General features: G+C 37.8%; 5 protein-coding genes across 6 annotated transcripts; 4 read left to right on the forward strand and 1 right to left on the reverse strand.

Moving 5' to 3' along the window:
* The first annotated feature begins 598 nt into the window (after positions 1-598).
* Positions 599-1,908, forward strand: LOC134676462 (uncharacterized). The gene is made up of 2 exons (XM_063534850.1): positions 599-729; positions 1,520-1,908. The coding sequence occupies exons 1-2, from the start codon at positions 686-688 to the stop codon at positions 1,890-1,892; spliced, it is 417 nt and encodes a 138-aa protein (XP_063390920.1). The 5' UTR covers positions 599-685; the 3' UTR covers positions 1,893-1,908.
* Positions 1,909-2,999: 1,091 nt separating this feature from the next.
* LOC134676349 (uncharacterized) lies at positions 3,000-49,272 on the forward strand. Its single transcript, XM_063534707.1, has 13 exons — positions 3,000-3,116; positions 4,158-4,290; positions 6,468-6,586; positions 7,105-8,859; positions 8,944-10,500; positions 26,596-26,875; positions 27,729-27,853; positions 28,988-29,130; positions 30,821-30,962; positions 33,489-33,680; positions 38,090-38,292; positions 47,592-47,747; positions 49,220-49,272. The coding sequence occupies exons 1-13, from the start codon at positions 3,000-3,002 to the stop codon at positions 49,263-49,265; spliced, it is 4,968 nt and encodes a 1,655-aa protein (XP_063390777.1). The 3' UTR covers positions 49,266-49,272.
* A 2,125-nt stretch (positions 49,273-51,397) lies between these two features.
* LOC134676225 (uncharacterized protein MAL13P1.304-like) lies at positions 51,398-62,872 on the reverse strand. The gene is made up of 9 exons (XM_063534547.1): positions 62,742-62,872; positions 61,986-62,156; positions 61,476-61,572; positions 60,434-60,556; positions 59,472-59,567; positions 57,180-57,300; positions 55,237-55,407; positions 52,003-54,216; positions 51,398-51,511 (listed from the first exon to the last, which is right to left on the reverse strand). The coding sequence occupies exons 1-9, from the start codon at positions 62,870-62,872 to the stop codon at positions 51,462-51,464; spliced, it is 3,174 nt and encodes a 1,057-aa protein (XP_063390617.1). The 3' UTR covers positions 51,398-51,461.
* A 16,068-nt stretch (positions 62,873-78,940) lies between these two features.
* LOC134676380 (protein neuralized) lies at positions 78,941-126,327 on the forward strand. The gene is made up of 4 exons (XM_063534753.1): positions 78,941-79,640; positions 118,238-118,410; positions 119,163-120,260; positions 120,942-126,327. The coding sequence occupies exons 1-4, from the start codon at positions 79,442-79,444 to the stop codon at positions 121,362-121,364; spliced, it is 1,893 nt and encodes a 630-aa protein (XP_063390823.1). The 5' UTR covers positions 78,941-79,441; the 3' UTR covers positions 121,365-126,327.
* A 1,546-nt stretch (positions 126,328-127,873) lies between these two features.
* LOC134676156 (uncharacterized) lies at positions 127,874-137,771 on the forward strand. Of its 2 annotated transcripts, none has more exons than XM_063534435.1 (7): positions 127,874-128,076; positions 129,992-130,362; positions 130,918-131,026; positions 132,550-132,673; positions 133,414-133,544; positions 136,034-136,220; positions 137,148-137,771. In XM_063534435.1, the coding sequence occupies exons 2-7, from the start codon at positions 129,992-129,994 to the stop codon at positions 137,324-137,326; spliced, it is 1,101 nt and encodes a 366-aa protein (XP_063390505.1). In that variant the 5' UTR covers positions 127,874-128,076; the 3' UTR covers positions 137,327-137,771. The 2 variants fall into 2 exon arrangements, with proteins under 2 accessions (XP_063390505.1, XP_063390504.1); XM_063534434.1 differs by lacking the exon at positions 127,874-128,076 and adding an exon at positions 128,088-128,315.
* The last annotated feature ends 6,408 nt before the right edge of the window (positions 137,772-144,179 follow it).

Below are 144,179 nucleotides of genomic sequence, written 5' to 3' on the forward strand. Positions count from 1 at the left end.
TCATACTATTGTCACTGTGACAAGGTACGAAATGGTAGTTCCTTAAGAGCCAACAGGAGTGGTCATTTAGCTCCATACAAACGTACTCCTCGTTTTCCTCCGTGGTTTTTGAAGCTAGAGCAATGATTTTTCAACACAGATTAATATTGTCAATATCTGTGTCGGACCGTTTTGCTTTTGTTGATATTTTTGTTTTTTAAGGCGCTAGAGCCCTTTAAAAATGGCCAAAATGGCCTAATTGACTATGCCGCAATGAGAGGCGTGGTATTCAAAACTGATATCAATTAGCCAAAAAAAGCAAACCGGTCCGACACAGATAATTTTATAATCATTTAGATTCCCAAATTTGGTTACGATTGGTTAAGTTTTGGAGGAGGAAACTGAGGCGTACGAAACCTCGATTTTTGACATTTTTACGCAGGATTTTTCGCCTTGTCCTTATCGCACTAGTTTTAGGGGCCGCTTCTGTTAGCGAGACGGGTATATTTACCTAAAATATTTAAAACTCAGCTCCTGTTTCGTCTTAACCCTCATTGCCTGTTAGTATTCATACATACGCGACTGGTCTATTGATTGGTACCTATGTATACACTGAATAATCAATTTAAAAACAGACTGAATTAAATATCTTTTAAGTGATAATGATAACGATAGGAGTGCAACATGTTTATCAATTGATAATTTAATGGATATTGGTCACAGTCGGCTGCTGAAGTTCCTATTGAAAGAGTGAGTATAAATGTGATGTTATCTATTAAAAGGGACCTTATTGTCAATGTCGCTTACGCTATTATTAATGATGCTCCGATATAAATACAATGCCGCGCGACGCTGTGCGGCGTAAGCGCCATCGACAATAAGGTCCCTTTTCATAGATAATGCCCCAAATATTTTTCTTAATTAACCGTCTTAAATAAGTTCTTTTCCAGACCTACGGCGCGATTCGGGAAAGGAATTAGATATTCACTAGATATGAAATAATTAAGATATTATCTTTACTATATCGTATCTAGTTAATCTCTAATTCATTTCCCGAATCGAGCCGCTCTCGTTTTTATAGCATTATAGTTCGTTTTTTTAGCATTAGAAAGAACTTCAAAGAAGGTAAGCGATCTTGGCATGTCTTTTAATTGAAAAACGCTTTTTAAAAATCAACTTATGAAAGCAGAAGAATATAAATGATCGTATCGATACATAATTGTTACATATTTGCCGTGACTTATTTTAAAAATGGGTTTTCAATTAAAAGACACATCAAGATTGGTTACCTTATTTCTAATGCTAAAAAAGCGAACTATAGTAGGTACTGTACAAAATGTTTCGCTTATATATTTAATACAGTGTGCAGTCAAGCGTGAGTCGGACTTAATGTACGGAACCGTGAACTGTGAACCGTATGTATGAACTATGAACTCGTCAATATGTTAACCGGCCCTAAGGCACGTGTACACGCTCGTAGCTCTCGTAGGGAGTCGCGTCATGAAAAAGCTTGAGAAACCATCTTTGTTATTTTTTACAGACCAAAAATGGAGAAGCACACCCTTAAAATAGAAAACCTACGGCCAACGGACATCGAAAGCGAAGTACCAAGGCATCAGAAACTACGAGAAGCTTTGGAACCAACCGTTGAAACCAAGGAGCCGAGACTCGAAACAGTTCAAAACGTAAGTGATGGAAAACTAACCTTAAAACAAGGGGATACGGTCGAAACTTACGCGCCCGTCATTATGGTCAAAACTGTGGAATCTAAATTCGGTAAAGAAGGTTTAAGGTTCCAGAAAAAGACAGTGACAGAGGATATCTCTGTCCAGTTCCAACACTTGTTTAAGAAAGAGGTGAAACCGGCGAAGACTGTGGTTACACAGATTCAGCGGTTTGAGTATAAATATTGATGAATAAAGAGTGAAAAAATAATTGTTTTATTTTTTACCATAAAGCCCCCCATTCACACTCCTACATTGCAGTCCGGCTCGCAGGATTGCGGAGTAGCATATAGCTCACACACCCTCCTACATTGTAGTACGCCTTGCAGGACTACGGAGCAAGAAATAGCTCAGACACGATACTGCGTTGCCGTCCATCATCAGTACTGCTTCGTTTCTCACTAGTGTCGGTCTACCTACTCTTGAAAATGTTACGTGCAATTGAAAAAAAAAGCGGCCAAGTGCGAGTCGGACTCGCCCATGAAGGGTTCCGTACCAGCGAGTAACATAATAAAATTGCAGTTTACGATTTATGACGTATTAAAAAAAACTACTGATCTCGCTCAAACCAATTTTCGGTGAAAGTTTGCATGGTAATGTACATCATATATTTTTTTTAGATTTATCATTCTCTTATTTTAGAAGTTACAGGGGGGGGACACACATTTTACCACTTTGGAAGTGTCTCTCGCGCAAACTATTCAGTTTAGAAAAAAATGATATTAGAAACCTCAATATCATTTTTGAAGACCTATCCATAGACAACCCACACGTATGGGTTTGATGAAAAAAAAATTTGAGTTTCAGTTCTAAGTATGGGGAACCCCCAAATTTTTATTGCTTTTTTTTTCTATTTTTGTGTGCAAAACTTAATGCGATTCACAGAATACATATCTACTTACCAAGTTTCAAGAGTATAGTTCTTATAGTTTCGGAAAAAAGTGGCTGTGGCATACATGGACAGACAGACGGACAGACATGACGAATCTATAATAAGGGTTCCGTTTTTTGCCATTTGGCTACGGAACCCTAAAAAGGAAATAGTTATATGTTTATATTTTCCAATGCTATATATTTTCTTGTTATTGGATAAAAATAAAAAAGAGCGTGGGAGAAGAAACTGCTAAAAATTCGCGAGAGAGCGTCATATTTCTTAAGTATTATTAATAATTGTTGCAATGGCCATTCCTCCATTGTTTGTTGGAGTGATTAGGTGATTTTTGGTCCCACAAACAACGATTTTCTTTATAAATTTCGAAGAAGTCCCCTTAGCTCGTTTGTCCATTATTAAACAAGATGGCGCACTGTTATCATACGTCAAACACGGCAGTCCACCCACACACAATCCTGCGCGGCGGACTGCAAGCGGCGGGGCTTGCAGGATTTGTAGGATCCAAGAGGCATCCTACTTGGGTGTTGCAGGACGGCACGTAGTCCGCGACCCCATACACAGTCCTACATATTGAGGCGGACGACAAGGCGGACTACAATGTAGGAGTGTCAATGGGGGGCTTTAGGCTTTTTGGCGCCTCTACACGATGGACCAGCGCCGGCCACTCCAAAGGACGTAGCCATGCGAATAAGCAGCCATAAGATAGCAATATCACTTATATATCTAACGCATAAATGCATCCCTTGGAGCGGCCAGCGCTGGCCCATTGTGTACAGGGGCCCTTAATAAAATTTATGTATTTATAGCTGGTCAAGCAAATCTTGTCAGTAAAAAAAGGCGCGAAATTCAAATTTTCTATGGGAAGATATCCCTTCGTGCCTACATTTTTCAAATTTGCCGCCTTTTTCTACTGACAATATCTGCTTGACCAAGTATAGTAATTCTGTAGAGCGGTCACCACGACACAGGCCTACATAGTGTGGGTCCACTGACCTACTTATTTAAATTTATCTTCTTCCTTTTAATAAACGAATTTATATTTTTTAAGAAATTTCAACTATTTTAAGGCAAAATAATATGTTTTCCTTAGTTAAAGATTTATACATAAATAGTTCTTCACGTTAGACCGGGCCTTGCCCGGGCCGAGGCTTCCGACATGTCATTTTCTACTGACGGCTAATCTGTGATCACGTGGTGCTTTCCATAGAAAACGAAGTGCCAGAAACCCCGGCCCGGCCCCGGCCATGTCTAGCGCGAGTGCGAATCTCCTCTCTTCGGGCAAACTTGGCTCGGTTCGGCTCAGCATTGCTCCGAGCAATTATTAGGGTTGACACAACTTGACGCCCCTTTGCGTGCACGACGATCTTATCTGTATAAGATAGTGGCTTGAATTTTGACAACCCTAAATAGCCGAAAGGGATAGTGCCATATATTAGAAAGGGACAGCATGATTCTACCCTGAATCGCTTTCAAACTTCGGTTTTGTAGGAAGTTTCCTTTGTGTACATTAGTACTATTTTTTATTCTGTGGAGTGAGTTAACACTAAAACGATTGATTTCAGGCTGGCCAGATAGAATGGTCGGATCTTCGGGACATGGTGACGAAGCCGGTCTACATGGGCTTACAAGAAGAGGTTATACGCTCGCCGCACCGCATCAGACCACCTAGTCAACACGAACCTATAGGCAAAGCAGGTTAGTAAGTATAGGCAGGCGTGGGGCGTGGCTCACTCCGCGATTTCGTCACTTTGCTACAGGTAGCTAAAAGTCCGTTCGAGCCCAATTTTGGGGTTTGCCATAAGCCGCGCGTGGCGCTGTCGCCACCTAGCGCCGCCGGCCATATCTGTGCTGATCGTGACAGACACGTTTTGTTAGAGAGTGAGTCTTCTGTGCCTAGTACTATTATTTATTCTGTGGTATAGGGTCATTGTGCTAGTTTTCGTCCGGTGTCAGTTTCCGTCCACTTGACGAAATTTGAATATAAACCTTTATTGCTGCACAAATTTGGATTTATTGCATCGTTAATATCTAAACAGTTTTCTATCTATGAAAATTATATTTCGCAAGTAGCAAGTTATAAATGAAAGGTATTATTTACTCATCCGTCAAGTGGACGGCAGCCCATCGACACCCCATACTTTGATAAATTATGAAAGCCCTTGTTACCAACATTGAGGCATAGAAATAATCTTATCGAATTAAAATGACTGCTGTTGCATTTTGGTGGCACATACCATACTTGTTTTTAACATAGACGTATTATACTTACTTTTCTTTAGGTTGGTATGATTGGTAGTAAAACGTCAAACGTCATTTGAATTGTCGTGAACGTGGAAATACGTGGTTATTTTTTATTGTAATTGGTAAAATAACTTTAGCTGTTATTTAAATGGGGGCCAAATCTTTAAGGAAATGTGAAGTTTGTAGTGGGTGTGTAAGAAGACTAACTACTGACGCATTTTTGGCCAAATTTCCAACTTGATCCGAACAGGTCGGTAAACTGATGTTTGTATGCAATATTTTCATTTTTTACTTTGAGTCGTTAACAGTTACTAATTTAATTAGTTTTAGTCGTGTACAATCCATGATTAAAACGAAAATATTTTGTGAATAAAGTATTTTTAAGTAAAAAACTAAGTAACCTATGACACGAATAGTGTACGACCAATTTTATCGATAATCTCTTTATTTCAGATGTCGATTATGGGCAAAGCTGAGGAAAAGGAAATGAGGATTTGGCGTATTTATTTACCTATTCAAAAGCTGAATGGAAACAAGTTCATTTGTGGAAATCATTCTCCATCCAGTGCCTTCAATAAAAAGGGACCAGATTAAAAAAGAATGCGTGCGAATTCAGCATATTGTAATATGCCTACTTGAATAATAAACTATGTTATTTTTATCATGTAAAATAAAATTGTTTATATATATATAATGTTCTTTTATTTTATTAATAGGTAGTACAGTAGGTAAATACAGCAGCACGTATCGCACATTTATCGATATCGATAAACAGCAGGTACTGGAAGTGTCGAGCCCTAGCGTTGTTTTTTTTTGTGTTGGTAGTATTGTGTGGTTTTTCTTTTTTTAACAATTATGGCCTGGATGCGAGATCTTTAAGCCTGTATTTGGTGTGTTGGGATATGTACGTTCATAATTCGGTTCGAGGATTGTTCGAGAGTGCCGACTCTTAAAACGTAGTGATTATATGCTCTTTGGTGGACGGAAACTGACACCGGACGGTAAACTGACGCAATTACGTTAGTTCGTTTTTTTAGCATTAGAAAAAAGGTAAAACAATCTTGATGTGTCTTTTAATTGAAAAACACATTTTAAAAATAATTCACGGCCAATAGTTATGTGACAATTATGAATCTAATACAATCATTTATATTCTTCTGCTTTCATAAGTAATAGTTACTGATTTTTAAAAGCATTTTTCAATTAAAAAACATTCAAGATCGCTTACCTTCTTTCTTATGGTAAATACGGCAGCCGGATACCGAATATTCAACCGATGGTCAGGCCGGTACAATAATATAGAGATGACACGGGGGAGGGGCCAAACGAGATGCACTTATGGAAATTTCAGTAGGAGTAGCAGAGAAAGCGGTATTATTGCTTGTCCTTGTCACAGTCTCACTTTTTGTTTGTTCCCCACCAAAAATTTAGTATGGTTTATGGTGGGCAACAAATAACCCGACCGAATTACGTAGATTGTTTCTGGTATGTTGTCAGAAATGTTAAAACGTGTTTTTAATATCGTCGCTTTGCGTTCTATGTAATACTAGGTCTATGGTTGCATCTCTAATGGCGATTACCGTAGCCTATGGACGGGTGCAACAACTAATTCACTCAATTATTTTCTATAGATACAACACCAGGTGATACCAAGCCCCCAACCAGAATACCGGTGTCCAGGTTCAAACCGGCGGCCGAACGCGTGCTGAAAGAGAAAAGAGATGCCGATGCACAGAAAAGTAAAAGAGAGGTGAATAAAGTTGTTCAATATATCGCTGAATTTATTTACCAACTAGCTTTTGCCCGCGACTTCGTCTGCGTGGAATTAGTGACAGCAGCTAAAGTAGGTATAGCGCCTGGATAATGCTAATAGCAATCATTCAATTCGCGCATTGCTTACTTCACTTATTAGGCAATTCAATTCCACCCCCCCCCCCCTCTGCACTCTCTTCAGGGATGATTTCCGACATAAAAACTATCCTATGTCCTTCCCGAGACTCAAACTATCTTTACCTTTACTTTATACCTTTCAACTAAATCGGTTCAGCGGCTTAAGCGTGAAGAGGTAACAGACAGACAGACAGACAGATAGACAGACACACTTTCGCCTTTATAATATTAAGTATGGATTAGTATGGTTATACCTACAGTCCCATCGTTATTCTCCAACTCAATTGACGTAAATTACAAAAAAATGGGTAACTAAATTATAAAACAGCTTTGCGCCCTTGTAAAACAAATGACTTTTAACATTTTTTTGCATTTCAGGCACCAAAAAAGCCACGCCGTACCTCCATACCCAAACTAAATAACAGAATTCCTGTTGCAAAGAAAAATACTCCATCAGAAGAAGGTCGACCTGTTAAAACAGAAAGAGAGGCGGTAGCAGAAGCCAAAGATGAAACACCAGTCAAAACTAAGCTGAAGAGAGCAACAAGAAAGGATAGAATACCGGTTCTGAGTAAAGATCACTATAATATAACAAAGAAAGATGACGGAGTTAAGAGAGATGAACCAGATAAAACAGAGCCAATTGAAAAGTTAGATGATGAATTTGATAAACTTTATGATGAAATAGTTGACAATGATGCGGCAAGTCTACCTGTGGAGATCCTAGAAGTTAAAGTTAAAGACCCTGAGAAGCTTGAAATTAAGTTTGAAGAAATAGTTCATCAATATGACGATGCACCGATAGAGCAGGTTAAATTAGAACCAATTGATAAGGCGAGATATTCTAAAATACCATTACTTAGACGCAGGAGTTCACATGACGTAAAGTTACCCGGGCAACTCGAAAGAAGATTGTCACTCAAAACCGGTATCATAAATAAATCAACTTCAGTAGGCGATCAAGAAGCAAATAAGAATACAGTGAAGAAAGAAGACATTGATAAACCAAATAATGTTACGGAAAGTAATAGAGTACAAATATCTGATAATACTGACAGTGAAAATGCTGTTGAGGTAAATAATAATGACGAAAATGATGAGGATCGTTACATCGGAACGGAATCCCCACCTCTAATACCAGATTACAATACAATTCCAACTCCAGACTCTGAACTAGTAAAAGTTGGGATATTCGGAATATCTGCCCGAAACATTCCATTAGTAGAAACAAATCAAAATGTGACAACGCCTGAGCTAGAAACTGTCAAAGTAGCTGTTATAGATATACCTGCTAAAGAAATACCGAAACACAATAGTGAAGATATTAAGTTTATAGAAACAAAACCTACCCACCCACCTGAAAAACCAGATGATATGTATATCCCATCAATAGATAATAAGCATGAAATAGTAGATAATGTATATTTATCTGAAAAAAATAATACTGACATTCCGAATAATTCTACGGAAGAAACTTATTTGAAAGATGAAAAAGACTCTATAAAAGATTCAATCACAAATGAAGACCCAATTGATAACAATAAAATCAATCTTATAGTATATCCTGACAATGATTTAAAATCTTGTAATTTATTGAAAAATACTAATAATATTGAAGAGAGTACCAAATCAAGATATATCGACAAGCCACCAAAAGAAAAAACAAAACCAAATAATGTACCACCAAAAATAGAAGAAGATATACCGAAGGGAAGGGAGGGCAAAGAAGAAACAAAACCAAATAATGTACCAAAAATAGAAGAAGATATACCGAAGGGAAGGGAGAGGAAAGAAGAAACAAAACCAAATAATGTACCGAAAATAGAAGAAGATATACAAAAGGGAAGGGAGGGCAAAGAAGAAACAAAACCAAATAATGTGCCAAAAATAGAAGAAGATATACCGAAGGGAAGGGAGGGGAAAGAAGAAACAAAACCAAATAATGTACCAAAAATAGAAGAAGATATACCGAAGGGTAAAGTCAAAAGAATTCTGAAAAGACTTACTTCACAAGAAAGTCCTAACACTGATCACAACGATAAAAATATTGATAAAGAACTTATAGATGCAAAGAAAGAAATAGATGATATTCCTAAAAAAAAGTCAGTCCTTTCTAAAATTGCAATGTTTGAGGTAAGAGTCATATCTTAATTATTGATTAAATTGGATTTTACTAAAAGCATAACTGAGAATGAATTAATCTTACTTTGTTTTCAGCGCGGAGACCCAGGACCTCCAAAACCCAAAACATTAACACACAAATATTCAAAACCAGTACGAACTATTAGCGAAGAAATGAAGCACTCACCAAAAATTGTTCAAGAAGTCCTTAAGCCCAGAGGAGTAGACACAGATAAAGAAACTATTGTTACTGTTGATATCGTGAGACCTGCTGTGGTTATAACTAATAATGAAGAAAAATTACCGGTTGTAGAGAATTTGAAAGAAAATACAGTCACGTATGATAACTTTGACGAAACTCGACTTAATAAAACCGAAAATAAGATAGTTCATGATGTTCTACCATTTAAAGGCGTACACACAAACAAACATACAGTTGTTACTATTGATGTCATGAAACCAGTTGAAGTTGTTGACAATAACGAGGAGCAAGTAACGGTTGTAGAAAATTTGAAAGAAAATATAGTCACGTATGATAACTTTGACGATACTCGACTCAATAAAACCGAAAATAATATAGTTCATGATGTTCTGCCGCCTAAAGGCGTACACACAAACAAACATACAGTTGTTACTATTGATGTTAAGAAACCAGTTGAAGTTGTTGACAATAACGAGGAGCAAGTAACGGTTGTAGAAAATTTGAAAGAAAATATAGTCACTTATGATAACTTTGACGATACTCGACTCAATAAAACCGAAAATAATATAGTTCATGATGTTCTACCACCTAAAGGCGTGCACACAAACAAACATACACTTGTTACTATTGATGTCATGAAACCAGTTGAAGTTGTTGACAATAACGAGGAGCAAGTAACGGTTGTAGAAAATTTGAAAGAAAATATAGTCACTTATGATAACTTTGACGATACTCGACTCAATAAAACCGAAAATAATATAGTTCATGATGTTCTACCACCTAAAGGCGTGCACACAAACAAACATACACTTGTTACTATTGATGTCATGAAACCAGTTGAAGTTGTTGACAATAACGAGGAGCAAGTAACGGTTGTAGAAAATTTGAAAGAAAATATAGTCACATATGATAACTTTGATGATGACAGAATGAATAATATAGAACCAACTGAAACTGAACCAAAACGTCTAAATATTGTGAATAATGATACTGGATTAACAGATATTAGTGGAAATCATGATAACTATAACAAATCAGAAGAAAGAAGCGATAATGTAGAAGGCGACGTTAAAATAGAAAAAGAAAACAAACCAAAGGGCCAGTTTCTTAAAGATGAAGACAATAATGAGTTAGCACTAATTAACAAAATTAGACCTAATAATGATTACAGTAAAGAAAAATGGAAAAGCACAGATGCACTTTCAGATTTCCTTCCAGTGAAAGAAAAAATAAATAGACTCAAATCTTATGAAGACATTAATATGAAAAAAGCCAAATCTACAGCAGAATTGGACTTAGGTGATGCCGTGAAAGGGAAAGTGAAGAAGATGATTGTGAGAATGAATTCGTCCGAGTTGCTAGATGATGTGAGGCCGAAAGAGGTAGAAGTTATAAGTGCGAAAGAGAGGCCTAGAAAGAGGTCGGTGTCGGAGAAAATTGCCTTGTTCGAGGTGAGTAATTTATATCGATATACAATACAACACAATACAACACAATACAATACAATACAATACAACACAACACAACACCACACCACGCCACGCCACGCAACGCAACGCAACGCAACGCAACGCAACACAACACAACACAACACAACACAACACAACTAGGGTTTCTGCTCGAGAATTCCCGAGGCGAGAAATCTCGAGAAATTTGTCCTAAGTCGAGACGGGAAAAAAATATTCAATGCCTCGAGAACTCGAGAAATAAATCTGTTGTGATAAATAAAAAGAAAACACGCGTTTAACACAATCATGATGTGTCTATGATGTATTTATTTAGGTAGTTAAATAAATATGAACAATGTTTTATTTTTTACATTTTCAGGTATAGACTAGACAAAAAAATTCAAAATCGCTCTCCTTCTTGATGCGACTGGCAAATCATATTACTTTTCGGCAACCGGGTTTTTTAACCTAATTAGACCCCGCTGAATCCGAATTTGCCGGTTGCTCGATCGAAATCTTGACCGGAAGTGAGATATTTGACATTAAAGGTCCCTTTTTTTCGTTTTTCGTAAATAACTCTTAAACGGTGGCGCATAGCAAAAAATGTTCTATTACATAAGTAATCTGCATAAAATTGCCTACAAGAAAGATTCAGTACAATTTTTCGCTAGGATCAATATTCAAAGAGATTTTAACGCGGGAAATCTAATTATAATCACTTCTAAGGTCCCGTTTTTTAGGTTTTCGTAAATAACTCATAAACGGTGGCCAATATCAAAAAATGTTGTTAGACGTTAATAATCTACATAAAATTTTGAACAAAAAAGATTCAGTACACTTTTCGCAGGGATCAATATTTAAAAATATAATAAAGAGGGAAAGTTAATTATAATAAATTCTAAGGTTCCTTGTTTTTATTTTTTCGTTAATAATTTGAAAAGTATGACTCATAGCAAAAAAAATCTTATACATAAATAATAAACGTAAAATTTCCTACAAGAAACATCCAGAACACTTTTCGCTAGGATCAATATTTAAAAAGACAAAGCAGCGGGTAAGTTAATTATAATCAATTTTAAAGTCCCTTTTTAGTTTTTTGTAAAAAACTCGTAAACGGTGTCCCATAGCGAAATAGGTTTTTAAGAATAAATTATCTACATAAAATTTCCTCCACAAAACGTCTAGAACACTTTTCTTTAGGATCAATATTTCAAGCGATATTAAAGGAAGAAAGTTAATTACAATCAGTTCACAGGTCACTTTTTTTTAGTTTTTCGTAAATAACTCGTAAACGGTGGCCCGTTGCATATCAATATTCTACATAAATATTAAACATAAAATTGTCCACAAAAAAGGTTCTGTACACTTTTTCGCTCCGATCAATATTTAAAGAGATATTAAAGGGGGTAAGTTAATTATAATCAATTTCCAGGTCCCTATTTTTAGGTTTACGTCTATATAGGTAAAAAACTATTTTATTTTATTTTATTTTCAAAATTTAGACCCAGTAGTTTCGGAGATAAAGGGGGGGGGGGTAAGTAATAGAACGTATACAAACCTATAATATATTGCTCAGAATATATAAATTCAATTAGTATAATTTTGAATGGAATAACGTGCAATTAGTATAACGTGCGATACGTATAACAATGAATTCTATAATTGTATATCGTATAATGTACTTTACATATAATATCGTTTATGATAAGTAGGAAAATGTATAACATTGAAATAATATAATATACAAAACGAATATCACACAATAAATATACCAAAAGTTGTTTTCTGTGCGGGGTCACAGTTCTAACCTAACCTAACCTAACCCACTTTTCTGGTAGCAGTTTTTTTCTCTGAGGGGTCACAGTTCAAACCTAACCTAACCCATTTTTCTAGTAGCAGTTTTTTTTCTCTGAGGTGTCACAGTTCAAACCTAACCTAACCCACTTTTCTGGTAGCAGTTTTTTTTTCTCTGAGGGGTCACAGTTCAACCCTAACCTAACCTACTTTTCTGGTAGCAGTTTTTTTTCTCTGAGGGGTCACAGTTCTAACCTAACCTAACCCACTTTTCTGGTAGCAGTTTTTTTTCTCTGAGGGGTCACAGTTCTAACCTAACCTAACCCACTTTTCTGGTAGCAGTTTTTTTTCTCTGAGGGGTCACAGTTCTAACCTAACCTAACCCACTTTTTTGGTAGCAGTTTTTTTTCTCTGAGGGGTCACAGTTCTAACCTAACCTAACCTTCTTTTCTGGTAGCAGTTTTTTTTCTCTGAGGGGTCACAGTTCAACCCTAACCTAACCTACTTTTCTGGTAGCAGTTTTTTTTCTCTGAGGGGTCACAGTTCTAACCTAACCTAACCCACTTTTCTGGTAGCAGTTTTTTTTCTCTGAGGGGTCACAGTTCAAACCTAACCTAACCTACTTTTCTGACAGTTATTATTAGTTAAGTACTATGAATTTTGAAATTCTGAGCTATTCTATTCCAATAATTTTACCAAGGTTTTGTTCAGATATTTATATGAGATTTTATTAATTATTTTAATTTATATGCGTAATAAATGTTATATTAAATATAGTTAGTTTATATGTATAGTATACCAAACAACGATATGTATATAGAATGTTATATTATTTTTATGTTATACTAATTGAAAATATACATTTAGTGCATTATACATATGATAATTATACTTTTTGAACGTTTATAAACTGAAATTATACCAAAAGTGCATATTCATTATGATACGCACCCAAGGGGGGGATGGTATTTTTTTGTATTTTAATGTTTTATTTTGGGGAAGGGGGCTTTATCTCCGAAACTACTGGGTCTAAAATTTTGAAAAAATATACAGAATAGAATCTATAGATGACAGGAAAACCTATTAGAATTATGGAGTCAAGCGCGAGTCGGACATTACTTAGTTTTTGAACCGATCCCTACAGGTTTTTTAAAGGCAATTCACTCGCGTTTCACATATATAAAATACACTGTTAAAAATTGGGTAATGTACGGAACCCTTGCAACGCGAGTCCGATTCGCGCTTGGCCGGTTTTTAGTCATTTTGAGGTACGGAACCCTAAAAAGAGAAAAGTGTTCCATATGTTTTTCGTAGAAAATTTTATATCGATTATTTATTTACAAGAACATTAAGAACTTATTTTGCTATGAGCCTTATTTTACGAGTCATTTGCGAAAACCTAAAAATAGGGACCTGGAAATTGATTATAATTAACTTACCCCCTTTAATATCTCTTTAAACATTGATCGTAGCGAAAAAGTGTACAGAACCTTTTTTGTGGACAATTTTATGTTTAATATTTATGTAGAATATTGATTTGCAACGGGCCACCGTTTACGAGTTATTTACGAAAAACTAAAAAAAAGTGACCTGTGAACTGATTGTAATTAACTTTCTTCCTTTAATATCGCTTGAAATATTGATCCTAGAGAAAAGTGTTCTGACGTTTTGTGGAGGAAATTTTATGTAGATAATTTATTCTTAAAAACCTATTTCACTATGGGACACCGTTTACGAGTAATTTACAAAAAACTAAAAAGGGACTTTAAAATTGATTATAATTAACTTACCCGCTGCTTTGTCTTTTTAAATATTGATCCTAGCGAAAAGTGTTCTGGATGTTTCTTGTAGGAAATTTTACGTTTATTATTTATGTATAAGATTTTTTTTGCTATGAGTCATACTTTTCAAATTATTAACGAAAAAATAAAAACAAGGAACCTTAGAATTTATTATAATTAACTTTCCCTCTTTATTATCTTTTTAAATATTGATCCCTGCGAAAAGTGTACTGAATCTTTTTTGTTCAAAATTTTGTGTAGATTATTAACGTCTAACAAAATTTTTTGATATTGGCCACCGTTTATGAGTTATTTAGGAAAACCTAAAAAACGGGACCTTAGAAGTGATTATAATTAAATTTCCCGCGTTAAAATCTCTTTGAATATTGATCCTAGCGAAAAATTGTACTGAATCTTTCTTGTAGGCAATTTTATGCAGAATACTTATGTAATAGAACATTTTTTGCTATGTGCCACCGTTTAAGAGTTATTTACGAAAAACGAAAAAAAGGGACCTTTAATGTCAAATATCTCACTTCCGGTCAAGATTTCGATCGAGCAACCGGCAAATTCGGATTCAGCAGGGTCTAATTAGGTTAAAAAACCCGGTTGCCAAAAAGTAATATGCTTTGCCAGTCGAAATCGATTTTATGAAAAATATGACCAGTCTAGTAGGAACATACTTACTTAAAACATTTATTACCAACCAAATAAAAAACTACCTTGATCCGTCCCCTATCGTTTACGGCCCCGACACTATCATTAGCAATGACATGAAATTTCATGACGCTCCAGCGTTTGATCCAGTCAGGTCACACTCTCTCACAATCTCCCCACACACTTATCAGTATTTCTATCAGTATTTTCATCATTACTTGTCACGGGGAATTTTAAATTATTATTTTCCTAACCGTTCTTAGTTATGTTGTAGTGTACGTTTTGAAGAACACAAAACCAAGACATTATTCAAGCATCGATTTAAATATTTCTAATCTGTCGTAACTATACTATGTACTGTGGTAACTCTATACCCGATGAGCCAGAAAAATGCAGAAAAAGAAATAAGTAACTAAAAAGAATATTTATTTGTTTCAACCTTTTCGTGCGTGCGTGCGTCATGAATGTGTGAAAGATTGGTAGTTAAAAAATGTATACAAATATTTTTTTTTATTCCTACCACGAACCGGGAATCAAACTATTCTTAAAGTACGATCAGCATCATAATAGTAGGTAGCATCCAAAGTACCTATCCAAATAGTTCGGTACGCCATACATACCTATTATTATATGGTGTACCGAACTATTTGAATACTTTGGATGCTACCTACTATACGACGCTGACTGTACCTACTGGATTCTTCTTTTATGTAAGAATGTATACGTTTTTGGTTAAGAAAAACAGAAATACATCATCTGTGAAAATTTCAACTCTCTAGCTATCACGGTTCGTGAGATACAGCCTGGTGACAGACAGACGGACAGACGGACGGACGGACGGAAGGACGGACAGCGAAGTCTTAGTAATAGGGCCCAGTTTTACCCTTTGGGTACGGAACCCTAAAAAGGTACCTGATATGTAACCTAGTCAACTTACCCATAATAAAAATACTTTGTTTTTATTTGGTTAGTAAAAAAAACGGCTATGGCAGAAGTTTAATTGATGTTTTGAAGAAAACTGAATGCAATTTATTTCGTCTTAAAGATCTATATTGTGTTCCTTCGAACTTTATCTGAGTATCTCTTTTCGTTTCAGATCCTTATGAAAAAGTCTTTAGTACCGCATTTTTCTGTCGCATTCTATATATTATGCTGAGGGAAGGACCTTTAAGACACAGGTTTTTGGGGTATCCGAAATACTAATACTTGTACATAATTATTGCAAAAGTGGTTAGGATTTTGCTGATTAAAACTAGTCGCGGTTTCTGCGGTTGACCTGACGTTTAGTAAAAAGAATATCTGTGGAGGTTCGAAGTAAGGAGGTATAAAAAAAGAGTCCGTCATAAAGCAAGTTCGAACGGGATAGTCTTATATGGAACATTCAACCATAAACACTAACTATTAATCCTCAATTAGTTATAAAACTTTTTAAGCTTTACAGGCCTGATTTAGTTAATATGTTTTATCCTTCTTAGAAATACATAAGTCAAAATGAGAGATAAAGACCAAAACGAGAAGATCAAAACTTTTCATAGCTAATTCAGGTCAGTAACGCGTTTATAAATAATGCCCTAAACCAAAGAGTTTATTTATAGGATAGATGCATACTTACAACATGTTATTATATAAGGCCATATACAGAATATACAAAATAGGGATGTTGACCATATTTTAAAAAATATATTGAGCTCTATGCACGAAATAAAACGCAAAAGGGAATATTACGCAAAAGTCGGCGTAGGGTCCACTAGCAAATTCAGAGGGTCTACTTCGAAATGCGAAAATCGAAATTTCGTTATCAGTCTCTAACGCTCGAATACGCAAGAGTGATAAAGAGGCAGAAAACGAAATTACGCGGTAAGCCCTCAGTATGTGCTAGAGGCGCCCCCTACGCAGAGTATTGCGTAATATTTGTGACATTAGGCACTGTAACATGAATGAAGCAAAAATTCGTATACTAAACCTGGTAAAGTCTTGGAACTACGAGGAATCAGAAGCAATTCTGAATCCTTCCCAAGTGAGTCCTAACTCCATGTACTCATAGGTTTACTTCCTCATTCCTCCTCTAGTTCAGTTTCAGTTTCTCACAGCGCTTTTCGGACACACTTAAATCTAACAAACTTCTGCAGTCATTACATTCTTAGATTTCATTCCCACACTTCTCACTCCCTTCTCACTACAAGCTTACACACACACAAGTTCACACTCCTCTTTCTTTCCTAATTCCTATTCTTATGTTTAATATAATTCCTATTCTTATGTTTATTATATTGGTATCTCGCGATGATCATGACCCCCGCGACACAGGCCATGCCTAGTGCGGGGTTCACTGTAATGTGCATGTTAAACTTTTATTGTGAATAAAAATATTGTTATTGTTATTATATTTGTATCTCCTTGGATATCACGGGCCTATAATCCCGGTTTTTTGATAGGCTTGCGTGGGGACACAGATCCAACACGTAGAGGCCCCTTGGAGAGCTTTAATGTCATGTAGAACGCCTGCTGGAACCCGTTCATAGGTGCAACAATAGACACCCATGAACCGGTCTCAGCAGGCATTGGGACTATTGTAGCAAAAGTGAATAGTATACGGTCTATGGATTGAAGTTTGGGTGGAAAATGAGACTGGGCTATTGTAAAGAGTTCGGACACCTGCCATAACAATGCTAACACACGTTATCGAGGCAGGTGGTGACTTGCCGCTAACTAGATGGGCCCCTGAAACTGCCGTCGTGAAGACGACCAGGGGCAACATCGGTGTGAGCGGCTCAGGGGTGTCGAGAGGTGTGCGCCGCTTTCTACCCAGTGGCTGTTACCAGCCACTGTGCCAACTCGCGTCTTATGCATCTTTCACTTCCACCCCTGGAGCATATAGCTCTAGCGACTCCTCTCTGGACGGCCAATGAAGGCAAGCCAGAGCTGAGAGTCCTGCGGGTCTCCTTGGGGTCCACTCCGACCGACGAAGACACGCCGGAGACGGAGACCCTGACCGACTCTCGGGAGCACTCGGGTCCGTGGGGTCGTTACTCCCCAACAGCTCGCCACAAGCTGCCCTGGTTTGTTATTATTATTGTTATATTATTCTATTTCCCTGAATAGGGAATATTACTCGAAACTCTGCGTAGGGGGCGCCACTACCACAATCCATCACAATCTGGAGGTCTACCGCGAAACACGAAATTTCGTTATCTAACCTCTCTATCACTTTTCATCATCATCATCCTCACTTTTGCATATTCGAACGATAAAGAGGCAGATAACTAAATTTCGATTATCGCGTTTCCCGGTAAAAATATAATTAAATTGTTGTAAACAACTTAAAATAAAAGGTTTTTAATTTTTATTTCATGTATGGAAAATTTTTAGAAAGGGACAGAGATTTTCTTTGTGCATCGTATTCTGCATGTTTTCCTTTTTTCTTAAGAGTCAAGTGAAAATAAACTTTAGAGCAATGATAATAGAGTAGGTATACTTCACTTATTGATTTAAATGCCAGTAATGACTCTTGTTAGTATAAAACCTTCTTCTAAAGTACTTTAAATGACGGAATGAGGGATTAGAGTGATGCGCTCCACTCACTATCAGTATAATGTCATTATTTTGACATTTCTTCAAAAATATTAAAAATGTTTAATAACTTCATTATCGTCCATCATTCTTTCTGTCATTTCTGATTTCATCATTCTAATCAATTCACTGTCAGTATAATGTCATTTCTAGTATCATTACTTTGACATAACTCCAATACTGACGGAAATTATTAAAATAAACTTCATTACTTGCCGTCATTCCTTCATGACACTCCCTACACTATCACTAAAAACGTCATTCCGTCAAAGTAACGTCCCATACAACCATTTCCAGTCGCCGTTACGACGCGGTGTAGACACATCTTGTGTCGACACCGTCTGTTTCGGTCACAATTCCAGTCGCAGAGTCGTCGCCGTGTCGACACAGTTACCAGAAATGGGGAAGGGTCGACACATGACACAAAGTGACATAAAGTGTGGTCGCCGTGTGCACACATTGTTACTAGTTTGCGACTACTTTATGCCAAAATCATTCGTTCATTCGTTCATTTTGTTCCTGTCAAATGGAAACTGTCAGATGGAAAAATAGTTAAATAAAAATAAGTGACATTAATACGCCATCTCTAAAACGGATTACAAGACGTAATTATATATTGTTTGCATTTATATTACAATAGGACTTAAATTATTATGGGGAATTAAACTGCTCGAGTGATTTGATAAACTAAGTGTAATATAATCAACGCGCCACCAAATTGTTTTAGTTTAGCCGGAAATGAAATTGTTTACTTCTCAGTGCCTGTGTTCATAAATATATTATTTGATGCATTTTTAGTACTTCGATGCGTATACTATACTTAAATAACAGAAATAACGCTTTACATACTACGAAACTTGTTAATTATGATGTATAAATATGGTTTAAGGCTGAGAAATATTGCAGTCACAAAGTAGTCGCAAATGTTTCGACTTTGTGTCGACTCTGTGTAGACACATGACACGCGCTGTCAAAAGTAATAACAAAGTTATTGGATTTGCAAAATGGCTCCTTGTGTTCATTTGTTTTCAGATATTCTCAAAGTGTAAAAATGCCGTGGTCAGAGATGGGACTTAATAGATTAACTGTTTATTCGACTAATTAATGGAATAAAAAAAGTTAATTCTCAAATTTTAATCACGATTAGTTTAGTCGACCTAACATAGATTGAAATTGAATTAATCTGAACATTAATCGAATAAATTATCGATTAAATCTCGGTTGGAAGTTGACAGGGGGCCATTTATGTACGTAAAAATAATAGAAATGTCTTGCATGCAGATGGTAGCCAAACACTTTGTCATAAAAGTCGAGATGGGTGTCGATTTATAGCTTTTAGGGAGTGCCGATTTCGAAAATGATGACCATTTTGGAATCCAAAATGGCCGCCATGCACTGTGTCATAAAAGTCGTCATGGATGTTGTTTTATACGTTTTAGGGGGCCCCAATTTTGAAAATGATGACCATTTTGGAGTCCAAAATGGCGGCCATGCACTATGCCATAAAAGTCGTCATGGGTGTCGTTTTATAGGTTTTAGGAGGCGCAGATTTCAAAAATGATGACCATTTTGGATTCCAAGATGGCGGCCATGCACTATGTCATAAAAGTCGTCATGGATGTCGTTTTATAGGTTTTAGGGGGCCCCGATTTAGAAAATGATGACCATTTTGAAATCCAATATGGCGGCCATGCACTATGTCATAAAAGTCGTCATGGGTGTCATTTTATAGGTTTTGGGGGGCGCAGATTTCAAAAATGATGACCATTTTGGATTCCAAGATGGCGGCCATGCACTATGTCATAAAAGTCGTCATGGATGTCGTTTTATAGGTTTTGGGGGGCGCAGATTTAGAAAATGATGACCATTTTGGAATCCAGAATGGCGGCCATGCACTATGTCATAAAAGTCGTCATGGGTGTCGTTTTATAGGTTTTGCGGGGCGCAGATTTAGAAAATGATGACCATTTTGGAATCCAGAATGGCGGGCATGCACTATGTCATAAAAGTTGTCATGGGTGTCGTTTTATAGGTTTTGGGGGGCGCAGATTTCGAAAATGATAACCATTTTCGATTCCAAAATGGCGGCCATGCACTATGTCATAAAATTCGTCATGGATGTCGTTTTATGGGTTTTAGGGGGCCCCGATTTAGAAAATGATGACCATTTTGTAATCCAGAATGGCGGCCATGCACTATGTCATAAAAGTCGTCATGGGTGTCGTTTTATAGGTTTTGGGGGGCGCAGATTTCGAAAATGATGTCCATTTTGGAATCCAAAATTGCGGCCATGCACTATGTCATAAAAGTCGTCATGGATGTCGTTTTATAGGTTTTGGGGGGCTCCAATTTTGAAAATGATGACCATTTTGGAATCCAAAATGGCGGCCATGCACTATGCCATAAAAGTCGTCATGGGTGTCGTTTTATAGGTTTTGGGGGGCGCAGATTTAGAAAATGATGACCATTTTGGATTCCAAAATGGTGGCCATGCACTATGTCATATAAGTCGTCATGGGTGTCGTTTTATAGGATTTAGGGGGCGCAGATTTCGAAAACGATGACCATTTTGGATTCCAAGATGGCGGCCATGCACTATGTCATAAAAGTCGTCATGGATGTCGTTTTATAGGTTTTAGGGGACGCAGATTTCGAAAATGATGGCCATTTTGGAATCCAAAATGGCGGCCATGCACTATGTCATAAAAGTCGTCATGGGTGTCGTTTTATAGGTTTTGGGGGGCGCAGATTTAGAAAATGATGACCATTTTGGATTCCAAAATGGTGGCCATGCACTATGTCATAAAAGTCGTCATGGATGTCGTTTTATAGGTTTTGGGGGGCGCAGATTTAGAAAATGATGACCATTTTGGAATCCAGAATGGCGGCCATGCACTATGTCATAAAAGTCGTCATGGGTGTCGTTTTATAGGTTTTGGGGGGCGCAGATTTAGAAAATGATGACCATTTTGGAATCCAGAATGGCGGCCATGCACTATGTCATAAAAGTCGTCATGGGTGTCGTTTTATAGGTTTTGGGGGGCGCAGATTTCGAAAATGATAACCATTTTCGATTCCAAAATGGCGGCCATGCACTATGTCATAAAATTCGTCATGGATGTCGTTTTATGGGTTTTAGGGGGCCCCGATTTAGAAAATGATGACCATTTTGTAATCCAGAATGGCGGCCATGCACTATGTCATAAAAGTCGTCATGGGTGTCGTTTTATAGGTTTTGGGGGGCGCAGATTTCGAAAATGATGACCATTTTGGAATCCAAAATGGCGGCCATGCACTATGTCATAAAAGTCGTCATGGATGTCGTTTTATAGGTTTTGGGGGGCTCCAATTTTGAAAATGATGACCATTTTGGAATCCAAAATGGCGGCCATGCACTATGCCATAAAAGTCGTCATGGGTGTCGTTTTATAGGTTTTGGGGGGCGCAGATTTAGAAAATGATGACCATTTTGGATTCCAAAATGGTGGCCATGCACTATGTCATATAAGTCGTCATGGGTGTCGTTTTATAGGATTTAGGGGGCGCAGATTTCGAAAACGATGACCATTTTGGATTCCAAGATGGCGGCCATGCACTATGTCATAAAAGTCGTCATGGATGTCGTTTTATAGGTTTTAGGGGACGCAGATTTCGAAAATGATGGCCATTTTGGAATCCAAAATGGCGGCCATGCACTATGTCATAAAAGTCGTCATGGGTGTCGTTTTATAGGTTTTGGGGGGCGCAGATTTAGAAAATGATGACCATTTTGGATTCCAAAATGGTGGCCATGCACTATGTCATATAAGTCGTCATGGGTGTCGTTTTATAGGTTTTAGGGGGCGCAGATTTCGAAAACGATGACCATTTTGGATTCCAAGATGGCGGCCATGCACTATGTCATAAAAGTCGTCATGGATGTCGTTTTATAGGTTTTAGGGAGCGCAGATTTCGAAAATAATAACTATGTTGGAATCCAAGATGGCGGCCATGCACTATGTTAAAAGTCGATATGGATGTCGTTTTGTTGGTCATGGTCATCATTTTCGAAATCTGCTTTTCCTAACACCTATAAATCAACATCTATGACGGCTTATATGACAAAGTGCACGGCAGACATCTTGGAATCCAAAATGGTCATCATTTTCGAATTCTGCACTCCCTAAAACCTATAAAACGATATCCATGACGACTTTTATGACAAAATACGTAGCCGCCATCTTGGAATATAAAATGATCATAGTTTTCGAATTCTGCACTCCCTAAAACCTATAAATCGACATCCGTGACGACGCAAGTTATCTTTATTTTCAGATCTAACAAATTGCTACAGAATACAAAGGACAAAAAAAGAAGCGAGGAGGTAATGAAACAAGCAAAAATACAGATGATTCCTCGACGCAATTGGATGCTTCTTAAATTGTGTCCAGATTTTTTTGTCATAAAAGTTTTTATTTTTCACATATTACTCTCACAAGTTCGGTGACATTTCGACCTTGTAATTTTTTAAGTAAATGTTTTTGTTTATCTATGAGGATCTCACTAGAATAATATAATCAAGGTATGTTTATATTTGATGATTGAAATAGTAACGCAAAAAAAAATATATATATATTTGTGTTTATATTCCTGCCGAAGACTTTTATTTTTCCTTTTCCTTCTACACAAGTTTGGTCAAGTAATAAGAATTTAGGGCTCTCAATTTTATTTTGACTTCTACAACAGTAAAGCTACGAGGCCATGTTTGGTATCGTTTTCGTATAAATGCGCAGTACCAAATTTAGTTATGGTATCACATTGACACCATTCCAAAGTAAAAACATATAAACTTACTTTCTTTTAAACTCCTCTTCACGCTTAAACTGCTGAACAGTTTTAATTTAAATTTAGTACACATATATTTTGAGTCCCGAGACAGGACATAAAAAGTTATCTCAAAAATCATCCTTTAAAGGTGTGAAATGAGGTGTAGGGGGGAATTCAGAATTGACTTCTTGAAGTTAATACTGTTTAAGTTTAGGTTTGAAGTCATGTTTTTTTTATCATTTTTAACTAAATCAAAGATGTAGACCATCCCAAATTTAATATAAATCGGTTCAGCGGTTATTAATTTCCCGTACAAATTTCCACGCCACTTTTCACACCTTCAAAAGGTTGCTTGGTTATAAGATCTATCCTATGTCCTGTTCCGGGACGCAAACTATTTCTATACCAAATTTCAACGAAATCGGTTCAGCGGTTAAGCGTCAAGAGGAGTTTAAAAAAAACCGGCCAAGTGCGAGTCGGACGAGCGTATTAAGGGTTCCGTACATTAAGTCCGACGCGCGCTTAACTGCACATTTCTAATAGGTTTTCCTGTCATCTATAGGTAAAGAACTATTTTGTGTATTCAGACGGACAGACATACAGACGCACGAGTGATCCTATAAGGATTCCGTTTTTTGCTTTTGAGGTACGGAACCCTAAAAAGATTTTTTTTAATTTTGTGGAATGGTGTCAATGTGATACCTTAAATGGATTCAGCAACCCAGATTTATACGAAAACGATACCATACACGGCCTAGCACCTTCACTGATGTAGATATATCAAGATAATATTGAGAGCCCTAAATAAACTTTCAAGAGCGGATATCTCAAAAACTATTCAACATATCGAAAAAATTGACTGAATAAACTTGTAACAAATTAAATTAACTTTCATTTTGTATAAGTGGCCATGTCGCTAAGATGCATAGTTTCCGAGATATAATCGAAAAACCGGAAAATGGGACCATCAAAGCCCCCTCTCTTCCCCCTGCTCAAGGGCTACGGCCGGGGACTTTTGATATGTTCACCTCCTAACTTGTCCAAACCAAGTTACAGAGTCAAAAATTGTGTTCCGAGCATTTCCCTCTACAACGTTTTGGAGCATTCGTTGGCTGACCTAAGTAGCTTATTGCATTTCTTTAAAAACTTTTCTGTAAAAGGTTGACGGGTGTTGGGTGTTTATATGGTTTTCATTTGCATCGCCCATGATGACTTACTAGAATTACTTACGAGCACACGAGACACTAATAGTAGTTTGACAAACCTTGGTTTTCAAGAGGTATTTTATATTGACATTTGCTGTCACAAATTTTCTGTCAGATTTAGTCGCAAACCGCACGCAAAGTGCACACAAATGTGTCGACACCTTGTTACGGAAAAGTGTACACACGGCGACGACACTTTGTTTCGAAACAATTCTAGACACATTGTGTGGACTCTGTTACGACACATCTGACATTTAGTTACCACTTTGATGATTCTGCGACTGGAATGGTTATATGGGGTCAGTATCCATGATAGTGTCGGGGCCGTAGTTCTAGCTTTAACCGATTTTCATGTTTTGAAACTTTTGAACTATCATGATTCATGACATTCATGTAGTGTCTTTTTATTGAAAAACGCTTTTAATTTTTTTGTAACGAATTATAGGACTATGTAATAGCAATATGTAATAGCAAATATTACAAAACTAAATTACTATTGATAAATCAAATCATCCGGATATATTCCTATTAGCAAAATATTTCAATTTTAGCAGCTTTATTGTTACGTTGAGTAAGTACGAGTAAATAATAGTAATTAGTAAAACTTCTGTAAGTTTTGTCACATCGAGTTAAGTTTGTTAACTTGAATATTGCTGCCTAATAAAATACCATATTGCGGTTTGTTTACATTTTGTTGAATACCTAAAGAAATACACTATAGCATAACACATCGCCGGTGCACACGCCTGCACCTATAGTTTTTTTTTGTTGTTGTATTTTTGATTATTAAGTGCAATTTATGGTGACTAAAAATGTACCATATGTTTGATTATTGATCTCACCTACGATTCCTATCAATCTGATTTGTAAAAAAGCAAAAAAAAAATTAAATAACATGGTGTTTTTGGAGCTTTCAAAATTTCTCGAGATACTCGAGAAACTCGAGAAATGTTGGTCGAGAATTCCCGTGCCTCGAGAAATTAAAAAGGTCGAGAAACCAGAAACCCTAAACACAACACAATACAATACAATAGTTTGAGGGGTATTCCACAAAACGGCCAACTTATATAGGTAGTCGGGGACGTCGACGCATATGGCCTGCAGAAATCTGCATTATAATTAGAGATGCGCCGGATATTCGGTTACTATCCGGTATCCAGCGTATTCAGCCTTTAATTCAAAGTACGGCCGGATATCAGATTGTGACCTACTAACGGGCCGGATACCGGATAGTAACTTTGCTTGATTTCGGAGTAAAAAAGTACGGAACCCTCGGTGGGCGAGTCCGACTCGCATTTGTCCGGATTTTTTTACCTATCAGGAGCAAAAATACCTCATAATATATTCTTTTGTTCCTTAATTACAACAGTAATTTACTTCGAAACAGATAAAATTACTTTTAATCAGTTCATTTTTAAGTCTCCCTAAACTTAGCTGACACTATGACTTTTTAAGGCTAGCCCCTATTCAAAAAAAAATAGTGATCATTATGGAAATAAATATTCCTGGATATAAACGTATTGTGACGCTATAATAAAAAAAATGAAGTTGTACTTGTTATTAAGTGTTTTTGTAATCGTAAGTATGCTTTAAATATTTAAGCTAAACTGTTAATATTTAATTTACCTACAGGAAGTTTTGATATAATTGATTTAATTCCGTTATTTTTAAATGTTACTTGTACTCTGTATCTTTAGGTATTTAAATAAAAGTAAACAAAATCTACCCTCAAATGGCTCCTTAAGCCAGTTGAGGGTAGACGAAAACATTACACGATCAAATAATGTAGGTTAAAGTCAGGTCGTTCCGTGACAGATCCAGGCGGTTTTGTATTTGGTTGGTTAACCAATAAATGTTATAACTACCCTAAAATGTGCAAATTGTTTGTTTATTTTTATTTAAATACCTACAGACTATAGGTGCCAGTGGCGGCGCGTCCTTAAAAGCCGATTCCCACCGGCTTGCCTGTTTTTCGACGTTTGAGCAGAGTTGTAAAGGAAATATGTAAGCCAAATTAGCCCCGGCTTGCCTATGGATATTTTTGACGCGCCGCCACTGATAGGTACCTACATGTATAATAGTTATTGGGTACTTTCCTACTAGTGAACTCAGCTTCTTGTTTAGAACTGTCAAAAACCGATTTCCCTACATGCAATTTATGTGAAAACGAGTAGGTATAGGTATAGTGACGTCACGGTCAACTCGGTCACGGTCAAAATACATTTATATTTCATTACAATTTATATTTTTACTCATATTACTCGTATTTATAATAATTTTTCCAGAGAAAACTCACACCGGTAGCAATGGATAACTTGAAATTGGAAAGCACCGGCCGCGCTCTGAACCCCCACACCAGACCTGTCAACACTGTCAACGCCGTACCTGTCAACACTGTCAACGGCGTACCTGTCAGCACCAAACCTGTCAACACTGTCAATAACAGACCTGTCAACACTGTCAATGGCGTACCTGTCAAGCCTGTCAACACCAAACCTGTCAAGACTGTCAACTCTGTACCTGTCAACGTTGCGACCAATGACATCCAGATAGAGACAGATATAGGTAAATAAGATAAGCGATTCTTCCTCGCGTTATCCCGGCATTTTGCCACGGCTCCTGGGGTCCGCTTGACAACTAATCCCAAGAATTGACGTAGGCACTAATTTTTATGAACCTGCTCACAAAGTTTCACGAGAATCGGTTGAGAATTGCGACCAACAGAGGATAACATCCGGACATACGAAAGAATATTTGCCCAAGCTGAAACGGAGACCTTCGCTAACGCCCGGTCCACAAAAACTATACATTTTTAAGGTTCCGTACCCAAAGGGTTACGGGACCCTATTACTAACACTCCACTGTCCGTCTGTCTTTCACAGTTGAAATTTTCTCAGACGATTTATTTCTGTTGCCGCTATAGCAACAAATACTAAAAAGTACGGAACGTCCGACTCACACTTATCCTGTTTTTAAGGTTCCGTACCCAAAAGGTAAAACGGGGCCCTATTACTAAGACTCTGCTGTCCGTCCGTCCGTCCGTCTGTCCGTCTGTCTGTCACCAGGCTGTATCTCACGAACCGTGATAGCTAGACAGTTGAAATTTTCACAGATGATGTATTTCTGTTGCCGCTATAACAACAAATACTAAAAACAGAATAAAATAAAGATTTAAGTGGGGCTCCCATACAGCAAACGTGATTTTTGACCAAAGTTAAGCAACGTCGGGCGTGGACAGTACTTGGATGGGTGACCGTTTTCTTTTTGCATTTTTTTCCGTTTTTTTTTGCTTCGTGCGCGAGTCCGACTCGCACTTGCCCGGTTTCTTTTATTTGCAAGCATTTCTTCTCTTCTTTTATCAAAATCGGCTTATATATTTCATTGCATTGGGGTTTTTCTGCTTTTACTTCAAATACAGATTACGCGGCCAAGATAAAAGAGCTGAAGAACGCTAAGATCACGTATGGGAGCGTTAGTAACATGAGTTACATACAGCTGCGAGACGGGAGGAAAATGCCCATTATCGCCCTTGGGACTGCATTGGTAAGATTATTTCACCGTTTATTTTATTTAAATCGTATGCGGACCGTGCGTATATGTGACGTTATCTATGAAAAAGGACCTTATTGTCGATGGCGCTTACGCCATTATTAACGATGCTCCGATATAAATACAATGCCGCGCGACGCTGTGCGGCGTAAGCGCCATCGACAATAAGGTCCCTTTTCATAGATAATGCCTCATATTCTCTTTGAACGGGCCTTGTAGTGCCTGCCATCTAGTGACCTGAATAGTAAACCTTAAACTTGACCAGTGGGGAGACACTCCTGACTTCGGGCAAACTCGCTCGGCTCAGCATTGCTCCGAGCAATTATTAGGGTTGACACAACTTGACGTCCCTTTGCGTGCATGAACACAGATAAGACAATGACTTGCATTTTGACAACCCTAAATAGTCGAGAGGGATAGTGCCATAAATTAGAAAGGGATATCATGATTCGACCCTGAATCGCTGTCAAACTTCGGTCTTGTAGGAAGTGTCCTTTCTGTACAGTAGTACTATTATTCTGTGCTTCGACCCCTTTTCACACTGCCAAATGTTATCGTGGTATCCAGACGGGCCTGATCAAATCGGTCGATTTGTCAGGAAAATAATTGACGCCAATCTCATCTAGCGTCCACACCTACACAATTTAATCGCCAATTTTAGAACCATATCAAAATCAAAATCCAAAATCAAAAAATATAAAATTTATTGTATGGTTATGGGTGAGGTTTACAAAGGTGGTACAAAATATTTATGTTCTCCGTATCCTGCCTTACAAAAGCGTACAATATTGGTAAGTTGTCCTAATAAACAATCGCACGTACAGATCCTAGCTTTCCATAGATACTAGCTTCGAAAATTGGCATTTTTGTTTCCACACCTCCTGATTTGATCGGGCAATCGAATCACCGAGCCAAATTGCCGTTTGCGTCCGCACCTCCTGATTCGATCGGGCATAATCATAAATCATAATCATAAATTATTTATTTGCGTGAATAGGGTCAGATTACAGTTGTTATATATACATAAAGTTCCTCCTAATTCAACCGTCCACAAACAGCATGCAAATATTTGTTGTATTTCTTATTTAATCAGATTGGCGAAAAATTTACTAAACTAATACGTTACAGCTGGATCCCAAGCTAGCTACACACATAGTGGCAGCGGCCATAGACCTCGGCTACCGGGCCATAGACACGGCGTATATCTATGGAAACGAGAGGGAGGTCGGGCAGGGGATACGAGCGAAGATACTAGATGGCACTGTTCGGCGGTAAGTGCCCCAAGCTAGCCACACAAATAGCGAGCCATAGACCTCGGCTACCGGGCCATAGACACGGCGTATATCTATGGAAACGAGAGGGAAGTCGGGGAGGGGATACGGGCGAAGATACTAGATGGCACTGTTCGACGGTAAGTGCCCCAAGCTAGCCACACACATAGCGAGCCATAGACCTCGGCTACCGGGCCATAGACACGGCGTATATCTATGGAAACGAGAGGGAAGTCGGGGCGGGGATACGGGCGAAGATACTAGATGGCACTGTTCGACGGTAAGTGCCCCAAGCTAGCCACACACATAGCGAGCCATAGACCTAGGCTACCGGGCCATAGACACGGCGTATATCTATGGAACCGAGAGGGAAGTGGGCGAGGGGATACGAGCGAAGATACTAGATGGCACTGTTCGGCGGTAAGTGCCTCAAGCTAGCCACACACATAGCGAGCCATAGACCTCGGCTACCGGGCCATAGACACGGCGTATATCTATGGAAACGAGAGGGAAGTGGGCGAGGGGATACGAGCGAAGATACTAGATGGCACTGTTCGGCGGTAAGTGCCCCAAGCTAGCCACACACATAGCGAGCCATAGACCTCGGCTACCGGGCCATAGACACGGCATTTATCTATGGAAACGAGAGGGAAGTGGGCGAGGGGATACGAGCGAAGATTCTAGATGGCACTGTTCGGCGGTAAGTGCCTCAAGCTAGCCACACACATAGCGAGCCATAGACGTCGGCTACCGGGCCATAGACACGGCGTATATCTATGGCAACGAGAGGGAGGTCGGCGAGGGGATACGAGAGATACTAGATGGGACTGTTCGACGGTAAGTATCGACTTACGGACGAGTAGACAGTCTTTTATTTAGCCGGCTTTTGTTTTTAACCTTTTAGAACGCCACCGGCTGGGTACCTTTTCTCTAGAGCTGACTGTACAGTCGATGTCAAAGATATGTTTACAATGTTTGCCTTATTACAAAGGAGTAAGGTGCAAAAGTGTAAACTACTTTTGACGTCGACTGTACATAGATTGCAAACTAGCAATAGAATGATTGTAGTCAAGTTGTTTGCTGGCGATCATTACACATCAGCTGCCGCTCCGTTGGGAAATTTTCAAATAGGAAGTAATTATATAATTACTCTTCTTCCTTGTGCTATCGCCATTTTGCCACGGCTCATGGGAGCCTGCTGGGATTCGCTTGACAACTAATCCTGCTATGATGATACCGAAAGGGCAAACTAGACCTTATTAGGATTAGAAGAAATTAATTACTAGTAAACTAAACCTACATATCTTCATCTCTTTCTGAACCTCTTGAATATGGGATATTACTGCAATGTTCTGCCGCCAGAGTGCAGCACTACCGACTCTAGTAAATTCACAGACTAACTTATACACACTGTGCCTTAAACTGTTTTTTGACGCATCAAGGCGGTTTGTTAACAAGGGCCTACCGGTAAACGCGAAAATCAAAATTTAGTTATCTGCGTCTCTATCGATCAACTAAGCAAAGAGTGATAGAGAGGCAGAGACCGAATTTTCTATTGTTGTGTTTCACGGTGATTGACCTATAGTGACGCATGATGTCTCATTGATGATGTCAATGAGGTTTGTTTACTGTATGTGCTAGTGGTGCCAGAGCTTTGCCTTAATATTCCCTTTTGATGCCCATGTTTCAGTGAGGAGCTATTCATCATGAACAAGTTGTGGAGCACCTTCCACCGGCCTGACCTGGTGGAGGGCGCCTGCCGCGCCTCCCTGGCTGCCACCGGCTTGGAATACTTCGACCTGTATATGATACACAACCCCATGTCGTTCAAGGTATGAATACACTGGTTCTAGCGTGGACCTGTTCATCACGAAGATGTGGAACACCTTCCACCGTCCTGAGCTGGTGGAGGGCGCCTGCCGCGCCTCCCTGGCTGCCACCGGCTTGGGATACTTCGACCTGTATATGATACACAACCCCATGTCATTCAAGGTATGAATACACTGGTTCTAGCGAGGAGCTGTTCATCACGAAGATGTGGAGCACCTTCCGCCGCCCTGAGCTGGTGGAGGGCGCCTGCCGCGCCTCCCTGGCTGCCACCGGCTTGGGATACTTCGACCTGTATATGATACACAACCCCATGTCATTCAAGGTATGAATACACTGGTTCTAGCGAGGAGCTGTTCATCACGAAGATGTGGAGCACCTTCCACCGGCCTGAGCTAGTGGAGGGCGCCTGCCGCGCCTCCCTGGCTGCCATCGGCTTGGAATACTTCGACCTGTATATGATACACAACCCCATGTCGTTCAAGGTATGAATACGCTGGTTCTAGCGAGGAGCTGTTCATCACGAAGATGTGGAGCACCTTCCACCGGCCTGAGCTGGTGGAGGGCGCCTGCCGCGCCTCCCTGGCTGCCACCGGCTTGGGATACTTCGACCTGTATATGATACACAGCCCCATGTCATTCAAGGTATGAATACACTGGTTCTAGCGAGGAGCTGTTCATCACGAAGATGTGGAGCACCTTCCAGCGGCCTGAGCTGGTGGAGGGCGCCTGCCGCGCCTCCCTGGCTGCCACCGGCTTGGGATACTTCGACCTGTATATGATACACAACCCCATGTCATTCAAGGTATGAATACACTGGTTCTAGCGAGGAGCTGTTCATCACGAAGATGTGGAGCACCTTCCACCGGCCTGAGCTGGTGGAGGGCGCCTGCCGCGCCTCCCTGGCTGCCACCGGCTTGGGATACTTCGACCTGTATATGATACACAACCCCATGTCATTCAAGGTATGAATACACTGGTTCTAGCGAGGAGCTGTTCATCACGAAGATGTGGAGCACCTTCCACCGGCCTGAGCTGGTGGAGGGCGCCTGCCGCGCCTCCCTGGCTGCCACCGGCTTGGGATACTTCGACCTGTATATGATACACAACCCCATGTCATTCAAGGTATGAATACACTGGTTCTAGCGAGGAGCTGTTCATCACGAAGATGTGGAGCACCTTCCACCGGCCTGAGCTGGTGGAGGGCGCCTGCCGCGCCTCCCTGGCTGCCACCGGCTTGGGATACTTCGACCTGTATATGATACACAACCCCATGTCATTCAAGGTATGAATACACTGGTTCTAGCGAGGAGCTGTTCATCACGAAGATGTGGAGCACCTTCCACCGGCCTGAGCTGGTGGAGGGCGCCTGCCGCGCCTCCCTGGCTGCCACCGGCTTAGAATACTTCGACCTGTATATGATACACAACCCCATGTCGTTCAAGGTATGAATACACTGGTTCTAGCGAGGAGCTGTTCATCACGAAGATGTGGAGCACCTTCCACTGGCCTGAGCTGGTGGAGGGCGCCTGCCGCGCCTCCCTGGCTGCCACCGGCTTAGAATACTTCGACCTGTATATGATACACAACCCCATGTCATTTAAGGTATGAAATATCTGGGAGACCGAGCTTTGCTCGGAAAACGTCAAATCAAATCGAGAGTCGTGCAGAGCCGGCCTCTTTTAAAAAATTAGGTTTGCCCACTTTTCTGCACTGTATATAATAGAGCTCTGCAAACTAGTTCGCCGGCATGTAAATAAATTTCCTGCAAAAAATAACTTTAATAGCGACAGACTAAACTCAATGTTTGCTCACGACATCCGGGCTCATGTTGCTACGACAGCAATCTACCAGCGTAGCACTATCTATGTTGCTGCTAAAGTGTTTAATACGCTGCCCCTATGCGCTGCCCGTCTAAATTAAGTCACTCGATGACTTGAAATTTGTGACAGCACTTAAAAAATTTGTCATTGAGTTATGCCCCTACAGCTTAAGTGAATATTATAATATAAACGGTTAGTTAATAAGTAGGTATGTAAGTAAATATGTAGCTACACCCACTGGGTAAAATTGTATTGATTCTCACTGTATTGCCTAACATCAACATGTACACATAAAATTTATGGATTATGAATAAAAAAAAAAAAAAAATTAAAAACTCAAAAATGTGGGTTTTCCCAGAGATAAGACCTAGCTAGATCGGTTTTTTGGCCTCAAAAACCCCATATACCATCAAATTTCATCGAAATCGTTAGAGCCGTGTCCGAGATCCCCGAAATACATATATATATAAATATAACACATAATATACAAGAATTGCTTTTTTAAAGGTATTAGATAAGTAAGATCGGCAAACGTAGCGTAGAACGCCCTCAGACTAGATGGAGCGATGACCTCCGCAAGGCGGCTGGCAAGAGCTGGATCAGAGTTGCCGCAAATCGTGCTCAATGGCGTGCAATAGGAGAGGCCTATGTCCAGCAGTGGACGAGAATAGGCTGATGATGAATCATGTTTATCCTGTAAATCCACAGGAAGGCGGCGAGCCCCTCCCAAGGATAGCCAACGTGCTCCAATACTCCGACTACGATTACCTGGACGCGTGGTTCGCCATGGAGGGCTTGGTGGCGAAGGGGTTAGTGCGCAGTATTGGCGTCAGCAACTTTAACTCTGCGCAGCTCGAGAGGGTGATGGATAAAGGGAGGGTCAAGCCAGTGGTTAACCAGGTAAGGGCGATTCTCAGAGATGACATTCGGTGCCTGACTTCGGTGCCAAAATTTTTTTTAACTTATATAATATGCGAGTTTATTTCCTAAAATCTACCCTTAATATAAAAAATATTGGTAGTGGAGGCCTCCATTAGAACCTTATAGTTTTCAAGATATTTGAGATTTAAAAAACACCGAAATCATATGCAGGCACTGAAATCAATTTGCGTCACCGAATTCAATAATGCTTACACCAAAATCACATTTAGGTTTTATATCTCAATTATATAATTATTTTAATCATATTTTTCAATCCTATTTGTTGATAAGCGATGAAACAAGGCTAAGGACCTCGAAAGCTTACATAAATTTAATAGATATAGACTCAAGATTTTAAAATAACCAAATTACGTCTCTAGATCTATATGACTAAATCAACATCTCTAGAAGATATCCCACACTATATGACTGGCCTCATATAATAGGGTGATGTGTGGTCCTGAAACGAGTTTCAGACATGTCGACATTGTCGACCACAAATTCGCACATTATAATCAATTATTCATTGCATTATTATATCCATGAAGGAGAAGATGTTTGTTTCACGCAATCCGACCGCACACGCATCTAAAAAAAACTTGTGTTACCTGCACCCGATAAACAATACACTCTTGAGTGGTGTTTAATGCTCATTAAATATTTAATATACTTATAAAGCAATATGATGCAATACGGAAAACAAGTATTTTTTTAATAAAAGAGTTTAAACTCCGTCAATTTAAAACTATAATATTTGAAGTAGTCGAGTAATGCTTGAAGATCTAATTACCAATTAATTATGATCTCCAGCACCCTCAAACACTTGAGCTAAATTGTAACAAAGTTGTTGACAAAGATATAAGACATTGAGGATTGTTAAAACATTTGCTGTCTTCAATTTGTGTCTATGGCTATCCTTTAGAAATATCGATCAGTAGGTACGCTCAGTGCCTTTGAAGCGATCTCGACATTAGAATGCTATTTTATTTTTAATCCCTTGTTCTGTACATCCTGTCCCTTGGGTTCACCTTGCATAGTACTTACATACACAAGTTATTTTAAAAGAAGTGGGATCTAATTGACTACATTTATTTAAGATGGCTGACATGTTTAAAGGTATCGAGGTGTAGGGCCTCCGGTGATACAGAGGAACGAACGAACATAATTTACTTAATTGGTTGGAAAAGAATATCAAGACAGAGAAAGAAACATTGGGTCTATACGTCTGGTCTAAAAAAACTACTCATAGTGAACTAGTGATTTTGTGTACCTACTATGACATAATTTACTTACAAACATAATTTTACGTTTGTACAACGTATCTTTCACTTTTTAGACATGATAAATTAGTACAACAAACTAGTTTACAAAGCAGGATTTGAATTCAGTGATCACTTTTTTGATATCGGTGGTCAAAAAATCCACCGAAACCAGGGAAATCAACACCAGCGATATCAAAATTAATCGCTTTTTAGCAATTACAGAAATGGCATGAACGATACAGAGGAGATGTAATCATGGTGGATTTACGTACTTTCGATGACTTCTTAATCACTTACATTACATAACGATAATTGCACTAAAACTTTCGGAGTAAATTGCACCACCGATCTCAAAAAAACATAGGACCAAACCCAGCGAAGGACGGAGAAACGTTTAAAAAATCACTTTATTATACTGTGACTGTACCTCTACTTTATTCAACGGTTAAGGCACAACTAAAGCATACTATGTTTGAGACACTGAGTTCCTGGTCTACAACTTTGAAGGAGTAATGACATGTTTTGCAAATTACACCGATATCAGTCACTAGCCCGGGACACATCGTAAATTTGCTTTTATTCAATGTGTTGAGCAAACACATTATTGTGATATAAAGAATATGATAAGCTAACTAATACCCTATGCGTGAATACCCATAATAACTTCGATCTAATGCCCCATCTTGAGTAATAATTTTTTGTTTCATAAAATCTGGGTGCGGGACACGCCCACCGAACATCATTTTTGGCATTTGAATTTCTTTTTCTTGTATTATATAAATAATAAATAAATAATTTGATAGTGTCCCAGACAGAATATAAGCTGAAGATCATGCCTAAATTAATTCAGATTTATTGAACAGTAAATTCAATCAATTACTGCCCCGGACTAGCAATGCACGCACGAGAACTTTCCAAAGTTGCGAAACTTTCCACATGAGAAATTCTCGGTAACTTCTGAGAATGTTCTCGAGAACGAGAATTTATTTATTTATCGTAGTTTATACCATGAATATTCACGATAGTTTAGGTGTAGTCCTTACCCCCAGAAAATTCCGACTTTTGGTCGTCCGCTTCCGGTCAGAAAAATGTATGACGGCCCGGCCAAACGGTGAGACTTAGGTGGGGGGTGCTCGACCAAATGTCATAGAGGGACCCTGGCAGTTTTTGACGCCGCCATTTTTTTTCAATATGGCCGACTTTTTTTTAAACTTTTTGAATTTTGTCCTAGCGCGCTGAAATTTTGGTGACGGAATTTCGGGGTCCCCTAGATACGTATGAAAATTTTTTTTTTGGAAAAATGTTACAATTGCGGGAAAACTGGCCACTTTTATTTTGTATGGCAACTTTTAAACGGTGCGTGATAGGTGGGGGGTGCTCGACCAAATGTCATAGAAGGCCCCGAGACAAAACAAACTGCATTAAAAAAAATCAAAATGGCCGACTTTTTTTTTTAATTTTTTCGAGTCGGTCCGAGCGCGCTGAGATTTGGCATGGAGGGAGATAGAGGCTTCTAGATTCTAATGAAATTAAAAAAAAAATTTGGAAAAATTTGTCGAAAGTCGAAATATTCTCTGATATAAACTGAGAATTTAAGCAACTTATTGGTAAATTTATCACATCAACAAAATAGCTAACTCTAATAGACAATAATATATGCATAATAACATTTAGTTTTAAGTTATGCCTATTTAAACTTTATTTCAAGTATATTCTCTTGTTTAAACAATAATTTCCATGTTGCAGGAATGTTCTGAGAACATTCTCGAGAACGTTTCCGCTTTTTGGGAATGTTCTGCAATTTGTACATTGCTACCCCGGACACGTAAAAACGGCCCTCCTGAGAAATGCCCGTAACTTCTTCTTCTTCCTCGCGTTATCCCGGCTTTTTGCCACGGCTCACATAGGAGCCTGGGGTCCGCTTGACAACTAATCCCGTGATTTGACGTAGGCACTAGTTTTTACGAAAGCGACTGCCATCTGACCTTCCAACCCAGAGGGGAAATTAGGCCTTATTGGGATTAGTCCGGTTTCCTCACGATGTTTTCCTTCACCGAAAAGCGACTAGTAAATATCAAATGATATTTCGTACATAAGTTCCGAAAAACTCATTGGTACGAGCCGGAGTTTGAACCCGCGACCTCCGAATTGCAAGTCGCACGCTCTTACCGCTAGGCCACCAGCGTTTAGTGGTCAACCAGGTAACTAATAATTATTTTAACTATCCTCTCCAGGAGAATTCACCAGTTGCAGGCGTGGCTCACTCCGCCATTTCGTCGCTTTGCAACTGGTAGCTACAAGTACATCGGTTCCACACCAATTTTGGTGGCTAGACATAAGCCGCGCGTGGCGCTTGCGCCAAGCGGTCATATCTGTGCTGATCGTAACTAGACGCGTTTTGTTAGAGTGAATCTTCTGTACCTAGTACTATTATTTATTCTGTGCTTTTGGACGCCAATGTCCGATATATCCGCACCGCAGGTTCAACGCCAAAGACTGATTAATCGGTCACAGACCACAGAGCAACATAGACGATCTACGTGCATATGCATAAAATTCAATTTCAGTTTTGACACTTCGGTGACGTGGCATCCGCCTGATGGCTCCTCTACACGATGGGCCAACGCCGGCCACTCTAAGGGACGCAGCCATGCGGTAGAATGAGATAGCAATATCACTTGCTCCCTCTAACGCATAAATTCCCTTGGAGTGGCCGGCGATGGCTACCGGATATTTGGCCTGACCATCAGCCGAATATCCGGTATCCGGCCGCCGGATATTCGGCCAGCGTAACTATACCTATATTTCGGTTTTTCAGGGGCACATTCTGCAGGTTTGACCTGTTTCCTAGTGAACGTTCCCGTGGACTCATTTCTAGGTTCGAAATGAGTGCGCGTGCAAGTCAGTGGAATTATTAAATTGTTTTAAAATTATATACAAGTACGATTATGATCGTGTCTGTTTCTTAAATCCAATTTGTTTATTCCGAAATCAAGCAATGTTACTATCCGGAATCCGGCGGGATAGTAGGTCACTATCCGGTATCCGGCCGGATAGTAAAATAATGGCTGGATAGGCCGGATACCGGATATCCGATGCATCTCTAATATTTATATTATATGCCAGGTGGAATGCCATCCGTATCTGAGTCAGCAGCGCCTCTCCGAGTTCTGCGAGGCGCGTGACGTGCGCCTAAGCTGCTTCGGCGTGCTGGGGTCCAAGGGGACCCCGGCGGACATGAAGGGCTCGCAGGCGGCCGCTATAGATGACCCGCTGGTCCAGGTCATGGCTGCCGGCCTGGGGATCAGTCCCGCACAGCTGCTGATCAGGTAAAAATCATATACAGTCTGTGTCTGACCATCGGGCTTTAAATCCAGGGCTTGATTTTACTCGCTAAACTGAGCTACTTTTACTATGGGATCAACCCTAAAATCGAGGATACATTTTTGGCCTTTCCATAGAAAACGTCGACATCTGATCAGCCAAAATGTATGAAACGGTGAAAATTTTTTTCGGGATTTCGGGGTTGGTGCCATAATAAATGTAGCTCAGTTTAGCGAGTAGAATCGAGCCCTGGATTTAAAGCCCCATGGTCAGACACAGCCTGTAGAGTCAGACCAAAAAAATCTGCAGTGGATTTCATAGCCCACCCAGTGCAAGTGTCATTTATATACGTCATAATTTCATAGAAGTTTGACGTTTAAAATAACACTTGCAATGCGTGGGCTATCAAATCCAATGCAGACTGTTCTTTGTCTGACTCTATAGTTCGTTGTTTTAGCATTAGAAAGAACTTGAAAGAAGGTAAGCGATCTTGGCATGTCTTTTAAATTGAAAAACACTTTTTAAAAATCAATAACTATTACAGAAAGCAGAAGAATATAAATGATCGTATTAGATTCATAATTGTTACATATTTGCCGTAACTAATTTTCAAACGTGTTTTTTAATTAAAATACACATCAAGATTGTTTACCTAATTTCTAATGCTAAAAAAACGAAGTATAGAGTCGGACCAAAAAAAGTCTGCAATCGATTTCATAGCCCACGCAGTGCAAGTGTCATTTATACGTCATAATTTCATAGTTGACGTTTAAAATAACACTTGCACTGCGTGGGCTATCAAATCCGCTGCAGACTATTCTTGGTCTGACTCTAGTTATGCCCCCACTCAAGTAAGTTATGACATTCGAGTGCTTAGAGCATTTAGTAACTGAAGATGTCGTCGCTGTCATTTTCTTTACGAAACAGAGGGGCTACCGCAAAAACCGAAATTCGTAAATTCTCTTTCTCTTTTACTCCAATGCAGGCGTAATTGGAGTGACAGAGAAAAATGCCCGCAATATGCGAACTTCGATTTTCGCGGTTATAGCCCATCAGTCTGCCGATTTTTGCGGAGAAGGGCACGTCAAATGTATTGCTATTTCCACATGATTTGTACCATGTCAAATACAAAATACACTCCGTAGCGGCCTCCTTTTTTTAAATACCTGTCGTTAAATTTAATTCACTTTGTAACTGTGTTTCTCGTGTTTATATTTCTATGTACAATAAAGTAAATACATACATAAATTTAAATCGTCGTCGTAAAAAGAGTTACTCTTGTCGGTGTGGCTCTCTCCATTTGACTCTATCCAGCCGGCCTAGCCAAGGTTACAATCGCTATCGCTTCGACAACGAAAAGCATTATGTCTCTCTATCACGCTTCTGTATTAGCGCGACAGTGACAGTTGCGATTCGATCGCTACGGAGCGTAAGCGATTGGCTACGCGGCCAGGCGCTCCGTAGCGTAGCTTGATTTCCTTATACATACCTTATACGACATTACAGCTAACTTTTTTTTTATTTGTGTTATGTAGCTTATCCTCGGCCTTCCTCTTCCTAAATTTAAATAATCACGATTATTTATACTTCGTTTTTTTAGCATTAGAAATAAAGTAAACAATTTTGATGTGTCTTTTAATTGAAAAACACATTTAAAAAAAAAGTCTCACCATATTCATGTATTAACTTGTTGAAGTTCAATAGATTAAAATTTATTCAATAAAAAAACTTATACAAACTATTATTAAAATTAAGTATAGACTATATAAATTGAAACTAAAACTAATAAAATAAATAAATAAAAAATAAAATAAGTTACGGCAAATATGTAACAATTATGAATCTAATACGATCATTTATATTCCTCTGCTTTCATAAGTAATCGTTTATGATTTTTTAAAAGCGTTTTTCAATTAAAAGACATGTCAAGATCGCTTACCTTCTTGCAAGTTCTTTCTAATGCTAAAAAAACGAACTATAGCAGTGGCGCGCCGCTATTAGTGTGCACGTTAATAGTCCTGCAGCGCTGGCTATATTTTGAGCCCAACTTAAAGTAATATTAAAGTCAATTTTTTTTTCGCTTACGAATGCTGTTTTAAGGTGTTAATCTTACATTTTGTTTTGTGTCACAGATATTATTTGCTTTTTAAGTTATTTAATAATTTGTGGTAATTATTTTTATTTTGAATTATTTTGGAGAAAAGAATATTCGAGAGAAAACATGTAACTGTGTCGCATTTAGGATAGTTTTTTTAATGTGAAAACATAGTTTGTGTCAATTACGTCCATTGCAATCGGATACTATGTCATACTATTCAAAATGACTCAAAAAATAATTAAAGTTAAAATAAATTGCTGAAGTCGCATTTAATCGTATCAATATGTACATTACATGTTTTTGTGTCTTATTGAGGCACAGCTTCATAAGATTTTTGATAATTTTGTTCTAACAGGCTATTACCATAACAAAAGAATATTAAGGTTACTAGAGTTCACACCTTATTAATATAAAAGGCGGGATAAATAAGAAATATGAAGTTGTGTCAGTTTCATCCACTGCATAAACAAATAATACAAAAATAATGTTCGCGTTCATACGACGTTAGCGGGTGGCTCTTAACGGGCAACGCGGGCCGTGCACGGGGAGCGGGCGCGGCGGGCGCGGCGCGACCTTGGCGTGACGGCGGGTAAGGGCCTCTCTCTAAAAACCACACGTTGCGTACGCAACGCATGTTTACTTCGCCTGCGCGCCAAATTAACGCAACTTATGCAAAGTTATACTACTACAAAGAGAACTTATAGATATTGTACATTATGTCACCATTTAGCAAAATAACTGTAAGTGTGTAAGTAAGAAAGAGAATTAAGGTCTGTTTATATCTATACACATTGAGAATGTGAAATTCCTCTTTGACATTCGTTACGTAATGTTGATTAACAAATATGCGGCATATCCATCCTGAGGGCCTACAGCGAACATCGCAATTCGCAAATTGCGGACATCTTTCTCTGTCACTTTTATTACGTCTAATTGGAGTAAAAGAGAAAGAGTTCGCAATTTACAAACTTTAGTGTTCACGGTTACGCATCATATACTTGTGACAATGACAGGAAAAAGGTACCACTTGAGTAAAATTTGCTTATTAATGCCGTGACTTGAGGTAACTTTCTTTCTTTGATAAAAATATTACTTCTTTAACTTAATTTATATTAATGTTATTAATATTTTGATTTCTATATCTAATTATCTAATCAAGTCTAACTTCAATATATCTTAATTATATGGACTAATAAATTTTAATATAAACATTTTTCTTTTTCATTATAAATAGTACAAATCAGTCTTTCCATACTTAACGTAAATTATGCACATTATTTTTTTAATGTATTTTTTTGTTCTTAGCATTTTTTTACAATGGATATTATTAATTACACGTATTGAGGTTATTTAAAGCCTGTTTATTCTTATGTTTTGAATACATTTACCTTAAATAATAATTACCAACAATTTTGATAGTTCAAGCTTCTTGGATAATACCTTTGGGTTCAATTGGCGTAAAGGACATTTTGGCGAAAATAAGTTATATGCACTACCGTAGCCTCAACTGACAAAACGCGATTTTCCAGGAGAGCCAAAAATCAGTTTTGTTTTGAGAAAAAAATCAGACACTTTTGTTTGTTTGAATTAACTGATGCCTGTATGTGGCTTATTCCTAACTTTTTGAGGTCTTTTAAACTGATTTCTTGAACTTACAATACAATGCTTATTAACGAAAATAGCATGTCCGTTACGCCAAAAAACACGACTGTTTTTAAGAAAGGCGTCCCTTACGTTTCTTCTTTATTGTTTATCTTATTAGAAAAACTGTTTTGGTACCATTTGGCGTAAATCCAATAATTTCGTTGCAATATTGCCAATATTGCTACTACTTGCATTTAGGGAACACTATACTTCTAAATACTTACTATAATTTACATTTTTGTTCCGAAAAAATATAGAGATGTAGTATTCACTGTTAAGTTTTTCCACATTTTTGTTATTTTGAATACTTAAACGTGGAAAAGGTCGTTTTCTTAGCCACTAAAACAATGTTCTATTTATTTGTTTATGTATATTACTTCAATAGAATCACTGCTGTCCTACCATTGATGTATATATTGATATACAACAATTTCTAACAAATTAATTTAACTATAGAAAGTCTTCGAGCAACACGGAAGGGAGGCGGCATTCGCACTATTTCCCCTCTGCCGAGGTACAAGATTAGCGCGTCAATCTAATCTAGCGCGGGTAGTAAAACTAGTTGCACTTGGATTTTTCACTAGACCGAGTCCAGACGCGCGCGTGAACACTGCTGCACAAAAATGCCTGTTTGCTCGGTTTTTTGCTATAAAAAGAGGTCGGGGACATCAAATTAACAAAAAGAAAGTGTTACATTTCACATGTAATATTTTTTTTACATATCATACGTTTAATTACATTTAAATACAATTATTATATTTTAGTCTCAAGTAGTTGTTGGATTTATCGATTTTGCTCGCTCAGTACAAATTGCGGATCGGTCGAGCGACAAATCCGACTTCTCATCTCTCAGAATACAATGACATACTTCAACGAAAATGTGTTAGTGTGCGTGTTGTGACACTAGTCACTCGTCCGTACACAAAAAGAGAACGAGGTTTGCAAGATTTGTCTTTGACGTGTGTCATTTTCTATGTATTAGTGTCGTCATTACAGAGGGCCTACCGCGAACCACGTTTGACGTGTTGCCTCCCTGTCACACTTACGTATGAATTTACAAGTGCCATAGAGAGGCAACACGTCGAACGTGGTTCGCGGTAGGGCCTCTGATTGGATTTTGTATGTAAGTGTGTGAGAAGTGCGACTGTGTGCACCTTCCCCCCGCGAAAAATGGCAGAAAGATTTGTACGGTGAGATATCGCTTGGGCCCCTCCCTTCCGACGTGTCAGAAGCCGGTGTTGCTCGAAGTAGAAAGTATTATGCGTTATTTTTGTTTGTGATGTTAATTAGATTATAAATTTTACTTTTACATACTAAAATACTATTAGGTACAATAGTAGTTTAGAAATTTTATATGCCTATACAGTAAAACTTAATGAATATGATCGCATTTTTATGACATTACATTAGAGTAGAAAAAGGCCAGGATTTAAATGCAAACGTTAATTTAACTAAACAGTAACTTTCATAAGGGTAATCCTGTAAATTAGGGTTTAAACAAAAAAGTATTAATGATACGTTTTAATCAATAGGTATTACCAATGACCCAGTCACAAACAAAACTAAAAGTTATCAGTCTTACCTTAATTAAACGCCATAATTATCATTTGAATATAGTCATGTTTTATTATTTTCATAAATCTGATGAAAAAGTACCCACTAGTTCAGTTTAAATTGTCAAAATTTAGTAACCCTATAAATAAAGCAATGAGCACATGAGCAGGTAATGCAAGTACCTACTTAATAAAAAAATTCACAAGGAAAGTATAACTAGCTCATCCCACTTAAACACAAAAAAACAACAATTATAAACCCGAAATTATACATAGTATGGGGGCGTATCTCATACATTGAATTATCTAACACTCGTGTAAACATCCATTAGTTGTGGGCGTAACGTACATTTAGCACTCAAAAAGCGCAGAGGCGTAACGAACAAAAAATTACCACATAATTATTTATTTAATAAAATTTCCGATGCAAAAGACATCCACGCAAATCGTACACAAAGTTGGGAGTTACGCCAAAATGTCTCACAAATTTTTTTTGAATTGGCAGATACGGCCAAATGCGTTGGAAAATTGTGTTCAAGCATTGATTTTTCATAGTGCTTAGCGGACATTTTTTTCAAGTTATCGAGACGTTAAATAATACTATTCGATAGAAAAAAAAATACTGAGTATAACTGCATTTTCGCAATTTTGTCCCTTACGCCCTTTGAGCCTACGGTAGTCGTTATATACAGTTTTGTTCAGAATTCCAAGCGCTTTCGTTCGATATCTCTTAAAAAGTTGCCTTTACGACCCAATTTTTGCACTATGAGCTTGCAAAAACAGCTTATCTCAATGGTAAATTACCAGTTATAAATTAGAAATATGGATATTATCGTAAAGGTTACCGCTATAAATATTGTTGTAAATGACTTACATGTGTTTTGTCGTCCTTTAAGCCCTTCATTTGTCTTGATGATTTTTCATATCGTATCTCGTATGGTCAATATGGTCGTAAAGGACATATTATACTACATATTGATATTATTTTACTTGCCCTTTATTTTCGTCCCTTTTGCGGAGGAAACTGCGGGCTGCTGGGGTGCTGACGCGAAACAATTTGTGCGTGACATAGGCAAAAGGGAGAGGATCCCCACTCTGAATCTTTTCTGATGCAGAGGCTGTCCATAGCCATCCAGCGGGGTAATGCCGTGAGTATTATGGGCACTTTTGCATCGGAAGCGATAAAGAACGGGTTTGACTAATAGTTACTGTGTAATTATTTTTAAGATGTAAAATTCCTATGTATGAAAATTTTAATAAACAAAGTTCTTAGGATTTTAGATACTATACTATTATAACTCTAATCGGGATATACCTGGCATAATCAACTACCGTTTGATACATTTTTAAGCTTCGTAACAGTAAATTATGCTGAGAAAAGTTAACATGTGAACCGTGACTGGTAACTAATACACCCCGAATTTGGAATAAAATAGTCTGATAACGTCTCTTACGTCCCCCTAATAAACAAGATTCACTAAATTATCAAAAATTTCATGGGCGTAAAGGACATTCATAGTGTTTTTGACCAATTTTAAAGGAAATTAACTGCTTTCGTATATAATTTATAGATATGATTGCTAATTCAGGTTAAAGAGACTAACATTTTGAGTACTTTTTCAATACACATCAAAAACATAGCTCGATAAACCACAAAAATATATTATAAACATTTTAAAAAAATGCAGTTTTTCGCGTCTCCTGAAACGTAGCATTTTGTCCTTTACGCCAATTGAACCAAAAGGTATCGTAATAATATATATTACTAAAATTAATAAAATCAGTCTTTATATTATTTATTTTATTTTATTTTTTATTTTTATTTCCACACTTACAACTATTTTTACAGGTAAACCTAAGACAATAGTGTAACTATTAACAAAAATCTAAAGTATGTCATTTCGTCTATAACATAATATATATGTACAATGCTGATATTGTGAATTCATTCAAAGAACATGAGAATATGTCAATATTTTCCGCTATTATATTGAGGACCTGCACAGTGCGCGTCAGTGGCGCCAGCCATTATGTATCAACTAGGTACATATTATAGTTGCACATGCAAGTGCAAATATTTTCATTGCATTCAATTCATGCTATGTTGTGGGGGACGTGGCTAACGATAATCGCAAGCCAACATTTTTTCTCATAATTATACCAACCCGGTGGAGCCCGTAATATCACCAAAATAATTAAAACAATTATATTCTGCTCCTCAAACGAACATACTTTTTTTTTCAATAACTTTTATAATTTATGAAATCTTGTATTCAATGTACATCATCATCATTATAATTGACGTTGCTTGCCAGGCTTTATACATCACAAAATTAGCAATACATTGCGTCTTAAAATAATCTTAAAAAGTGTTCTAAATATCGAATAAAAGTTATTTTTAAAAGTCGCTGATGTGACATTCTCATTCAAAAGGTAGGGACCACTTTGTCGTTTACCATAAAGACGAAACTTTATTGTATCTTTATACAAATAACCTGTCAGAGAGTCCTTATGGCAAGGATAAAGTGGTACCTTTTGATTGCGAACTTCACGAATGTTGGTCAGTATGAGGAGCCTATGAAAAGATGCCTCCGAATGAAATAAATACACTGTAATGGCTCCTCTACACGATGGGCCAATGCCGGCCACTCCAAGGGACGCATTTATGCGTTAGAGGGAGCAAGTGATATTGCTATCTCATTCTACCGCATGGCTGCGTTCCTTGGAGTGGCCGGCGTTGGCCCATCGGATAGAGAAGCCATAATGTTCATCTAACAAGCACCCTACCCGCGTAGGTAGCCTTCCCCGCGTACGCCGTTCATGCAAAGTTTTATTTTGCCAAATAGTAAAAAACCGTGGTTGAAAATGACCCAAATTATGAATGTTGTCTCGTTGTGGCATTATAATAATGTAGACGTAAACTTAATAACATGATTTTTTTTTTGTGGCAGATACTTGATTTTTATAAGAAAAAAAAATATTAAAAATAAAAGCGGTGGATGAATTTGACACACATTTGTTTGAATAACATATTATAATATCCTGTGAAGTACAACACTTCACTTACCGACTATAATTTTATTTTAGGCATTTTAGGTTCACTATTAGGTATTTATTAAAAGTCATTATACCCGTGGATGAAAATGACACAAAATGCGTGTGTATGTCGGAAGCCACTTCGCTTTTACAGGGAAACAAAGAATTTCATCTCGAATATTGTTTTTACCGAATGCTGTTTAAAAAAAGAAATACCTAAATTTCTACCTAAGCAAATACCTAGGATGACACAAATTATTATTATTAGGTTTAGTATGTGGTCTGGAAACTATATGTAAAAAATAAGCAACATTAATAATCTTATAACTTCAAAAGTTATTGCTACCGGACTATAATGGGCACATGCAGCTTGGCAAAAAAGAGTAGAAATTAAAAAGTAGCAACACTGTATTAGTGTCGTCCCGTTTTCTTAAGCCTCCTCCACACTCGTGCGCGAATCGCGGCTTCGCCCGCGATTCACGCGCATAGTCTGGAGGGGGCTTTATATAAATTGGTTCGAAAGGGACACTACAGTGTTGCTTCTTTTTAATTTCTATTTTTTTTTTTGCCAAGCTGTAACCATTCTGCTTCAGGGCATTTTCACTTATAGTCCGTTTTTTTAGCATTAGAAAGAACTTCGCAGAAGTTCGCTTGTGGTTCTAAATCTGGCACTTTTAGCGGTAACAATTTGAAGTAAAGCATATGTATTGACCATGCTACATTAGATAATTCAATAATTATTAACAATTAACGAGCCTGATAAAAACTGCACGCTTCCTTCTGCGGAGTTCTTTCTAATGCTAAAAAAAACGAACTATAATTGAACACCTTTAACGGCCGGTTAGCAATCGTTACAAAACTGACGGTCAATGTTTATCCCATACATTTTATCAGGAATGTAACGGTTAGACGTAACTGAAACACGACTTAATTCGCGCTTAACTTGTACAAGTTAAATGAAAATGCCCTTCAGATACCAGATGGACAGCGGGCACGGCGTGGTGGTGAAGGCGTCCTCCGGCGCGCACCTGCGGGACAACCTGCGGGCGCCCCGCGTGCCGCTGGAGCCCCCGCAGCGGGCCGCCATACACGCCCTCAATAAGAACAAGAGGACATTCACTTTCGTGGGGTAAGTGCGTCCACCAGCCGAAGACAAGGCGCGACAAATGACACGACCATAGATTTCCACACTCGACCTTGTACTGTTATTTATTCTGTGCCCGAGTGTAAATTAGATTAATTAGATGACTGATGTGTCATGTGAATCTAGTATATAACTGGATCTGGCATGAGGGGTGGGGAGAAATGACCGAACGGGATACTGCCCTCCTAACGATAAGTGCTATAACTAATTTTGAAATCTTTGTGTGACATATTGTATGAGAGCAAGGTATATTATTTAATGATAATTTAATATGAGTTATTGCACTTATTGTTAGGAGGGCAGGATAGCCTTATGCATCTTTCAGTAGGAACAGCAGCGAAAGCGCTATTATCGTTTGTCCTTATCACAGTCTCACATTTTTTTGTTCCCCACCGTAAATTTAGTATGTATTATGGTGGGCAACCCACAGAGGGGTTCTTGCATAATAGGAAATCAAAGTAAAGGAAAACCTAAAATAAGTGTCTACCTATAGTTCGTTTTATTTCGCATTAGAAAGAACTTGAAAGAAGGTAAGCAATTTTGACGTGTCTTTTGATTGAGAAACGCTTTTTAAAAATCAAGAACTGTTACTTATGAAAGCAGAAGAATATAAATGATCGTATTAGATTCATAATCGTTACATATTTGCCGTAACTTATTTTTGGAATGTGTTTTTCAATTAAGAGACGCATAAAGTTTGTTTACCGAAAAACGAAACGAACTATAGTTATTTAAAATAATATTTTATAGATTAAAATTTTTTTGAACACTAATATATGTAGAAAATAAAGAAAACTTAGATTCACATTCATATGCCTCTATATTAAATTGTAAGTACTTAGGTAAACTAATGTCATCATTAAAAAAAAAAAACATTCCAACCTTAATTTGTAAAAATTTATGCAAGAAATAAGGCTTTTTTTTTTGTTTTATTATGGTGGGCAACAAATAAATTCGACCAGTCAGTGTCGCATTGCGTATGTGTTTTGTCCCTCACGGAGGCACGCGTATACCACTTCTATAGGATCCTACCTTCTACGATAGAAGTAGATTTTTTTTGTCAAAATTTTGAGTATTATTTTATTTATCTTTATTAACCTTTTCGACGCCGTGTCAAACACAAAAGCTGTCACGCGGACGCCACGTCACCGAAGTGTGAAAACTGAAATTGAACTTTATGCATATGCACGTAGGTCTATGCTGCTCTGTGGTCTGTGACTGCTTAAACCGTCTTTGGCGTTGAACCTGCGGTGCGGATATATCGGTCATTGGCGTCCAAAAGGTTAATGTTAAGGTCATGTAGGGTCCACACCCTACCCCACCCCCCACCACTGACCCCACGGTCAGTTTATTTTTGTCGGGGCAAGAGAAACAGTATGAGGTTGCCCTAGAAGTGCTGGTCTTGCCCCAGCGGTCTTCTTACCCTATCTGATCTTACCTCTTCGTTTTCATTACAGAATGGGAGACACCCACAAGAATTATCCTTTCAAGATTGCTTTTTAATCTATATATAGTTCGTATTTTTTAGCATTAGAAAAAAGGTAAACAATCTTGATGTGTCTTTTAATTGAAAAACACGTTTTCAAAATATCTCACGGCAAATATGTAACAATTATGAATCTAATACGATCATTTATATTCTTCTGCTTTCATAAATAATAGTTTTTGATTTTTATAAAGAGTTTTTCAATTAAAAGACTAGTCAAGATCGCTTACCTTCTTGCAAGTTCTTTCTAATGCTATAAAAAACGAAGTATATGTATGGGACTGTGAAAAAGTACCGCGAATTTGGTACTATTTTTTTACGCGTTTTTATTATTCTTTCGTTATTTGATTATCTTATTGTACCTATGAGAAATACATCTTTATTACCTTTATTGGGTACAGTCAGCAGCAGAAGTTGCTAAGCGGGCGAGGTGTTCAAAATTACCTTGACACGCTCTTATTCTCTCAATAAAGTCGCGTCAAGATCATTTTGAACACCTCGCCCGCTTAGCAACTTCTGCTGCAGACTGTATGATCTAAAGGAAAGCTAAGATGACTAATGTATTTTTGGTGGCGCTGTTTTTTTATTATAATGTGTTTAGTTTTTTTTTATGTTTCAATTAATTTTCTTTCAAATATTATATTTTCCTAATATATTCTTGATTGTGACCATGTTAGAATAAGTTTCAAATTATTTTATATTTTCAATTAATAATTTTACATTTTGACATTAAATTGATACAATTATGCTCTTGTGTGAAAAGGAACCTTATTGTGGCGCTTACGCCGCACAGCGTCGCGCGGCATTGTATTTCTATCGGAGCATCGTTAATAATGGCGTAAGCGCCATTTACGAAAAGGTCCCTTTTCATAGATAACGTCACATATTGACTTTTTTACGTTTTTTGTATAATATTAAGAATAAAATACATTTTGTATAAAACGGTATTTTTTATTTAATGTCCGAAATGACTTAAAACTCAAACATACTGCTAACTTATAATAATCCTTATAGTTATAACAGCATTTAGCACAGACAAAACATCCTCCAGACTGAGCGTCGCGCTAACCCCTCTGCCACGCATACGGTAATTTTACTCCATGTTCGAGTCGAAAGTGTCTGTGCGACGTCCGTGTCTTTGAACGGACCAATCACGGCACGGGACTTCGCTCACCTCGTCCCGCGCACCCCCGCATTTTTGGCATCATCGGTTGCATGAAATAATTGCTCTAAACTCGGTCTAGAGGATTCCTAGGCTATAGCATTTAGTAACTGAAGACGTCATGGATGTGATTTTCTGTACAAAACAGTGTGCCGATTATTGCGGGGCAAGGGACGTCAAATGTAGGTATTGCTATTTCTACATGATTTGTACGTAACGTACAAATAGCCATGTCAGTCCATACAAAAGTTTGCACAATTGTGCAAGGTTCTCAGCAGAGGGGTAAGCTCTTAAAGGCGACTCCAGTTATTAAATGCTCTAAGTTAGTTACCTATTGAAACATGGTCAATAAATCAATTCATAATTATCATTGAAAAGCGACAATACAACAAATAAGATACAATTCAATACAATATTCATTAATATAAATAAATGTACAGAATACGATATTTTCCTACTAGTCAAATCAGTTACTTTTTTAGAATTGTCAACACGATTTGCTAATATGGAATTTATATGAAACATTACATCGTGACGTCACGGTCAAATTTTTATATTTCTATCCGATTTATTAAATATAACTCCTATCTGTGTTTTTCTAATAATTATCTGGTGCTTTATTTCATGCATGGTGTAAAATAATTTATTTTAAATACAGTATAATACCAGGCGTGACTCACTCCGCGATTTCGTCGCTTTGCTACATGTAGCTTTGCACCAAATTTGGTGGCTAGCCATAAGCCGCGCGTGGCGCTGTCGCCACCCAGCGGCCATACCTGTCCTGATCGTAACAGACGCGTTTTGTTAGAGAGTGAGTCTTCTGTACCTAGTACAGTCGCCATCAGATATATTGGAGCGGCCAAGGTGTTCACAAATATCTGAACACGCCTCTATTGTCAGGGCGTTAGAGTGCGTGTTCAGATATTGTGAACACCTTGGCCGCTCCGATATATCTGATGGCGACTGTACTATTATTGTATTGTAAATATCAATTGGTTTATTTACACTTTCGGCCGTTGTTAATGACGTCAAAACGTCTCTGACTTCTTCTTCACTTGTTCGCAAACCCTTTGGATGACGGCTTAAAGGTTGGCAGTTTTCCTGAAAAAACATATTAGAATATGATTGAACTATAGTTCGTTTTTTTAGCATTAGAAATAAGGTAAACAATCTTGACATGTCTTTTAATTGAAAAACACATTTTAAAAATAAGTTACGACAAATATGTAACATTTATGAATCTAATACGATCACTTATATTCTTCTGCTTTCATAATAGTTTTTGATTTTTTAAAAGCGTTTTTCAATTAAAAGACATGTCAAGATCGCTTACCTTCTTGCAAGTTCTTTCTAATGCTAAAAAAACGAACTATAGTATATAGTCCACGTTGCCTATCTGTATTTGCCTGACTAGTAAAATTAATTTCTTTTCCAATACATACGGTGCTACTTTACCGCACTAGTGCGATAATGAGCACATTAAGTAACGAGGTTAAAATGTGTTTTTCAATAAAAAGACACAAAGATTGTTTACCTTATTTCTAATGCTAAAAAAACGAACTATAGCCTCTAGCCTAGATTGTATAACTTACTTGGGCTAAATCTAGTGGGCAGATTGTTAGCCAGTTTCTTGAAAACCGGCAAACTCTTCTGTGGAATCTTCGGTCTTTCCACGCCGTTACTATTTTTCCCTGCATTCATTCCTAGTTTGTTACTTAGTGAGGAAAACGTCATTTTGTTTTTCATCATTGGTATCTTAGTTTTCAACTTATCTGCCAATTTTATCTGTTTTTCTGCTGGTAGTTTTGACATAGGTATGATTTTTGATTTAGTTATAGTCACATTAAGCATATTTGTTTTATCTGTATTGTTTTGAGTAATTTTGTTATTTCCAACAGCTTTTTGTAATTTTTCATTGTTATTTGCTTTTTCTTTTAAAATTCTTGTATTAACGGTTTCTTTAGGATTGTTTTTAGATTTTTCTGCATTGGCTGTAGCTTTCTTAGGCTGTTCATTGTTATTTTTCGTGTTTTTTGTTACTTGTTCTGTAGTTTTTCTTTTCTTAGCTAAAACGTTATCATTTTTCTCTACTTGTTGATCATTTTTTGCTGTTTTTGTTAATGTTTTATCAACTGTTATATTATCATTACCAGATTCCTGTTCAGTACTTTTAGGGTTAACTTTTCTTTTCTCTCCCGCTTGAGCCTTTTCTTTTTCTGTGTCACTTTTAGTAGTAATTTTAACACTTTCCCTCTGCTTTTCTTTAACAACTTTGCCGTTATCAGAAACTTCACCAGATACTTTTGTATTTTTGTCATTATTTCCTTTCCTAACAAGTTTGTTATTGGCATCACTTTTCACATCTTTTGGCTTTGTTGTGTTGTCTTTAGATTTTTTGATGACATTAGTTGTAGTTTTGTCTGATCCTGTCTTACCTACGGCACCCTCTTTTGTATCTTTATCAGCGGTTTTAGTAACCTTCTTAGAAACTCCATTTTCTTCAATAGCTTTGTAGTTTCTTGGTGCTGGTTTATCTTTTCCCGGTACCGCTGATTTAGAGCTTACTCTACTAACAGTTTCCGTATCATTAACATTTTTCTTATTAGTTATATTTTCTTCTGTATTATCGTCCTTAGTATATGTAGCCTTTTTAGAAATACCAACATGATTTACAGGATTTTTCACTTTTGAGTTCACATCTTCTGTTTGATTCGTTACGCGGTTTGTATTCCCAATATTAGCATCATCCTTATTGTAACTGCCCACTTTCTTATTGTCGTTCTTAGTATTTGTTATAGTTTCTGAATTTGTAGTTTTTACAGTATTGTTTTCCTTATTGTTATCTTTAGAGTTGACAGTATTTTTCCCAATATTGGCATCATCCTTTTTGGAACTGCCCATTTTCTTATTGTCGTTCTTAGTATTTGTTGTAGTTTCGGAATTTGTTGAATTTACAGTATTATTTTCCTTATTCTTATTTTTAACAGTAGGTTTAACGTTTGTAGATTTCTGTGTATCTTTCTTCGAATTTCCATTATCCTTCTCTGTTACAGCTTTCTCTTTTTGCTTAGCAATATTCTTGCTCACAGCTTTATCATTTTGAATTTTTGCTGTGTTTTCAGTTTGTTTTTCAGATTCTCCAGCGTTACCTTCTGTATTCGTATCTTTACAATTAACATTTCTGTCATTATTACTAACACTTTTCTTGGTAGCTTTTGAATTAGCCTCACTGCTATTCTTAGATCCATCATCTTTGTTGTTGGTATTTTTACTACGAACTTCGGCGTTACTTGAAGATTTAGACTTAATAATCTTGCCATCTCCCTTTTTCCCGGCATCACTTACAGGATCAACTGTATCTTTAGCAGTTTCTTTCACGATTTTCGTCGTCGTTTTACCCGAATTTTTTTTCTGTCCATTTTCCAAAACATCTTTCTGTGTATTGAGTTGTGTGTCATTTCTTTTTTGAACTTTTGAACTAACATGTCCTATTTCAGCTTTTTCTTGAATAGAGCTACCACCTTTTAACCCAGCTTTACTATTGCTATTATTAACATCATCATTTCTTGATTTTTTAGCATCATTTCTATTCTCACTCTCAATAGCTCTTTTAACGCTTCTCCGACTGTCATCCGTATTAGTAGGTTTACTCTTCTTAGCTTTCTTAGGAATTGTTTTAGGAGGCGCCATGTCTGTTTTGCGATTTTGGGGCTTATTCTCTTTGCCGGAAGGCTTTTTCGGCGACTGTTCCACGTTAGGCACGTCCGGTTCTTGATCGATTGTTGTGCGACGCTCGTGAAGGCGGCCTGGGAAAAAAATGTTTTTAGTTTTATTTCAATGATACCGAAAAAGAGAAACACGTCCATTAGATGTTAAGGTTTACTAGATAGATCTTTACCTTATTGCGCCATTCCGATAACCTCTCTCCAATAAGCACAAAATCTCTGGCGCAATAAGGTAATAGAAGGTGTAGCTACTTTCGAAGAAACACTTGGACCAAAAGCGCCTTCAACGGAAGTCTCGACCTAAGCCGTCCTACGCTTACACTTATTTTATTTATTTATTTATACAAGGAATTCTAACAGCTACAAATGATACATTAGACTTTTTAGATAGCATTACAGAGCCAATTATAGGAACTCACAAATAGAAACTGAATATATGATACCTTACACAGTACACGCTGTAATAACAAAGCACAGTATTTGATACAAGATATTGAAGTAAGGAATATGTGAAGGTTACAATATATATAAACAGAAAACATACAATGAAATACCAAATACCGAAGTGAAACATCTTATATTCGTAATTTGGTAAACAACATAACCAGTTAACCATTTGTGGTTATAACGACAAGGAGCAGCTTTATTGTGCACAGTGCGATCGGACATTTAAAACTAAGTTCGGTTTTGCGAGCCATATACGTGCTCATCAGAGGAATTTGTAAAGGTCGCCGTTGTCGGACACGACATGGAGGACTATATATATGTATATATACAGGGTTATTTTGGACCATTGGCCATACTGTGCGAAGTGATTAGGTAAGTCATACTGAACAAGTTTTTCTATGGGACCAACCCCGAAATCCCAAAAAAAATTATTTGGCCTTCCCATAGAAATCGTCGACATCCACTCGACCAAAATGTATTAAACGGCCAAAAATATATTTTTTGATTTCGGAGTTGGTCCCCTAGAAAAAGTTGTTCAGTATGGCCTACCTAATCACCACGCACAATATGGCTAACGGTCCAAAAATTACCCTGTATATATACATAGATTATCTTTATTGCTTGTTTATCACAATCGAGGTCTATAATACATACCAGCGGTTTCAGGGTCTGACTCGAAGCTCTCCTGCATCTCCCTGGCCGGTCCGGCGGCTTGTAGACATATGTCGCAGATCTTGGACAGTATGGAGGTCCGTTCAGAGGTCTCTAATGTGGGGTCCTTGAACTGCTTGTAGAGCTTGCCGATGGCGCTGATGTAGTCTTTGGCTGTGGAGGTAAAGAATAAGAATTTGTTTATTATTATTTACTTTGTCTTTGTTTGTTTTGTTTGTTTATTTGTTTGTGTTTGTCTTTGTGTTTGTCTTTGTTTGTTATTTACTTTGTTTGTTGTTTGCCAGCATATTAGGTGTAAAATTAAGGGATCGAGTCCGAAACACCACGCTGCGCTCTAAGACTCGAATAATAGACGTAGCTCGGAAAGCGGCTAAGTTAAAATGGGACTGGGCTGGCCATGTCTGCCGAATGCCGAACGACCTGTGGGCCAAGTTAACCACAGAGTGGGAGCCCCACGAGTCTAACCGGGGAGCCGCAGGCCTCGTCGGCGATGGCGGGATAACTTGGACTCCTTCTTGAGAGGCTGGCCAGATATTGCACTAAATAGAGACGAGTGGAGGAAGAGGCCTTTGCCCAGCAGTGGGACACAGTGGGCTCTGAATAATAGTAAGAAAATTCTTACAAACTGACCAAGAAACGCTTGCTGCTGCAATTAGACCAACCTCACTATCAACTACCCATGCAACCTTAAACTTATCCATAGCGCCAACCACTGAACCACCTACCGCAAACTTGCAGACTCACACGACGGGCAGGAACGCTCATCCCTCTGTTGATTGAGAAGAAATAGTAGATATTACACTTACCTGAGATGCACTTGGCCTAGGCCCGTGCATACCAGTACTCCGGTGAAAGCCGAGAAAATATGAAAAACGAGATAATAATATAACTTTGTCAGACAAGATGTTAAATAGGCTAGATGACTAATTTTCATTTATGGTATCAATCGATCAGGTTTGTCGTTAGGATCAAATGTCTATATGGGACCCTTTGCATTAAAGCAGTACAAAAGGCAGAAATGATAGTCAAAGTCCGGCAGTCGTACTTCACTCGCGAAACGCTCCTAACAAAACGATAAGTGAATTTGACGTCACGGTCACTGAGAGTCCATCTTGAAGTATGGACAAAACAAGAAAATTGTGTTTTTGTCGGTGAAATATTGCGTTTATGTAATACAATCTAATGCTATTAGGGTCGATTAACTATTTCTTGTCATTCTGTCCCATCAGCCAGGAGACAATAGTAGCATAGTTTGTTAGAAGAACTGCTGTACCATGTTCTACAAACGTACTTAGTAGGCGTCCCATAATGGAAAGGCCTTATAACTACCAACAAATTCAAGTTTGGTTCATTTAAATGCGAAAAAATTAGTATTTTAGGAGTGACCCAGGAGACCGTAACCATGGCAACTAGTGACAAGAAAAAGTTGATTCACCCTATACAATCTTTTTTAGGGTTCCGTACCCAAAGGGTAAAACGGGACCCTATTACTAAGACTTCGCTGTCCGTCCGTCCGTCCGTCTGTCACCAGGCTGTATCTCACGAACCGTGATAGCTAGACAGTTGAAATTTTCACAGATGATGTATTTCTGTTGCCGCTATAACAACAAATACTAAAAACAGAATAAAATAAAGATTTAAATGGGGCTCCCATACAACAAACGTGATTTTTGACCAAAGTTAAGCAACGTCGGGAGGGGTCAGTATTTGGATGGGTGACCGTTTTTGTTTTTGCTTTTTTTTGTTTGTTTTTTTTGCATTATGGTACGGAACCCTTCGTGCGCGAGTCCGACTCGCACTTGCCCGGTTTTTTTGGATAAAATGTAAGGAATCGAATGATAATATATAGGCGCAATATGGCCCTCGGGTAAAAGTTTCGAGACCCCTGCCATAAGGCATATACATACAAATATACATATACATACGCATGTACTCCACTTCAAACTTCATACGGTGGCAGAAGGGGACGATGGGGGACCACAGGTTCTCTAAGGTCCAATCCACTTGGAGAAGGTCCAGGAATCGAACGCGGTACCCGCCTTCCGGCTGTGGAACAGGTATTTGGAGTTTTAGTATGTAAACAGGTTTCTGAAATACTTAAGAAAAATAAGTTTTTAAAGTAAAGTAAAGTATTGTAAACTATTTATTAATTTACTTTACTTTAAACTGTGATATTTAATTTTAATTAAACTGTGTACATAAGGAGATATTGAATCAACAGTTGCCCATTTCGAGCATACAATATGATCTTAAAACTACTGACTATACTAGGTTACTGACTAACTTATACTTAACAAACTGGTGATTATGACAAGAATTCCTTCTTTCCGGGGTGCATCTGTACCTATTGCCGACAGCCTGGAACTCCTCGGCATGGAGCTGAGTTCAGTCCTCGGCTTCGGCAGCTTCATTGAGTCTAAAGCACAAACTGCGGCCAGAAAGCTGGGCGTCCTAAATAAGGTGAAGCGATACTTCACACCTGGACAGCTTCTAACACTTTACAAAGCTCAAGTCCGGTCGTGTATGGAGTATTGCAGCCACCTGTGGGATGGCTCAGCTAAATACCAACTCGCCGCTTTGGACTCAGTGGAGCGCAGAGCCAGGAGGATGATTGGCGACAAGAAGCTAACGGCTAAGCTTCAGACTTTGGCCCACCGGCGGAAAGTCGCCAGCCTGTCGGTATTCTACAGGTTGCACTTCGGGGAGTGTGCCCAAGAGCTACACGAGCTCATTCCACCGTCCCCATTCTACCATCGGACTTTTAGACGCACGGCCGGTTTCCATCCTTACTTGGTAGATATTCCGCCAATTCGCACTAAGCGCTTTGCTTCTACTTTCCTTATGCGCACTGCCAAGGAATGGAATTCCTTGCCGGCGTCTATATTTCCGTGCTCTTATAACCCGGCAACCTTCAAATCAAGAGTGAACAGGCACCTTCTGGGCGAGCTCGCTCCATCGTAGGCCACGTCTACGCCTCGGCTAGTCTGTGGCCATGAGTAAACCCATGCATAATAATAAAAAAAAAAAAAAAAAAAAAAAGAATTTCACTTTTGGTACAAGCTTTTATCGCCGTCTGTACTTTTCTTTCCGCAGGCAACTAATACTCATCGAGACAATTCTAAAAACCGCAAACACAATTAGGTTTCGTTGTTTTATCACAGAGTTCCTATGGCCACCTCCAGTCTCCATCATCAGATCAGCTCGATGACACCATAATATTGCATTGTCACCCGACTTACATATGTATACAAAATTTCAGCTCAATCGGAAACCGGGCAGTGGATCAAATTTAACTTGCAAGAATTGATTACACATTACACATAGACAGACAATGGTCAGGTGAAACTAAATAAAAGCTTTGTAACAAAATAGAATTACTGCAATGTTCTGCCGCCAGAGTGCAGCACTAATTTGTTTAGTAAACCATAGAGTAACTTATACATACGAGGCCTTAAACAGTTTTTTGACACGTTTTCACCATGACATTGATGCACCGAGGCGGTTTGTTTACAGGTGGCCTACCGCGAAACGCGAAAATCGAAATTATCTGCCTCTCTAGTCTCTATCGATCGAATATGCAGATGCAAGAGTGATAGAGAGGCAGAAACCGAACTTTCGATTGTCGTGTTTCACGGTAGGCCATGTGATTGACCTAGTGACGCATGATGTGTCAATAAGGTTTGTTTACTGTATGTGCTATTGGTGCCACCTACGCAGAGCTTTGCATAATATTTAGAGATGCACCGGATATTAGGTTTCTATACGGTATCCGTCCAATCCGGCCGGATACCGGTTAGTAACATTGCTTGATTTCGGAGTAAACTAATTGGATTTAAGAAACAGTCTTGATCATAATCGTACTTAGTTTGTTTATTATTTTAAAACAATTTAAACATTCCACTGACTTGCACGCGCACTCATTTCGAACCTAGAAATGTGTCCGCGCGAACGTTCACTACGAAACAGGTCAAACCTGCAGAATGCGCAACTGTATAAAACCGAAATGTAGGTATAGTTCCGCTGGCCAAATAATCGGCGGCCGGATTCCGGATATTCGGCCAATGGTCAGGCCGAATATCCGGTAATCCGGCCAAACAACTATCCGTTGCATCTCTAATAATATTCCCTATTTTGACCGTTTTTAAGATTGTTAGTGCCAGTGTGCACTCCGAAAGGTCTACTATTACTTATTCTGTCTCTGGAGACTGCATAGTTACCATCGCCTGCATTTTGAGTTTGTCGGCGTATCTCTCGGCCAACTCCAGCAGTGTGGTGCGACGGGAACGGAACGCCGTCGCGTAGCTCTGTAATACCTGCAAACAAAACATACAATTTTATTCATCGAAAAGAGAATCGAGAAGAGAAGAAGAAGAGAGCGTGCAAAGTAGAGATGCACCGGATATCCTGTTACTATCCGGTATCTGGCCTATCCGGCCATTATTTTACTATCCGGCCGGATACCGGATACTAACATTGCTTGATTTCGGAGTAAACAAATTGGTTTTAAAAAACAGACACGGTCTTAATCGTACCTGTTTATTATTTTAAAACAATTTAGTCATTCCACTGCCTTGCACGCGCAGTCATTTCCAACCTGGAAATGAGTCCGCGCGAACGTTCACTAGGAAATAGGTCAAACCTCCAGAATGCGCAATTGCGCACCTGAAAAACCGAAATGTAGGTATAGTTCCGATGGCCGAATATTCGGCGGCCGGATACCGATTATTCGGCCGATGGTCAGGCCGAACATCCGGTATCCGGTATCCGGCCAAACAACTATCCGTTGCATCTCTAGTGCAAAGCCCCATTTTAGTTCATTTTAAAAGTACAAATCAAATCGAAATTTGAACAATAGTTCGTTTTTTAGAGTTCCGTACCTCAAAAGGAAAAAACGGACCCCTTATAGGATCACTCGTGCGTCTGTCACAGCCTATTTTCTCCGAAACTACTGGATCAATTAAGTTGAAATTTGGTAGGTACACATATGTAAAGTAGTGACCCAAAGACGGACATGTAACTTAAATACTAACAACTATGGACATAAATTATTCCGAAATGAATTATTTGGATTTGAATTTGAAATAAATGAATTTCTGATGAGCTGGCTTCACCAGCGTTACTGCCACGTTCCTGACGGGTCGCTGCCCCATGATAGCACCCCGTATGGTAGTATACTAACCTGCAGAGCGAGGTTGGGAAGCTGCAGCTTGGGCAGAATACTCTGTGCTAGCTCTTTCTGATGAGCTGGCTTCACCAGCGTTACTGCCACGTTCCTGTAGCGGATCGGCGCGAATTTGCGGTGCTGAGAACATTAATACAAAATACAGTGGATTTCATTTATTACGACCTTGGTTGTAGCGACCATTCGGCTATAGCGACATAAAATCCAAGTCCCATGAATTTAAAGCATATTTTAGTACAAGATTCATGTGGATATAGCAACTTCGGATGTAGCGCCGAATTCGGGTTTAGCGACGGTTTTTAATGAACCATTTGTAACAAGTTCTTAGAAATCCCATGCAGATATTGCGACTGGAGTCGGTCGTCAAAGGACAATAGAGCTTTACTTTCTTATATTTTGTTTACATCGACAGATGGTTAGCAAATGTGGTGTCCTTTTGTTTATCGGTAGATATTAACTATTTAGATTCACTCGTTCGAAACGTACAGACAGCAACACTCCTAACTGTACATCGGTGGACCTTATTACAAAAGGCATAAGGTCCACGCATGCACAGTTAACAGTGTGAACGATGGTACTAACGTTTCGGATTTAAATCTATACAATATGTCTCTATCTTTTTACCTTTGCCTATAACGACTTCCGGATATAACGACGAAATTTCGGTGGTCCCTTCATCGTCGTTATATCCGAAATCCACTGTATTTATAGTTTATAAAGATAAGATAAAGATAAAAAATAGTTTATTCAAGTAGGCATATTACATTGCGCTTATGAACGTCAAATAAAGCTACACCGGCTCCAACCCTACACCTCTGCCTCGAGAAGATTTAAATCCCCCCTCAATTGGAGGAGGGTATCCCAATATGGGACCTGCAACAAACTTCTTTTCAAAACATTATTACATCTTATAATTAACGTGCATTATGAGTAAATAAGAAAAATACAATTTAAATTACTATATGTAAGTATTAGACTTTTATATTGTGGGGACTTTAGCCTGTTTTTTTGTGTATTAAAACATAGAAGCGTCACTGACCGGCTTGTGAGCGTAGAAGGTGATAGTGAAGGAGACAAGATCAATCTTGCACTCGGCTGCCACCTCATGCCAAACGCCATCCTCTTGCACAGGTTTCCTGTAACACCAGAATGCTATGTGAAATGTACACTCTATCTATCTTTGGGTCATCTTTGTCCTTATGTCCCTATGTCCATCTTTGGGTTACTAATTTACTTAAAATTTCAACTTAATTGGTCCAGTAGTTTCCGAGAAAATAGCCTGTGACAGACGGACACACAGACGCACAAGTGATCCTATAAGGGTAGTATTCCTTTTGAGGTATGGAAATACGTATATAAATTACGATATATTATGTACCTGACTTCAGGCGGTGTGACCATGATATTGACCTTGGACTGCATGATGGTCAGCATGGCCAGTTCCAGCGTCATGCTGGCTAGCTCGCTTAAGCTGGCTTCCTGCTGCCTCAGCTCATACTGTGACGGTTGGATCTTGAACTTGTACCGGTTGTCACATCTCTCAACATACCTGACTTCAGGCGGTGTGACCATGATATTGACCTCGGACTGCATGATGGTCAGCATGGCCAGTTCCAGCGTCATGCTGGCTCGCTCGCTCAAGCTGGCTTCGTGCTGCCTCAGCTCATACTGCGATGGTTGGAGCTTGAACTTGTATGGGTTGGTCACATCTTCTCCAAAGCTGAAAGAATATTGAAATTGGAACCTTATTCATTCATCTGAATCCGTTAATCTTGTGTATTGCATTACAAACCCAAAAGATTTACTTTTGTAATACTGTTCATTTTTACAGTTCGTTATTTTAGCATTAGAAAGAAAGTAAGCGATCTTGACATGACTTTTAATAGAATAACGCTTTTAAAAATCAGTAACTATTACTTATGAAAGCAGAAGAATATAAATGATCATCTTAGATTCATAATTGTTACATATTTGCCGTGACTTATTTTTAAAAGGTGTTTTTCAATAAAAAGACACCTCAAGATTGTTTACCTTATTTCTAATGCTAAAAAAATAAACTATAAAGCTAAAAAAGTCAACAATCACAAAATTACGTTCGACGTTTGAACGATTTTGAACCATAAAGAACAATTAGTCTTTTCGGAAAGAGAAGAGTCGTGGAATCATGGAATATATGGGGCCCAATGATACATTCCAGGACTCTTTTCTTTCCACACAGGCTATAAATAATGTTTTCTATATTTTAACCCTACTTTTGTCTACAAAGCCTTGAGCCTGGCCTAAAAATAATTGAATAAAAGAGTACCTTTCATCTTCAAAGGAATTCTGCTTTCGCTTATTCAACGCATCTTCTATGCGTTTCTCATAGTGAGCGATTTCCGCTAGAAGCTTTTCTTTATATGCCACGGAAACTGTCTTCTTTGATTTTCCGAACATTTTTTTACTGATTTATCATAAAATCGTATTAAATCAGAATCAAATCACAATCATAGCAAAGCAAACGCACATAAAACGCACGATTCAAAATAACAGATTGTTTTTTTTTTAAACAACTGACACTTGTAGTGATGTGCTGCACTGATGCATATAGCATTATCGGTTCATGATCGGTTCTCATCGACTTGGCGAACGAATGACTAACTGCCAAGTTTTAATTTAAAATGTTTGGCGAAATAATCAATACTAATGATGGGCGGTTTTTACTATGACTTAAACAGACTGACGTTTTTTTTAATATGTCAATTGTCAAAGTTATATTACGGGCCAGCCACAATTGCATTTTTCTAATGTTAATTATAAATAATAAATAAATGATAACTTAGTGCTACAATAATGCGGTCGCGTAAAATAATCACACTAACTACAATGTGCATCCGTTTGATTTATAGCCCAACCGATTCTAGTGCATAAGTTACGAGATTCTTATAAGAATTGGCTTTACATTTTTTTAAATGGACGTGAGTGATATAATTGAATATTTTATAGTAAACATGAGTTTGTAGAGTTCATAGTTCAAGTTACTCGTGTGTTCTGACTGCGGTGTCTAGTAAACAGGACATTAGTTGTTGATACAACAAACTATCGAGTGATAATAAGTTTGGTAACGAAGTAAGAAAAATGGGGCAGAGTGGCAGTGCTATGCCAGGTAAGTGCTCCTAATTCGCTCTAACTACACGTTCAAACGGTATTTGATTGTTCTAATTTCCATTATTAGCGTTTCCGCTTCATAACCTGTCTTTTTATACGAATGTATTTAATAGTAGACTATCACGTGACATGCGCGTGTATATTATCTCATTTATACACGCCTATGTCTATTGTGGACTTGTAACTATCGTTTCTATGATAAAGACGTATAATCCGTGAATATTATGTATTAACACATGTTTCAACATCATCACTGCTTGACTAAACCCCTTTTTAAAATTAAAAAAACAGATGTTTAGAATAGTCCTTGACATTATGAGATTTGTTTATGAACAATGTAAACAAAAGATACAGGTTGAATTTGACCCACTTCCTGAAAAATATCATGAATAATATCATGTTCAAGTAGAAGTTTACATAATAGCATAGAGAAAGATAAGAGAAGAGTGCTCATTCCATACATCAGTTTTGGCACCAAAAAGACTAATATTTTCATAGTCGGCATCTAGCATTAAGTAGCAGAATTATCAGCACTGCTAAGTAACTGGAAAGTCTTATGTTGTTGAGCATTAGACTACTTTAGTATACATACTTGGCCTTAAACAAATTTTTGACAAGTTTTCTCTATGACATTGATGTACCAAGGTGGTTTGTATACAGGTGAACTACTTCAAAACGCGAAAATCGAAATTTCGTTATCTGCCTCTCTATTGTTAATAATTTATAATTATTTTTAAAAGTTGCTGAACACAACAATGCTGGTCAATTTGAGGAATACAAAAAAAATGCATTTATTTCAGACAAACATGGTCCATATTTTGTTAGTACATCTTAACAATTTAAAACTTATAGCTAAGGTTAACTTAAAATAAACAGCCTACTGTTTAATTTATTGCTCCCGTTACAGGAAACACCCACCCTACCATACATATGTATGGCACAAAATAACTAATAGTACTACTGTATGGTAGGGTGTATAGATTGTAAACCGTAATAAAATCCATTTTAGTTATAATACCCAGATTTATTACGTTTTTTATTTGGCATTAAGAATGCCAAACATGAATCAGTAACATGAATTATTGAATAAATGATTATGATTAACCGCAATTGCTGAGTTAGCTTGTATTTATACCTACAATTTTATACTGTAAATAATTAATATTTATAATTTTGTCTTTGCAAGAATCAGTGTAACTAATATTATAATCAGGGGTCGGACAAAAAGTGCGAATGACGTAAAAATGACGTAATCTTGCACACAGGATGATGTTTGAGTTTGTATTTAAACTTCCGTGTCACGTACCTCCAAAAACGGAAAATTGCCACAATATTCGAGTAAAGATGACATTTAGAGCGTTTTCTTATACATTAGTAAATATAAATTTTAGCTAAATATAATCGTGAAGATACAATAGCTAAACAATAACGAAGTCAATTTATTGTTCATCTGATTGACAATGTGTCAGTCAAAAACGTACTTACTCATTTCAAGTGGCGATATCGTTTAATAAAGAGGTTGATGAATGATAAGTGATAATTGTTTATGAAAATCAAAAATACTATTTGAAATCATCCTATAAGTGGTTGGACGTCATCCGCACTTTTTGTACGACCCCTGATTATAATATTCTAGAACTCTACACCTAGGTTAATTACTGTTGTAAGATTTTGATAATAAAATCTAGGATACTTATTTACATATAAGAATACATAAATGCATTACGCACGAAATCTACAGTTTGGTTAAAAATATGTAAGAGATTCTTCTCTTATAAAATTGTATGCCAGCCTTGTAGCCAAAAAAAAGCTTAGAAAAAACCGGGCAAGTGCGAGTCGGACTCGCGCACGAAGGGTTCCGTACCATAATGCAAAAAAAAAAAACAAAAAAAAGCAAAAAGAAAACGGTCACCCATCCAAGTACTGACCCCTCCCGACGTTGCTTAACTTTGGTCAAAAATCACGTTTGTTGTATGGGAGCCCCATTTAAATCTTTATTTTATTCTGTTTTTAGTATTTGTTGTTATAGCGGCAACAGAAATACATCATCTGTGAAAATTTCAACTGTCTAGCTATCACGGTTCGTGAGATACAGCCTGGTGACAGACGGACGGACGGACGGACGGACAGCGAAGTCTTAGTAATAGGGTCCCGTTTTACCCTTTGGGTACGGAACCCTAAAAAAGGGGCAAACTATGATGGCGCCATCTATGCAAACCGTTGGATAGTTAAAATATATTTATACATATGTATAAGTACCTAGCACCCATAGTACAGTCAGACGTCAAAGATATGTTTGTATTGCACCTTACTCCCTTGTAATAAGGGGAAAAATGTAAACATATCTGTGACGTCGACTGTACAGTCAGCAGCAGAAGTTGCTAAGCGGGCGAGGTGTTCAAAATTACCTTGACGTGCTTGATTGACTTAACAATAAAGTTGAGTCAAGATTATTTTGAACACCTCGCCCGCTTAGCAACTTCTGCTGCTGACTGTACAAGCTTTGCATAGCTTGGGGCTAGTTTGATCTGTCTAAGATGTCCCCCTAATATTTATTTATTTATAAGCTACGGGGTTCGCTTATCATTAGGATGACCTAAAAAGTACCTACCTACTCCTATATATATTTCACTCATTCTTGTCTAAAAACTTTTTTTTCCGAAATATCCATTGGACATTAAAGAAAAGAGTGAATTCTATGCACAATAATCTGAATTGCATTCAAATAGCCAGGACGGTATTCGACTTTTTGGCGGAAGTTAGTGACATAGCTATCATTATGGTGAGTTTTGAAATAATGATGACCCAAATTTTTCTTGCCGAAATGCAACGCAATCATTAAGAGAACAATTCCGTGTTATCACGGTCATATCACAATATTTGTAATGTCACGAATTTAAAAAGTAAAGTCGAAAAACGCTTGTGGACCCTGTGGTCTTGTACCAATAAATTATCGTCTACAATGCTTCCAAATTCAAATTTTTAGTACGTTTTAAACAAAGAACTTGTATATTTGCCAACTTGAAAATGAACCATAACACCTTAAACTCAAAGCCCAATTTGAAAAACTATAAAAAGTCTATGTCAATAACTTACAAACTTATCTTCGCCGTTTTGGAAGCGCTACTGACAAATGCTTACATAGAAATTAATATGAGACCGCGTTAGTTCACAATTTCGCCGCACGCAAAGTTTAAGTTTGTCGCTCGAACAGCTGAGCATCAGCTGAGTACCTGTTCTTTTTGTTTTTTTTTAACGCACGTGCATTCTGCCATTGTCCAGTTGTGCAAAATGTACTTTAGAAATATACGGCCCTGTTCAAAATTGAGCTCTATTCTGTATGAAATAAAATTGAATTTAGAAAAATGTAATAATATTTCCTTCTGTTATTATTTTTGGGATCGTCGTTTATTAAATACAGACTTAGATGGTATGGTTTTAAGGTTCAATTTTGCCTGTTATTTTATTTGACAAAGGGGCTATTGCACAAAGTCGGGTATGTAGGTACCTGTTTTTTTTTTTTCAAAATCAGCTGATCGGAAAGCAGCGATCATATGATTTCTCACGTTATAAGACTTTCTAAATAGAATGGGGATGGTTGAAAAAACTACGTGATTTCCTCTCACGTGTGGATATATTATTGAATATAAGTATCTGAATGCATTAATAAAAAAAAACAGGCTATATACCCCTATAAACAGCTTATATGTCCCTCTGCTGGGCACAGGCACAGAATAAATAATAGTATTAAGTACAGAAGACTCACTCTCTAACAAAACGCGTCTGTTACGATCAGCACAGATATGGCCGCTAGGTGGCGACAGCGCCACGCGCGGCTTATGGCAAACACCAAAATTGGGGCCGAACGGATGCACTTTTAGCTATACCTGTAGCAAAGCGACGAAATCGCGGAGTGAGACACGCCTGGCACAGGCCTCCTCTCATGCGCGAGAGGGCTTGGGCTATAGTCCCCATGCTAACCCAATGCGGATAGGGGACTTCACATACACCTTTGAATTTCTTCGCAGATGTATGCAGGTTTCCTCACGATGTTTTCCTTCACCGAAAAGCTAGTGGTAAATATCAAATGATATTTCGTACATAAGCATTAATATGATAATTATACTATGAAGTGGAACTTATGTACGGAATGATATTTCGGTATATTCCGAATATCATTTCATTTGATATTTACCTTCTTTTCTGCTTTTCGGTGAAGGAATCCAGAGGACCCTCATACCGATATAGTTTGAGTCCCGACAAAGGATAAATGAATAAATAAATAATTAGTAATATAGTCTTTATCCCGGAGCGCTGGAGGCCTAGCGGTAAGAGCGTGCGACTTTCAATCCGGAGGTCGCGGGTTCAAACCCCGGCTCGTACCAATGAGTTTTTCGGAACTTATGTACGAAATATCATTTGATATTTACCAGTCGCTTTTCGGTGAAAGAAAACATCGTGAGGAAACCGGACTAATCCCAATAAGGCCTAGTTTACCCTCTGGGTTGGAAAGTCAGATGGCAGTCGCTTTCGTAAAGACTAGTGCCTACGCCTATTCTTGGGATTAGTTGCCAAGCGGACCCCAGGCTCCCATGAGCCGTGGCAAAATGCCGGGACAACGCGAGGAAGATGATGATGATGATAGTCTTTATCCCGGAAATCATACCTTAACGGGGTGAAAAGGGGGAGAAATTTACAATTGAATTGGGATATGGAAATATAGAAGTACCTACTTACTACAAAGTCGTAGGCTGGAGCGAGTATCTTTGAAAAACCGGGCAAGTGCGAGTCGGACTCGCGCACGAAGGGTTCCGTACCATAATGCAAAAAAAAAAACAAAAAAAAAGCAAAAAAAAACGGTCACCCATGCAAGTACTGACCACTCCCGACGTTGCTTAACTTTGGTCAAAAATCACGTTTGTTGTATGGGAGCCCCATTTAAATCTTTATTTTATTCTGTTTTTAGTATTTGTTGTTATAGCGGCAACAGAAATACATCATCTGTGAAAATTTCAACTGTCTAGCTATCACGGTTCGTGAGATACAGCCTGGTGACAGACGGACGGACAGCGAAGTCTTAGTAATAGGGTCCCGTTGGGTACGGAACCCTAAAAATGACGCGTTTTCAATACAGTCAAATGTAAATAGAAATATATAAGTGTAGAAAACTTACTCAAAAATATGTCTCATAACATAATGCTTAATTCACTGACATAAGAGCTAGGGGACATATTATTGAGTATGTGTGCATATTTTTACATTTGACTATACAAGCTGAGAATCTAAGCTAAGGAACACTTAAACAAGTGCGAGTCGGACTCGCGCACGAAGGGTTCCGTACCATAAAGCAATAAAAAAACGGAAAAAAAATGCAAAAAGAAAACGGTCACCCATCCAAGTACTGACCACGCCCGACGTTGCTTAACTTTGGTCAAAAATCACGTATGGGAGCCCCACTTAAATCTTTATTTCATTCTGTTTTTAGTATTTGTTGTTATAGCGGCAACAGAAATACATGATCTGTGAAAATTTCAACTGTCTAGCTATCACGGTTCGTGAGATACAGCCTGGTGACAGACGGACGGACAGCGAAGTCTTAGTAATAGGGTCCCGTTTTACCCTTTGGGTACGGAACCCTAAAAAAGAATTCTACGCTTACTGTGAGAACTGAAACCCTCGCTCCGCTCATTATTTATCGTTCATCTCTTTCAACACGTGTCTACCATATTAGTACGTGTCTGGACTCACAAAGGGGCGCATTATGTAACTGTAGCGAGCATTGTAATACGTTATATTATACCTCTGTGGAAATCTGTTGATAAATTAGCCTTTTTCTGTGAGGAAATATATTATAGTACGTTTTTTTAGCATTAGAAATAAGGTAAACAATCTTGATGTGTCTTTTAATTGAAAAACACATTTTAAAAATAAGTTACGGCAAATATGTAACAATTATAAATCTAATACGATCATTTATATTCTTCTGCTTTTATAAGTAATAGTTATTGATTTTTAGGGTTTCGTACCCAAAGGGTAAAACGGGACCCTATTACTAAGACTTCGCTGTCCGTCCGTCCGTCTGTCACCAGGCTGTATCTCACGAACCGTGATAGCTAGACAGTTGAAATTTTCACAGATGATGTATTTCTGTTGCCGCTATAATAACAAATACTAAAAACAGAATAAAATAAAGATTTAAATGGGGCTCCCATACTCGCACTTGCCCGGTTTTTTAAAAAGCGTTTTTCGATTAAAAGACATCTCAAGATCGCTTAACTTCTATGAAGTTCTTTCTAATGCTGAAAAAACGAACTATAGAGATGCCCAGAATAGTGAATTTGGTCCGAATATTAGGCCCCCCTCTCTCGGCCGAATACCGAATATGACATGACAATGCGAACATTTTGAGTCACAATTATTATGAAAACTGTTCGCCAACAAAGCACAACGTTTGCTAAGATATACATCTTTATGCTGAACAGAATTAATGAATGTAGTTAGAGTCAATGATGAAAATAAAATATTTTGTAATCAACAAACGCTCAAAAACGTGCCTTCGTATTTAGGTACTTTCCAAGAATACATTTTAAATATTAAGTGTACCTAGATTTTGGTTATTTTTAGTGTAATTTTTTTTTAGGTAGGTATAACAGATATTTGGTATTCGGCCGAATAGTAGGTAACATCTGGCCGAATACCGAATATTCCGACCGAATAGGCCGAATACCGAATAGTTGCCGAATATTCGTGGCATCTCTAAAATATACAGACGGTTCAGCAGCAATAGTTGCTAAGCGGGCAGTGTTCAAAATGATCTAGGCGCGACATTGAGCGTGTCAAGGTAATTTTGAACACCTCGCCCGCTTAGGAACTTCTGCTGCTGACTGTACTAGTGACACAAAAATGACTTAGAACAGGGGTGGCGAACCTTACTTGAAATAATTTATTTTTGTAAAAATTAATTTGTTGTAGTGAGTAAGTTCTTCTCTTTTTTTTAACTGAAGTGGCGCTGTATGTAGAAGGCTTTTTACAATAAATGACTTCCTTCTTCTTCTTCTTCTAAAAAATAATAGGTTTTCTGTTTTAAGTTCATTAAAGAGGGACACACTAATAGGCTAAAGAAAAAAAATGGTTTTAGAATATGGGCATAAAATTGCTTAAAATTGGGCTTGAAACTTTAATTATGTATAATCACTCCGAGTTTCTCACATCTGGAGATAGCTCTATACCTAAAGTAAGTAAATAAATCTGTAATAGGTACGTCGGTCTGCTTTGGTTATAAATACTTTATTAAATAACCTATAGAAAAAAAAAACTCACTTCAAAAGATAAGTACTAACTACGCTACCGCTTATCCTTTTTTTTTCTTTTAATATACAATTTACTAGGTACGTTGTGTTTTATATGAAATATTTTAAGAACAAAGAAACTCCCATTTCATGCAAAAAGTTGACCAATTCCGTCAAAAGCTGCCAAATGGCATTCCTCGCAAAAAAGCTAAAACAAAAACGCAATATGGCAATATTTAAGAAAAAACCACCCTTACTACCATTTTCAAAACGCATGAATTCATATTTGAAGTGTATACGATTTTTTCTATAAGCACGCCTTGATTGTTATACCATAAGATCTAAAATGCTATAAATTTCCAGGGCATTTGTCGTTTCAAAATTAAAAAGGGCACACGATACCTTAACACCGCTTCCTTCCAAAATAGCCTAATGGTGTTTCAAAATTGAAACACCTCAAAGACTTTATTATGACGTGTCATAAAGTTAAAATTCGTCTGGCGTGTGTTCTGACGTACTAGGCACTTAAGACCATTTAGATCGGGCAAAATGCTGTGCTCTTATTGGTGGAGACGGCACGCGCCGCGCGCGTGTCTGACAGATGTTCGAATTTTGAAATTTCTTTTTTTTAAGGCTTTGACCGTCCTTGCTGGTGGCCGGGTGAAATTTATTTTTAGGTTTGCAATTGTGATGCGGTATGTAGTTCGGTTTTAATTTTTAATTGAGTTTAAATTTTTTTTAAGCTCCTATTGGAACTTATTTTGCCTTTGTTAAAATAAATGTGCTTGCTTATGCTTATTAATCGTGTAATTTAATACATCTGGTGCCTGACCTACCCTTTTCTCGAAGCCATTCGGGGCATTAACCCCCCTATAACTATAAGTTTAAGTTCAAGTCAAAGTTATACTTAGTTTTGTCATTTGAAGATGTCGACTGTCAAATAACAAGTGTGACAAGTGTCCCATAGCCACCAGGCTGGCGCTATTACAAATAAAAATTCGTTTATTTATTATTCAGATAACCATTGATTCATTAATGGTAGTACATAATATATGTAGTTATGTACCGTAAAATCAGATAACTATTAGCAAAGACATATGTAACTTGATGAATAAAGTCTAAGAAAAAAACATGCCTCGGAAATCAAGATAAAGTCATTCTCGAATATATGGCGCACACATCTTTGGCCTATTTTCGGCTAGATGGCGTTGACGACACCGTTTGATATTTAACAATTTTAACACATATCAGTGAAAGAACATGGGTTAGTATGAAATAATAAAAATTAAAAATCATTTATTTTAAGTTTTAATGTGTGTCGATAGATGGCAGTAAATGTACCGTGACTACAAAATGTACTTTGGCAATAGCCCTCTATACTATCTATTCTCTTTGATGGTAGTACATAATATATGTACCGTAAAATCAGATAACTATAGTCCTTAAGTACAACTATGGACTTCCTCCTCCTTAAGGTTAACTGGAAGAGATCCCTTGAAGGGATAAGCTCGCCTTTGTACTAATGACCAATGTTATTTTTCCTGTTTTGTTTTGATTTTTGTACAATAAAGTGTTTTACTACTACTACTATGGTCCAGTTTTTAACGTTGATTCTTAACGAGCTTTTATGATTTTTAGTCGTAGCTACAGGTGATAATATAATGATGATGATAGTAACTGTCAACATATTACATAATATTTAATTACATAGATTTTTACCTTAAATTCCGACTTGCACCAGCTGTGGTCACGGAAAGACCGACTGAGATATGAATAAAACACCACTAAAATACCCGAAATTAGTTTATTGTTTATTGTTCACGGCACGACAGACAACACTCAAATCACAACATAATATACACGATAATTTTTAATCGGTGATCAGGAACCCATTTTTCAGTCATCGATGGCGATCCCATTTAACTGTATGCCCCCAGCCCAAATGTATGAAACAGGCAAAAATTATTTTCTGATTACGTGGTTGGTCCTTGGTCCCATAGTTAAATGTGATCGCCATCGATGACTGAATTAGAACCGATTACGTTTCTTGGTGTATAACAACAACATAATTGACATTCTTCACCAGTCAACCACTAGGTCAAACACTTGCTTGTTAACACAGATCAGGTGCTGCAATTATATACATTAACCAAGCAATTATGTTGCATAGGTCGTAACGTCGATTATTTGACAGCTGTCATTTCGGCAGATGGTAAGAAAGGTCACAAACTTTACCACTAAGACAATGCATCTGCGTAGATAGCTGACCTGTGTTTACTATGTGTATGTGTACTCACCTGGGGGTTAGGAAACTTAGGAGTGTTCCACTTAAGAGCCCATCAACGTGCACATTAGCGCCACTGCTAAATAATCGTGATTATTTAAATGTAACGAAAGATATTTAAAATAAGTTTTTGGCAAAAATTAAATTTTTGGTACAAGCTTTTATCGCCGACTGTACTTTTCTTTCCACAGGCAACTAATACTCATCGAGACAATTCTAAGAACCCCAAACACAATTAGGTTCGTTGTTTTATCACAGAGTTCCTATGGCCACCTCCGGTCTCCATCATCAGATCAGCTCGATGACACCATAATATTGCATTGTCACCCGACTTACGTATGTATACAAAATTTCAGCTCAATCGGAAACCGGGATCAAATTTAACTTGCAAGATTTGATTACACACAGACAGACAACGGTCAGGTAAAACTGAATAAAAGCTTGTAAAAGGGGGCCGCTACCCACTGTATTTTGTATTTAAGTACCTTTTCAATACATCAAACTAGTTTTATTTTTGTTGCTGGATTCGTCAATATATGCGTCGAAAGATAAAACGGCCGTTTTTGTTTTGAGTTCCTAAATCGACGAATCCAGCAACATAAAAACTAGTCTGATGTATTCAAAAGGTACTATACAAAATAAAATATACATTGTACGTAGCGGCCCCTTTTTCAAATATCTTTCGTAAAATTTAAATAATCACGTATATTTAGCAGTGGCGCTAGTGTGCACGTTGGTGAGCTCTTAAAAACATATGAGTCGCTTAACTTCAAACTCGGGTAAATCCATCTGTCAGATTATGCGATTTTGGTATTAAGAAAACGTAATAGGGTAGATATTTGCTGAGAGGGTCCAATGGATTTACCCGAGTTTGAAGTTAAGCGACACATATATTTTATTAAAGTTCTTTACTTAGTAGCGGCTCACAAAATACATTTACAGTTCGTTTTTTAGCAGTCATAACATAAACATCGTTTTTATGTAACAATAACCGAGGTTCGGTCTTGATAAAAAAAATAGTTTGACGCCGCCAGATGCGCACGCGACATATGTATGAAGCCATCCTGCTCGAAGGACCATCATAATTTGACCTTCAAACACGTATAGAGATGACCAAGAAAAATTTGCAGAGGTTTTTATACTTACCCCACGTAGTGCTAGTGTTATTTTAAACATCAAACTTCTATGAAATTATGACGTATAATTATTAACACTTGCACTGCGTGAGCGATCAAAATCGCTGTAGATTTTTCTTGGTCTAACCATCTACTATCTACAGCAGCATTTCTCAAACTATGGGTCGAGACACTCGAGACCCATTGGTGGGTTGCGAGGGAATATTTAGTTGACCCTAGCTGAATACTAGGGAATCTGAGCGTTACAAATAATATTTTATGCCCCCAAAAGTAGCTATAATTTTTTTTTTATAATTACATGTTTACAGTTTTTAGTAAGACCTATTTATAACAATTTTACTCCATATGTACTTATTATTTGCTCGATATACAAGCCTTACTATTTATGTTAAAGTTGACTAAGCCTCAAACACCTGTAAAACTCATTATTTGCCACCTTTTATAACATTATTACTAGCCTATCATAACTGTTCATATTCTACACATGTGCGAAGAATGTGACCTTATACCACCCTAACAAGATGTGCCACCACCTTTACCATAATAGGGCTTTCTATTGAACTTTCCAAGCCCTTCAATTATTGAAGAAAAAAAACACCTTTCTAATACGCACATGCCATTGCAAAAAAAGGTTTCGGACCACTGACTTATAAACAAAGCAAATTATACTGTAAAACTAAAGAAATAAGGTTGAAAATAAATAAACGAATTTTCTTATTCATTCACATGACGCGTGCTTTACAATTATATTTTGCAGTTTTGAAATTAGAAATCTTCGAATATTGCTCTTTATTGCAGTAAAAATAAGATTGTGTTTCTTTTTTACAAAGAGCAAAGTATCATTTATGTTTCGAAATTTTCTATTATGCTATTTGACAATTCGAATTTACTTAAAATAGAACGCTATTTCTATGGTCATAAATTGGTTCATAGTTTTTCCAATGGCAAATAATACAAATAAGTTTGTTTTATTTTTTACATTTGCTGTTTCGTCTTCGATAAATTCGATTAGTTTCAAAATGACCGTTATTGCTTAAGTCATAAAGTTTCAAACAATTTTTCGTATCGGCAAACATAATATTGTTTTTCATTTATTCGTCTCCCTTATTGATTATGCCCAATAAAATAGAACTCTATTGCTTTGAATATGAGGTTGAAATTAGGTTGTTTTAATACCGGCACGTGCTATATGCACCTTGAATTAATAGAAATATGAATTAAATCGTATAATATAAGTAATATAACTGTACACAGCTGATGTATGCAGTTGGTGTCAAAAAAATGTCATATGTGTGAAAAAGGTGCATAAGTTTAATTTTCGTATTTTTGCAAAAATTACTACGAGAGATCTAAAAACTTTTTTATTCTATTAAGCTAGTCAAAGTGTAAAATATTTTTTTTCTATCATAAATGCATTTACAGTTAAATATTGCTAGAAAAAATAAAAATGTATTTAAATAAGAATAAAGGACTACATACTTTTTGAAGAAGTGATAAACTGACATAAGTTTCTTTTTCCATTTTTTCAGTATTACGTACGAAAATGTATAAAAGACTTGCTTTGTTTAAGCATGATTTACTTTTTACTGTGTTCATATATCATTATTATTTAATTATTAGAGATCCCTTTTAAGGATAAGTTTGCCTTTGTACATTTTTATTTAGTTTTGTTTTTGTCCGTTTTATGTAAACCTGTTTATATGCAATAAAGTGACATACATACATACATTATTATTTAATATACCTATGTATGTAGTTATAAGTTGGAGACGATATTTTAAATAATGTCTAATTTATATGATATAATTAAAAACATCGTGTGTCTAAAATATTGGGAGCTTCCGCCTCGCTCGTGCCCTTGCTGCGGATGCAGTTAACCTAATCAAGGGTCTAATTGGGTCCGTAAACTAATTAAGGGTCCCAGGGGCCCCTTGGGGCAGAGCAATTCATGTTATTGTAACAATTACGAGCTGAAATGTAAGCGCTTCTGCTGACTCACATTCGGTATATTAGATTTAACTATTTTGACTCAGCGATCCAAAGAGAATCTTGACCTCCGAAAAGGGAGCGTGCCGCCTGTCCCGATCCTGCGCAACTTCCTGCCAGTTACTGACGCAAAGCTGAAGCAGATCCGCCGTCACACTGTCTTCCCAGCGATACCTGGGCCGACCGGACAGCTACCAGTCGGTCGTCCCAAGAACGCCCTCTTGACAGCCCGATCCTCTCCCATTCTGAGTTGGTGACCGAACCAGCGAAGTCTTTGAGCTTTCGTTTCACCGACGATATTGGGCTATATTAGATTTATTTACGTCTATTTATTACACAGGGTACAGATGTAGTGCATAATTATTTTCCATCGTATTTTCACGGAAACGTACGAACGTGTCTTGCTATTTTAGGCAAAAAGTACTGAGGTTGACTGAAGTAGCATAACTAATACGAACGTTTCTGAGAAAATACGATGGAAAAAAAATATGCACTATATATATGTAATTATGTACATTAGTAAGTAAATTAAGCATGTGCAGATAAGCACATAATATCTGGGAGACCGAGCTATGCTCGGAAAACATATAAAAACGTCAAAAATGCGCGTTTCCCCAGAGATAAGACCTAGCTAGATCGATTTTTCGCCCCCGGAAACCCACATATAGCAAATTTCATCGAAATCATTAGAGCCGTTTATAAATAAATATACAAGAATTGCTCGTTTAAACTGTTTAAAGGTATTAGATAAATAAGGAACACATATTTGTGATAATATTTCACACAAATAAATGTCTTTACCAGGATTCGAACCTGGGACCTCCTGCTTCGTAGGCAGGGTTACTGCCGGAGCCGACTAGGCTAGGTGACCGTCAATTTCGCGATATAATTAGAAATCACATCACATTTAGATTTCCATACAAATCTATCACATTTTGGTGAGTTCGATGACCCCGCAGCTGTCAAAGTGCAAAAACGCCGCACGCGCAGCCTCCGGCAAGGTGCGCGCGCATCTGGCAGTTGGCATTTGCGGCTGAAGTTTACAATAATAATAATTGTGAAATTACCTTTGTTTGGAATTAAATTTTCTTGTGCATAGAAGTAATTAAGCAATTATTAAGATTAAGTTGTGCAAGAATTTATTCTAAATTAACGTTTTAATATATTAAAGCGAGTGTGACAGATAATTATATTACTGTTTTATGTTAATCGATTATGTGTATATCAAGTAAATTGGAATTAATTAAAATAATCATATGTGTTATTTCATAAGTAGCAAATTAATGATATCTATTAATTAGTGTGTACCTACCTATATCGATAACACGAATTGAGTTTGACATGGTTTATAGCTGTCGATATTATAAATTGAAACGATAAGAAAAATAGTATACGAGGTGGCCAAAAAATAAGTACATTTCCGATGCCAGGGAGGTTTTGGGATTAAACTGAGCAACTTTTACTATGCGACCAACCCCGAAATCGCAACATAAATTGGCAATTTCATACATTTTGGATGGTCTATTTTCTATGACAGGGTAAATTTTTTGGCTGTTTTGAACAATTTGAACAGTTGAAAATGAAATAAGGCCCTTGTGCATGGATGCTTACATCTAGGGCTAAATCTAATCTAACATAAAAGGGCCTTTTATGTTCAAATTAGATATATATCTCATGTTATTCCTACTCAATATCACGACTGCACGAGCCTTGCAATCCTCTTCTTCTTCTCTCCTCGCGTTATCCCGGCATTTGGCCACGGCTCATGGGAGCCTGGGGTCCGCTTGACAACTAATCCTACTAGTTTTTACGAAAGCGACTGCCATCTGACCTTCCAACCCAGAGGGGAAACTAGGCCTTATTGGGATTATTCCGGTTTCCTCACGATGTTTTCCTTCACCGGAAAGCGACTGGCAAATATCAAATGATATTTCGTACATAAGTTCCGAAAAACTCATTGGTACGAGCCGGGGTTTGAATCCGCGACCTCCGGATTGAAAGTCGCACGCTCTTACCGCTACGCCACAAGCGCTTTTTTCGGAGCCTTGCAATCCTAAAAGGAGAAAAAATTTGTATCAACACAATTTTCTTTCCTTCCATTCTGCTACCGTCATACAAAGCCTATGAAAAATGTTAACGGAATGCTAATAAAAATCTTGGGAAACTTTTTTCTCCTATTAACTTTTTTTTTTATTCTTCTTTTGTTAAGAATTGTAGTATACAACTTTAAATAAAAGAGACCATAAGCTGCAGTGGTTATCAACTTATAAAAAAATATGCTAGAATATTTGTGATGGAATTGATGAAGAACTCTAATTAATAATTATTACGCGTGCTACACAACTCCCGAGATATAATGTTGAGTCTCAATTGTGTGTAGTGCCAAAAAAAGTATAGTAGTTGCTATGCAATTATAATTTTTTTTTATCAAATTACATTTTTGAACATCTTTTTCCATGTTTACAGGCCTCAACTTTAGCTTTTAACCTCAACCCCAACTAAGTCTTTGCGCTTCAGAATATGGAAATTTCTTTTATTTCTAGGCTTTCAAAACGCGAATTTAATTTGTACTTGTACTTAGTACAAGACAAGCATGCAGGGACTTATGAAGTTAAGTTTCTTTGCAAACTTTTTGGCTTGAAACATATATGTATTGTATTATATAGCATAAAATACATATTACAGTTTCATGTCTATCAATAATCAACACTGTTATAACTCAAATGAGTACTTGCATCTCAACGGGAGCGTTACATCTGCCATTACCTCCCCCATAGTTAAACGGCCTATATCAACCTAAATAACAATACACATACGTCACTATGCACTAAGGCGATTACAAAATACACAATATATCGAAAAATGAACTAACTCAAAAAATAAAGAAACATACTTACGCTGTTTTAGCGCTGTGCCGTTCTGCGCGCGCATCGCTCCCCTGAACATTTCACGCAAGCGAGCGTCACTCCGCCAGTAGGGCCCGTGCTGAGCGGACGTCGACGCGTCATAGCTTCGCCGCGTTCGTCGTTCGTAATTTTGAATTTAGAACTTTCATTTTTAAATAAGTGTTTTATTTTTTTTTAAACCAAGTGCGTTTGTAGTGCCGTTTGGATTTGGAATTTCGGACGTTATTGTGTATGGACCTATGTTTTGATCTATAACAATGATGGGTGTCAGTTGTATGAGCGTACGGCAGGCTAGGGGCGCTTGCCACTGCCCCGCGTGCCCTAGGGCTTCGCATTTGCCCCCGCAGACGTTGGTGCTGCCCCCGATGGCTCTGGAGCCCGAAACCACCCCCGTTAAGGACAAAAAGGGGGGCAAGATGAAGGTGCTTAAGAAAATTAAGAAGAAAATTGGATTAGGTGAGCGATTGTTTTCTTTGTTTTTGTTTTTATGAAAGTAAAAAGCTCAAATTACCAACAAATCAATACTGCAAATGCAAATATTATAATTAACTACAAAATATTTTAAATATGTATGAATTTGGAACATTTTTTTATAAATTAAATAACCGAATAAGGCCTCGAAATTAGAATACGGAACAATAGGTCCGAATATTTCCTTATCAAATCTAACTTACCTATCTACTCAATACAATATTAAATCCACCTACCTTCAAAATTAACATACCTACATAGTTAAAGCGTCGTTATTAAGTAAGTACTCATTATCTGAAATGTTTTTTTATACTACCTTCCAAACTGTTATAAAAACTGCATTTCATCACAGAACACCGCACGCCAATCAACTTTTAATGTTCGTAATGCATTTTAAAAACAGTATTAATTAGTGATTCAATCTAAATTTTATTAAAAGTGACTCAAATCCAAATATTCCAGTTTTATAGTTATGGCACTTTACTTAAAGCGTTCCGGTAAGTGAATTCAATTTAGATTTGTTCTAATTGTCTTTATATTGCAAATTTACATTTGCCGTCTGTAGCGGCGCCACTGTCCTTAATTTTGTATAAAGAAACTGTAATTCCAAATTTCGCCACAGCATTTAATTTTGGAACTGAATTCGTTCTTTTAATTGTCGTTATTTTACAATGTTATATTTGCAATTCGTGAGAGCGCTAGTAGTCGTACTTCAACATTTTATTTGTACGCGCTTCGGCTGGTTCTGTTGTTGGCCACCAGCAAATGTAATTTTGTCGGCGGCACGCGACATCTGCCCATAATAATCTAGTTTTTATTTTTTCTTAATCTGACAGCTGTTAAAACACCTTGCGTTATTGTTATTTAATTTATACTTTGAAATTTACTGTATGTTATTTCTGTCTTTTTAGGGTTCCGTACCCAAAGGGTAAAACGGGACCCTATTACTAAGACTTCGCTGTCCGTCCGTCCGTCCGTCCGTCTGTCACCAGGCTGTATCTCACGAACCGTGATAGCTAGGCAGTTGAAATTTTCACAGATGATGTATTTCTGTTGCCGCTATAACAACAAATACTAAAAACAGAATAAAATAAAGATTTAAATGGGGTTCCCATACAACAAACGTTAAGCAAAGTTAAGCAACGTCGGGAGTGGTCACTACTTGGATGGGTGACCGTTTTTTTTTGCTTTTTTTTGTTTTTTTTTTGTATTATGGTACGGAACCCTTCGTGCACGAGTCCTACTCGCACTTGCCCGGTTTTTTCTTCTTGTCTGTTACCTCCCGTGATTCTTTTCACTTGATGGTCTCATCGGAAGATCAGCGCTGGAAGCCACCAGCAACATGCTGAGATGGGGCCATTTCGTGGCACTTTAATCTTATTTTGTGTTTTCTTTTATACTATGTACTGTTCCGATTGTTTGTGCTTACGAATAAATCAATTCTATTCTATTCAAATGCAAGATACGGTAGTTTAGCTAGTATGATATGACATGCACTTTGCTTAAAATAAAATAAAATAACGTCCTTGTAATTATAAATGACAGTAGCTCTGTAAAATTGTCAAATACCACTTGGAGCTTTAATTTGTTATTTGAAAATTACAATTGCATGTATTGCAATGATGATGATTAGCAAAATATTAATGATACAATTCAATTTGTCCTATAAATTACCGTATAAAAAAACCTTTTTGAAAAAATCAGTCCTCAAATGTCTTGTCTATCATTTTATCAGCAGCAGAAGTTGCTAAGCGGTCGAGGTGTTCAAAATTACCTTGACACGCTCTTATTCTCTTGACAATAAAGTCGCGTCAAGATCACTTTGAACACCTCGCCCGCTTAGCAACTTCTGCTATAGTCCGTTTTTTTAGCATTAGAAAGAACTTCGCAGAAGTAAGCTTGTGGTTCCAAATCCGGCACTTTTAGCGGTAATAATTTGAAGTAAATTATATGTATTGACCATGCTACATTAGATAAATCAATAATTATTAATAATTAAAGAGCCTGATAAAAACTGCACGCTTGCTTCTGTGGAGTTCTTTCTAATGCTAAAAAAAACGAACTATAGTGACTGTATCTATATGTGACGTCCCACGGGTAAAGGTACCTTATAGCGGTTGGCGTTACGCTATTAACGCCGCCCCAATATTATTGCGGCGCTATGCGACGTAAGCGCCAGCCGCCATAAGGTACCTTTTTCCGTGGAACGTCACATATGACAGTGTGAGATATTTTAAATGCACCCAGTGCAACTCAACCCTCCTGCAAAGAAAATCATATAAAACGGAGGGGTCGCTTCTCTACACTTGACCGTAAATTTAAATATAGAATCATGTAAATTTCCAAAGCATTGTAACTGCAATTCACTTGCATACATTTATTGTTCACCACAACTCCAGTCCAGACTTAGTAATTACACAAAAAATCCGACATCTGGCAAAAGGTAATAACCAGAAACTCGCAAGTTTCACGTAACATCCGCTTGTTTATCAAACGTCGTATCACAAACCAGAAAAACATGCTAAAATCGATCTTAACCACTGCCAAATACAGTCCAAATGTAACTGAAGAAATTGACAAAATACACATCTGGCAGTTTAAAGTTCCTTAGTCCATAGACTAAAGACTTCCGGCTTTGTGTTCCGTTTTCGAATTTGAAAATAGAACATCTGGCGGTTATTTTTAAATAGCTTGTATTGTTTCGCTCTATTGTTTCAAATCACAGATGTTCTGACTTTTGGGACAAATTATTGTTTGTAGTCTCGTTTTTTTTTGTTTCTCACGCGTTGGTTAAGTACAATAGAAGATAAATACAAGACATACGTTTTCAATTCTGAAAATCCCATGCACTGACGTAGGCAATAGTTTTTACGAAAGCGACTGCCACCTGACCTTCCAACCCAGAGGGGAAACTAGACCTTAGAGTGACATTCCATTTCCAACTGCAGCTGCAATACTGTTCTTTTTACTATGGAAACGCGTCGCTGTCATTGTCAATTTCCATAGTAAAATGAACAGTAACTATTGCAGCTGCAGTTGGAAATGGAATGTCACTCTTATTGGGATTAGTCCGGTTTCCTCACGATGTTTTCCTTCACCGAAAAGCGACTGGTAAATATCGAATTATATTTCGTATACATAAGTTCTGAAAAACTTATACGAGCCGCGACCTCCTAAATGCAATTCGCACGTTCTTACGAAAAAAAAAGCTTTATGTCCTCGCAATAAGAGCGAAAAACCGTCGGCAAGCGCCGGCCGATGCTAGCCGAGCCGAGCGATGACTTTTTCGCTCTTATGGCGCATACTGTATTCATATAAACGTAACATTTACGTAGGCGCTTCCACTTCTATCACAGAATAAATAATAGTACTAGGTACAGAAGACTCACTCTCTAACAAGACGCGTCTGTTACGATCAGGACAGATATGGCCGCTAGGTGGCGACAGCGCCACGCGCGGCTTATGGCTAACCACCAAAATTGGTGTGGAACGGATGGACTTTTAGGTACCTGTAGCAAAGCGACGAAATCGCGGAATGGGACACGCCTGCTTCTAGGCAATTCAAAGGTGCAGAGTTACATTAGACGGGCTCAAAATACAAATAATTAGTATATTCATCGATTTAAAACGTGATTACTCGATCGCGTGACGCTCGTGCCTCCCGCTCGTGAGACGTGTCGATTGTCTATTCTACGACCATAGACTAATGGGTAATGGTTCACGTTTTACATTTGTGTTGGTATACATATATGTATGCTTAAAATATCCCTTGACGTCTTAAAAAAACTTAAATTTCTTGGCTATTTCATACATTTTTTGACAAAAATTGGCTGTTTTATACATTTTTTGAAAAAAATTGGCTGTTTCATACATTTATTGAAAAAAATTGGCTGTTTCATACATTTTTTTTTCTATGGGAGGGCATTTTTTTTTCGCGATTTCTGGGTTGGCCTCATAGTAAAACTTGCTCAGTATAATCCCAAAACCTTCCTGGCAACGGGAATGCAGTTATTTTTGAAATTTTTAGCCACCGTGTATACAACTATAGTTCGTTTTTTTTTAGCATTAGAAAGAACTTGCAAGAATGTAAGCGATCTTGACATGTCTTTTAATTGAAAAACGCTTTTTAAAAATCAAAAAGTATTACTTATGAAAGCAGAAGAATATAAATGATCGTATTAGATCCATAATTTTTACATATTTGCCGTAATTTATTTTTAAAATGTGTTTTTCAATTCAAAAACACATCAAGATTGTTTACCTTATTTCTAATGCTAAAAAAAACTAACTGTATTAAAAACTCTTAACCGTCTATAGGTGGACCTTATGCCTTTTGTAATAAGGTTTATGAACTGTCAGTTAAGAGTTTGGGTTATGGCATATGTAGAGATCGCATTCGCTACACTATGTACTGCGGAAGGTCGACATGTCGACAATCGACTTGGATCGACATAAAAACACAATGCACAGCTGTTTTGTGCCTCTTAGAGGCAGCTGACTACCCTTCGAGCTAGGGTTGACACTGTCAAGTTTTATTTTTGAAAACTGATAGATTTTTTTATTTATTTTGTAAATCAAAAGGGTTTTTTTTAGCAAGCAGAAACGTCTGCTAACGATGCTAAAAATACTGATAATTTGCTATTTTAAATTGCAGTAATTGCTAATATAAGTATGGTAAATAAATTGATAAAAATGTAGCACTAAAATTTCAATGGAAGTATTAAATTTACGCCAAATTTATTAAATTCAAGGAAATTTACACAAGTAAATGTCATGTCATCATCATTAGTATTTTACAGGTAAATCATTATCCCCTTATTCATAAAACTTTACGTGCCCGATTTCGTTAAATTATTTTTTATCCCTTTCTTACAAATACATAAGTCAAAATGACAGATAAGGACAAACTATTAGCTAATTAAGGTTTGTAGCGCGTTTATGATTGAGGGGGTTAGTCGTTAATCCTTTCAATAAAGCAGGTATTGTTCTTAGAAAGCTTTTCTTTAATAATACATAGGCAATGTCTGTCTGTCATTAGTAACGTAGTAACCGATCCATTATATTAATTACATCACTTCTAATAGAATTTCAAAGCCCATTAGTGAAGGGATTCATAGAACATTGATTTTTATCTATGACGTCATAGTAGTTAAAGATTTATGGTCATGACGTCACATTACTGCTCATACAGTTAAATGATCTTAGTCATACCACGGAATAAATAATAGTACAAAGTACAGAAGACTCACTCTCTAACAAAACGCGTCTGCTACGATCAGCACAGATATGGCCGCTAGGTGGCGACAGCGCCACGTGCGGCTTATGGCAAACCCCAAAATTGGGGCCGATCGGATGTACTTTTAGCTACCTGTAGCAAAGCGACGAAATCGCGGAGTGAGACACGCCTGGTCTTACAAGTTATAACTGGGTTTTAGCTTTCACAAGTAATATGGGTTAATGGAGTTTTGAACATGATTATAAATTATAATGTTTCCGTTAAATTACACGCATTTAGGACCAAATGAAGATATGGGGCATTATCTATGAAAAGGGACCTTATTGTCGACGGCGCTTACGCCGCACAGGATCGCGCGGCATTGTATTCATAACGGAGCATCGTTAATAATGGCGTAAGCGCCATCGACAATAAGGTCCTTTTCATAGCTAATGCCTCTATTAAAATAATGCCAATATTAAAATGAGTTCCTGGGAATTAATTCTTCGAAAAATTCTAATTTAATTGGCCTTAGTATATGTTATATACTTAGGTGCCGGATGTGGACGGTAATTAATTAATACACATTACTACACTTCCCAACACTGGAATATATTTTATTTCAATTAAACTATTGCTACTACATGTTACTAGCTAAACAGATCTGACGGAAGAGAGTGAGTCAAAGAATGAACATCTTAACGAAGGCGCGAATATTTAAATCATGAATACTGAATGTACTACAATATGAAACCCAAAAAAAATAAAAAGCTGTAATCTCTAGGTGCGTACGACTTAGATTTGAACCCGCGGTTTCTGCTCTGAGTGCGGCAAACAGGGCCATATTTTTAGCGTGTGTCGTGTGAGACAAACAAAGACGGTGGATGTGATTGGTGAGGACAGTGTTGCAGAAGACATACATAATTTGTTTAAAACTGAGGATGACAAGGAGATGTACTGAATGTACTACACTCTTCCCCGCATAGCAAATAAAATTATAAAGTTTTATAACTAGTGAACAAATTATGTTTTAACTCAATAGAAACCCCAATACAACCTTAGTCTTGTTGACTGCATTCTAATATCTGGTTTACATGTCTTTTCCATCTCAAACCATCAACATCAATATAATAGGTTGTTCCAGGAATTGATTCTTCAATAATAGTGCCTTTAGCCCAAGGCTTTAGACCCTTCCTGAAATCGCGAGTCATTACTTTTTGACCAACTTGGAATATGGCTTTTCTAGAGCCACCAAATGAATCTACCACCTTGTTTTGTTTTAAAAGTAAATCTTGAAATACTGGAGTTGGTCTCAAAAGTGATAAACGACCCCTGATTTCTCTCCCCAACATAAGTTTGGCTGGTGACGCACCAGTAGCTTTATGAGGTGTACTACGATAATCTGACAAAAATATGCTAATAGCATAATTGAGTGGCTTTCCACTATCCACAATTTTAGTAATATTGGACTTAAAGGTCTCAACAAATCTCTCCGCGGCGCCGTTGGTCGCCGGGTGGTAAGGGGGAGTAAATGTATGCTTAATTCCCCGTTTATCACAAAAGTCTTTAAAATCTTTACAAGTGAAAGAAGTACCGTTATCCGTCACAAGATGAACCGGATATCCAAATCTAAGGAAAATATCATTAAATTTTTGCATAGTTAGGGAACTTCCTATGTTGGCCATTTGAAATACCTCTGGCCACTTACTGAAACTATCCATCACAATCAGAAACATCTTGCCATAAAAAGGCCCAAGATAATCGGCGTGAATACGATACCACGCTGAAGGCGGAATTGGCCAGGGTTTTAAGTTTGTTTTTGGTGGAGTGTTTCGGTAAGATAGGCAACTGACACAATTTTGGGTAAGACTTATAATATCTTCATTAAGCTTAGGCCACCAAAAATAGGATTTGGCCATGTCAATCATCCTGCTACTACCAAAATGGCTCTTATGCAGTTCATTTAATACATAATTTCGGATAGACTGTGGTATTATAATCCTATGTCCCCAAAAGAGACAATTCCTATCAATACTAATCTCATTTCGTTTCATGAAGAATGGCTTTAGGTCTTGTTCTATCAATTTAACATCAGGCCAGCCATCATAACTATATCGAATGATTTTAGTTAATAAACTATCCTTTATAGTCTCCCTTTGAATTACTTCCCAATTAACCTCAGAACTGTCAATGTAATTTACACAAACCCGAAACTTTTCTTCAAATTCAGAACCTATATTATTTTGTTCTGATGGCATCCTCGATAAATAATCTGCTGGGTTCTTGCTAGTAGGAATGTGCCTGATTGTATAAGAAAATGCGGACAAGAATATGGCATAATGTTGTAAGCGTTTAGCTGCCATTTTCGGGATACCCTTGTTTGGGCCAAATATTCTCACTAGGGCCGCATTATCAGTCTCCAGTTCGAATTGTCTGCCATACAGAAAATTATAAAACTTGGTTATTCCGAAAACAACTGCCATTGCTTCTTTATCCAAAGTACAATATTTTTTTTCTCTGTCATTAAGCTTTTTGCTTGCAAATGCAATAGGTTTTATTACATTGTCAGACCCTCTGTTTGATAACACAGCACTAATGCCTTCAGATGAAGCGTCACATGAAAGTATTATTGGCAATGTTGGATCATAGTGATTTACACCCTGTGCAGTTGCAAGTTTCTTTTTTATTACATCAAAGGACTGTTGACATTCTAACGACCATTCAAATTTTGCCTTTTTTGTGCAGTCATATAATGGAGCCAGAATAGCTGCCATGTCTTTCAAAAACCTGGAGTAATAATTAATTTTTCCAAGGAATGATCGGAGCATTGTCATACTATTAGGTGGTGGAAGCTCCAATATAGGCTGTATGTTTTCCTTGATAATGGAGATTCCATCTTTGTGAATTTTATATCCGAAAACCTCAATACTTTTATGGAACAATTTGCATTTTTGAGGTTTAAGTCTTAATCCTGATTCCTTTAAAACTGATAGCACAGCCTCTAAGGTATTGTACATGTCTTTTAAATTTTTACCACACATATAAATGTTATCTATGAAAACAACAGTGTTAGGTACATGACTTAATTTCATGCTCATCAGCCTCTGGAACGAGCCTGGCCCCGTACACACTCCAAAAGGTAAGTACAGATATTTATAGATGCCAAATTCAGTGTTTATGACAGTCAGGGTCTGTGAAACTGGATCTAACGGTGCTTGTAAGTAGGCTTCTTTAAGGTCAAGCTCACAGTAGTATTCACCCCCTTTAAGAGTCTGAAATATGCTGTCAATATGAGGGAGCGGGTAATGGTCAGTTTCTAAGCATGGATTAATTGTTACTTTATAGTCACCGCACAATCTCACTGAGCCATCAGGTTTTAAAACGGGTACAACTGGTGTACCCCACTCACTATATTTAACGGGCTCAATTCTTTTATTTTCTAACAGTCTATTAATTTCATTTTTTACTTTTTCCTTAAGCGCAAAAGGTACCTGTCTAACCGGCAAAAATTTTGGTTTCACATTGTCTTTTAATTTTAATGTAATGTGTTCTCCTTTGAAATCACCCCACCCTGGTGTGAATACTTCCATGAATTTATTTTTAATTCCTTGCACCGGATCACAAGTTTCATTTACCCTCTGTTCACATATTCTGTTATCTAACTCTAGAGGCCACCGTCCAAAAGCCTTTAACCAGCCCCTACCTAAAATTGTAGGTTTATCATTCTCCACAATGTATATATCAACTTGCCTTGTCATTTCATCCCAACAAACATTTACATTTTTAATCATACCAACTGGCTGTGATAAACTTTGGTCAAAATTTTTGAATGCAACATTTGTTTTCTCAAAATTTTTATCTGGGAATAATCTATTACAATCCTCTAATGTTATTGTGCTAACCTCAGAGCCAGTATCCAATTCTAATTTGACTGGCTGTCCCTCAACAAATAAGCTAACATGCTGCGGAGGCACTTTTTTTTTTCAAGCAAAGCATTAAAAGAATACATACAGTACTACAAAAAATAAGTTCTGCTCTGAGTGCGGCAAACAGGGCCATATTTTTAGCGTGTGTCGTGTGAGACAAACAAAGACGGTGGATGTGATTGGTGAGGACAGTGTTGCAGAAGACATACATAATTTGTTTAAAACTGAGGATGACAAGGAGATGTACTGAATGTACTACAGTATAAAAATATACGTCCGTGAATTAAAAATACGTTAATCCAGCTATTATTCCGTGATGGTGGGAGCCGAAATTTTTTTGACACCTAATTGGGCGGTGACCCCTAAAAGTTTGGGAACTTATGGCCTAACATATATTTAATCCGATAGATTTATTTTGCTCTACTATATGCGAAATTACTAATTAAAATAATTGTTTATTAAAACTTAAAAAATGCATTTTTGCTATAGCAAATATAAAATTGCTGGTGCAGTGTTTATTAAAAACAAAATGTCACTGTTTATATTCCTATATTCTAAATGTATACATATGTAATGTATAATGTATCTATATTCTAAGATGTTAAACAAAAAAAAATTTTTGTAAAAAACACACTTACTACACTTTAGCGACAGCCCTGACCTGCGCGAGCGCACGGTCCCGTTGCAACAGCTGACGTTTGGAAGCGCGTGCGAGCGATACAACGCTATACGAACGTCGCAGAATAGAAAGGGAGGCGAAATTCGCAGATAAGACATGGATCCTTGTAGAAAAAAATGTGTGCGTTCTGATAGGAGATTATTGCTCCTTTGCTACGCTTTAAAAAAAGGTATTTCTATTTTAGTACTTAAATATGTATATTAGTTATTCGCGTGTTAATTAATAGAGCTCAACTTTTTCCTCCTGTGTCCCGATGTCCTTTTAAAAGGACAGATTCAAATCGAATTTCGAAATTTGAATAAAGGAAGGTTCCAAATTCAAATCTGGTATTAAAAAGAGTAACTAAGCCTTAAAATTAAAGTCTTTTCAGCGTGAGATTTAGTGTTTTAATTAAGTTTTATCGTGTTAATTATATTTTTTCTCAGTAAATAGGTACCTACTAGAGTCAGACCAAGAAAAGTCTGCAGCGGATTTGATAGCCTACGCAGTGCGAATGTTATTTTAAACGTCAAACTTCTATGAAATTATGACGTATAATAACACTGGCACTGCGTGGGCTATCAAATCCGCTGCAGACTTTTCTTGGTCCGACTCTATAGGTTTTCTTTCAGCTATAGGTTGACATTAACCAATAAGCGTTACTCTCAAAGATGTTCAATACCCGTATATTTCACAATAAACCTTTATAAGGAACCCTTTGAGCCCAACTAGAATCCCTAACGAAATTATTGTGCCCATACTAGAAACAGCTGCCTTAAATAGAACGCAATCAAAAGTCAACCTTGCACCCAACGGACAAGTCTCAAATTCAATTGGGAATATTTCTCGCAAAAGGTGTAAACAAAACGGTAATCGGCCGATGAAATTTCAGTCTTATTCCTGAATTAACAAGTATCAATTTCACAACGGCGCGTGGCAAGGTGTAAGGTAACAGCTGATGATTTTTTTCATAAACGGCTGTTTCTTACCAGCCAGCATCTTTGTATTTTTTCTGTAATGGCCAGTATTTTTTTTAAAGATATGTGGTTTTACTTGAAGTTGTGCAACGGATAATTTTGAAATTCTTGGAACGAAACGCATGAATGGAGTATCGTTTATCAAACGTTTGAGTGCCTTATCGGTTTGAAATTCGACGGTTAAATGTCAAACTGTTGCATAATACACGTGGCTAAATTGTATTGTAAATTATACGTGAATCTTTTTTTCTATAGGTTACATGTAAAGGAAGTATAGGAAAGGTCCTCGTTTAAAAAAGTGCATTTTGTGCTACTCTGGAACACCAGAAACGATCGAGTGACTGGCCAGATTATAACCAAGACTTAAAAACTAACAAATCAGCAGACAGACGAAATTTTAAAAAGAAAAAGAAAAAGCCAAATTCCAAATTTGAAAATTCCTACCAGCGTCCCCAAGTCCAGTACACGTTAACCGAAATAAGACTTTATTTCATTAGTGATACGAGTTACGGTGAAATGAAACTATACACAAATCAACGGCTAATGATCGTGAGAACGGAGGATGGAATCTTGAACGCGTGATTCCAAATTCAAAATTTCAATTCCATGTTTGATAATGTTGCCGTGTTTTAATTATACTACTAAATTGGTAGATTTTTTAACGTTTAATAATATCAATGTAATTCTATGCATTTTCGATTAGAAACTCGTTAAGTAATTTGTATATTGAGTGTTTTGCGGCTTTTTTTGGTTGCTTTGTTTATGTATCAATTGTCATTAGCGGTGTTTCTTAAAACTATAATGTCAAGTCATGTCATGTCAAGACGGTCAACTGTAAATTTCTACCAGTCTCTCCTCCACAATAATACTCGTAACATATCGTATTAAACTAAATCATAAATATCGACTACACGATGCAAGAATCATCTGAAACTTACGATAAATCAAAAGCGGTCCATAAATTCAAAGCTTAGGACTCTATACTCTATGCCACTTGTCTATAACTCCACACTAGGGGTCACCGGGTCGTGGGAGATGCACGCAACGTTACGGTTCCGGTATCTGGCATCTGGTATCTAATTCCCAATGCACATCACTAGTGTAACCTGGTCTCGCGATAGTAGTAAGCACGAGTGTTTCGGGGTTACACCTTATGCTAGTGATGTGATCGGTTATCGTCAATAAGGTTAAGAGTATCGTTAAGTTTTATGCTGATTGCGTTGATTAAGAATGAATGTTGCGGTGTATATTTAGATTTTATAGTTGGCTATTATTAGAAATAGTATGTGAATGGAAGGCTTGTAACGAATTTCAATCTTTATCAAAATGTTAGAAAACCCTCGTATATGTATTTATAGTCATTGGCATCGCGTAGATGACTCCTCTTGGAAGAAACCCATGGGCTGCGATGTCCGCTTCCAAATTAGCCAGACTATATTCTTAAATTAGCCAGTCTAACATCATCCTGGCATCTAAATTTATATTTTTTACTTATTTGCTGGTAGTAAAAAGGATTGTAAGTATTATATTAGATAGATAGATAGATAGAATACTCTTTATTGGCACACCTCAGTAAAAAGATACAAAAGAAAAATACATTTGATTAAATGTAGAGGCAGACAACAGGCGGTCTTATCGCTAAAGAGCGATCTCTTCCAGACAACCTTTGGGTAGCGGAAACAGAGAAGTACTTAATCGAAAAAGTAGGTGTTGCAAAGAGAACATTATGGAGCATACGTTCACACACACATATATTTCCGCTATTATATGAAACAAGGAAGCAATTTTATAGTTTTTAAAACTATAAATCCCCATATGTTAAAAATAACAAGTAATCCTTTAGTAAAACTATCAAAAACAGATAAAAATGTAGGTTAAGTGCTATATCTAATCTCAGCAAGTATCAAGAATCAACAGAATCTTTCCCACGCACGAAACTAAACTAATTATGGCTCTCCATAGAATTCGACAAAAGCTTCATTAGGGATCCTTAAATGAAAACCCTTAGCCTTAGATTTGACGGACTTTTAAAGTATTTTTTTGTAGAAACTGACGTATAGTCAGCAAAACTATTTTAATTTGTAGCTTAGCACCTGTGTAGGTAGGTAACCGTTTTGTATATGCTGACTGTACATTCACTGTTGGTGTACCAAAGTGATCATAAATATCTTAACAATGTTACTTAATTTTTCTAAGCAATATTGTTGTCATTTAAGTATTTTTTTTAAATAATACAAGTTGACTTTCTTTGAGAAACGACTCGCACTTGGCCAGTTTTTTTCTTGCGCCCACGCAGTAATCCGATTAATTTTGATCACGAGCGTCGACTTCTAATGATTCAACATGACGAGGCCGAAACGCCTTTTAATGGTACATTTCCTTTAAAAAACAACCTTATTGCTATTCGCATAAGGTCTTGAGGCAAATAATAAGTTATGATGTCTTATGAAATGCACTTAAGCTTAAAACACGTAGGTACTACTCATATTTGAAGCAAGACCTTTTCTTATTATAATGTACAACAGTATAATTACTGCAAAGAAACGCTGAAAACATTAAAATATTGATGCAATGTATTTATAAAAATAACCTACTGAAATTTTATAAAAATCTGCATTGTGCGAAGCTTGAGAAAAACACCATAATAATTTCTAAAATTACCAGGAAACTAAACTTAACAAAACTACAAAAAATAACAGTTGAACATCGACAATACAATACAAAATTATCACCTGCATTTTCATAAACTACTAAAATCTACTAAACATCTGGTAACCCTTTCCGACTTTAAAAATCGAATTTCTTCGAATATCGTGGGAAACAATTGACCATCGCATTTTACAGCCGGGTTAATGAACTATGGACTCTATTGCATCGTAATAAAACTGACATTGTTGCAATTTATAATTTTGTTTTTCATGACACATTGTGAATTAAAAATTGATAGCTTTCGCGAATTGGCTTCCGTGTGGATTTAAAATTGAATTCTATTTTAATTCAATGGAGGTTGTTTTTGCAATGACATAAATTAGGGAGATGCGAGTTTTCGAAAGTTCTTTGAAGTTTCGTTCATTTGAATTTCGAATCCTTCCGGTGTTTTTTTTTATTTCGTCACCTGTTTCTTGCAGGTTGTACTGCCATTATTGTTACGATACAAGGTGCAAATTATACTTTTCAAGTACCATTGTAGTTACAAGTACATTTTTGACGTTTCCGTTCACATAAATTAATGGTTGTACATATTATGAAATTTGTGAATGTCTCTAACAATATGGCATGTTTACGTTTCTTTATTTAGCTTTATAATGGCTAAACCAATGATTTGGCAGCTTTTTCAGTAATATTTTAAATTTCCTTGATGTTGGCTAATAAGCATACGGTCCGTCGGATCCCTTGTTATAATATCAGTAGCCTATGACCGCTTGCAACCGTAGTACATATTTGTGAATTGAAGTTTTTTTTTATCTAGATTTACCAAAATGCTAATGTTAGTACCTACTGTGAGATCTATAAATCCTAGTTCCCCCAAATCGACATATAAATCCCAAATCAAATCTCATTAACTCTGTCGCAACGCTCTCACGGTCCGTGGGAACCTCACCTTTCGTTGTCAACGAAGAACTAACTACACAGCTGACACAAGCCAAAGTAAACCTTAACTCAACCGGATAAGTGTTATAACGATCGCAGCTTAACTCTGCTACCATTCGATGGTGTACAACATTATAAAAGCGTTGGCACAAGCTAAAACAAACCATGTTACAATGAAATTAAGGGCAGTGGTATACGCACGTAATGTGGTTGTGAAGATGAAGACACTGTTTACAAGCGAAGACGATCAAGCTCAAGTGAAAATGACCGTTATATCAATGTGTTAAAAACTATAATGAACGCAAAACTAACATAGTCAATAAACAGTTTACAAGAATTAAGATAGTACAAGGGAATTCAGACCGTATCTTAAATATGGAAGAGTGGTTAAGAAACGCATATTGATATTTGTTTTGTACAATTGGAGCATTCGATTTGGATGTTCGAATTTGAAATAGGAATTCTAGGAGTATGAAATGAGTCCGCCGGACGGTATCGGCATGTCAGTTAGAACAAAATTTTGACAGTTCCGAACAACTGACAGGCCGATATACCGTCCGGCGGACTGTTAATCAGTGGGCCCCTTAAGAAAAGTTACTTCCAAAATTACAAACGTGAGTTACAGATTTAGTGCATAATCGTTTTCCATCGTATTTTCTCGGAAAAGTTCGTATTCCATGCTACTTCAGTCAACCTCAGTACTTTTTTACCGAGCACAGTAAACCGTACCTACCGAGACTGACTGAAATAGTAACTGCCGTATTCGAACTTCAAGATATTCACAAGAGACGACACGTACTAGATCCATTCTAGATACGTTATAGTTTAGATATCAACTAGTTCTCTTTTGCAGCCTCGGAGTTTTGCAGCGCAATTCGGGCAACCAATGTCACTTTTACGTTAGATAGCGTAAGATATCTATTAGATGTGAATTGGATCTCTAAGTCATATCCTGTGGAAATCGTTCAAGAGTATCTCCAGAATCGCGCAAATGTCAAATTTGACAGGTTAGATCTTAAACATATCGTTATCGTACCTTGGTGATGTCTAAAATATATCTAATAGATATCTATTTCAAAATCCGAATCTGGCCCTTAGACACGTTCGTAATAAGTTAGTCAAAGTGAGATAGCTATAACATCCGTTTGTACCCGTCTTCCGGAGAGATACATGTAAACATTGTAAACAAACGAAATACCAAGCAACTTTAAACAGGTAGCGTGCCAAAACCAAAGCGATATAAGTTGTCGTTTAAATGTTCTTTAATTTTGAATTCTATTACTCTTGATATAGAGTCTAATAAAGAAAAATATACACTTTTCTAATTAAGCAAGTTTCAAAACTCCGTTTTAACGCCGTTATTAAAATAAATGGCCGCTATAGCAATATAACGTGTTAAAATAAAAACGAGAACAGTCGACGTCAAATATATGTACATTTTTCGCCTTATTACGAAGGGGTAAGGTGCAAAAGTGTAAACATATCTTTGACGTCGACAGTACCTACCGATGGCAATACCAATGACAAGTTTATGATGATGTAAGAAGTTAGTATTATTATAATTTATAGTTGATAATAATGTACTAGACGAGTGGTACCTAACGCTTAATTTATTTTCGTGTAAGTTAAGGTATTCTAGCCATAATCGTCCTAAAACTAGGTCAAAAAATAGCAAGTAAATAGGCGCACTCTATAAAAAATATAAACAAATGGCTGAACGTTCGATTTCCCACGCCTTGAGATTGCAACCGACTTTAAAAAAACAACCTGTCATACTGGCTGAAATCGAGTGCACCGCGCTACCAACTTACATCATACAGCCGGCAAAATATTGTCACATATTAATTTCTAGCATACCTAGGACATCACGACAGCAGAAGCTAAGTTTGTAAAGAAATATTCCTTTGGCGCCCGTTTCAAAAATAGAACAAAAGCCGTGTCCCACGGATGTGTCGATTAAAAAAATTGTAACCGCTTTTAAAAAGTAAAAACAAAACGGCTTACGTGAGGCGAATTAATTGTGAGAAACGGGATGCGGACCGTTACGAAGGGCTCCATTTTTGCTTTTAAAAATAGGTAATTGCAGATCTATAAAGATGGCGAAGCGAGAGATAAGAATTATGTGGGACTGGCTGGACGGAAGTTCCAAAGTTTATTGGCAATGTAATTAGAAAAAGTAATCTATGGCGCACGAAAGGAGATCCAATTTGCAGGGAGAAAACAATAAGTATATGATGCAGAATGTTGCCGCTTAAAATTATTTCCCAATTTTTGGGGTAAATGACAATGCATTTGATAATTTGTTATTTTTAGTACATCTGCTAAGTATGTCCATTTGTTTTACAGCCGATGTATTATTTTTAAAGATATTTTTTTTAATAATACTCATAAATTCAGTATCATTGGTTTATAAGTAACTTGTGTTATTCAATTGTCGATGTCATAAAAGACTATATTTACGTACCCTTAAACTCTAATTTTTCATTCATTTACTAAGAACATTTACGATGTCTTTGCGTATTTTGTTTGTAAACATAGCATACAAGAAGAAAAAGCTGTAGTCACTGTGAGAACCAGACTACCCACAGTCATTATTAATATAGCAATAAAGGTTTACAGCCTGGCAAAAAAGAGTAGAAATTATAAAGTGGCAACACTGTAGTGTCGTCCCTTTCAAATCAATTTATATAAGAGAACGGGACGACAATTACCAGGCTGTACTTCATTTAAAAATAACAACGATTTATATCATCCTCAACTGGGTTTTATTAGTTTTATTTTAACGCTACTGGGGGGCTACCGCGAATATTGAAATGGCAATTCTCTGTCGCTTGTGCATGTCGGCGGCCGATCGTAGGATCAGCCATATCGTAAAATTCCTAGGCATATCATGAAACGTGAAAATCTTTGACTCGTTCCCTGAGTCGACGGAGCCCCGCTACGCGGGGCTCCTATTACTGGGCAGTTTGCCCTTCGGACATCTGAAGCAACCTAACGAACCTATCCTATTTATATATTGGTTTAATGTGACTATCGTCAAAACATTACACAGGAACATTAGAATCTGTCTGGTCTTACGATCGGCCGCCGACATGCATATTCGAACGAGAGAGAATTATTAAATCTTCGATTTTCGATAAGCTATTGATAGCCAATGCAAAAGTGGTAAAGGAACTATAGTAGCGATAAACGCGCTCTATGTGGCCAAAATATGAACATTTTAGGGCCAAAACCATACTACCGTTGACAGAAATAATATGACTAACGTCACAGAATAACTAATAGTACTACCGTAACTAACGTCACAGAATATCTAATAGTACTACCGTAACTAACGTCACAGAATATCTAATAGTACTACCGCTAACATGTCCTATAGCCGCCACTGCCGACAGGAAGGCACATAGTCGCACACACGGCCAAGACTGCTTCCTATTTAGCCTTGCCACAGAATAAATAATAGTACTAGGTACAGAAGACTCACTCTCTAACAAAACGCGTCTGTTACGATCAGCACAGATATGGCCGCTAGGTGGCGACAGCGCCACGCGGGGCTTATGGCAAACCCCAAAATTGGGGTCGAACGGATATACTTTTAGCTACCTGTAGCAAAGCGACGAAATCGCGGAGTGAGACACGCCTGGCCTTGCTTTCAATTGTGTATTTGTACACTAACAATTACGTTCACATATATCTTAGAAGAACGAACGAAATGCCCTTGAGTGTACTGAATGAATGTTTCTTATACGAATGTTTTTAAATTAAAAAGGTCTTATGTTGATGTAAAACGTATAGGGTTTTTCGCGTTATGGTGTATAGCTAAGCTACATTGTGCAATCGAGTTTTTTGTAGCTTGCGGTTATGGTATGCCTACAAAATAAAAATGATGTGCATGGGTGTGTTATTTTATTTTAATGTGGTATTGCCATATTTATAATACAGTATATATTGGATTGTAATGGTTAAAAAACCGTTTAAATATATTAAGTACCCAGGAATATAAAAATAGGTGAGAAACTATGTCAAATTCAAAGTTTTTTTTAGATACCTATTATGTTTTTTAGGTTTTCTTTCTCAAAACACATTTACTTAAGTTTTATCGACAATAAATTTAGTTTAAACGACTCTAATTAATTACTTAAATACATCTTAACTAATTCTCGTAATATCGATTTCCCGTTCCATAGATTACATAAAGAAAACACGTTTTCTTCTCTATGGTTCCCACGCCGTCAACATAATGATGGACTTACCTTTCCAATTAAATAAGAACCTTATTTGAACCTTATTAAAGTCTAATTTTATTTAAATAATGACTAAAGGTTGTCAGTATTGCCAACTATGTTTTTTCAGTTAACAAAGACCTTATTTAGATTTAATAACGGTTAAAATCCTTTGGCTCGGGTTTGAAGTATTTTCTGTGTGGCCAGCATCATTCTTTTTAATGAACCGGTCACGTTTTGTTTTTGAAATTGGAACGTTTTGGAGGCGTGATGAGCCCGTGAGAGAAGTGAAGACATCTAATTAATTAATTACATATAAATTATGTAACTCGAACCTTGTTTTCATTTCCCGGATACTACAATGACAGTTTGATTGCTCCAATTTGTCCCATGGACTAGGAATCCTCTAGACCGAGTTCAGAGCAATTATTTCATGCAACCGATGATGCCGAAAATGCGGGGGTGCGCGGGACGAGGTGAGCGAAGTCCCGTGCCGTGATTGGTCCGTTCAAAGACACGGACGTCGCACAAAGACACTTTCGACTCGAACATGCAGTAAAATTACCGTATATGCGTGGCAGAGGGGGTAGCGCGACTATGCTAAGTCTGGTGGATGTTTTGTTTGTCCAAACCGAGTACCGATCTGTCATTTTAGTACGAAATTGGTACAAAAGCAAGCATTGAGTACTAATTTAGACAATCTAACTGTAATTTCAGTATCTGCGACATAAAAAGACATTTTGGGGTCTAGCTTCGGTGCATGTTTATCCACATGTTAGAAAATCGCAACCAATATCGTGTTTGTGATGAATATGGTCACTTGGATGAGCTAAGTAAAAAAACCTTTAAGCTTTAAAGGGGCCCACTGATTAACAGTCCGCCGGCCGGATGGTATCGGCCTGTCAGTTGTTCGGAACTGTCAAAATTTTGTTCTAACCGACAGGCCGATACCGTCCAGCAGACTGTTAATCAGTGGGCCCCTTAAGGGATCGACAACGCGCGTGTGATACCTCTGGAGATGCAAGTATCAGGTTCATGTATCCCGTATACTTGATTACAACCATTGTGATGAAAAAACGAGATAAACAAGAATCGACCACACAGGAAGGGATCTCCCGGATGTCATCTTGCCAAGTGAAACTATACGTTCAAGTTTCCAACGGATTAAAAAAAAACTTGTCTATGACAATTTAAACCTTGGCCTGATTATTAGCGCCCTGCCTGATAGAATCAGAAATGACAGAGAGAATGATGGACGATAATGAAGTTATTAAACATTTTTAATATTTTTGAAGTAATGACTAAATAATAACATTATACTGATAGTGAGTGGAGCGCATCACATGCGTGGTCTCACTAGCAGTATAAAAAAGGACATATGTATGTTGTTATGGCTTAAAACATTAGAGTACTCTCGAAAATCAAAAAACTGGAATAGAAATTAACCGCAAGCAACTATGGTCAAGTATGGTCATACTCTCTTATATTTAATATACAGTATTTCGAGATTACGACCAAACAATACTTTCTGTTATGGCTTCTATTAACACAAAAAACTGTAAATAAACATGTCACGTATAAAGTTTTAGCTGCCCTTAAGAAACAATGATTTTTAACAATGACAACACGAGAAAATAGACCACGCGTGTGTTAATAACATAAATAGAGCCCTCCGGCCCCCATGGGTACCGCCATGTGTGTGTGACAGTTGGCTTACTCCCCCGCATTTTGTGGACCAAATTTAATGGTATTATACGAAAATACCTATAGAAGTAAGTGCAGGGGGTTTTAAAAGCATCTTAAAAAGTTGCCATCCAAATCTAGCAATCCGAATAAATGGCTAAAATACTAGATGTTACATTTAACAGAAAAACTATTTCAAAACAGATACGTAATTAAAAATATTCCAATCCTGCATTTGCAAAATGACGCTGCTCCGAATAGAATTAAAAATTTGAATTTGGAACATTCCATTGCGAGTTTTGTAACATGCTTCGAAACTATTTGAATTTGGAACATTCGATTTTGGATAAAATTTGCGCATGTTTCGTTCAGAACAAGTTCCACAGACAATTCCATGACTTTTTGCGAGTTGCCAGCTCTAACATCATCTCCCCATATCCAAGTATACGCAAAAGAAAAAAGGCGTAACTGCCTTTAGTTTTCTATACAAAAACGTCGTTTAGAGTACTAGGAGGTCATAATTTCCAAGCCACAGGTGCGTGATCCTCTGTCACGCGCCAAAGCTTTTTAGAACACCACGCTTTGCTGAGCAACGTTCATACATATCATACCTTATTGTGCTTTGCTTAAGGTTTACTCTTGCCTGTTTTATATGCATTGGCAATTATTGCCGTTTTTATTACTTAATTCGCTTTCCCTAGTCCATATGCCATGGATTTAAGGTTCATTTTTGTTTGTTACAGAAGTATTGTCTAGTTTGTGCATATCATACATTAGCTCGCTACATTTTGCTGAACAAATAAAAAGTATACAATATGAGCCTTGTTCTTAAGGTCTGAAAGTTTATTTTAGCTTATTTTATATGTATTATTCAGATCCATATGCATTTTCTTTAACACAATGTATTTAAGGTTTATATTTTCTCGTTTTCTAACGTTGGTTTAATATGATTTTTCTCGAACTTAACTGCAACTCTTGAGTTCATTTCACTTTTTTCACGTTTATTACATGAGTTGTGTTGTGAATGTGAATGATATGTTTTGTTATTTCTCAAACTAAAACAGAAATTCTTTTATGATAATATTTATTATACTTAACTGATAAGAGTATGATTAATATTGTATCCTTCATGGGAAAATAATAAGCGCGGTTCTTATCATATACTATCTAAATTGACACATACTGAAAAATAAGGCCCCTTTTTATAATCTTTCAACTTATCATTTTGATGTCATCGTATTTTATACTACATACAGTCAGCAGCAGAAGTTGCTAAGCGGGCGAGGTGTTCAAATTTACCTTGACACGCTCTTATTCTCTAACAATAAAGTTACGTCAAATCATTGTGAACACCTGGCCCGCTTAGCAAGTTCTGCTGCTGACTGTACATACTCTACATCACATACAATGGTTTCTCCAGGGTACACAAAATTTTGTTTTGACAATACCCTCTGACCATATACTCAAGGGACGCGGGAGGGCCAAAGGCACTTACGACCCCTATTATATTAAATTCCATCGCTTTGAAATGCGAAATGGACCACTCAAACAGAGTCAAAACGTTTTAAAAATCGCTTTAGGCTGCGTTTACAACAGAGATGGGCGAGGATGCGTAGCAAGGGGTGTGTTTGTTAAGAACCTATAGAATCACTTTATTTAGGTACTTATCGTCACTCAGCGCAGCTCTATAGTACCTACGTAGTAACTATTTATTAATCTGTGGCTCTAGTCAGCAATTTTCTAATGGATCTTAACAAACACATTTCTCGCTACGGCTGTGGAAACACAGCCTTAAAGTTTAAATGTAACAATAAATATAAATGCCTCTAACATTCTCATAATCTTGATATTTCGCATTGTGTATAGTTAAAATGTACAAACAATATTTAAAATAAATCCCGATTTAAGTCATATATAAAATCAAACCTCCTTTATTAAGTACAAAACGCGTGTCAAAGCTCAGACTTATTGTAGGTATTAACCTTTTGGACGCCAATGACCAATATATCCGCAGGTTCAACGCCAAAGACTGATTAATCGGCCACAGACCACAGAGCAACATAGACCTTCGTGCATATGCATAAAGTTCAATTTCAGTTTTGACACTTCGGTGACGTGGCGTCCGAGTGACAGCTTTTGTGTTTGTCACGTTAAAGGTTAAGCTTGTGAGTATTCCAACTTGGAGCAGGCGTGGTTCACTCTGCGATTTCGTCGCTTTGCTACAGGTAGCTAAAAGTACATCCGCTCGACCCAATTTTGGGGTTTGCCATAAGCCGCGCGTGGCGCTGTCGCCACCTAGCGGCCATATCTGTCCTGATCGGAACAGACGCGTTTTATTAGAGAGTGAGTCTTCTGTACCTAGTACTATTGTTTATTCTGTGCTTGGAGCTTGCTTATTGAATTCCCTAAGGATTTTCAGGACAAGGACGCTTATAATAAGTTTAAGACATGATTCATGCTTTTGTTTAATCTTTAATCTTTTGTTTGCACTTAAACGGGTTCGAACACTTTCGTATAGAGGTCATCTTTGATTTCTTTGTTTCAATTAGCATTAATGTGTTCCAGAATCAAAACAAGAAAGACCTTGTGCTATATAAAGAACAAGACCTTAAAATAAAATCCTTATTTTTTTTATGGTTGAAAGGCATTGTGGTTTCAAATTAAACTTAATATCATTTCCACGTGCGTTAGTACACCTTTCATTTTGTTTAAATAAGTTGCTGATTTACCAAAACCAATCTTTATTCTTATATTTGACAGTTATATATGTATATTCTACGATGAACTACCGTTACTTAGTTTGCGTTTGTAACAGCGCCATCTTTTATGAAATTTGGATATCAAACTTAACACATTTTGTGGTTCTTAAAGTACATCTTGTACCTCAATGTTTAATCGTTGAAATTCGTTGTAGCTAATAGAAATAACAGTAAGTTAACAAGTGCGGCGTTCTTTGTGTGAACGTGCGAAATTAAACACCGAAAAACGAGACATATGAATTGCAACTTTAAATCCATTCAGCAAGGTCACATTTTGTATGCAACCGACACGCACGAGCGTCTTATATCGTTTAAAATCTTTAGATTCGCGGCCGTTAACTTGTGCGTAGCAATAATCAATAAATCACTAACCATCGGTAGACCTTATCTTGTTGCAATAAGAACCACAAATAGTCAGTGACTTTAACAGTTGGCACTTCTAAGATTACATTTCACGTTCCAAATTCAAAACTCCGTCGCGCTCCATAACAAAGCGTTGCCAACGTTATAATTTAATTGTGATTTCGAAAAAAGAATCGGTACGTTTGTTCGTCACGGTCTTGAACCGACGGTCGTTGAACTGGTATTGCTAGTCGGGAAAAAATCTCCCCGTTTTGTGGAGTTTATGGTCATTTGTTTAGTTGGTAATTTAATTTGTTTTTTTAGTGTGTGTTAAGTTGATATATTGTGTGCGGCCGTTAGCCAGTAAGCTGTTTTGTCTTCATTAATTTGTGATACATAGCAACATTGCCCTTTTGACGAATTCTAATCAAAATATCTATTATTTTTCCTTAATCTACCTAAAAAAAAAACAAATCTTAATGGTGACCTTTGACGTAAAGGCCCAATATTTTTTTTAATGCTTACTGTGAAAAGGAAAAATGAGAATATGATAAAATTGCCATAATTACCGGTTCCTGTATTAGTCGTCCACTGAAGTTGTCCTTATATCGACAATATCGACATACCTAAAACCATATGTACATGTGTATATCGGAACATAAAAAAAAAACAAATTTTTATGGCATTTCATAATAGAACCAAGAATCTTTAATACGATCTCAAAAGTTTAATAGCTTCCCTCGGCCCGATTTGGATATATTTGCATGAGTTTTAATTTTATCTTTAAAATGGCCACTCCGACGAAACCACAGAATAAATAATAGTACCTACTACCGTGCAGAAAAGAAACTTCCTACAAAACCGAAGTTTGACAGCGGCTTAGGGTCGAATCATGCTGTCCCTTTCTAATATATGGCACTATCCCTTTCCGCTATTTAGGGTTGGCCAAATTCAATCTTATCTGTGGTCGTGCACACAACGGGACGACAAGTTGTGCCAACCCTTATAATTGCTCGGAGCAATACTGAGCCGAGCAGAGCCGAGTTTGGCCGAAGTCAGGAGTTTCGCACCCCTGACGAAACCTACCTTTATATCGTTTATTTTATTAGCTTTACAAACGATTGTTCAAACTGTTTGTAAACCATGCTGTCATCCATACGCGTCATTCGTTTGTATATCATTGTTTACAAAACATACGGCATCTTTCCGTCAAATACCGAATTGTGTACGTCATAAAAACATACATAACTTCCTAGGACACAGCTTGTTCGAGCCGATATAGTTTGCTGTCCTAATTTCACCAGAGATGGCGCTGTTACAAACGCAAACTAGGTAACAGTAGTCCATCGTAGAATATACATATACAGGGTGGAAAGATTAGTCGGGCCCTGGAGGGAAACTACCTTAAATCCTTAAGCTGGCTCATTTTACTTAAAGGAGACATTCCTTTATTTTTAAAAAGAAACAAAACTGCATTTAAAGTATTTTTCTTCTTTTCTTCATTGTGACTTGTCTAAAAAAATCTTAAGTACTAAATTTTAGATTTTATGGATATTTTGTACGACAGACGAGTGTAAGACCTAATGTTTCTTGGAGAAATGTTATCATTAACATTAACTGTATCGACTAGTAGAATAAAATTGCTAGTTTTTATTTTTTGGAATTTTTAGTCGGTTCGAGTCCCGGGCGAGGCAAGCGAGTTTTAGAAAATCTTTGAATGCAGTTTTGTTTCTTTTTAAAAATAAAGGAATGTCTCCTTTAAGTAAAATGAGCCAGCTTAAGGATTTAAGGTAGTTTCCCTCCAGGGCCCGACTTATCTTTCCACCCTGTATACTGTCAAATATATGTGAATAAATGATTGGTAGATTAGTATTGGTAACTTAGCAACTTATTCAAACACAGCTTTTGTTTTGATTTTGGAAGCCTCATTTGTTTGATTATGCTCTAGCCGCCCAGACATCAAAACTTGCCAATACAAAATGCAATTTTGAATTGTCAAACTAAAGATTCAAATTAGAATGAAACGGGAGACCTTTTTATAGGCCTTTGGGCGGCATAAAGTTTAAATTAAATGTTTGTATGTGACCTTTATAAAGATCTTCCGGCAGCCGAAAAACTATCATCACTTGGATTATTTCCTGCATGTACGCTGTCGTTTTCTAAAAGTGCTTATAATCCATACTAATTTATATTTATTTATATTATATTTATTTATATTTGTTTTTATTTATATTTATTTATATTTGTCTATATTTCCGTGTTCTTATAACCCGGCAACCTTCAAATCAAGAGTGAACAAGCACCTTCTGGGCGAGCTCGCTCCATCGTAGGCCACGTCTACGCCTCGGCTAGTCTGTGGCCATGAGTAAGCCCATTCATAATAAAAAAAAAAAAATTATAAATACGAAAGTGTGTCTGTCTGTCTGTTATCTCTTCACGCTTAAACCGCTCAACATATTTAGTTTGAATTTGGCATAGAGATAGTTTTAAGTCCCGGGAAAGGATATAGGATAGTTTTTATGTCAGAAGTCGTCCCTAAAGAGGGTGAAAAGGGGGGTGGCAATGAGAAATTTGATGAAGTGCCTGTTAATTGGTGTAAACAATTAAGCATATTATGCTCGAATTGCCATTAGATTTTATCCAGGCGCTGTACTTACTCTAGCTGCTGGTACTAATTCCACGCCTCAGACGAAGTCGCGGGCAAAAGCCAGTGGCGTAGCTAGAGGATATGGCGCCAGGGGCAGGCACCAAATTTGCGCCCCCCCCCCCACACACAAACGAAATGAACTACAAAAGGGTTACTCTTTTTTTTAATTAAAATTTACTTTTAATTTAGACAATACAGTGTATATGTGTTTTTTTAATACATCGGCAGGCGTGGCTCACTCCGCGATGTCGTCGCTTTGCTACAGGCAGTTAAAAGTCCATCCGTTCGACCCCAATTTTGGGGTTTGCCATAAGCCGCGCGTGGCGCTGTCGCCACCTAGCGGCCATATCTGCGCTGATCGTGACAGACGCGTTTTGTTAGAGAGTGAGTCTTCTGTACCTAGTACTATTATTTATTCTGTGACATCGGTGGGTAACATGTTTACGACCCACCTGATGGTAAGTGGTCACCGCATCATATGGACGTCTACACTCCAAAAGAGTTACAAGCGCGTTGCCGACCATTTTAAAACTTATGCACTTTTTTGGAGATCTCCATACTGTAGCCTCTCGAGAAAAAGGAACTTAATCAATTTATTGTGGAATGAGCTCCCTTTTTTCGACAAATTTCCTCCCGACCACTGTGGAAGGAATTCCTCTTAAACCGCACAGTACGCGATCATTTAGGTTCTAGGGTGTGAGGATAAACACTCTGCCTATCCTAATACGGCGAGCGGTGCAGTGATGGCAAGCTGCATGTCACCGTTGGCAACTAGGCAGCATGTCAAACAATTCTTCAGACAACAGCTCATTGTACTTACCTACGAGCGGTATACAGGGTGGCTAAAAAATAACTGCATTCCCGTTGCCAGGGAGGTTCTGGGATTATAATGAGCAACTTTTACTATGGGACCAACCCCTCAGTCGCGAAAAAAAAATTTGGCTGGTTCATACATTTTGGTTGGTCCATTTTCTATGGGAGGGTAAACTTTTTTTTTTTGAGATTTCGGGGTTGGTCCCGTAGTAAAAGTTCCGTCTACTACGGCTCATATATATGCGCCTGCCGGACAAAGGGCTAGCGATCCATTTGCATAGGTAGTCTCTTGGACTGTCCATAAGATGGTAATTAACTTCCCGACAGGAGACCCCTGAGGGAAAAGACGCGCTAACACGGAACACAGCTCTGAACTCTCTGAAGCACTCGGCCCGCTAGCCTTATAAAATGAAAGCATAGCAACTCCTACCGAATATCCCTCTGCTTGATAGAAGTTTCTGGCATAGAGTATTCGCACTGCGGGATGGTCGGCGGTAGGGCGCTACCGTCGTCTTTTAAGGTCGAGTTCTAGGCAAAAAAGAGTACCTAAAAGATCGGTTTTCTCTTTGCTTTTCTGAGCTGTGGGCCAAATTACCAGGATGAGAGGTAGTCTTTTGCCCATTTTGGCGCCCCCCCTTGGACGGCGCCCGGGGCACTTGCCCCCTCCAACCCCCCCTAGTTACGCCTCTGGCAAAAGCTAGTTCCTAAATAAATATGTAAACACAACTTATATAAAGGTCTATTTATAACGAGGCACGCGCTCATTATAATATAAACAATATTAAAATATAAACACAAACATAAAGTATAAACTAGTATACCGTCCAAACAATAGGTTATTGAACTTTGATTAGGTATAGTTACTATAATTTCATTGATATAACAATTATAAACACCTGATTTACGTTCATTTATACCAAAACACAAATAAACTAGGTATATTTTAGGAAGTACATCATAGCATGTAAGTACATATATGTATAACAAATGTCACCCCTGTTACCAAAACCACAGAATAATTATTAACAGTAGTACCGTACAGAAAGGAAACTTCCTACAAAACCGAAGTTTGACAGCGGTTCAGGGTCGAACCCTGCTGTCCCTTTCTAATATATGACACCATCCCTTTCGGCTATTTAGGGTTGTCAAAATTCAAGTGATTATCTTATCTGTGGTCGTGCACGCAAAAGGAAGTCAAGTGGTGCCAACCCTAATAATTGCTCGGAGCAATGCTGAGGCGAGCGGAGCCGAGTTTGACCGAAGTCAGGAGTTTCGCACCCCTGCCAAAACTTAAGATAATAAAATAAAAACACAGCTTTCCTTAGATCCTAATATTGCTATAAATGTACAGGTAACACAAATTGGCACCGAAATAGGGTATTTTCCTACTAGTCAAATCAGCTACTTTTTTAGAACTGTCAAAACGATTTGCTAATATCGAATTTATATGAAACATTACATCGTGACGTCACGGTCAACTCGCCTACTTTTTATATTTCTATCCGATTTATTAAATAGAACTTGTGTTTAAAACTAACTCCTGTCTGTGTTTTTCTAATAATTATCTGGTGCTTTATTTCATGCATGGTCTAAAATAATTTATTTTAAATACAGTATACCCTATTCACAACAATCGTATAAACTTGAATATATACGCCATGTTTCGCAGTAATGCCGGCTGTGGTAAGTGTGGTATTATTTATTTAAGACGGACATTAGGTCAAGGATTTACGAAGGACTTACGAAGCCCGACAAAGGTTTCACATTAAATAATCCAGATTATTTACTAGTAATGTTCGAGTATTTCTTGTGTTTTAGGGATAAAATAATCTATTACTGTAATCAATACTCTTATACTACGTGTTTTTAGCATTAGAAACAAGGTAAACAATCTTGATGAGTCTTTTAATTGAAAAATACATATTAAATAATAAGTTACGGCAAAATATGTAACAATTATGAATCTAATACGATCATTTATATTCTTCTGCTTTCATAAGTAATAGTTTATGATTTTTGAAAAACGTTTTTCAATTAAAAGACATGTCAAGATCGCTTACCTTCTTGCAAGTTCTTTCTAATGATAAAAAAACGAACTATAGCTAAAGTGTCATTCCATGGAACTTGTTAACTATGTAAACAAAAAGTCACTAGTAAGTTCATCATTCAGAGACAATTTCAATATGGCGGTTTGTTTTACATAGTTAGCAAGTTTAGCAGTCAATGATCTTCTCGATTAATTGTTGCGATAAAACAAAAAGGTGTTATTAAAAAGATAATTTTTTTGTCACATATGCAATTATATACCAGTGTCGCTTATGATAATTACACATTTAATAAGTGCTTCTGAAATGCTACGAACTGAGAATCTTCTTTTTGAGGTTAGGCTGAAGAATATAACGATATCAAAACAAAACAGATATAAAATAAAATCAAAAACCTTCGTAAACATCATTACTTCATTAGTACTCCTTACGTACGTGTATTCACTAAATTTTGCACTATATATAGTATCATAATCCTTCCTATATATAGTACACAAGGGAAGATTAAATCGGTAGCGTATCGTTAACCCAGTAAGGCCCGCCATCCCTTGGGGGTGGATTCGATTTACTTTTAATAGGCACAGATGTCGGGTTGTTTCACGCCTGGATGCGTTTCTAGGTTAATTTGGGGTGAAGAAATTTTAAAATTAAGTAGGTAAGTTTGAGGTTAAGTTTTATCAGAAGATACATTAGAGAAATGAAAACTGGTTACACGTTTTGAGCCTGTTTACTGTGAGGAAGAAGGGAGTGCATTTCTTGCGTCTTGCGATGTTGGCATTATGACAACACAACACAATTTCCTTAGCCTACTATTATTATGAATATTTTCTTTGTGCCGTGCCGAACGGGACGTTTATATCATCGTAATAGAATTGATCAAAAAGCTCTATGGCCTACACATAGGACAATTTATATTATAAGACACAAAATTTGGTCTAGCATTTGTTTGCTGATTGCCAAACCACATTTTAAATTCTGTTTTCGATATGTTATGATTGTTTTTGATATGTTGTTGTGTGTGTAGTCTGTATCTTTAGGTATTTACGTAAAAGTAAACATAAGCAACTATGTATCATCTCCCGTCTTTAACTAAGTAACAGGGCCCCATCAACGCAAAGAGCCACAATGGCCTTTTCATTACACAAATCCCCTTGAGATTCGACACATGCACAGCTGCAAGATTAGGGAGGGACCCTCCGAGTTGACGCGCTAAGAATATTTACACCCCCACCTCATACGAATATTACTAAACTGTATTTTAGGGGCCCACTGATTAACAGTCCGCCGGACGGTATCGGCCTGTCAGTTGTTCGGAACTGTCAAAATTTTGTTCTAACTGACAGGCCGATACCGTCCGGCGGACTGTTAATCAGTGGGCCCCTTTACAGTTATATGCCGATAGTTAAGTTTTGTTGACTGTTTTTATGTTAGACATACAGTTAAATTTGTTGGCGTATTGTCTACAAAGTTAAATTCGGGATGTATACAGGTTGCTGCTGTGTTCTTGCCAAATTCGATTGGCTTGGCTATAAGCTGCTCAATGCGCTCCTGACATCGGCACCTGAATGTGACTTGTTTGCTTGGAGATGGGCGACTGTGTGCCGTGAATGTCTGAAGTTCTGCGAGATGATGGATGACAGGCTGTCCAGCATTTATGTTTAATGTCACCTTATATATTTCATGTGTTTGTATATTGTGTGTGTTGCAATGTTTAATTTCTCGGTGTATTGGCTTGTCTGTAATGCCGTGTAAATGTATTGTTAAATAAATAAATAAATAAGAAGGCATCGATGGAAAAGGGACTTTGAGACTTATTCTAATTATTGTAACTTATACTTAGTTAGTCCTTTTCTTGAGTGTTAACTAAAATGTGTAAATTAAACATTATAATACTTAATGCATGCTGTGATTGCCTGTAAGTGGGGGAGCAATAATAAATGTGCCCTCTTAGTATGTTACTTATATTTAGTGTGTAAATTGTATCTTCTGTTGGTGATCCTAATAAACGAATAAACAAAGTTAATCTACTTTCCTTATGCGCACTGCCAAGGAATGGAATTCCCTGCCGGCGTCTATATTTCAGTGTTCTTATAACCCGGCAACCTTCAAATCAAGAGTGAACAGGCACCTTCTGGGCGAGCTCGCTCCATCGTAGGCCACGTCTACGCCTCGGCTAGTCTGTGGCCATGAGTAAGCCCATTCATAATAATAAAAAAAAAAATCAAGATCCCAATAAAACGTGCTAAAAATCCTCAAATCCGTTCGGAAATTACAAAACATAAATTACTTAAAGCAACTTCGACAAACAGAAATTTAAATGGTTAAGCGCCACTTGCACTATCCCGCTAACCCGGGGTTAACCGGTTAAACCGTTAACCCAGTGTCAAATTGTAATGGTAACCATGGTAACTCAATATCTAACCGGTTAACCCCGGGTCAGTGAATGATCCCACTAACCCGGGGTTAACCGGTTAAACCGTTAACTTAGTGTCAAATTGTACTGGTAACCATGGTAACTCTAGGTTTAATCGTTTAACCCTGGGCTATTTGGATGGTGCAAGTGGCCCTTAGTCATGTAAACAGTATTGCATAATTCACTCACAAGACAATGCATATACAAATCCCTGATTGGCCGCCACTCCACCAATCACAGGGCTCGTTGCTCACGGAGATGCGCACCGATGCGCCGGCGACCCGCAGTTCCTTTTTCGAAAAAGGAAATCTGATAGTTCTCTATAATTACACTAGGGGGAGTTTTAAAGTTATTCGACCGTTGATTTTGTTAGAAGTTCTATAGTTGGTAGATATTCCGCCAATTCGCACTAAGCGCTTTGCTTCTACTTTCCTTATGCGCACTGCCAAGGAATGGAATTCCTTGCCGGCGTCTATATTTCCGTGCTCTTATAACCCGGCAACCTTCAAATCAAGAGTGAACAGGCACCTTCTGGGCGAGCTCGCTCCATCGTAGGCCACGTCTACGCCTCGGCTAGTCTGTGGCCATGAGTAAACCCATGCATAATAAAAAAAAAAAAGATAGAAAAAGTAAACTTCCGTTTTTGATTGTTTATTCTTTTGATATTATTTTTAACGGGCGTTAAAATGATGATGCTTCGAATATGTTTGCATCTAGAGTCCGTCTAAGCTAACTCTGCACCGACTAGAATAGAAAAAAGTACGAGGATGTCATTATAAATGTCATTATTTCACAGAAATTTGATATTTATTTATGATGAAATTCCCGCACTTTGGTGTTACAAATGCCTTGCAGAGTTAGCTTGGTCCGACTCTAACCTGTGTTTTTATATGCCAAATATTAATGATAGTTCTTTTTACTAAAATTCATCTTAATTTTGTACTAAATCGGACAAATTTGAACAAAACTTCGATATAAAATACAAGAATAATATTCATTTGAAACTACCGCTACACCTTGTATACCTTGCGTTTCGTTCCACGACTAACACAACAAAGGTTCTATTTTCAAATCAGTCCATTGACGTCACAAGCCTAGAATTAGACCAGGGATTGCACCAGGAAGACGTCATGACGCACGGGGTGACATTTACTGCGCTTGCGTTCTGAGAATTGCGTTTCGTTACTGCTATTAATGTTTTGGCTTGAGTGACAGTTATTGCAAAATCGATTTGGTTAAATAATAGATAGGTAGTCTATTGAACTTTGAGCGTATACAAGAAGTAATTTATGTTCCTAGAAATATAAAAGCATTTTTATTCTTGTAGTTTGACGATAATCAAACGCAAGGACTAAAGTAAAGGCGTATCCTGACTAGCAAATTTTTCGCCAATCTGATTAAATTGCCCGATCGAAACAGGACGCGCGGACGCAAAAACGCCAATGTGGCTCGCCGAATTAAACCGATTATGACCGATATTACCGATAAAATGGAGTGCGGACGCAAGAATAGGGGTCATCCATTAATTACGTCACACGTTTAGGGGGTGGGAGGGGGTTAAGAAAATGTGACATGTTGTGACATGGGGGAGGGGGGAGTCACAAACATTGTGACGTCATTTTAACTTCATCACTATTCATCAGTAACTGAAAATTAATTTATATGTATTTTTTAAATAATGAGATTTTGGAAGTAGGCAATTTTCGTTCCTAATTGGTTTTGTGTTATAAAATTACTAATATTTCTTATAACAAAAATATTTTTTTATTAAAAAAATAATGCCGATATTGCCGATTTCGTTGAAAACAAAATTGCCTAAAATGTGACGTCACACCAGGTGGGGAGGGGTTTGCAAAATGTGACCAAGTGTGACAAGGAGGGGGGAGGTGTCAAAAAACCTAGAAATTCATGTGACGTAAGTAATGGATGATCCCATACCTACTTGTGACGCCACTATTTTCTAATAATAGGAAACGCCCCTATATTTGCGCCCTAAGCCCTCCTGTAATTAGCCAAAAGGGATTAGTCAATATTTACAGCCCTGTCAACACTAATTGACGGCACGTGGCTCTTCCACAATTAGATTTACAGAGCAGATGTTTGGTGTTGCGATTTGGCAGTATACTATTTCTCCTTGTCACTACCGAATTTCAAATTCTATCGGCCCGATCTAACTTTAAGATACGTCAATGAATAGATCTAGAAACGATATGGATTAGATATGTCAGTGTCAACAAGTGTCAAAATTGACGTTTCTTCACACAAAAACGTCACTTAGACACTTGTTTGACACTGACATATCCAATCCATATCGTTTCAATATCTAGTATTTGACGTATTTCATTGTTCGAATACGGCTGTATATCTTGTGTTCGATTTCTAAAGGGGCCCACTGATTAACAGTCCACCGGACGGAATCGGCCTGTCAGTTAGAACAAAACAAAATTTTGACAGTTCCGAACAACTGACACCCTTAAAATGATGGTCAAAAATAACAGGCATAATTATCGCCTTCTGAAAGGTCGAAAGCAACGGTAAATATATGAGAAAATGTTTTCATTTTAATAAGTAGTTATTCTGTACTGTGTAGAATAATTAAATGTGAGGTCAGCAAAATTATTGGCTTAGCGCCCCTAAAGTGTAAATTTATGGAACTTGCTAACTATGTAAACAAAAGTCACTAGTAAATTCATCATTTACTGCATGGTATAATAATATACTCCGCCTGGTACTCTCTTCCCGTCTTTTCTAGGTCACCTAACTGACACAAGCCTACGTCATCATGCGACAGCGCTATATGATAATATGCGATAGCGCTATATATAGCAGCCATGTTATTGTGACGTAGGCCTGTGTCACTCTGGGAAGAGAAGACCATGTTTTATTAGACTATGATTTAGTGACAGTTTCAATATGGCGGTTTGTTTACATAGTTAGCAAATTCTATAGAATGACACTTTACAATCCCTACATACAAATATGTATGAAGAGTGCTAAGGTAATGGTTTTGCTAAGTGTGCATTTAATTATTCTAAACGTAGAGGCAATAGCTAATTGTTCATTGTTATATTAAAATAAATAAATAAATAAATAATAAATAAATATTATAGGACATTCTTACACAGATTGACTAAGTCCCACAGTAAGCTCAAGAAGGCTTGTGTTGTGGGTACTCAGACAACGATATATATAATATACAAATACTTAAATACATAGAAAACACCCATGACTCAGGAACAAATATCTGTATCATCATACAAATAAATGCCCTTACTGGGATTCGAACCCAGGACCATCGGCTTCGCAGGCAGGGTCACTACCCACTAGGCCAGACCGGTCGTCAAATATTATTATCTTTATTATACTATGTACTATTATATGTCCTGGTGAAAGTACAAAATACATTTAATTGTCATTATCACCGGTATATCAAGTGATCTTTGAAACGGGTGAAACGCAGGTGCGTTTGCCACAAAGAAGATGGCTGTTTGAGAACAAGTATTATTAGTACTATTAGTAGTTAGTACTTTAATAAGTGACCATAAGAAAATATAAAGCCGTTTTAGGGTCATTGTACCAAACCCTGTCGGCTCTGTCACCGTCAAAGCGCTCGCTAAATTTTGTTGTATGGGAAGTTTCATAGATCTCTGCTGCGTGACGATGTCAAAGTCAAAGTCAAAAATACTTTATTCATGTAGGCCTAGTAACAAGCACTTATGAACGTTTTACATAATAATATATTATCTTAAGCTAATTACCAGAGCAATGTATTGAAGTTAATATTATTCCATAGTAATATTGGATTAAAATACAGATCAAATTTAATACTAAGAATTTCACAAAAAGATCGTCAAACTAATTTTTTTATAAAAAATACTAGTCTAGAATGTTTCTAGAATAAAATCTAAATGTCAATCGGTCTGTTAACTGTGGTTAGACTACACAGCGATGAAAGGACTATATTTAAAAATCTACGGGACTTTTTTATAGTTTAGGTTTTTTGTCCTATATATTAGGACATTACGCGTTTATTGTCAAATTATGTCAAATTTACATAATATACTACTAAAGGGTCTTAAGTGTGATACTCTTGCTTAATTATACATATACATAGGTACACTTAAACTCTGTTTAGCTTTGAAAAATCGTCACATAGGTATGTAAAGTTCCATAGAATGACACTTTACAACTATGTAAACAAAAGTCACTAGTAAATTCATCATTCAGAGACAATTTCAATATGGCGGTTTGTTTACATAGTTAACAAGTTCCATAGAATGACACTTTATGTTATTATGTAGTATTCTTAGACCTTTCGGAAAAGTGGCTGTCCATAAATTACGTCATAGATTTTTGACGATTTTTGACCCCCCCCCCCTAAAATCATACAAAAATCATGCTTTTAATGACCCCGTTTCCTCCTACGTCATGCTACAATCATCCGATGTCCAGACCCCCCCCCCCCCCTAATTTGAAATGACGTAGTTTATGAATAGCCCCAAAAGGCCAGGTAACAGTTGTAATCGAGTGAGTTTTTTGTATGGAAGTAAAAAAGTTTATTAAATAAATATACAATTCGCACGCCCGAAATATAGTTTTTATCGACTTCCGATTGCGCCTACGCCATTTCCGAATCATCCCCCGACGAAATTGAAAGAAAACCGAGATCGATCTGCTTCCGGCGGATGTGCCTAAATTCAAAATGGCCGCCCCTCTGTGACAGCCACCTGGCTCGAGTACCCTCATAGTTTTTGTATTATCTTACAATAGGGCGTTTATCGTGTTATATTCATTATTACTTTATTAGATAAATGTTAGAACGGTTATGTTAAACTTTCACCTTACAAATATTTTTTATTAAAAATAACATCTTCATTTGAGTAATCAATGAATGATTTGCATAGCTTGAAACTGAATAAATATATGAAAACTTACCAATATAACTAAATCGGCAAAATTTCACTAGAACATGTTTAGATATGCGACATGTAGAGAAAAACAGCCAAAAAGATATGCAAAAGCATCTATATCAAATATTAAATCAAATAATAAAATGCAAAGAATCCAAAACCCTAAAGGGGCCCACTGATTAACAGTCCGCCGGACGGTATCGGCCTGTCAGTTAGAACAAAATTTTGACAGTTCCGAACAACTGACAGGCCGATACCGTCCGGCGGACTGTTAATCAGTGGACCCCCTAAGTTCTTACTCTTTCTTACTATAATCGTCGTAAGTCCCCGAGTAAGTACTTGTAGAAGTACAAATAAAATCGAATTTTGAATTCTTATAGAAACAAAAGAAAGTTCCAAATCCAACACGAAAATTTCCCTGGGTCTTGGGCCCACTGATTAACAGTATCGGCCTGTCAGTTAGAACAAAATTTTGACAGTTCCGAACAACTGACAGGCCGAGACCGTCCTGCGGACTGTTAATCAGGGCGCCTTTAGAGAACAAATATTGCCATCTTAACCTCCTAAGGCCCACGGTCCTACTGATAGTATTTCTTCAGTTCGATGAAATTTAAACCATATGCAATTGGAACAAAGTTGCGTTTCTTTTGTTTCGCTCAATTTTCAAGCATATAAAAATCAACTATTCCCTGTACTACAGGTTCAAACTTCAGTGGCAAATTTTGGGTTTTCATTTGTGTGGCTGGGCCTTAGGAGGTTAATAGACATTCTCTAGTCTAGAGTACAGTGTATTGGTCGAAATCGAAACAGTACAGTCGGCGTAATAGGGGCAAGCTGCGCGCGCATCTGCCGCGCAGGTGGCCATCTTGTGGGGTGCGCTGACGCAGGGGAATGTCTTGAACTTTTGAGTGCTGTGACTCGGACCGTGCCAGGCGTGGCTCACTCCGCGATCTCGTCGCTTTGCTACAGGTAGCTACAAGTACATCCGTTCCACACCAATTTTGGTGGCTAGCCATAAGCCGCGCGTGGCGCTGTCGCTACTTACTTACGCGCTAACCTAGCGGCCATATCTGTCCTGATCGTAACAGACGCGTTGTGTTAGAGTGAGTCTTCTGTACCTAGTACTATTATTTATTCTGTGTTTTGACTGATAAAGTAAAAAAACTAAGACGACGCCGTTAGTCGGCTTAAACAAATAATTGCTTAAGACTCGACGCCTGAATGCTAAAATGATGTCAAGCGCTCCGTGTGACTAGCGCACCATTTCAACTATAAATAAAATTATATTTGTTTAGTTTATAATAATAAAATTTTAATTAAATAAAGAACTTGACGTAAAACTGTAAATGTGAGAATTATACGCACTTACTTACAACTTATAAATATCTAAAGGATAGGATAGGAAGGTATATAATTATGTATATTATGTATGTAAGTCTATTTGTATTAAGTATATGTGTAAGTTTATCAACATAGTTTATATTCATATAGAGTCTTGTTTACAAATTCTTTTACTTTAAAGACACTGCACCTACTTAATCTTTCTGGTTTGACCCATTGGTTGACTGGTAGAGAATGCCTTAAGGCATTAAGTCCGCCATTTGTACCTTCATGTATTGTGCAATAAAGATTTAAAAAAAAAAAAAAAAGGATATATAGTATCTGTTTGCGATTCAGTTATTTTTATTATTGCTAAGTTTTCCACATATTAGAATCATAAAGGGATTGATGCCTGATATATTTTTTGCCTTTTACATTAGAAAACAATTATACCTACACTCTCTGACCACCATATTTATACAGGTCATTCCACCACAAAAAAAGACATAGTTTACAACTGTACATTCTACACCTTTATTCCATAGTCATAAGGCGTCATAGTGTATACATATTTCCGCCGCTTCCACATCGGGCTTCACACGTGTTTAACAATTTTACTCTTTATTCGATTGTAATAAGAAACACAAGCAACAAGTAGCCCCCACAAGCGTCGAGCCGGAACACCCTTGCACGTGTTTCCTCTGTGCAATGGCGTGAACTATTGGGGTAGGGTCCGGTTACAACATTATGTGAAGGGTACCTAATACGTGGAATATTGTTGAGCGCTTTGTAATTTAATTGGAGACCGTTTTAAAACGATCAATCAATCAGTTGTGATCTACAGATGTAGTGCATATAATAAAAAAAACACATGTATTTTACTTTCCTCGTATACGAAATAAAAAGAAACACTCTTATGTTTAACTCGTGTGAAAGGCATCATTTCAGTCTCGGACTATTGGCGATCTCACTGCGTTCGAGCGCCAAACTGTAACGTCTTTCATCCCTTGGTTAACAATCTACTATAGCATAATCTAAATATCCCCCTTCTTTGTTACAGCGCCCCGCACCTCCTGCACCGGTGGCGCCCCCAACAACCTGCCCCCGCTGGGGTTCCACAGCGTACACGGAGAAAACATCAGGATATCCAGAGACGGTTCCGTGGCGAGAAGGGTCGAGAGCTTCTGCAAGGGCGTCGCGTTCAGCGCGAGACCGGTCAGGGTTAATGAGAAGGTGAGTCCCACTTGTTGGTTATCCTTCGTCTGGATATAGAGATCAGGATATCCAGGGACGGTTCCGTGGCGAAAAGGGTCGAGAGCTTCTGCAAGGGCGTCGCGTTCAGCGCGAGACCCGTCAGGGTTAATGAGAAGGTGAGCTGACGGTTATCCTTCGTCTGAATATGGAGATCAGGATATCCAGGGACGGTTCCGTGGCGAGAAGGATCGAGAGCTTCTGCAAGGGCGTCGCGTTCAGCGCGAGGCCGGTCAGGGTTAATGAGAAGGTGAGATACCACTTGTGATGCTGATAATAAACAGTCTTCTGAAGACATATCAAGAATACCTATAGCCAACAGTCTAGAAACTTTCTGAAATTGTGTCATTTTTAGTGCGAGGTCAGAGTAAATGAGAAGGTGGCATCACACTTCTGTATTATAGACATGGATTATTTCTGATGACCTTAGATAAGTGGTTCCCAAAGTTGACTGGGCCCCAACCCACCTAACACAAACTGTCAAATTAGGGACCCATCTCTTGGCCGTCTTCAAAAGGGGGGTATAAAATATTATTGGTAACGCTCAGAACCCTAGTACTTTCAGGGCCCATTCAATATTCGCTCTCGATCCACCAATGGGTCGAGACTCTCGAGACCCATAATTTGGGAAATGCTGCTTTAGATAGACGGCATTTCGTACCCTCAACTCAACCCTTGAAGACGAAGTGCTTAATTGCTGAAAAACATGCTAAAGAAACTGTTTCTTTTTCCAGGTCTGCCTTCGCTTCGTCGAGATCTCCAACAGCTGGAGCGGCGTCATCCGCTTCGGCTTCACCACCCACGACCCAACGACCCTGTCCCACTCGCTCCCCAAATACGCCTGCCCCGATCTCACCAACAAACCAGGGAACTGGGCCAAGGCTTTGGGCGAGAGGTTCTGCGAAAAGGACAACATCTTATACTACTACGTGAACTCCGCCGGAGATGTCCACTTCGGCGTCAACGGAGAGGATAAAGGCCTCTTCTTCACAGGAGTTGATACTCGCTCGCCGCTCTGGGCGCTTGTTGACGTATACGGAAACTGTACAGCAGTTCAATTCGCCGATCCGAGAGTCCCGAATCAAGTTAGAAGACCGAATCAAAGTCCTGTAGAAGAAGACAGACTTATATCTGGGATGCGATCGCTGTCTGTCGAAGAGCCACTCCCGCAGCCTAGATACCAGAATCCGTTAGTGCCTCTAAGCCTACACAGGACTAAAGGGAGGAACGTGCAGTTTATTAACGATAGAGGAGTCGCAGCCAGGATTGAGGCTGAGTTCTGCCAAGGATACGTGTTCACCGCGCGTCCTATGCGTCCAGGGCAAACTATTGTAGTCCAAATCCTCTCTACAGAAACTGCCTACGCCGGCAGCTTGGCTATCGGTCTGACCTCCTGTGATCCAGCGACGTTAAGACCTTGTGATCTACCCGATGATGCGGAACAGCTTCTGGACAGACCAGAGTATTGGGTAGTCCGTAGAGACGCCGCCAACGGCTTACGCAGAGGCGATGAGCTAGCCGTAACTTTAACTTTAGACGGCGAAGTCCGTGTTAGCAGGAATGGATCTAATCCTATCACAGTCATGCACGTAGACCACACGTTAAGGTTATGGGCGTTTGTGGATATCTACGGGGCTACGCAGAAAGTTAGGATGTTGAGTTCGCAGACGGCTCAGACGCCGCCCCAGCAGCTGAGGGTGCTGGCGGGCTCAGCGCAGCCGATCCAGACTGGTGCTGGCGGGACTGTGCTGGTCGTGAGCCTGCCGCCGCAGAATGGTGGTCAGAATGCGGCCAATCAGCAGATGACGTTGGCCAGCGCGCATTATATTGAGGTGAGTTCAACTACACTATTAATCAAAGTACGAGAATTCTTTTTTAGATTGTTGCTTGGGGCATATCCCAATACGTGTTTTTCTAATACAGGGTAATTCACCAGTAGCTGGCCACTTTTAGTAACTGGCCACCCCAGACCAAAAATGAATTCTATTCACCTATAAATATAATTCATTTTAACCTCATGCAAAATGAATTCTGTTTATAGGTGAATAGAATTTATTTTTTAGTTTATGGTGATCAGTTACTGTGTTTTTTTTGCATTTCGTGACGTTCAGGCAATGTGCATTTTTTGCATTTTGTGACGTCCCAACGAGTTTATTCACTGCAATAATGTTTTACAATAAGCGAGATGAAGCAATATGATCTTCTACGATATCATCGGGTGACAAGCAAAAGTCACTAAGTACTATCAAAAAATTAAAGTAACAATGCACTTTATTACACTTGTAACACGATTTATTGTCCAATAATGTCAATGGTGTTAGTTAGTGACTTTTGCTTGTCACCCGACGATATATTAACGCATTCACTGCCAGGTGGCGTGGCCTAGGAACAAACTTGTATGAAGGTGAACGCACATGTGCGTTGGGGGCAGTGAATGTGTTAATGTATGTTTATTTTCTTTGCCAAAGTACCTGCTTTGTATTCAAAAACTTACTTTATTTTTCTATTTCCAGCCAATCCAGACATCGGCGCTGTGCCTGAGCAGCCTCCCCCCCATGTCTCCGCCGGCGTGCTCCCCCGCGCCTCCCCCCTACCCGCGCCGCGCGCCCGACACCTGCTCGGCCACACAGAACAGCTGCAACGAGCTCGTCAGCCCCGAGCGGGCCGATCGACCCTCCACCTCCCGCCAGACCCACCAGCCGACCCATCAATCGACCCATCAACCCATCTACTCGGTCATCGGCGACGGTCAGACCCTCACTGGTACCGAGTGCACGATATGCTACGAGAACCCTATAGACTCTGTCCTATACATGTGTGGACATATGTGCATGTGTTATAGATGCGCCGTTCAACAGTGGAGGGGCAAAGGGGGTGGCCAGTGTCCGCTCTGTAGAGCGCAGATCAAAGATGTAATTCGTACGTATAAGTCTTGATTTAATTCTATTTTTAGAGCGTACGGTGTTGCCAGGTGAAATTAAAAAAAATGTTATTGTTGATTTGAACTGGCGATACTGATTAGTTATTGTACTTATTAAGCCCGGTCGCAGACGTTCGGAATTTTGGATGTGCAAGCGAGACAGCGCTATTTGTAGAGCGACGTCCCGTTCCCACCTGTCATTCCGTACGAGAACGGAAAATTCCGAATGTCTACGGTCAGGGTTCGATTTAGAGATTGCCAAATATCACTTGACGTTATTTATTTTGACATTTGCACTTGGCTGCTCAAACTTATCTTTATATTTCGTGAAAGGTCTTTTCAAATGTCAAGGATAAGTTAGAGCTGTCAAATTAAGTTAAGGCACTGACACTTAGTTTAGTATATGACGTGACATTGATATAAGCACCTTATTTCGTCCACTTAAAGAAATTTTACATTTCTCCAAAACATTGAAAGTTTTCGAAATTTTGGAGTTTTGTTGTACACTATTTGGACTTATGATATATGACAAAAACTATTTATAATAATGGAAAACCTAATATATAACCTAAAATATGTAACTATTGGTATATTAGTTGCTTTTAAGGTCAAAATTATTATTTCGAATTGATGGTAACTTTTTATGACTATGGAAAAATGGATGTGTAATGAATACTGGCAGCTTAGAATAGTTATTTGTACAACAAGAGATCAAAGTTTGATATTTCTTTGAGTGCTTATTTTGAGTCCTGTGCAAGCGAAAGATTCTATAATAGATTCACGAGCGTAGCGAGTGAATCTAATTTAGAATCTTGAGCGTAGTAAGGGATTCAAAAGCGCACGAGATGTAAATAACTTTGATCTCGTGTAGTACATAAAAATTTTCACCCTAAGCAGTGAGAACATACCTAGAGGGACAGAGATAATAGAACCCAAGTATATCGAACTTGTATTAGACCCCGCATGTTGAAATGACATTTGACTATAGATTTTGCTCACTGAGTGACACAAAATGACTCAGTGAGCAAAATCTCATTTTGCTCACTGTTTTTAAGAAGCAAAGTACCCTTGTTCGAGCTGCTGAGGTGAAAAAGTATTTTACTGCCACAATTTTTTTCTACCAACAGTCTTTTTTTCAATGCTGGCAACTTAAAAACCCAACTGTCAGGTTGAAGGAATTAAATGCAGTGTTCCAATATGAACTTGCTTGTATTTTAAAAAGTTGCAGTTGTCCATGTGGAAAAAAATATTTGTTTACTGACTGTCAAAGGTAGACTTTCACAAAAGGAACTTGAATGTAGCTAATTTAAATTAATTGAAATGAATTTTTGGTAGTGTAATGTATGGAATTCACATGTAATACTATATAAAATCAATATAACAAGATATTATTTAGCAATAATTAATATAATAGAACAATAATTTTAACATGATAATCAAGTTTTGAAAATAAAATAGAAAATGATTATAAATGCACAAATTCTTATATTAGACTAGTTATACAACAACATACAAAATTGATTTATATTTATGCAATTTGTATATAGTATTATATGTGAATGATATAAATATGTATGAAAGCGGTAGTAACGGCTAGGTATTAAAATAAGCAGATAGGGTTCCTAGCGTACATTATTCATTGTCTATGCGTATACCGGAACGTATCATAAACATTTAAAAAAAGCTACAAAATATGTGGCAACACTTTTGGTAAAAATGTATGTATTGTATACGATATAATGTTGCCACGTCAAAAAAAAGTATCAAATCTGTTAAGTACCGCAATAGAATTTTAATTGAATTTTTAGTTGATTTGATGAATAAGATGTCAATTTGCGATCTTTCAGACTATACCTTCTACAAAAAAATTTTATGGTCCGTTTCGATGCACGCACAGAAATCATGGCTACGAAAATACGTACGTCCATATTGATTATAATTATAAATTGATGATAGATGATAATTGCATTTAATGATTTTATGATCATATCATTGTTTCTACGTATTACCGAGGTCATTCGCTTACATTTACTACAGTACAATATTTTCATTTTAAGCGGTATCCAGACGGGATGATCAAATCGGCCGATTTGATCACCAATTGTAGATTTATGGTGATATTAAAGCCTTCTAAATTGAAAAAATGCCCCAGAACGAAAATACTGGTGTCACTAATTAGTATTCTTGCGTCCGCACGTCCTGCTTCGATCGGGCAATTTAATCAGATTGGCGAAAAATTGACTAGTCTGGATACTCCTTTACATTAGTGAATGTTGGGCTATGGCCTATGGGTAGGGAGTTCCTATTTACGGTTTTTTGGTAAATTTTCTCTCTGGGGCCGATTGCATAACAACTTGTAACTAATAATATTAGCGAAAGTCTCTTTCTAATCAAAGGAATTGGAAAGAGACTTCCGCTTATATTATTAGTTACGAGTTGTTATGCAATCGGCCCCTGGTCGCTCGATTAATGCTTCAAAATGACATTTCTAAAGTAAAGGCGAAGACTAACTTCATAGTAAAGGCTGCAAATTTTACTAATCCTGATGTTAGTTTACGTCAAAATGACATTTGAAGTGACCAAGCGCCATGACAGAAAAGCGGAGTTGCCAGTAGATAAAAAGCTACCGAGCATTATTGCCAGTGCTAAACTGCTCGGGAAAATTTACCCAAAAACCTTCTTCGAGACAATAGTTAACCAGTAAGCTTTAAAAAATGTCTATTGGTACCATTCCTTTCTTGCTCAAATGATTTTCTTCATGGCAATACTGAGTTGACATATCTAGACTTTGACATATCTATCCTTTTGAATTTGTACATATATTTAATGATCATTCCTTAGTGTGATTGTACTCAGAGGTACATTGGACTTGAATCTTTAAAAAAATGCAATCTTTGAGTAGAATCATATTTAATTTTTAGATTACCATTAATTTTGTGTAGACCAAACTTTGCAGCCAGTTTTATATTTGATTTAATTTGTATGCTTAATTTATTTAATTATTGTTTTAATCAGTGGATTTCTAAGTTTACGGAGACTGAATATGATAGTTTCTCAATACAAATCTCTTTGAGTTAGCGGCAGTTTACTGTCAAAAATAAAAAAATAAACACTTGTAATACCCATAAAGCTAGCGTCCATTAGCTTCGACGATCACTTTACTGCTAGCGAGGCAATGATAAAAAGTAGCACAAAAATTACTGCCGCCGCCTCAGATATTTTTGTATGGCAATACTATATTAAGACTACTGAGCGGCTACCGCGAAATTCGCAAATTGCGGGGATCTTTCTCTTTTACTCCAATGAAGGCGTAATTAGAGTGACAGAGAAGAATCCCTGCAATTTGCAAACTTCGATTTTCGCGGTTATAGCCCTGATTCTACATACCAAAACAGTGTGACCAGTTTTCGACTACAATATCACAGTTTCAAGCCAAATCTTTGTATAAGTTAGCATTGTAATATGTAAATATTAATTGTGATTAAGATTTATATGCTGGTACATGTCTGACTGATATTTTATCACTATTCTAATTTATTTTCCTGTCATTTTTATTTTTTTTTTTATATGGCAACACCTTTGATCAGTACTACCAACTGAAAGAACCATAAATTTCTTCGAATAAGACCCCATTCACACGACAGCGGTGGAGCTTTTTATCAAGCGTTGTTGGATTTTCGACTTAGAGCCTTCGTCGTTAAATCGAATTTAGAGTGCGGACAAATTCAAGCGCTTTTTTAACGCGCGTTGAAAAAGCTGTCGTGCGTATGAGGGCTAAGAGCTAGCCCAAATCCAAAGAAATCCAAATCATAATTTCTATATTTTTATGGAAAAGTTCTTAGAAAATCTGTCATTTCGTTTCGACAGATTTCCGTGGAGACGCGCTGATTTCCGACGCGCCTGTACTGGCCATAAAAATGTTGTCAAAAATACTAATACCTTTATTTATCTTTTTTTATTTTAAGTTGTTGTTAGAGTCTAAAATTCTTCGTTTTTCTATATTCATTTGGACATGTACCATCATCGCGCAACCGAGGTTTTCCGATGTACAAACTTCAAAATATAATTCGCTGTCTAAAAGCGAAGTGTTTTGTTTTTGCAATCCTGCTAGACCGGATTTTTTTTCTTGAGGCTCCGGTGCCGTTAAAGTAAATTCTTACGGTAGATGTCGCTACGCGCCTCCTTAAGGAAGGAATGGAGAAATTCACACGCGCGGTGATCTTCGGTAGCTCAGTTGCTTAAGAGCTATTAAAACGATGTTCCAAAATGTGGCAAGTTCAAATCTTGTCCAATGTGATGAATTTTTGATGATCGAATGAAAAGCATAGTTACTCCCATCTTTTATATAATTTAACACACTTGCAACCCTGGTGTTGCAGGTGTCCATGAGCAATACTTGCTTACCATCAGGCGTTTCATCTGCTCATTTGCCTCCTTTATAAAAAAACATGGACAGCTTGGCAAAAAAATAGTAGGAATTAAAAACGGCAACACTGTAATGTCGTTCCGTTTCCTTATATCCATTGGTTTCAAGGACGACTCTACAGTGTTGCCACTTTTTAAGTTCTACTCTTTTTTGCCAGGCTGTAGTTTGGATATGACAACTCCTAAAATGATTTATATTTTAAAAATGCAAAATTATTATACCGAACATTCTCCTCACGTGTGAAAGTCAACACCGGTATTGGCAAATTCACCCTGTGCAAAATTGCAGGGAGTAAGCCAGAAAAAAAAGGGAGGACACTACAGTGTTGCCACTTTTTAAGTTCTACTCGTTTTTGCCAAGCTGTGTGAGGAGGAATTCTAGCTTTATAGGTTATTTTGAAGTTTGACCACCGAAAAACCTCCGTGTATGTGATATGATTATTTCTACGGCTCGCGCCTGTACAGCTATCGTCTAGTCGTTAGTCTATTTATTTTTACGTTCTTGCTACGATGTTGGTTAGATTAAGTTTTCGAATAAAAATGATTATTGAACACATTTTTGTATTCCTTTCCTAACCAAAACTCTGGTGACTCTGGTGATTTTAGATGGGGGAGAGAGACTTTGGGACAAATTAAACGCTTACTGAATCCTCATACTGTTTTGCTTATTTTGCCTCGAGCAAAATAAATATGTCAGTACCTATGTTTCTCTTACCCCACATGACCTCATGTATATCCCCTGGAGCGCCCCAGAATTACCGTAGTATGGAACTCCTATACTAGTTACCAGCACACGTGTCTGTGTAGGGCGCTCCACGGGATATACAACATCCTGATGTCGTCGGTTAACAAGCAAAAGTCACTAACACCATTGAAATTAGTGGACAGTAAACTGTGTTACAAGTGTAATAAAGTGCATTGTTACTTTAATTTTTTGATAGTACTTAGTGACTTTTGCTTGTCACCCGACGATATATAGTTTGTGAAAGGACTGAGACAGTACTTTCACAAATTTCAAACATAGGCAGAGAGAATCTTGTGGCCTAAATCGGAAACATGTACAATGCCATAGCAAGTGCTGCCATCTACCGTTCTCGTACGTTTTCTTGTGCATAGTCGGTTCTGCCATCTTGTGGGCTACATCGGAAGCATAAACTTCACATTTACGCCTCGCGCCAAAAATCTGACGGCTCCTGTGCTGGCTGTGCTGCCCCCTATAGTTTATGCATGCTCCCTCTATAAGCAATGGACAATCCTATTACAACAAGCCAGTGTAGAAAATACACAAGGTAATTATTTGTAAATCGCTATTTGATAATCTTTGTAAGGGTGCTATCTACTACCTACTACTACCAAAAAGAATAGATAGTATAGAGGGGTCCTGTCAGTGTCAATTTTGTAGTCACGGTACATTTACTGCCATCTATCGACACACGATTAAAACTTAAAATAAAATTGAAAATGTATAAATTAATCAAAATATGTTTACGGATAAATTATTTTTATTTTTTATTGTTCCATACTGACCCATGTTTTTTCACTGATATGTGTTAAAATTGTTGAATATCAAACGGTGTCATCAACGCCATCTAGCCGACAATAGGCCAAAGGTATAAATTATAATGGCGCCATCTATTCGAGAATGACTTTTTCTCCACATCCGAGGCACGTTTTTTTCTTAGACTTTATTTATCTTATACGAAGTTATATATATCTCTGATGATACTATGAAGGACTATTATTGCAGTGTTGAGACAGCATGACTAAAAACTAGATAGTTCATAAAATATCGTGGAAAATTACAACCATACAAGCATAAGTACGATTCATTGAACTCTGTTACTTGTAATATTTAACCAAATATCCGGAACTAACAAATGACTAATGAGTCATATTTTAAAATGATTGTGAAATCGGGTAACATTATTTTGTGACGTGCCACCCCACAAAATGTCAAACAATAGAAAAATACGTTCTAGGATCAATTAACGTCAAAAAAGACTAGTTTTTTATATAGTTATCAGTTAAAAATGAGCCCTATTACAATGTTATAGAATCTATTTTTGTTTGATAGATTGTAGTGTTTGAGGTTAATGTTTGCATGATTAGTACCAACATAACAACTTAAAACGTAGCGTCCGATTGAACGAACGGAACGATTTGTTATTATTATAAGTGGGCATAACCTTTATTCTTTTTCGCTTTTATTTTAATCGAGAATCAGTGCAAATCCTTATTAATTAATTGTTTTAACTTACACTAAATGCTACATTGACTAATTGTGCCGTATAAAGTGTGTGAAGGTATGTTTTTCATTCAATATAAAAGATATTATCGGTAAGAGATAATTAGATCAAGTACTACGCGTAGCTTTTTAGTGGCATGTGCAGTTATTTCATGTGATACTCATTGTTTCGTACTTTTACATATTATAGCGCCATTTTGTCGTTTCCGAAGCTTTTATATGCTTTTTCGACGTTAACATGATTTATGAAACATATCTCGACATTGAATGGTGTTTTTAATTTTTGAATTTGGAATCGTGAGTAGTGTTTTGTTTTTATCGGCCGTGATTTTGGGGATCGGCAAACACTGGAATTGTATGAAATACACGTTTTAAGCTACTTTTCATATTATTTGTATGAATATTTCATAATTTTCATCAGTTATTGAATCCTGGTAAATCAATAAGTCAAACAATCTTAACTGTAATTTATACAAATCGTATGTAAATTATGTATCATCTGTAACATGTGGCATTTTTGTTGCTAACCAGTTTATACAAAGTTCGAAATAGTAAAAATTAAACATGACATGGCATTTATTTTATTAAATTTGCTATTGTCATAATTATTTACATTATTAACTGTCAAAGTAACATTGAGGGGGTCTAGTATAAAATTTAACACAGTTATAATAAATATGTAAAAAATAAAAGATGTAATTGCATTTGATATACATTAATTGCAAAGATAATTGCAGACATTGCAAATAAATAAAAAATAATATACCTATGTATACTGGTTGACCATAATTATTAGCACCAGATTTTGTTTCAGTTCACTTTAACTAACATTAATTATTAAAATAAATGTAGCCATTATATACGTACAAGTAATAGTGTTCAATATCTTTGCCAACAAGTTAGAAAAAAAGATATTATATACAGTATAACTTAAAGCATAAACTTACACAGAAATATTCAGAAGTAGCTACTTCTTTTTGTATTTAAGTAGCAAAGTCACAGAATAAATAATAGTACTAGGTACAGAAGACTCACTCTCTAACAAAACGCGTCTGTCACGCTCAGCACAGATATGGCCGCTAGGTGGCGACAGCGCCACGCGCGGCTTATGGCAAACCCCAAAATTGGGGTTGAATGGATGTCCTTTTAAATAAAAAATAAAATAAATAAAAATAGCCTTTATTTACAGAACAGAGAATAGAATATAGTTGCACTTTATCTCTCTATTATCTCCCATCTTTTGTATTCTTTGTCTGCTTGCCCTTCGGCAAAGGCCTCCTCCAACCTTTTCCACTCTCTCCGATCTAATGCCACTCTGCTCCAGGTATTTATTTTATTCAATGCAAGTTCAAGTTCGGTCAAGTTTTCATCTGAATTCAGTGTTCTAGCATTAAGGGTTGCGAAGTACATTTTTGCTCTGGTTTCAATTTTTGTAATGTTGTCCGATCGGGTAACTAGAGTTTTTTCTGATATTCCTTGTTTTTGCTTGCGTTTACTTTGATTAATTTAATTATTATTTTTGTTTAATGGTGGAGGGTTTTGGTCTGACTCCCCACGATGACCAGTCGGCTTTCCCCAAAATCGGTGTGGAACGGATGTCCTTTTAGCTACCTGTAGCAAAGCGACGAAATCGCGGAGTGAGCCACGCCTGGCAAAGTAGAAGTAGCTAGCTAGCTGCGCCCTTAAATAGGTACTTTAAGATGTGAAACAATAACTAAGCCGTAAGCTCAAGCTAAACAGTAAGCTCAATAAAGCTTGTGTTGTGGGTACTCAGACAATGATATAGTACACCATGTTTCTATTTTAATGATAATATGGATTTATTTAAAAAATATGTCATATTTTGTGGAGAGTTTTTTCAAAATATAGTATTTGTAACATAAGTAATTAAAACTCAAAAACTTCTGGTGTGCGATTTAATGTAGATTACTCATACATTTTGAACTGTGCTTAAAACTTCAAATTTGTTCCAGATGTTCTGCGTCCAAGAAAAAGACTCGCACACAGACCCGTTCGCCACAACCGAAAAAGACCCGCTAGCAGCCCAGTCCTCCTCCGACGATGAGCCTGCCCCGAAGCGCCTCAAAACCTTCGCACCGTCCCTCAACCTCCAAGTGTACCAAATACCCGCTTTCAACAAGGGTCTATCCATATTCCCGACCCCGGAAGTAACACTGCCTAAGTTTGTGAACAATCCGTTGAACTTGGCCAATCCGCTGGCGTTGCCAAGTATACAGGCCAGTAATGTGGTCAAGTCGCTGCATAGTAGATATTCGCTGCCGGCCAAGCTGAGTATAACGCCGGTGCAGACGCCGAAGAGTTGTGATTCGGGTGGAATAGTCAGGTAAATATTAATCTCGTTATTATATTAGTTTTGTGAATAAATAAATAATCTTCTTCCTTCTTCTTCCTCGTGTTATCCCGGCATTTTGCCACGGCTCATATACCTAGGAGCCTGGGATCCGCTTGACAACTAATCTCATGATTTGACGTAGGCACTAGTTTTTACGAAAGCGACTGCCATCTGACCTTCCAACCCAGAGGGTAAACTAGGTCTTATTGGGATTAGTCCGGTTTCCTCACGATGTTTTGCTTCACCGAAAAGCGACTAGTAAATATCAAATGATATTTCATACATAAGTTCCGAAAAATTCATTGGTTCGAGCCGGGGTTTGAACCCACGACCTCCGGATTGCAAATCGCACGCTCTTACCGCTAGGCCACAAGCGCTTGAATAAATAAATAATGCCAACCTAAAAGTGGGGTATTTTTCAGTAGATATTCATCAAAAAACGATCGACGTCAAATGCCGTCTTTGGCGTCGTTGTCACGATTTTGCGTTGACGTCAATTGCCGTCTGTGGCGTTCAAAAGATTAAGGAGTTATTGTTATTTTTCAGGTATAAGAAGAATGGTGAGATTGCCAAGAAAAGGGGCCCACCGAAGGGGTACAAGAGGAAACCGAAAGCGGATTTGTCGCAGAGTTTAAATAACGGAGCACTATTACAGGTATGTATTACATTGTTATTTATTAATATTACGGTACATCGGGGCCCGTTTATTAAAAGCTTGTAACTTGTAATCAGCGATGTTGCGGATGCAGGTACTTTGACATCCGCGGATGCGGATATTTACAGCCTCACATCCGCGGATGCGGATGCGGATGTCAAGATTTGGTACTTAAAAAACGTCAAATATTACAGCATTTTTTATTTAAAAAAAACGAAACGTTTAGTATTTGAGCAAGAATATAGGTGCGTTTTATTTAATAAACAGTAACTAGGCCGACTTTTAGGGATCTAGACTATTTCGTTATATACAATGACGAAATTACCTAGCACTTACGCCGCCAGCGCCGCCGCCAATACGTTCCTGCTACCGACTTGGTCGACATTCGCATCATGCGGATGCTCCGCATCGAGTTTATGCGGATGTTGAAAATAATGCGGATGTTCTGCGGATGCGGATGCGAAGATTCGCAACATCCCTGCTTGTAATACTAGTGAAAGTCCCTTTCTAACAAAAGCTGTCAAAAAAAAAAGCTGCCGCTTAGGGAGATTTTGGGTGTATGTATACTGAGTAACTTTTACTATGTGACCACCTGAACTCCGAAATCGCGAAAAAACTATTTACTGAATTTACCCTCCCATAGAAAACAGATCAGCGAAAATGTATGAAACAGTCAAATTTATTTTCACGATTTCGAGGTTGGTCCCATAGTAAAAGTTGCTCAGTATAATCCCAAAACCTCCCTGGCAACGGGAATGCGCTTATTTTTTTGACATCCTGGATACAGTCCTGTTATGTTTTATATGTTAATTAAAACAATTAGGGCCACTGGCACCTTTTACTAACCTGGGGTTAACCAGTTAAACCTGGAGTTACCATGGTTACCAGTACAATTTGACACTGAGTTAACGGTTTAACTGCTTAACCTCGGGTTAATGGGATAGTGCAAGTAGCCTTTACTGATATTAAAACACTTTGTATTCTTTATTAAAGATCGTATGTAGTACAATACACACAGTCATGATTAGCCGGAAATCATAGAGCGAGAGAGTTGTCAGTATTGCCACAGATACTAAACTCACAGACAGCATATCTGGCAAGTCTCCACGCTATAGTTCGTTTTTTTAGCATTAGAACGAACTTGCAAGAAGGTAAGCGATTTTGGCATGTCTTTTAATTGAAAAACGCTTTTTAAAAATCAAAAACTATTACTTATTAAAGCAGAAGAATATAAATGATCGTAATAGATTCATAATTGTTACATATTTGGCGTAACTTATTTTTAAAATGTGTTTTTCAATTAAAAGACACATCATGATTGTTTAACTAATTTCTAATGCTAAAAAAAACGAAGTATAGAGTGAAACGAACATCCCACAGACACGATAACACACGCTATTTCATACAAAATGTATGAAAAGTGAAAAACCCCTGGAAGTTAGAGGCTTTTGACATTGTCAATGGCTAGGCCTCGAGGGGATAAACAAAATAATTCTAAAAAAAATGTTTTATGAATGTTTCAGGCACAAAACACGATCCTGACAAGTCTTCTCGCCGCCACCAACACCACGCTGAGCGTGAGCCAGCCCAAGCCAGTGCCCGTAGCGCCTAAGGTCACTATAGTGCCCAAAATTAAAGTTCCCGATGGTAAGTTTACAATAATTTTATTGATTTGTAAGTGTTTTTATTTCTCGACTCCGTTCGGTTCAGCATTACTCCGAGCAATTATTAGGGTAATGACTTGAATTTTAAAGAATTAAAGGAAAAAGTGACGAAGCCCTCCAGCGGTGAAATTGGGGGGGGGGGGGGGGTCTGGGCATCGGATGATGGTAGCATGACGTAGGAGGAAACGGGGTCATTCGAAGCATGATTTTTGGATGATTTTAGGGGGGGGGTCAAAAATCGACAAAAATAGATGACGTAATTTATGAACAGCCCCTAGGTGTCTTTGACCAACTCTAAGGGCAAGCAATATGCGCTTGCACCTTTTATCTATACGAATTCCTTACGGAATTACGATATAGCGAGAGCACAGACAAAACATGCTCCAGACTGAGCATAGTCGCGCTACCTCCTGCCACGCATACGGTAATTTTACTCCATGTTCGAGTCGAAAGTGTCTTTGTGTGACGTCCGTGTCTTTGAACGGACCAATCACGGCACGGTACTTCGCTCACCTCGTCCCGCGCACCCCCGCATTTTTGGCATCATCGGTTGCATGAAATAATTGCTCTAAACTCGGTCTAGACTCTAGACCGAGGTTCTAGAGGATTCCTAGTCTATGAGCGAGAGAAACTGGTGCTGCCATCTGTACACAACTTTGGGAACTCAAAAGTCCCAAAGCCGGTAGTACTATTATTAATTCTGTGCCCATGTTCATGTTCTAGGCGTGGAGCTGGTGGAAATGGCCTTGGACCCTGAGGACTGGTTTCCGGCTGAACCCTACCGGATGTCATTCAGCCGCAAGAAGAACCCCAAGTGGAAGACCTTCCCCTACAGATGTGAACACTGCTTCAAGGTTAGTATTGACATAGAGAAATAAGTTTACTAAATACTTAATACCTAGACTTAAGATATATTGAGTGTACCTACTATCCCCGGCTTGCCAAATTGCTAGCTATGGATATGTTTGACGCATCGCCACTATATAGCAAGCGCTGGTGGCCTAGCAGTAAGAGCGTGCGATTTTCAATCCGGAGGTCGCGGGTTCAAACCCCGGCTTATACCAATGAGTTCTACGGAACTTATGTAATACGAAATATCATTCATTTCGGTGAAGGAAAACATCGTGAGGAAACCGGACTAATCCCAATAAGACCTAGTTTCCCCTCTAGATTGAAAGGTCAGATGGTATTCGTAAAAACTAATGCCTACGTCAATTCCTGGGGTTAGTTGCCAAGCTGACCGTGGTAAAATGCCGGGATAAGACAAGGAAGAAGTACCTAGGTATAGGTATAATTCGGCCGATGGTTAGGCCGAATATCCGGTATCCGGCCAAACAGCGATCCGTTGCATCTAATGGCTCCTCTACTCGATGGGTCAACGCCGACCACTCCAAGGGACGCATTTATGCGTTAGAGCAAGTGATATTGCTATCTCATTTTACCCCATGGCTGCGTCCCTTGGAGTGGCCGGCGCTGGCCCATCGTGTGGAGGAGCCATGACGCGCGCGGCTACAGCCCAATATCAACCTTCATGCATTAACGGACGAGCCTAACCCTTTGACCGCCGTTGGCATGTATACAAGACAACGATAGAACGATACACTGGCGCCGCTGTCTTGTATACAAGACACAAATTCAACCGCTCGGTAAATGTGAAAAAACATCAATTGTAGCATTTTTTACACTCGTGTTAATGTTTTAGGTCTTTGATTTTTAAAATAATTGCCTTCAAAGCAGATAAATAAATCCATTCTTTTATAATAAGGCAATCAAAAAAATTGCTCCAGTTTTCAACGTTTTTCATGTTCCTCGTCGCCGTTGTCTTGTATACAAGACAGCTAGGGATGGGAATGTTAACTCGATATGAGAATATTAGAGATGCAACGGATAGTTGTTTGGCCGGATACCGGACCATCGGCCGAATATCCGGTATCCGGTCGCCGAATATTAGGACAGCGGAGCTGCACCTACATTTCGGTTTTTCAGGTGCGCATTCTGCAGTTTTAACCTGTTTCTAAGTGAACGTTCGCGCGGACACATTTCTAGGTTCGAAATGAGTGCGCGTGCAAGTCAGTGGAATCTCTAAATTGTTTTAAAATAATAAACAAGTACGATTATGACCATGACTGTTTCTTAAATCCAATTTTTTTACTCCGAAATCAAGCAATGGTACTGTCCGGTATCCGGCCGGATAATAGGGCACTATCCGGTATCCGGCCGGATATTAAAATACTGGCCTGATAGGCCGGATACCGGATAGTAACCGAATATCCGGCGCATCTCTAGAGAATATTCAAAATAAACATCAAGTGGCCAATCTGGTTTTATTTAAGCATTTGAACACCTGTTAAATACCAATTGGTGATAACTAGTAACTAGAATACGTTAAACGAGAGAGAGACAGGCATAACTATAGCTGGAGTTCAGGGAACTTGTTCAGCTGTCCATAGTAGAGTCAGATAAGTAAATCTGTCCTTGTGGTCTATTTGCAGAACAAATGATTCATTTTGAGATGATAGTGTAGTGGGGAGTGATACCCTGCAGTGACCGCTTCGCACAAGAATGGTACCTACAGGCGGACGCTCGGACTAGTCAGTGTCGCCTAACTATGAGAATGTTATGTATTTGAAATTGACGAAAAATTATTATGGTAGGGGTGTAATACGGGAACTGACAAACTCTTCTAAGGAACATGTCGAATGTGAAACATGCATTCCCGAACATTTCTGATCCCCACCCTTTTCCAATATTATTGTTCTTCACTCATTGACAATTCAACCCACGTGTCATTTTCCCCAATGCAGTTCCGGTACATTTATATTATCGACACACGATGCGCGGCTCTAACCTAACGCTTATAAAGTTTACGTACCGACAAGTGCTTACGCCGTTGACCTAGAGACTATTATTACTTAATCCGCGCGGAAACGGTCCTTGTCGGTCTGCACTGCGGGCAGTCCATGCGCGCCGTTGTCATGTATACAAGACTTCTCGTAGAGCCTAGTGCGGTGATATTACGTCATAAATCGATATTGTTTAGTGGTTGTTTTTAATGATAAAGACCTTTATTTTTAACATTGTCGTGTGTAAAAAATATGTTAATTTTTGGCATTCTCGAAATAAATTAAAGTTGGTTAAGAACAAAGCCAAATTGAGAAGATTTTTACCATAAATTGTAAATATCGATATCACAATTTGAAATCCCTAAACTTTTTATTAGTTGTTTACTTAAAATTTACTCTGGCGTGTGAGTGAGCGTCTTTGCGGACTAGGTCCGGCGGCCAAAAGGTTAATCGAGGCCGTTCCATAGCTCGAGGCTTTAATACCCAATCTTTTTTTCCAGGGTTACCGAGTAGCGTCGACCCTCCTGCAGCACTCCGGCGAGCGTCACGGCTGCGTGCCCGCGGCGCTCGCCATCCCGTGCCCGTGCTGCCCGCACGTCAGCCCCCGCCGGAAACTACACAAGAAACACCTGGAGACCCACGAGGGGAAGAGGCGGAGGATATTCTGCGTCTACTGCCTGCCACCTAGTGAGTGGGATTGGTAACTTACAAATTAGGAAACTGGAAGATTTTCTTTTAAAAATAATTTTAACCAAGGGTGGTATACCATCTGCTTTGTCTAATGTCAGTGCGTCTAACTCTCTCATTAACCTTTTAAACGCCACAGACGGGAATTGACGTCAACGCAAAATCGTGACACAACGACGCCAAAGACGGCATTTGACGTCGATCGTTTTTTGATGAAAATCTACTGAAAAACACCCCACTTTTAGGTTGGCATTATTTATTCACAAAACTAAATTTTACCCCCGTGGCGTCAGTGGCACGGTAAATGGCGCCGTTTGGCGTTCAAAAGGTTAAAACACAGAATAAGTAATAGTATTATCATACAGAACGGCCACGTACCGCCCCGCCCCGCCTCGCATCAACTCGCCCCGCGACCGGCCGCGACATGAATCTGGCGGACTTCTGGCGTCCTCTCACTAAAGCGGCTTACCCACACATACACAATGACGCGTGTACAGACGTGCCGCGAACACATATAAACGCAAATGATTTTTGATGTGTGGCGTGTCCGCCCTGTGGTTAAATAACATAAGTTCAGCATCATTTTCACAAGCTTTTATTTACTTTCACCTGACCGTTGTCTGTCTGTCTGTAATCAAATCTTGCAAGTTTGATCCACTTCCCGGTTTCCGATTGAGCTGAAATTTTTCATACGTACGTAAGTCGGGTGACAATGCAATATGTATTATGGTGTCATCGAGCTGATCTGATGATGGAGACCGGAGGTGGCCATAGGAACTCTGTGATAAAACAACGAAACCTAATTGTGTTTGGAGTTTTTAGAATTGTCTCGATGAGTATTAGTTGCCTGTGGAAAGAAAAGTACAGACGGCGATAAAAGCTTGTACCAAAAATGAAATTTTTGCCAAAAACTTATTTTTATTGCAGGAGACCCATCAGAGCCCTACGTGAAGGAATCAGAGAAGTACCCCTTCGACAAGTTCCCTCAATACTGGTACGCGTCCGAAGAGTCCCTCCGCCTCCACAAGAAGCGAAAACACCCATACGCCGCCATGCTACACTACAACTGGTTCAACACGTGGACCGACGCTATGCCTAATAGCTAGTAAGTCGTGACGTTATCTGTGAAAAGGGACCTTATTGCCGATATTAACGATGCTCTGATATAAGTACAAAGCCGCGCGACGATAATAAGGTCCCTTTTTATAGATAATGCCACAGTTAGTTGTAAGGTCATAAAATAAGTAAGCATAGAGTGGTCATACAACAGTTTTGGTAGTCGACATCTAGCGTCGAGTAGCGGAATTATCAGTGCTGATAATAGATGTCGCGGCGAACGGAAAGTCTAATGGTAACATTCCATTTCTAACAGCAGCTGCACTACTGGTACTGAACGCGTCGGTGTTATTGTCAATTTCCATAGTAAAATGAACAATAGTGCAGCTGTCGTTGAAAATGGACAGTCACCTTAATGCTCAACAATAGAGAGTATTACTGCATTGTTCTGCCGCTAGAGTGCAGCACTAATTTGTTTAGTAAACCATAGAGTAACTTATAGCACCAGCAGACATTGATGCACCAAGGCGGTTTGTTTACAGGTGGCCTACCGCGAAACGCGAAAATCGGGATTTCTTTATCTGCCTCTCTATCGATCGAATCAGCAAGAGTGATAGAGAGGCAGAAACCAAACTTTCGACTGTCGTGTTTCGCGGTACGCCATGTGATTGACCTAGTGACCCATGATGTGTCATTGATGATATCAATGAGGTTTGTTTACTGCATGCTAGTGGCGCCACCTACGCAGAGCTTTGCCTAATATTCCCTATTATCAGCTAATATTATGACTGGATTAACATGAACTCTATTTTCAAATCCTTCGGCTTGTTATATTAGTTGTAAATTGTTGAGCAATACACTTTTCTTCAGTCGCGACACACGTGACATCTAGTGTCGAGTAGCAGTACTGATAATTCCGCTACTTGACGCTAGATGTCGACTACGAAAATAAAAAGCGTTTTGGTAACAAAACTGATATATGGATTGAGCACTCTATAGGTTAGATTTAGGTGAAAAATTCTACGACATAAATATGTGCGAATTGCATGGGTGAATACAAGCGACGGTAAGCCACGACGTGGGAAAAATGAACACGCAATGTAACATGACATATGTCAATTGTCAGATGGATGGTGTTTAGCAAAAATGTGTTAACCCACATTAATTTTGCAATAAGATGTCAACTCAAAAAACTGACGCTTAAAGTTGACATTTTATTGAAAAATTAATATGGGTTGACCCATTTTTGATTAGCACCTCGGAGTAATTAACAATGGAGCCGCCATTAACAGGCGTTCCCCTCTGCCGAAAATAGGCGGCCAATGGTCAAACTCATGTCAACCATATGTATGGACTGACGTTTATCTGACATGACGTACCTATACATTTGATGTGCCCCTCCCCCGCAAAAAACGGCAGACTATTTTGTACCGAAAATATTAGACATGGCGTCTCCGTTGGTTATATCCTCCAAGATTAGCACCATCCAGATAAACGACAGGGAAGCGCCAATGTGTCGTACACACGCCCGGGTGGACCGTACGCTTGTTAACCACCATGTAGGTAAAAAAATTAACAGTTGTAGTCGCCTCTATGGATCCAGTATAGTATGGCAGTGATAATATGACGATCGTAGAATTTTTCAGTAATTTAGTAGAATTTTAGTTGACAGCTGGCAGCATTGGTAGTATTCCTAATACTGGTATGGTAGATTTTAGTAAAATTTTTAGTTGTTATAATTTTATAATGGTTTTTATGGACAATCATTATTTATAGCATTTATTTTCGGACTAAAATTATCTTTAATCAGTGAATCAGCGCCATTTAATGGTATTTAATACTTTTTAAATTAATAAACTGGTCAATTTTAAATAAAAAATCCAGTATTACGTTTGTTGTCACATTGTTCAGTTATTTTTAATTTTGACATTAACTCTTGCTTTGGTAGTTTTTAACGGGAGCTGGCAACACATAACTTTGTCGTAAAAAAAACATAGTCTTTAAAAGAAAGCTTTAGAAGGCAGCTAAAATGCTACTAACTTAAAAGTGAATTAAGTATAAGTGTAGTGAACAGGGTCTCTATTGTTTCCCAAATAGTTTTAAGTCATAATGTATTGTTTGTCCGAATTTTCGTTAGTCATAATTGGTTTTTCTCAGAAATGCGTAACTTTTCAGGATTGCCATAAAACAAACCTAACCTAACCTATCTACAGAATAACCTTACGAAAATCCTGAAAAGTTAACGGTTTCAGTTTTATGACTACCGATAATATGACAAACAGTACATTATGACTTAAAACTTTATGGGAAACAAAGGGACCCCGTAGTGAACATTTTTTTGACAAGGGCAACACTGAATCTTATATAAAAGTGACAAATATTGAACTAATCCAAGCTTTTTGAAAGTACTCTGATTTCTAATTCTATTTCAAAAAATCTACCAAATATTTTAACATCGGACGTTTCAGCTGGGTTCCACTTGTGTGGTTATTGTGGCATAGTGACAGGCGATAAAAATGGAACCATGCCGCGCCCGCAGCAATGAGAATAGATAGTATAGAGGGGTCCTGTCATAGTAAATTTTGTAGTCGCTGTAAATTTACTGCCATCTATCGACACACGACTAAAACTCAAAATAAACACGTATAAAAAAAATGTATATATATGGATAAATGATTTTATTATTTTTATATCATTTTGACCCATGTTCATTCACTGATATCTATGAGTTAAAATTGTTAAATATGAAACGGTGTCGTCACGCCATCTAGCCGAGCATAGGCCAAAGGTGTGTGCGGCATCTATCCGAGAATGACTTTTTCTTGATTTCCGAGGCACGTTTTTTCCTTAGACTTTATTCATCTTATACGAAGCTACATATGTCTTTGCCCGCAGCAATGTCAATATGTTGGTAGATTTTTTGGAAATATGAATTCAGGGCATGTTACTGAAAAAAAGTGAAAATTTTTGCGTGAATCATTACATGAAATTATGAATATCACAGCTCAGCTGACTTAGAAATGCATGGTAGAAATTATTTGTATATTTTTTGAAGTATGTAGGAACCTAGGTGTAGTAAGATTGCCTTAGAATTGTGAAACTTGTAACATTTTGAAATATTTATTGTAACAGGCACTTTTTGTGTGAAGGAAGGCAGAATTTGTAGACAATACAACTTTTAAGGTGGGCAAAGTTGGAATGAAATGGTAAAGTTGTAGAGATTGTCTAATCATATGAAAAGCGTCAATGAAATAGAAATGAGGTACTGAAAAGGATATTATTGATTTGTACATAGAAATAAAAACAAGAGAAACACAGTTACAGAGTAAATTAAATACAACAAAGGCGAACTTATCCCTGAATGGGATCTCTTCCAGTTAACCTTTGAGGAAATGAGTAGGACAGAACTGTACAGGTATTACATACAAATTCTGCTTTCCTTCTAGATACTACAATGTGCCTTCGATGTAAAATGATAACATTCCTCAGGCTTCTTATGACAAATGCCTTGTATTAACTACTTATAGTAACTTGTATATCGTATATGTAGTTGTATGTATTGTGTACTCTTACATATAACAGAGGCTCCAGTGCCCGACACAGCACCAATAATCGACATTTTCAATCATCGATATCAAACTTTCGTGAGACATATTTTAACCTTTTGAACGCCACAGACGGCAATTGACGTCAACGCAAAATCATGACAACGACGCCAAAGACGACATTTGACGTCGATCATTTTTTGATGAAAATCGACTGAAAACCACTTTCAGGTTGGCATTATTTATTCATAAAACTAAATTTTACCCCCGTGGTGTCAGTGGCACGGCAAATGGCGCCGTTTGGCGTTCAAAAGGTTCAACTGTTTAGACGACAACGGTTTCACTGACTTGAATTTTTAGTCGCTATTGGCGACAGGTTTCGGGCCCTTCGGGGGTCCTTCCTCAGGCTCGAGTGCTCGCAGCGACTGTAACTGGTGCACTGATCACTAAAAACTACTAAAAATTCAAGTGAGTGAAACCGTCATCCGTCTATACATTTTCAATCATAATGTCATAACAATAAAGTTGACAGCAAGGTGTCGAATATTGGGGTCTTAACATGTCGATTATTGGGGTGTTTACATAGTGATATAGCACATTAAATAGTGATTTGAATCATGTATGTTAAATCTGCAACATTGGGGCAAAGTTGACACCCTAATCGGAACCTAGACGCGGGCTATTTTAGCCCTAAGGGGTAAGTTTTAAGAAAACCATTCGGAGGCAAAAAATATGAAATGGTAAACAATTAATAACAAACCATATAATTATTGTTTGTCTTTCCCATCACGGAACAATGGTGTTCCGGACCTTTGGGAGGCGTGCGCGGAGCCGAAGCCAACACGTAGAGGCCCTTTTGACACTTTAATGAAATGTAAGGGGTACACCGAGCGGATGCTGCCCTTACCCGTGTCATGGGACGCACGCAGAGGCAGCACCCGCCAGGGTGTAAGGGCTATTGAGAGTTGATGAAATCTAAAATGAACTAGGTTATTGGGTGAAAGCGATGGACTAGTACTGAGCTATGGGGTAAAAAACCGGACGCCTGCCTAATAAAACGGTATGCAATTTTATTTCCGGCAGACGGTGACTCGCCCTCACAAGATGGGCCCCCACAAAAAAGCGACATCTAGGATGGCTCAAGGGCAACACCGGTGTGAGTGGCTCAGGGGTGTCGAGAGGTGTGCGCCGCTTTCTACCCAGTGGCTGTTAACAGCCACTGTGCCAACTCGCGTCTTATGCATATTTCACTTCCACCCCTGGAGCTTATAGCTCTAACGACTCTACTCTGGCCGGCCGGCTAAGGCAAGCCAGAGGCAGAGAATTATTGTTTATTATTATTGAATCAAGGGTTAAAAAAAAAGATTCTTTATAAGTGGGCAATGTTACCCCTCAGGGCTATAATTATCCGCGTTTAAGGTACTTATGATAATTCAGATGTATCCAACCTCTCAAATGTATTGTATTATTGTATATGTATTTTTGGTAACTAACATAAGCGGCTTAGTAACAGCAAAGATTGATAGATTTTATAAGGTTGTAAAAGTCTAAAAAACATGCTTAATTTTATTTTCAGTAATAGAAAATATTTATTGCCATATTAAGCAAATAAATATAAATATTGTATAAAACTTATAAACTAAAAGTAACTAAATTATAGTAAGTATCCTAAAACTTGAAGATTTCTTCTAGAATGATAATAATATTAAAAAAACCTAATTTTGTAACGAATTTTGGAGCAAAGTAGGCAGATATTTAATGTTTCTACTGGCTTGCACGGAAGACGTCACGTTCCAAAAAAATCCAATGGAGATATTAGTAAACAACACTAAACAACGTGAAATTAGTTTATATAAATGTTCGGGGTAGACAAATAAATGGAAACTACCCGTTTTTGTTTAATCAAATTTAATGTTTATTGTCTACGGCAGGGGTCGGCAACCAGCGGCCCGCGAGAGTGACTATATTGTATGTAATATTGACAAAGGACAATGTGTGATAAAGTCATAAATATTAACAAAGTGCGGCTCGCGTCCACTTCGTTAACTGATATGTGGCCCTTGGCTGCTAAAAGGTTGCCGACCGCTGGTCTACGGCATTTTTGATGAATTTATATTGCGGTAACCAGTTAATATCATTAAATATGCGTAAAAAAACATGAGAGTTTAAAGTGTTAAAAAAAGGCACAATTTTCGGCACCTCAAAACTTGACGCCCTACAGCGCCATCTACTCTCAAACTCGTGCACGATTTTTTAATTCTACACATCTTATAAAATCAATGGATCTTTGGTAACAGTATTGAATTACACGCATTTACTTAGTATTATACGATAATAGACCCTAAGTCTTCGCAGTAACGACCAAAACCAAAACAGTATTACGTTCCACGACCATTTTAGAAGTATCACTAGATTAAAATAGGTAAGTTTTATTTAATCTACTTATTATTTCTATTTCATACAGGTAAAAACATTACCAGTGACAATTAAAAAAAAACTGTATATTTTGACTACTTTTCGCTAATTTGTAATTTTTTTATATGTATCGTCTTTTACTGCAAATATTCAAATTGATGTATTATCTACCACTTGTACCATCCCACTAACCCGGGGTTAACCGGTTAAACCGTTAAGACATTGTCAAATTGTACTGGTAACCATGGTAACTCCAGGTTTAACCGGTTAACCCCGGGTTAGTGAATCATGCAAGTGGCGCTAAATTGGTTAATGCGAAAAAGAAACTTATTAACATAAAAATATTAAGTTATAAAAAACAACAGTCATGAAATAAGTAATTCAAATTCGATGTATTCTTTAAATACAGTAACATATACAAAACTACCATTATTTAGCTTTTCTATACTGTAATTTTATTATTGAGATTATATTAAGACTTATTTTTAACAAGTGACAAGTATTCAACATGAAATAAAACCAAGTTTTTTTATAACAAACTTTATGGTCCAAAATCTAACATACCGGGTGTGGCCTGTAACACGAGCAAATAATTAAAACGTAGATTGTACTCCTCAAACGGTGCCACTTTTGTTCAACAACTTTTAAAAATTATGAAGTATTTAAACTCCTTATTTTTCAATCAAAATAAATATTATCTTCAATGGACGCCATCGCCACGCCATTATCATTGTGACTGACGTTGTTTGTCATGTCTTAAACATAACAAAATTCGCAATACATTGCGTCTTAGAATAAAATTTAAAGTGTATTAAAAATCAAACTACAAGTTATTTTTAAAAGTCGCTGAACAAATGTTGGTCACGGTCAGTATGAGGAGTACAGCTTACGGTTTAATTTTTTGCTCATATTACAGGCCACACCCGGTATAGGTGTTGAACCT

The sequence above is a fragment of the Cydia fagiglandana genome, chromosome 24, assembly GCF_963556715.1.
Source record: "Cydia fagiglandana chromosome 24, ilCydFagi1.1, whole genome shotgun sequence".
Taxonomy (NCBI): domain Eukaryota; kingdom Metazoa; phylum Arthropoda; class Insecta; order Lepidoptera; family Tortricidae; genus Cydia; species Cydia fagiglandana.

Coding starts and splice junctions, on each gene's coding strand:
- LOC134676225 (XM_063534547.1), bottom strand. CDS start 62,872: ATGTTCGGAAAATCAAAGAAGACAGTTTCCGTGGCATATAAAGAAAAG. Junction 60,557..61,475: donor CCTTCTACGCTCACAAGCCG/GTCAGTGACGCT, acceptor TAATGTTCTCAG/CACCGCAAATTCGCGCCGAT. Junction 59,568..60,433: donor TTCCCAACCTCGCTCTGCAG/GTTAGTATACTA, acceptor TTTTGTTTGCAG/GTATTACAGAGCTACGCGAC.
- LOC134676156 (XM_063534434.1), top strand. CDS start 128,286: ATGGTGTTTTTAATTTTTGAATTTGGAATC. Junction 130,363..130,917: donor GATTCGGGTGGAATAGTCAG/GTAAATATTAAT, acceptor GTTATTTTTCAG/GTATAAGAAGAATGGTGAGA. Junction 132,674..133,413: donor CAAAATTAAAGTTCCCGATG/GTAAGTTTACAA, acceptor TTCATGTTCTAG/GCGTGGAGCTGGTGGAAATG.
- LOC134676380 (XM_063534753.1), top strand. CDS start 79,442: ATGATGGGTGTCAGTTGTATGAGCGTACGGCAGGCTAGGGGCGCTTGC. Junction 79,641..118,237: donor TAAGAAGAAAATTGGATTAG/GTGAGCGATTGT, acceptor TCTTTGTTACAG/CGCCCCGCACCTCCTGCACC. Junction 120,261..120,941: donor CCAGCGCGCATTATATTGAG/GTGAGTTCAACT, acceptor TTCTATTTCCAG/CCAATCCAGACATCGGCGCT.
- LOC134676462 (XM_063534850.1), top strand. CDS start 686: ATGGATATTGGTCACAGTCGGCTGCTGAAGTTCCTATTGAAAGA. Junction 730..1,519: donor CTGAAGTTCCTATTGAAAGA/GTGAGTATAAAT, acceptor TATTTTTTACAG/ACCAAAAATGGAGAAGCACA.
- LOC134676349 (XM_063534707.1), top strand. CDS start 3,000: ATGGCGCACTGTTATCATACGTCAAACACGGCAGTCCACCCACACACA. Junction 4,291..6,467: donor CGAACCTATAGGCAAAGCAG/GTTAGTAAGTAT, acceptor TATTTTCTATAG/ATACAACACCAGGTGATACC. Junction 33,681..38,089: donor TCAAGCCAGTGGTTAACCAG/GTAAGGGCGATT, acceptor ATTATATGCCAG/GTGGAATGCCATCCGTATCT.